Source organism: Ursus arctos, unplaced genomic scaffold (genome assembly GCF_023065955.2).
Source record: "Ursus arctos isolate Adak ecotype North America unplaced genomic scaffold, UrsArc2.0 scaffold_19, whole genome shotgun sequence".
Classification (NCBI taxonomy): Eukaryota; Metazoa; Chordata; class Mammalia; order Carnivora; family Ursidae; genus Ursus; species Ursus arctos.
In genome coordinates this window covers 46469687-46605078 of record NW_026622863.1, presented here as the reverse complement: position 1 = coordinate 46605078, position 135392 = coordinate 46469687, and the positions used below count along the sequence as shown (strand labels likewise).

Here is a 135392-nt window from a genome sequence, read left to right as displayed (position 1 = left end):
GGAGTGAGCAGCGGCCAGGAAAATGGCAAGGTCTGGAGCGTGGCGAGCACAGTGCGGTTTCGTGTGGACCGCAAGGACGACGGCGGTATCGTCATCTGCGAGGCGCAGAACCAGGCGCTACCCTCCGGACACAGCAAGCAGACGCAGTACGTGCTGGACGTGCAGTGTAAGTGCCCGGCCGGCCGGGACGCGGGAGTGGGGGGGACCGAAGGGTCCCAACGCGAGCCGCTTGCCCCCGGGAGGGTTTCCAGCCCCGCGTGATGACCCGGACCACCAATCTCCCATCTCACTTCCGCCTACAGACTCTCCCACGGCCCGGATCCATGCCTCCCAAGCTGTGGTGAGGGAGGGAGACACGCTGGTGCTAACGTGTGCTGTAACGGGGAACCCCAGGTGAGCTCCTGGACCTGAGACTCCTGGGTCCTGACAAGAAGACCGGGGACCTGGACACCTCTGTCTCGGGAAGGGGGACTGGGAGAACAGAGGGGCCTGGGGCCCGGACTTCTGCGTCCTGAGGGAGGAGGAGTCTGGGGTTTGGACTTGTGGATCTTGAGGAAGGAAGCTGTGGGGCCCTGGACTCCTGGATTCTGACGATGGAACGGGCGGGGGATGGGGCGGGAGGCTGGGATTCTTGAGACTGGTGTTGGGTGGAAGCTGGGCCCGGGTCTGCAGGTTTTATTGGAAGGATAGGGCTAGTAAGGACCCTCTTATTTGGAGATGCTATGTATCTAGATTACTGGGAAGTCAGAATTGGATGTTGGCACCTGTGTCCCTAACTCTCACTATACTTTACTCATGCCCAGGCCAAACCAGATCCGCTGGAACCGCGGGAATGAGTCTTTGCCAGAGCGGGCCGAGGCGGTCGGGGAGACGCTGACGCTGCCAGGCTTGGTATCAGCAGATAATGGCACCTACACTTGCGAGGCGTCGAACAAGCACGGCCACGCGAGGGCGCTCTATGTACTCGTGGTCTACGGTGAGGGCAGGCAGGGGCCGGCCTGGGGGCGGGGCTCAAGGCAGGGGCGGGGCCTCGGAGGAGGTCTCCGGGTGTCGTGGGGGCGGGGCCTTGGGAATGGGCGAGCTGGATTGGATGGTTCAGGACCTGCCGGGGGTGTTTGAGGGGCCTGTGCAAAGGGTGATTCCTTGGGGTCAACAGCCAACAGAATTCCTGGAGTTCTGCGGCCAGATTGACCGTCTGGGTTCACATTGGGCTCTGCAGCGTCCTGTTGCGGGTAACTTTGCTCCTTAGTTTCCTCATCGGTTAAGTGGAAATAAACAATAGCACCTACCTCATAGGGTTGTGAAGATTATATGAGCTAAATATATAAAGCGGTTAGAATGGCCCCTAGCACAGAATAAGTGTTATGTGGTTAGCCCTTATGACAGTGGGGCAGGAATTTTGGAAGTTGTTGGGTCCTAGCTCAGCATTTTAAATACCTGGAGCGTTGTAGACAAGATGGGAAGGGACTTGGACCTGAGGTTCCGTGGGTCACACAAGTCGAAAATAAAGGGATGTGCTGTTTCTGTTCTATGGGGAGTGGGGTGGGAGAAGGAAGTGGGATAGTATTGGCAAAGGGACTCAGGGGCTGGGTCGGGCAGTGTACAAAGCAACACGCACGCATTCTTTGTGGAAGTGGAGCATCAGGAAAGAGTGGAGCCAGGACAAGGGGCCAGGGGTGGCAGTAATTTGAGGGGCGTGGCACGTAAAAGCGCGGTTAAGTGGACTGGCTTAAGAGCTCAGCCGCGATGGGGTCGGGCTGGGACCGTCCTCTGATGACCTGGTCCTGCACCCTGTCTCTCTCGCAGACCCGGGTGCGGTGGTAGAGGCTCAGACGTCGGTGCCCTATGCCATTGTGGGCGGCATCCTGGCGCTACTGGTGTTTCTGATCATATGTGTGCTGGTGGGCATGGTCTGGTGCTCAGTACGGCAGAAGGGTGAGTGGGGGCGGGGCCTGAATTCAGCGAGGGGTGTGGTTGGTTGTGGGATCCGAAGGGGGCGGGGCCCAGAGCCAGGGTTGGAAAGAGGGCGGGCCTGTAGCCGAGGTGATAAGAGGGCGAAACCTAGATCCGAGATTCGAAATCTGGAGGGACCTGAGGCCAAGATTCCGAAAGGGCGGAACTTTCGGTCTCGACTCTAAAAAGAATGAAACGTTGAAGGCGAATTAAGGCCGTGGGTTTAAATAAAACAATTTATCTTCCTAATTGTTGGATTCGTTGGGAGCAGAGCAAGGGGACACAGCCAAGAGAACGGTTAAGGGTGGTCTTCCTGTGAACTTTTGGAGTCTTCCTAATTCTGCTTTTACTTCTTTCTCTGCCCCTGTTTTGCTATCCCCTGGACTTGATTCCCTCTCCCTGTATGTTCCGTTTCTCCCTCTTTCCTCGCCCGGTATGTCTTGTCTGTCTCCATTTTCCTGTATATTTCTGTCCAACTCCTGGGTCCACATATATGTCGTCTCTGCCTGGGGGTCTGTCACCCCTCAGGCTCCTATCTGACCCACGAGGCCAGTGGCCTGGATGAGCAGGGAGAAGCAAGAGAAGCCTTTCTCAATGGCAGCGACGGACACAAGAGGAAAGAAGAATTCTTCATCTGACCCCACCTCCACCCAGGCTTGGTCCTGGTCCTGGGCTGGGGTCCACCCCACTGCCAGCTGCAAAGACATTTACCAGAGTCTGGGATGGTGGGCTTCTCCCCCCACCACTAACACCTCAGACGCTTGGGCAGGGATGGGGGTGTCGGATCCCGGGTCTCTACAAGGGCCAGAAGCAAGGGCCCAGAGGTCTGGGCCCCCCAGGGGGCAGGGGCCAAAGGTCCAGACCCCCCAAGTCCAGGGAGGGCGGTAGGGATTGGGTTGGGGGAAGATAACTGGGGGAAGGCCAGGGCCCCTAGGCTGCAGAACCAGGTCTTGTGGGGAGGGGGTCAGATTCTGGGAAGGGTGGGGTGGGCAGGGAAGGGGAACACAGATTTCTTTGGGGGTCCCAGACCCCATGCCAGCCATTGTAGGAGTTCCACAGAGCTCTGGGCACCTCTTTGCAAAGCCATGTTTGCACGGTGGGGGTAAGGGTGGGGGGAGGGCATGGAAACAGGGATTCTGTGTCTTTGTGTCATAACTTTGATGGGGGCGGTGAGGGAGACAGCCCCAACCCTTTTCTCCAATCCCCAGGTTCCTGGGCTCCCCTTCCCTCCACCTCCTCCCCCCATATCTGTCCTATCCATATTTGTCTCTCTGTCCACCCACTCCTGGGGGGGCCTTCCCCATCTCTCCTCCAGGCCCTCCAGGGAGAGGGAAAGGAGTTTGGGGGGGTGCGTTGGTCTCTATGGTTTTATATATAATATATTAAAAAAAATTAAAAATCTGTATGAAAATATCAGATTGCACCCCCCTCCCCTCATTCCTGGCTTTTGCCCCCTTTTTCTTGTAAAAAACAAAAAAACAAAAAAACAAAACAAAACACATTTTGTACGGGGAGGGGAACGGGGAGGGGGTTTGGCAATCCCACTAACCACCATTAAACTGAGGAGAGAACAAGTGTCTGGGGTGGCTGTGTGTCTGTCCCTCTGCCCAGAGCTGCACTATGTTGGGAGGGGAACTGAACTAAGGGAAGGAGGAGGGAGAGGAGTAAGATGGTTGCTGGTGGACAGTACAAGCCAGGAGAGCGTCCTTACCTCTTCAAGGGCACCTCTCCTCTTCCAAGAAATGTTTGGGTTTTTTTTTTCCTGGCCACTCCATCACCAAAAGTCACTGAGTCTTGTCTCTTCAGTAGCCACTGAGGTACACCATCCCCAGCCAATGGCCCGGATCCTTCCCTTGGCTTTCCCCCACCCTTGACATCAATTTCCAAAGGACCTTTCAATGACTCACATCCTGCCCTGGCGACACCTGTCTCTGCTCTGCTCAAAACCTTTCCCTAGCTCCTCCTCACCTCGAGGTCCAGTCAACCCCTTTAGCCTGGCATTCCTGACCCCTCATTCATTCAACTAAATTTTAGATGAGTGCTTCTAATTTAAGACTAAAAAATATATTGACCTCTTACACTGTGCCAGGTGCTGCTCAAAGATGTGGAGATGCCATGGTGAATAAAACAGGCAAATGTTAGGTGTTCTAGACGCCTTAGTACTAATCTGAAACTTAATCCTATTCTAGGCACTGAGGACTCAAAAAAAAAGGGTGACTCCATTCTTACCCTCACGAAGCTTCCATGAGGAAAACAAGACTGCAGCAAGGAAGCAAAAAAACTTAAATTTCAGGCTGCCATAAGTACCTTAAGATAGAATGTAGAGAAGGGGGTGTGGGATATGATTAACTTATTATGGAAAACTTCAAACACAGAAGTAGAACAGGACAGTGAAGTCCCATGCACCCTTCACCCCACCTTCCACAATCGCCTTGTGGCCAATCCTGTTTTATCCACAGCCCCACTCACGTCTCTAAAGCAAATCTGGAGGTGTCATCTTTGAAAGATCAAGGAGAGTCTGTCTGACACCTGTGCCAAGAAATGAATGATGAGCATGAGACCAGCTATTCAAAGATCAGAGGGAAAAGCATTTTCAGGCAAAGGGAATAGCAAGGGCAAAGGCCCGAGGTGGTAAAGAGACTGCAGTGTTTGAGGGGAAGTGGAGCTAGACTGTAGAGTGGCTAAAGAGAGGCGAATGAAATCAGAGACAAGTAGGGGCAGACTATGTGTCTAGCCCCTGGGCCATGATAGAGTTTGGATTTTTTCTACGCGTAATGGGAGCGCATTGGAGGGTTCTGAGCTGGAATCTGAGACAATTCCGGGAAGCCCAGGATGCCGCAATAGCTTCCTATATCGTCAGCATAGTCTGAGCTCTTCACCTGTGGGAGCCTTTCCCCTCTCAGTTCTGTGTTTCAGGCATAATTTAGCTGCTATCACTTTCTCAATCAAACCATGCACTACTTTTTGCCTATAGACTTCTATCCTTGCTGTTCCCTCTGCCAGAAAAAAAAACTATTGTAGTTGGCTTCTATTCATCCTTGGCTTAAAGATCACCACCTTTTGGAAGACTTTCCAGGCTGGGGCGGGCACCTCCTCTGGCTCCCACAGTTTCCTATAGTCCACTTATTCCAAGTCTGACCGCTCGGTTGTGGTTCTGACTTTTGTGGCTCTCCTTCCTTTGATTGCGGTGCCATGAGGACAGGGGCCAGGTGTGTCTTGCCTACTGCGGAAACCACAGTGCCCACCAGCACAGGGCTTGGCACAGAAGAGAGCAGTAAATAGTTATGCTGGGGGGGTAGGGCTTGTGAAGGTTGGTAAGCGTCTTGGCCCTTGTGCTCCCTCTCCGGATGCAAACTGATGCCTTCTAAAACAAGGCCACCCGCTCCGCGCTAGTCCGCAATCCGTCAGCGCATGCGCTTTGTTCAGGAGCGCCCCCCCAGCCACCGCCCCTCTCATATGCTAATCACGGCGTTCTGAAGTCCGGCCTCTCCGGGGAATATGCAAATGACTCTTTCAGCGCCGTAGGGCTCCTATTGTCCCTCACTAAGATTATGCAAATAAGCAAGCCTCAGGTCCAGGATCCAGGACTAGTTGGCGCTCCCATCCCCTAGCTCATCCCATTTTCTATAACGCGCGTTCCTGCTCGCTCACGCACGCGCAAGCCTTGCAGTTTCATGTTCCGTTTAGCTGCGGACTGTACCAAGTAAACCCGGACAGCGAGGGGCAAAGCCCGGAACCCCCTGCGCGGGCCTCGTCGACGGCCCGACTCGGAGAGCCCCTCTTCCCACCGTGCGACGGAAATGGTCCATCTCGCCGCGCAAGCGCCCTAGGCTCTTCACGCCGCTTTGCACTCCCTCCTGCCCGTCTTGCAGCGCAGGCGCAGACCCCAGGCGTGCAGCCGCCGCCGCCGAGCCAGAGCGGGGGCAGCTAGCGCCGGTGAGTGTCCGGGATAGGGGTGCGCGGGGCATGCTGGGAAGCGGGCGCTACGGCACCGCTGCATGATGGGAGTGACGGCTCCCGTCACCGGGGCGAGCAGGCAGGCGTCTTGGCCCGTGATGGCCGGAGGGCGAGACCCAGGCTCCCTTTTCTCCCCCAACGCGGCTCCGTGCCGCCCTGGGGCATCCTGGGGAAACGGGACGCTCAGCCCTGAGGCATTGTGGGAGTGGGTCCTCTAGTCGTTACGGGCCTAGTGCATTCTGGGAAGCATTATCCTAGCTCCTTGTGGGGAACCGGTCCCTTTTGTCACACACCTAGCGCTGAGCATCCTGGAAGCTTGGAGTGCTTCGACGCAGAACACCTTGGAAGGTGGTCGTTATAGGCCCGAGGCATCCTGGGAAGAATTGCCCTTAGGGCATCGTGGGGACTGGTCCTTATTGTCCGGTGTAAGGTTTTGCTCTGGCCTCCCTGCCGGAGCATTGTGGGAACGGGTGTCTCTTATGTTCACGCGAGGCATCTTGGGAGTTGATTGCTGTAGGTTCAGGATTTGGTGGGGTCTTGGCACAGTGTTCGTCTTGTGGTAGTGAGGGACCCTCATTTGTGTCCCTTTAAAATTGTGGAAGCCAGTATGGCCACCATAGTCGTTGTAGGAAAGGGACTTGTCTCCACTTGACATCTGGAATACTCTGGAAGGTCCTTGTGTGATGTGGGTTTGGGGGAAGATAGGCTGGACTGGTGAACAATGTCTCCGGGTAATCTCATGGGAAGTACTGATTGTTTCTAGTCTGTAGTTGCCAAGTAACATAGAGAACGTCCAGTTAGATTTGAGTTTCAGATAAATAACCTTTTAGAAATGTTTATCCAAAATAGTGCATGGAACCTATGTATGTTAAATGATTTTCTATTTATCTGAAATTAAAATTTAACCAGGCATGGTCTGTTTTTATTTACTAAATTTGGCAAACTTATCCTAGCATAAAGTAGAATTCCCAAATTAAATGGGACCCTACAAGCAATAGGGTATTATGACAACTCTCCTCTGCCAGTAATGAATCTCCTGTCCTTAAAACCCAGATTCAGGTGTCTTTATTTTTTTTTTAAGATTTAATTTATTTATTTGAGAGAGAGAGCACAGGCGGGGGAGAGGGGCAAAGGGAGAGGGAGAAGCAGATCCCCCCACTGAGCAGGGAGCCCAACGCAGGGCTCGATCCCAGGACCTTGGGGCCACAACCCGAGCCGAAGGTAGACGCCCAACCTACTAAGCCACCCAGGCATCCCTGGGTGTCTTTAGAAAGCTCCCCTGCCATTCCTACCAGCACCCCCACGGCCCAGTCTCCTCCAGGCTTCACTTCTAATTTTTTTTTTCTTTAGTTCCCAGCATTAAACTTGACTTCCAGGCTTTGAAGGGATTGTATATTTCCCAACCATTGTATACCCAGGACCCAGCACAAGTCTTGGCATAAAGAAGTGTAACTGAGGCTGCCAACCCTTTCACTAACTTGCTCTTCCTGGCTCTTTACTGCTAGGGAGTGCAATGGAAGACAAAAGAATTGCCATGTGCGTGTGCACACACATGCACGGGAAGGTATTGGTGAAGAGGGATAGGAAAGAAAGGAGTCAGAGAAGGCTTCTTGGAAGAAGTAGAGATGGTATTTGGGCTCGAAGAAGTACAGAGGTTCTTGTGTTTGAGGTGAGCTTTGGAGAGTGAGTAGGAGTTCTCCAGACAGACAAGGGGAAAGGAGGACATTTTAGACAGCAATAGTAGGATTTGCTAAGACCCACAGATGTGAAAAGTCCTGGTGTGCACGGGGAGAGGTGAGAAGTCTGGAATGGCTGGGGTTTATAGTAAGGGTTGTGGGTGGGAGTATTAACAGCCACTATTAATGGCATACCCGCCACATACCAGCAGTTTATATTGAATGAGCCCATTGAATCTTCAAAGAGTTTTTTCAGCCAAGGGATCATTTTATGAGAGGTAGGGTAACATCAGATCCTGGTTCACCCACCACCTAGTTGGTGTGACCTTGAACTATCTGTTAATCCTCTCTGCCTCCGTTTCCTCGTTTCCTCGTTTCCTCGTGTACAAAGGAGGTGATAATCTCTCAACATAGTTATCAGGACTACATGGGTTAAGCCCTGGGAGCCCTTTTGTACTGAGAAGGAAAGAGGCTAGAGAAGTTAAGTCCTTTGCTTGAAGCTACACAGCTAGAATATGGCAGATTTAAGGTTCAGACCGAGACACCGCCTTGCCAAGGTTATAGAACTGGGGCTGACACAAACTAGTGCTGTCATACCACTCATTTAAATATTGAAGTCTTTCTAGACTCGTTGATATATCACCATTACATCAAGGAATTCCCTACCCCCAGTTGCCACTTTGGACCCTCCCCCAGCCCCAGACTTTCTCACAAACCAGCAACTAAAGGGTTAATTCCTGGCATAGGACCATGTTCCACTCAGTTCTGGTTGGTGCCCGTGCTGATACCTGCTGCTAAATATTTGCGATATTCCCCTTCCCCATGCCACTGACAGCTTTGTTGCCCAGATGGGGAAATTAAGATCTAGAGAAGAGCTGGGGCTATCTTTTCCTTTCTCCTAGCACTGAGCACACAGTTGGGCCTGGGGAGGCAGATGCTATGTAAAAATTTATTGAGTCACCACAGGCCTTTCCTTCCCCTGCCCAGCATCCCGCTCTACCTGCCGACATCCTGCATTGGAGAACTTGTGACCCAGGTGTGGCTGTGAAGAGCTGGCCGGGGAGGGACACCGCCTAGCTGCTGCTCTGCTCCTGTCTCCTGTCCCCTCCCCTGGCCATGACAGAGACCCGTGAGCCAGCTGAGACTGGGGGCTATGCCAGCTTGGAAGAAGACGATGAGGACCTCTCTCCAGGTGAGGCAGCCTTAGCGATGGTGACATTGCCTTGAATATCATCCTGGCTTGGAACTGGGGCTCTACTGAGAAATCTAGAGGGGGAGTGGCCCCTTGTCTCACTAGGTGTTCCATTCTGACTGTGACTGTGCGCCCTGCTGGTGGAATCCTTCCGGCTGAGACTTCTGGGGGCTGTAGATTGGCGAGGATTGCTCTCCTTCTTGGGGGTTCTAGATCGGCTGTGGTCTTTCTCCTTGCTGGATGTTCTAGATCGGCTGTGGTCTCTCTCCTTGTTGGGGGTTTGAGATCGGCTGTGCTCTCTGTCCTCACTGGGAGTTCGGGATCGGCTGTGACCTCTCTTGGAGGTTCTAGATAGGTTGTGATCTCTCTCCTCTTGGGGGGTACTGGATCGGCTCCAATCTCTTTCTTTTCTGAAGGTTCTGGATTGGTTGTGATCTCTCTCTTTTCTGAAGGTTCTGCATTGATTATGATCTCTCTCTTTTCTAGGGGTTCTGGATCGGCTGCGATCTTTCTCTTTTCTGGGGGTTCTGGTTTGGCTGTGATCTCTTTCCTTGCTAGAGGTTCTAGATTGGCTGTGATCTCTTTCTTTGCTGGAGGTTCCAGATCGGCTGTGCTCTCTCTCCTCACTGGGGGTTCTAGATCGTCTGCCACCTCTCTGTTGGCTAGGGCTTCTAGATTGTCTATGATCTCTCTCCTTGCTGGGTGTTCTAGATCGTCTGTGACCTCTCTCCTTGCTGGGTGTTCTAGATGGTCTGTGATCTCTCTCCTTGCTGGGGCTTCTGGATGGTCTGTGATCTCTGTCCTTGCTGGGTGTTCTAGATGGTCTGTGACCTCTCTCCTTGCTGGGTGTTCTAGATCGTCTGTGATCTCGCTCCTTGCTGGGGCTTCTAGACTGGCTGTGACTTCTTTCCCTTCTGGGGGTTCTAGATTGGTGATAATTTTTTCCCTTGCTGTGGGTTCTGGATTGGCTATGTCTTCTTGTCTGACTGGGAGTTCCTTTCCGGGTGCGACTTCTTGCCCTACTGTGATTTCTCTTCGAACTGTGACTTCTCATCCTACTGTAGGCTCTCTTCTGACTGCGACTTCTTGCTCTTCTGGACATTCTAGACTGGCTGTGACTTTGGGTCCTGCTGGGGGTGCTAGACCAGCTGTGACTTTGGGTCCTGCTAGGGGAGCTAGACTGGCTATGACTCCGGGTCCTGCTGGGTGCACTGTCCTGGTTGTAACTCTTGACCCTGCTAGCTGCTTCAGTTGGGCTGTAACTCCATTCCCTGCTAGGGGTGATCATCTGACTATAACTCCTCACCCTCCTCGCTGCTAATGGAGACTGGCTGTAACCTTTCTCCCTGAAGGGCGTTCTAGTGGGGCTGTAACTCTTTGCCCTACTTGGGGTTATAGCCAGCCCAGAGCTCTTCCCCATGCCTGAGGCTCCTGGTGGGCTGTAACTCTTCTCCCTGCTCATATTTCTAGGCTGGCTCTTACTTCTTTCCCGGGTGTTGTTTCTAGGCCGGCTGGAACTCTTGCCCCTACTCTGTTTTTTCTGGGAAGTAGGAGTTCTCACCCTGTTGGGTACACCTGGTGTGGCACCATGAGTTCTCATCCTGGTCATAGTGCTGGCCCTGCTGGGTGACCTCTTGGAGCTGCGGCTTCCCCTTCTGTCAGGAGTTCGGCCCCGGCTGTGTGTGCCCCTCCGCTGGTGGCGTCTTACCCCACTGGCCTTGCTGACTTTGCTGGCCCTAGTGTCAGTACTGGCCTTGCTGGGCGTTCTTGCCCTGCTTTGGACTCTGGACTTGCTGCTGGGCTGTTTAGAAGGGGCTGTCTTTGTACTTGCCCCCTTGGTAGACTTGGAACTACTTGGGCTTGTGACCGAGTTGGGGGCCGTTGATGGCTTGGTGGGCACTGAGGAGCTGTTGGGCATTGCCGATTTGGTGGGCTTCAAGGAGGCAGGAGGCTTGGGAGGCACTGTGGACTTCGAGGGCTTCAAGGAGGCAGGAGGCTTGGGAGGCACTGTGGACATCGATGCTGGAGACGTGCCAGGCTTTGAGGATCTCGTAGGCGGAGAAGGCATGGTAGGTGCAAAAGGGCTTGTGGTCCTTAAAATCCCAGTGGATATAAAAGACCTGGTTGCCGTGGACAATGACCTGATGGCCTTTCCCAAGCCAACCGCATGAAGTCATAGTGGGCCTTGAAGGCCCTGGAGGCAGCTGGTGTGAAGTCAGGTGGGAGGAGAAAGAGGGGTGGGGCCCCGGCCCAAGGCCAGAGGGGTTTCCTCTGTGTTTTGCAGCCATTCAGCAAATATCTGCTGAGGCTGACTGGGGACTCAGCATTGCTGGGGACATGGAGATGGGTCAGACCCAGGTCCTGCCCTCCAGGAGTCCCCTGCCTCCAGGTCACTACCCAGGTGGTCAGGATGTATTGGGGTTTGGGGGGGTGGGTAGGGGCAGAGGGTTCCCAGACCAGAGAGAGACACTAACCATCTGAGGAGTCAGGGAGGACCTCACAGAGAAGGTGACGTGTGAGCTGGGACCTTAAAGAGGAGCAGGAGTTTGCTAGTGGAGAAGAAAAGGTCGCCAGGTGGGGGAAGGGCAGAGGCGAAGGCCTGGAGGAAGGAGGGAGATCAGGGTCTCGGGGCACCCTTGTGCACTCGACTCACACATCCTGGGCTGGGCAGTGTTGGGGACCCCAAGATGAGTCAGACCTGCCCTCAAGGGGTTCCTAGTGTGACGGGGGAGACATACTGGGGCCCAGATGGCTGCAGCCTCTAGGTCAGTCACCAGGGGAGAGGCCGGGCCAGCGGGAGCCGGGGTGGAGGAAGCCACCGTCATAGAGGACAGAGCCTGTGCTGGGGCCTGAAGGATGAGTAGGAGGTCACCAGGCGGAGAGGGGGCAGCCTACAGCAAGGCCTCAGGAAACATGTTAAATGGCAGAAAGACAGTAGGACAGGGGCAGGAACAAGGAGAGAGAGAGAACCACAGGCGGAAACGTTCACCCAACATTTAGCACCTACTGTTCTGAGCTGGGTGATGCCAGGGAGCCAGCAGTGAGTCAGAGCAGGTCTGCCCCCTGGTCTGGTAGGAAAGGGCTTTGTACAGGCACAGCCCTCAGGGCTCAGGGTGAGGACAACCGGAGGGCAAAAGACAGTGAGTGGCTGCCTAGGACGAGGAGATCTGGGACAGCCTCACCAAGGAGGGAGGCTTCCTACTGGGTCCTAAAGAATGATGGGGAAAACCAGGGTGAGACATTCCCAGCAGAGGGAACAGCACATGTGAAAGCCTCAGAAAAGGTTTGCTTTGAATGCCAGGCACAAAGAAGGTGTTTAGATGTTAGAGACGCTGCAGTGAACCAGACAAAGTCCCTGCTCTGGGGGACAGGCAATAAATACACAAGTCGATGTTGGATACGGGAAGTTGAGAAAAAACAGAGCAGAGTCAGGGGCATAGGGAGTGTTGGGGAAGGGTTGCCGATCAGAGTAGTGAGGATGTCCCTGAGAAGGTGACCCTTGAGTAGAGACTTGGTGAGGGGAGGGAGCAAGCCTTAGTCCATCTGTAAAAAGGGTAGCAAAGGCCCTGTGGCAGATGCATGCCTGAGGGGTTGAGGAGCCACGAGGAGCCCAGTGTGGTTGGCTCAGTTGTCACAGGACCCCTCTGGGCTGCTGGAGGAAATTGAGGAAGAGGGGCCGGGACGGATGCTGGGCAAGGCTGTGGCAATCCTAGGGGATGCTTCTGACAGGCGCCTGCAGTAGGCACCTCCCTCCTCCCCGACCAGTGCTCTGTGTGCACCCCCCATAATGACTGCTGATGACACCCTCTTCCGTCGTCTACTGCAAATTGTTTTCCTTTTTTAACCTACACTTGCCCTAAACATGTCCTGCATGCCCATGAAATCACAGTACTATATCTGTACTTACAAATATTTTAGTGGGGGCGCCTGGGTGGCTCATTCAGTTAAACGTCTGCCTTTGGCTCAGGTCATGATCCCGGGGTCCTGGGATCTAGCCCCACGTGGGGCTCCCTGCTCAGCGGGGAGTCTGCTTCTCCCTCTGCCCCTTTCCCCTGCTCCTGCACTCTCTCTCTCAAATAAAATTAAATTAAAAAAAATTTTTAGGGGTGCCTGGGTGGTGCAGTCAGTTGAGCGCCCAACTCATGGTTTCAGCTCGGGTCGTGATCTCAGGGTCACGAGATCCCTCTCTCTCTAAAAGTAAATAAATCTTTACAAATAAATACTTTAATTCACTTAACTGTATAGGTATATATACACCACGTACACGAAGCACATATATGTGTTTTCATTTGCTTGAAGACCTGTTTGTCTCCCTAAATGACCCAGTGTAGGTCATCACCCATATTTAGCTTTCCCTGGTAGAGCTGTGTGACTGGAGGCGAGTGAGTCATCTAACTGCTCTGTACCTCAGTTTCCCATTTGTCACTTAGGGTTAATAATAGTGCTTCCCTCCAAGGGTTGTTATAAGCCTTCGGTAGGTTAATATATAAGAGCAGGGTTCTTTTTTCTTTTCCTTTTTTTTAGATGTGTTTATGTGAGAGAGAGCACACATGTGTGCATAGTGGGGGGGGAGGGGCAGAAGGAGAGAGAATATCAAGCGGACTCCCCACGGAGTGCAGACCCCGGTGCGGGGCTCAATTCATGACCCTGAGATCAAGACCTGAGCCAAGATCAAAAGCCCGACACTTAACCGGCTGAGCCACCCAGGTGCCCCAAGAACAGGGTTCTTAACATAGCAGAGAACACTGTTATTGTTACTGTTTTTATTACGGCTGCTTTGTCCCTATTAAACCCCTAACATGCGGTTCTTGCAAGACGTCCATTTGCTTAGCGCTGAGCACCAACTGCGTGCCAGGCCGTGTTCGATGCGACCGGAACCCGTCTGTGGGGAGCAGCAGGGTTGTGTCCAGGCTGCCCCCTCCATGCTGTGGCGAGTCTGAACGAGGCTCAGGGAGGGGGCAGAGCCGTCTGTCCTCAGATGCCTCTGTCTCTCCCGGTCCATCCCCCTACAGGCCCTGAGCATTCCTCTGACTCTGAATACACTCTCTCCGAGCCAGACTCCGAAGAGGAAGAAGATGAGGAGGAGGAGGAGGAGGAGGCCACCGATGATCCCGAATATGACCCCGGCTACAAGGTGAAGCAGCGCCTGGGGGGGGGCCGGGGGGGCCCATCCCGCCGGGCCCCCCGTGCAGCCCAGCCCCCAGGCCCCCCAGCCCAGCCCTGCCAGCTCTGTGGCCGCTCACCCCTTGGGGAGGCCCCACCAGGCACCCCGCCTTGCCGGCTCTGCTGCCCTGCTACAGCCCCCCAGGAAGCTCCAGCCCCTGAAGGCAGGGCCCTGGGGGAGGAAGAGGAGGAGCCGCCTCGGGCTGGGGAGGGCCGGCCGGCTGGGAGGGAGGAGGACGAGGACGAGGAGGAGGAGGGCACCTACCACTGTACAGAGTGTGAGGATTCCTTCGACAACCTCGGGGAGCTGCATGGGCACTTCATGCTGCATGCCCGGGGTGAGGTGTAGGCAGAGACCCCACCCAGGGAGCTTGGCAAAAGGGGTGGGGTGGGAGGAGGGGGCTGAGGAAACCGGAGTGGTCACCGTGGTCATGGGGGATGGGGGTACCGCCGATCTGTGTCGTCTTAGCAGTAGATGTGTGAAAGCCAGAATAAAAGCCAAATTCTGTGCATGTCACTCCAGCGTGTTTGGTGTGTGTGTGCATGCGTGCGTGTGTGTAGACACTTGAGCGTGTGAGGCATGGGCCTTTATCCCCCCATCCCCTGGGGCTCCTCCCTGGGGGAACCTCAACATCCTCGTCACCGAGACTTTCCACATTTCCTGAGTGCTTATGTTCAGTGTGGTTTCCATGTATTAACTCACAGACCCCATGATGTACAGGCTTGACTCAACAGTACGAAGTTTCGTGCTCACGTCATAGTCCAGAGTGGGTGTTTCAGGTTGGGGGGCAGCCCTTCTCCATGCAGTGATTCGAGGACCCAGGCCATCCCTTAGCCGACTGTCATCCACACGGTCATGGCTGAATGGCCGTGGCCTGGGTTCTGCTGGTGGAAGAGGAAGGTGAGCCTGGCGAGATACGGTGATGTCTTACCAGCCCCAACCCCAAGGGGGCACATACTGCTCCCATTAACGTCCCTTTGCTGAGAAATGAGTCACATGGCCACAGCTCTCTGTAAGGGTATCTGGGAAAGGGTCTAGCCAATGCCCGGGAAGCAGAGAACGGTCCGTGGAGGATGGTGGAGGACAGCTAATGTTCTCTGCCCCTGCCTAAAAACCTTCACAAAGAGGACGTTAATTATAATCAGAGCTGTGCTTTCTGGGTGCCAAGTGCTGGTCCAAGAGCTTTATATATATTGACTCATAGAACTTGTGTATCTAGGAACTTACAAAAATAGAACCTTAATTATAATTACAGCTGCCATTTCCCCAGCACTTACAGAATGCTGCATTTTATTTGCATGAGATCATCAGGTCCTTAGAATAACTCTGTGAGGTAGGGACTGTGATCCGTTAATTCATTTAGGACTGATCTTCTGCGTCCCTGCTGTATGCTGCGCATTGGGAATATACCAGTGCACAAAATAAAACCCTTGGCCTCATGGGGCTTGCAGGGGGGTGGGTAGGACAGACAGTAAACAAGGAAGATGTAGCATATGCGGGATGGGGGTAGATGCTGTGGAGAAGATACAGCAGGGGGAGAACAGTGCTGGAAGGGGGTTGCCATTTTAAATAGCCCTCCCTGAGGAGGTGACCGAGACCTAAGCAGCGACAGAGGGAGGGAGGGAGCTGGAGCCGTGCTGTTGGTCTGAAAGAGTGGTCCAGGCATGGTCCAGGCGGGAGGAGGCAGGAGCCTGCCCGGTGTCAGAGAGGGCAGAGCTGGAGGGATGAGGGCAGAGAGGAGCAGAGGGCCAGCTTGTTAGAGCTTTGTTAGAACTTGGCTCTTGCTCGGAGATGGGAAGTACTAATTCATAGAAGTTTGGCACCAAAGCTCCTTTGAAAATAGAAGCCTAATTATAATGATAGCTACCATTTACTGAGCATTTACTGTGTGCCAAGCCCTGTTCTAAGGCGCTTTACGTGTGTTAACTCATAGAAGCTTGGCAACTAAGAAACTTCAAGAATAGAACCTGAATTACCATAATGGCCATCATTAAATCAGCACTCACAGTGGACCAGGCCCTAGGCTAAAGCAGTTTGTATGGACAGTTGCATCGGATCCTTATGAGGTAGGGGCTGTTATTTATTCATTCATTCATTCATTCATTCATTCATTCATTCAATAGTGATGTATTGAGCACCTGTGAGATACTGGCACTATTCTGGGAGCTGAGCGTAGAGCTTTGAGCATGACGAACAAGAATCCCTGCCTTTGTGGAAACCCCTATTATAATGGAGAAGACAGATACTTAGATAGTTCGGTAAAATACATACGACGGAGAGAACGTTAGAAGGTAGTAAGTGCTGTGGAGGAAAACGGGGTGGGGAAGCTTGTGTGTGTGTGTGTGTGTGTGTGTGTGTCTTGTCTGCAGGGGCAGTGAGTGCAAAGGCCCTGAGGTGGGGCCCTACTTGGGATATTTATGGAAGAACACTTAGGGCGTGAGGCTGTTGCTGACGAAGGCAAGGGAAGACTGGTGGGAAGGCAAAGTCAGGGAGGGGCAGAGGGCCAGGCCTTGTAGGCCATTCTACCAATTTGGGCAATGTCTCCATGTCTGAGTCATTGTTATAACCCTTAGAGGCATAGGGGCTATTATCACAACCATTTTATAGCGGTTCCAACTCGGGAAGTTGGAACTTACCTGCTACAGGTCGGTCACACAGCTAATAAGCAGCAGAGCCCGGGTTTGACTCCAGAAGAGGGATGCAGAGAGTATGTTCTTCACCGTTAAGCCACATACCAGAAATGGCAGCCTGGCTGTCCACAGCCACCATCTGACTGGCAGGAGTGTGTTTGGAATCCACAGAGTTACAGAGGTTTTTCAATCATGTTGTTTACCAACATTTACAAATGGGCAGATTTCACATCAAAATGGAGGTTTGGGGTTTCTTTTGAAAATTGTGAGATCTATACTGCCAAACCCACAGTCCCATGGGGCAGTAGATTGCTGGAGCTGAGTAAGGGTTACGTCCTGCTAATGGGCATTTCTACCACCCACGTGCCCATCCCCCACCATCTGGCATCTGGACCCCTCTCTGCTTGCTTCCCTGATGATGGCACCTGCTTGGCCACAAAGACCACTTGCATTTTGATGCCTGTTACAGGATCTTATACCAAAGCATCTGTCAAAACCCACACTTCTCATCCTAGAAGCTCGAATCTGAGAACCTGACATTTAGCCACTCTTCAAGTTGAGACTTTCCTAACCACTAATAGCTTAACATCAGTGACTCTTAGAATCGTCAAAGCAGAAATTCACAGCTCATTAAAACACCACAGATGGATTTATTTCCTGGAGCAGCACGCTTAAGCGCTCTTCTGCCCTAAGACGGGGCATTCTTAGCATGGATGTAGGGAACCATCCGTTCATCCCCCCAAATTCCTAAGGATATGAGAGACTGGGGATGCAGAGACCTAGTCTGTTGCCAGTGGGGTCATTCAGTTCCTTGGGGGCCAGGCAGGATGAGACACAAAGCAGGAATTCCAAAGAGAGGACTTAACACAGGGGATGTTTATGCAGCTGTGAGAGGTCTGGGAGCACAAATGTGGAACAGTGAGGCAGCTGAGCAGTTCGTGTGTGCACAGAGCTCCCACCTCTAGGACTGGGGTCCAGGGCCCAGCAGGAGCTTAGAGGACAGGCCACGTGCAGAGGGTTAAACCTCGAGCTTTGGCACATTACCTGGTGCCCAGTATAGAAGGACAGTGGAGCCGTAGCTGTGCTGGAGGGAGTCCAAAGCAAGGGGAGTCCATTCCCCCTCTTCCTACCTACCTTATGCCTCTCATGGACAGAACTTGAGGAAGCCAGCTCTGCAGGGAGTCCGGGAAACCTAATTGCAGAAAGCCCAGCATCACAGGGAAGGCAGCAGGCTGAGAGACACTAGGTAAACAGTGGGCACAGCTGAGCATTTTTTGAGCGCCTGAGATCAACACCGTCCTAGGTGCCGGGGAAGCGAGGACAACACAACATTGGTCCTTGAGAGTGTGGATTCCAGAGTAAGGACATGGATAATGACAAACAAAAGCATGATAATCCCAGGTATTGAAGAGTGCTAGGAAGAAATTAAGTCAGGGTAAGGGTTGCTGTTGTTCCTTTAGCCAGGAAGGTCAAGGAGGACCTCTCTGAAGAGGTAGCCTGTATTGAGTGCTGAATAACGTAAGGACAGTGTTGCAAAGTTCTGGGTAAGAGCACTCGAGGCAGAGGGAACAGCAAGTGCAAAGGCCCTGAGGCAGAAGCCAGCCTGGCATGTGTGACTGGAGTATAGTAAAGATAGAGCAGGGAGGGAGTTGAGATTGCTTAGTGGGCGGGGGCTCCATCACTTTTGGGTTTTCTGGGCCTGAGTAAGGTCTTTGTAGTGGACCAGAGAGGGTAGCAATGGTGGCAGGTCTGGGGGTGAGGTCGGGGGAGCAGTTAGGAGAGCAGCTGTGAGGAGGGCCGGTCAGACTTGGGAATTCAGAAGTAGAGTTGACCAATCTGATGGTAGTGGTGTGTAGATGGGGGCTGCAGGAGTCACGTTGACCCTTTTTTTTTTTTTTTAAGATTTTATTTATTTGACAGAGAGACACAGCCAGCGAGAGAGGGAACTTCCACAAGCAGGGGGACTGGGAGAGGAAGAAGCAGGCTCCCAGCGGAGGAGCCTGATGTGGGGCTCGATCCCATAACGCCGGGATCACACCCTGAGCCGAAGGCAGACGCTTAACCGCTGCGCCTCCCAGGCGCCCCCAAGTTTTTGAGACTCCTATTCATCATCCAAGTGACTTTCTCATGGGGAGAAGTCTGGGGTTTGAGCTGAAGATAAGGATTTGGAAGTCACCAGTGATGCTATTTAAAGTCTTGGGAATCTGTATGACATCTGGAGAGTGGAGAGAACAGGAAGAACACAGGCAGGCTGCTGTCTATCTCAGGGGAGCATGTGTGATTCGAGCCTTAGCTTTGGGTTGGAGGGAACCGCTGTGGGGGAGGTGTAAAACATCTGGGTTGGAAACTTCTGAGCTATCGCCAGGTGCAGAGGAAATATTTGGCTTTGGTGAAGTCGGTATTTTAGGAAAAAGTGATGGCCAACCGACTCCAAACCAATTTCCCCGTAAGTCACCCCCACAAAGAGATCCGGGCTAGCCAGCCCTGCCCAAATGCCACACAAACAAACACGTGGACGCACGGGCCCCCACTGGAGGTAGCATTTCCCAGGGTGGGAATCCCGGCTGCCAGGCTCAGAGTAGGTTGTCTGTCTACCAATCAGACGAGGTCGGCAAACTTTTACTGTAAAGGGCCAGATGGCCCTTGCCTATTTTAGGCTTGGTGGGCCGTACGGTCTCTGTTGCGACTACTCAGATCTGCAGTTCTGCGCTGCAGACAGGCTTTAAATGATGCTGCATGTGACAGAGACCCAAAGTAAGGGTGATTTAAGCAAGATAAAGGCTTATTTCTCTCTTACATGATAGTACGGAAGTAGATATTCTAGGGCTGGTATGATGACTCCGCTCCATGAAGTCATCGTGGTCCCAGGGACCCATGGTCAAGGGACCCAGGCTTCTGCGCTCTTGCTGCTCTGCCAGTCCATACATTGTTCTCATGGTCCGAGATGGCTGCGTAACCACGTCCACGCTCCAGGCAGGCAGGGAGAGGAAAAGGCATGTCTCTCTCTGAAGCTTGAGACCTCTACCCAGAATTTAGCCAGAACTCGGTCACAGGGCCACACCTAGCTGCAAGGGACCCTGGGAAATGGGAATGTTTGTAGACACCATGTACCTAGCTAAAAAGTGGGAGACTGCTATCAGTCTCTACCATATCTATCTCAGCTATGGGCTTTAAAAACACCCCTTGGTTCAGATGGAGTCTATGATTATTGTATGCAGGGCATCAACCATTGTCTCTAAGGGGGCAGGGCAGGTAATCCAAAGCCCTGACCACACTCAGCACTGGCCCGGTGGGACTCGGCCCAGGGTTAGGCTTTTCAAGAGCTGAAAATAGGATCTTAATGGGAGCTCTCGGAATGTTGGCCAAATACAACAGGAAACAGAAGGTATCTCTGTTTGATTTCAAACCAGATTCCCTGCAGGGCCAGGCCAGCTCTGACCTGAGCTTCCCCCTCCCTGTGCCCTTCTTTTTATTTTATTTATTTTGAAAGAGAGAGAGCACGCGCATGCACGGAGGCGGGTGGGGCAGGGGGAGAGGGAGATTGAGAATCTTAAACAGGCGCCAGTCTCAGCACAGAGCCTGAAATTGGGCTGGATCTCACGACCCTGAGATCATGACCTGAGCCAGAATCAAGAGTCAGACCCTTAACCAACTGAGCCACCCAGGCGTCCCCTCCCTGTGCCCTTCTTATATTTTCTGGGAATTCCTGCCCAAAAGCCAGAGTTCCTTGTTTAGACATTTTAATGTAGATCTTTTCTGTTTTTAGATACTATTTGTTATTTTATTCATGTCATCTCACCTACACACATAGAAAATATTCCATGACCGGAATGGTACATAAAATTATTTAAGTGGACAATAGATTACTGGGGGGGGGGGACCCAAACCCATCCAATACCATAGCCCCTCCGTGAGTGGGAAAGACTGACAGGGTGGGAGAAGACAACGACTTTAACTGCAACCCCCACATGACTCAGAATATGGCCCCCAACTTTGCTATCCCATCCCCAAAGGCCCAAGTTGCTCCAGGTCTGGGACCCTTCCAGTGACATTATAGCCCTGCAACACCTCACCTTCCCTGCCCCCATTCAGGCACACATCCAGGGGGATTTGCTCCTACAGCTCATGGCATCCACCTGGGAAGAATTAAAGGTGATTACACAATCTGCAGCTAGTTGTGATTTCAAACTATTTAATTGGGAATGAGGGAGATACAAATAACAGTTTTCCCTTTTGCTTGCTCTCTCTTTTTTTTTTTTCCCAACAAAAGATCTCACTAGTTTCACTATATCCCTGAAGGCCTTTGCGTCCTCCAAAGACTGAAACTGTAGATGAGCGTCTGCTGGGTCCTATTTATCCGGAGTCCTTTGCCTGTCCAGGGAGGGAAGCAAATCCTTCCAAGGCCCCCATCCCGTATCAGAGGTGGGTTCTAGCAGCCAAAGAACCCACCCCCACCCACTGTCCTAGGGAGGGCTTAACCCTTACTCAGAGCTCCCCCCGAGCATGCCGGATGTAGTGTTGATGCAGCCCGGCTTCCTGGGCAAAGTCCTGACCACACTCCGTGCAGGCAAAGGGGCCCGGAGAGGTGCGGGTCTCATGCGCCTGGCGGTGGCGCCTCAGAGAAGCAGCCTGCCCAAAGGTCTTGCCACAGTCAGGGCAGGGGAATGTAGGCTGGGCAGCAGGGGGTGCCACTGGCGTGGAGGGCCTGGCGCCTGGACCATGGGTGCGCTGATGAGCGATCAAGGCCTTGGAGGAGGGGAAGGAGCGGGCGCAGGTGAAGCAGATGAAGAGGGCCCCCTGCAGCTTCTGGGCCACGAAATCCGCTGGGTGCTCCCGCTTCATGTGACGCTCCTGGAACTTGGAATCGGCGAAGGTGATGAGGCAGCGGGTGCACTGCGGGGCCCCCAGGTGGCCTGAGGGACGTGGGGAGAGGTCGGGGGGAAGCCAGCAAGAGTCACCAGGACCTCTCCCAAGCCCCAGAGTCATGCCAACAATTCACATTCAGTGCTTACTATGTGCCAGGCTTACTATGTTACTGGACCTGTTTTATGGATGAGCAGGCTGAGGCTCAGAAAGGCTAGGCAACTTGCCTACAGTCATGAGGCCGGGAAATGAAATGGTGGAGTCAGGCCTGGAACCCAGGGAATCTGACTTTCCAACAGAGCCACGTGATTGGAGCACAGCCTCTGAAGCCAGACTGCCCGGCACTGAATCCCAGATCTACCACTTCCTAGGCACGTACAACAGTTTCCTCATCTGAAAAATGGGGTCATAACCATATCAGTACGGTTATAACTGATCAGTACGGTTACAACTACCTCACTGGGTTGGTGGAAGGAGTAAATGAATTAATTCATAGAAAGTGCTTAGAACAGTGCTACACAGTGGTTTGCAATTATTAGTATTGAGAAAGACAGAAGCAGCTTGACAGCCGGAGGCTGGCCTGGCACTCCCAGCTAGGCCTTGGTGTTCTCCTGTTGAACATAAGCAGTCACAGAACCTTGTCAGACAAGGCCCTGCTGTGACTGAGATAAATCAAGTCAAGACCATGCCAGAATAGCATCTGAACACACACAAAACACGAACGTTGTCCAAGCCGCAAAAAGACCAAACACCCTGCTATCCTGGCTGCTCGGAGTGGCTGCTGCTGCTTTATCGGTCACAGCTTGAGCCTTTGTACCTCCCTCCTAGATAAGATTTGACCAACCAATCTTTTGCCCTGCTTACCTGCGGCATCTAATTCAGAGCAAAACCCCTCCTTGAACTCCTCCCCAAACCACCTAAGATAAATCCTTTCTAACACTGAGATGCCCCCCAGCACCCCAGGGCGTGCATGCTTCCTCAATGCGGAAGAGCAATAAACCCAGCTTGTTCAGCTGTAGGTGTGTTCCTGGTGGTCTTTGGCTGGAGGGCCTTGACACTAGAGCTCTCACGGTCACAGATAACCCCTCTTTGCCTCAGTTCCCTTATCCGAGGGATTTCATAGGGTCTGTCAGGAGGACTGAGATAACGAAGGTTAAACTCGTACTAGAAAGCACCCCTAACTCTCTAAGCATTCAGCAGAAGCTGTTGCTATCAGGATATGTCCAACTGGCTACCTTTGTTAACATCAGACCTTCCCCTTCTCTGCCACTAATCCCCATTACAGCCAGGTCACCCGAGTAGTGGCAACCTCTTTTGACAGACAGGGAAACCCAAGCCCTGGTCACACCGGAAGTCTGGGGCAGAGGTGGGACTGGAACCTTGGGGCTCCTCTCACAGTGTCCAACCTTTCCCAGCCACATCTCCCACCCCAGGCCTCTCTTCATGCCACTCTATCCCTCTGAACTGCACCCCACTCGAACTTACACGGACAGAGTGGGGTGGGTACATCCGAGCAGAATAAGGGTAAGGGTAGAGAGTGTTAGTTCCTGGGAGGGCAGCTTAGAAGCCATTTATCACAGCCCCTTCCCAGCATAGGACCTGGGACACTGAAATGCTATAGAAATCCTTCTTGCTAGCGTCAGCTCCAGCAGCCCACCCTCCTCTGGCCAGCAGCACTCACAGATGTCGCCTCCTGGACTGCGGGGACTCCTCTCCTTGGACGAATCCTGCTGCTCCATGGTCTCTTCAGGATGCGGGTCCTCCATAGTGACCGGGATCCCTCTGGTCAAGAGAGGAGCACGCATGACAGAATAGTAAATCAAGTGAAATCGCTCATCTATCGACAGCATTAAAGGGTCCGCTAATCCCGTGACCTCTGACAGGCTCTCCTTGCCCCGTAAGATGCCATCCTCTTGACCCCTAACCTGATGGAGTTCTTTCCTAGGGAAGCTTCGCCACTCCCAAAAGATTCGACTCCCTAGGTTTGTGACACCCCTGAGGGCCTTCTCACCTGCATGAGACCTATGGCCTCCTACATCAAACTACCTCCCTGAACTCGGGGCATGGAACCCTGGAGCCTTGACACCAGCCTCACCCCCGTCTCCCACGTGTCTTGAGGCCCTGGTGGTATCCAGGCTTTAGCCCGCCTCTTCCCGGGAGGCATCTTTCTCTGACATCCTGGAACCCTCGTTCCACCCAGGGCCCCCGCCTCCCACGCGCGCCTTCAGCCTCGCTGGCCCGCTGCCCCCAGCACTGCCCTCGGTTCCCTCCTCCCGAGGCGGGTAGCCCAGGCCTCCGCTTTTCTCCAGACAGCAGAGGGCTGCCTTTCGTTGCGCCTGTCAGCCGCTCGTCACAGCGCCGCCACCCGGAGGGAAGCAGGGTAGGGCCCGCCGAGTCTCAAGGCCCCAGCGGCTTCCACGCCCTTTCGCCTGATGAGCTTCTCGAAGCCCAGGCCCGGGATGCCATCCGGCAGCGATGCGGTCGCGCCAACCGGGTCCTCAGAGTAACGGGAGGGGTCCTTCTCTGCACTGGGGTGCGTTATGATGACGTTGCGTGCCACCCGTGCCTTACAGACCTCAGCTGCTTGCGCAACTGTGGCTAGGCGCTCCAGGCGCGCAGGCGCTTCGACTCCCTCATTGTTCCGTGCCCTGCGGCAGCGGGAGCTGGGGAGCGGGCGCGCCTTGATTGCTCTGCGCAGGCGCTCTGAAGGGCTGTAGCCCCGAGGTCAAGCTTCCTAGACACACCCCCTCCTTAAAAGACTGACGTCAGGTTAGAGCCCCCGGAACGTGTTCCGACGTCCCCAAATCCCAGCCCTCTAACCTCTTCGGCCTCCGTCCGCCCGACCCGAGGGGCGGGGCTTCTCAGCGGCTGATCAGTCGCCGCCAACTGCGCTCTCCGGTTGTGCCGGCGGTTTGCTCGGTTAGTGATTTGGCAAGGAGGTGTGGGGGATAAAAACATCGATGTCCCTGAGGGAGGAGGGGGCTGGAGGCCGGATTTCTGAGATTTTGAAACAGAGAAAAATGTATCCAGAAAGAGGGCGGACAAGATGCCCGCATCCCTGGGGAATAGGGCGTGAGTGCCAGATTTTTCCCTGGGAGTGACGTCAAAGAAGGGAAGGGGACAGGGTGAAGGACTGAAGTCTGAGACCAGAGGGGATGACTAGGAAAGAAAAAGCCTGAGCACTCCCTGACCCGGGTTTGTCCCATCCCCTTGCTTTCCAGGTATGCCACCGCCACGGGGTGACGTGACCGCCTTGTTCCTGGGGCCTCCGGGCTGTGGCAAGTCCGCGCTGATCGCAGCGCTGTGCGACGGGAATGTGGAGACGATAGAGATTCCCGAGGGACGGCCGGACTCCGGGATCCCCAGCCTGCGAGCTGCGGGCCCTGGCCTCTTCCTGGGCGAGCTGAGCTGTCCACCCGCAGAGCCCGGGCCCTGGGCCGCGGAGGCCAATGTGCTGGTATTGGTGCTGCCCGGCCCCGAGGGGAACGGGGAACCCTTGGCCCCAGCGCTGGGAGAGGCAGCGCGGGCCGCCCTGGCCCGAGGGACCCCGCTGCTGGCTGTGCGGAACCTCCGTCCTGGAAATTTGGAAAATGAAGCCCAGGCCCGGGATCAGACAGAGGCCCTACTGAACAGCGCAGGGCTGGGGGCCGCCGCTCTCTTCGTGCTGCCGGCCGACTGCGGCAGCAGAGATGGCTGCAAGGAATTGGAGCGCCTGCGGGCGACGCTGCGGAGCCAAGCGGAGGTGCTGCAAAGGTGAGAGAGGAGTTGGGGTGGGTTGAAGGCCTGGTCCTTTAGACTTCGCAGAAAAAGTTCTTTGAGATCCGTGAGACCCCACCCCCAGCAAGCTTGGGGCAGGCCTTAACAGGGTAGCTGCTGGGGTCCCTGTTCTCTTGTCCAGGTCCCACCCCTCAGCACAGGTTTTGAGTCAGCGAGGCTCCACCCCAAGCCCAAGCTCAATGCTGGACCCTTTCCCCACTTCTAGGTCCCTCCCCAGCCAAGGGTCAGCTATAGGTTCAGACCTGTCCTCCAGGTTCAGCCTCCTACCAGCGTTCTGAGGTCACAAGCCCCGCCCCAGTGAGAATTTTAGGAGAGGCCAGGATCTAAAGGCCAAAATTACCCCCCGGCAAAAGTTTGAAGGAGGGCTCACTCAGCACACAAACTTGTGATGCTGCCGAAGATTTTACCCTAGGATTCACACTTGTGAGCCCTCCTCACCCTCCCCATCATCAGCTTTGTTCTCCAGCTACGCCAGTCCTTGTAAAGCCACACCCTCAGTGAGCCTTATTTCTGGGTCCACTCCCCCACTTCCTTTCTCTAATCCCGTCTCGTTTCTATGCTCATTTTTCTCCCAACCCCTGGCCACCTGTTTCATAGAAGTCGAATGGGGCTCAGCGTGCATCTTTTTCCCTTAGCCACATTTCCTTCCTTGGTAAGCACTCGTAGGTGAGGCTTGTCGCCTCATTGGTCCTTATTCCCCTCTTTACGCCTAGTCTCAGCAAAGATCGCCCCGGGTGACCTTGCTCCAGTCGGTAGGTGCTCGGCTTTCCTTTAGTCCACAATCCAGTTGCAAGCCTGTCTTTGCTGAGCGCGACCTTCGGTGAATTTTGCATGGCCTTTCTTAACCCTGCAGGTCCCTTAGAAAGCCCCATCCCCCAAAGACTGAATCCCAGAGATTTAGCAGGTTCCCCCTTTTAGGCTTTGCTGGAAACCTGACCTCAACGAACCTGCCCTGTCCCTGTTTTAAAGCCCTAGTGTCTATAGGCTGTACCATTCGTCTGGCCCCTCCCTTTCCTGCTCCCTCTTCTTTGAGGGATCGTTCAGAAAATTCCACCCTTATCACCCTAGCCTAATCTTGTCCGCATAGCACAGTCCTCTAGCGTTGAAACCCTCTTCTGCCCTTTACCCTCCCTCTTCTGTCCCCTCAGGCTCCTTCCACCCGTTCAGGATGGCTTCGAGGTGCTGGGTGCGGCGGAGCTGGAGGCTGTGCGTGAGGCCTTTGAGACCGGTGGCCTGGAGGCGGCGCTGTCGTGGGTTCGCGCTGGCCTGGAGCGGCTGGGCAGCGCGCGGCTGGACCTGGCCGTGGCCGGCAAGGCTGATGTGAGCCTTGTGCTGAACTTGCTGCTCGGGTTGGATCCCAGTGACCCAGATGACGAGCCTGTTTTCACGTCCGCGGGGCCCACGCCCTACCCGGCCCCAGAGCGTCCCAACGTGGTGCTCTGGAACGTGCCTCTGGGCTCCGCGGGCACTGCTGCCACCCCCCATCCGACCCACTACGACGCCCTCATCCTCGTCACCCCGGGGGCCCCCACTGAGAAGGACTGGGCTCAGGTTCGGCCCTTCGTGCTGCCAGATGCGCCGCTGGTCTGCGTGCGAACAGACGGCGAGGGCGAGGATCCAGAGTGCCTGGAGGAAGAGGAAAAGTCAGAGAAGCCCAGCTCCGAGAGCTTAGAGAACGCAGGCACAGAGGGGTTGAAGAATGCATGCAGTGAGGGAAGGGAGAAACGTGGCACTGGATTGCAGAAAGGTAGAGGGGAAGAGTCCGAGAAAGCAGGCAGCGGGGAAGGTTCAGAGAAAGCAGGCAGTGAGAGTTTGCCGCGTGTTGGCGGCGGCGGGAAGAAATCGGGCAGTGGGGACTCAGAGCGTGCGGCCGCACTGAGCCCAGAGGATGAGACGTGGGAGGTGCTGGAGGAGGCACCGCCGCCCGTGTTCCCCCTGCGGCCTGGCGGCCTCCCCGGGCTCTGCGAGTGGCTGCGGCGCGCGCTCCCCCCCGCCCAGGCGGGGGCGCTGCTGCTGGCGCTGCCACCCGCGTCTCCCCATGGGGCCCGAATGAAGGCTGCGGCCCTGCGGGCCGGGGCGTGGCGGCCGGCTCTGCTGGCTAGCCTGGCGGCGGCGGCGGCACCCGTGCCGGGGCTAGGCTGGGCGTGCGACGTGGCGCTTCTGCGGGGCCAGCTGGCGGAGTGGCGGCGGGCTCTGGGGCTCGAACCTGCGGCGCTGGCTCGACGCGAGCGCGCGTTAGGCTTGGCTCCAGGGGAGCTGGCAGAGCGGACGCGCTTCCCGGGCCCGGTGACGCGCGCCGAGGTGGAGGCGAGGCTGGGCGCGTGGGCGGGCGAGGGCACCGCAGGGGGCGCGGCGCTGGGCGCCCTTTCCTTCCTGTGGCCGGCGGGCGGGGCGGCGGCCACCGGCGGCCTGGGTTACCGCGCGGCGCATGGTGTCCTGCTGCAGGCCCTCGACGAGATGCAGGCCGATGCGGAGGCGGTGCTGGCACCCCGTGGGCCCGCGCAGTGAGGGGTGGGATGAGGGTCGGGGCTTCCGGGGTGCTCAGCGTCCCTGCTGCTTGGCTCCTCCAGGGGCTGAGGACTCCAAGTCCCGGTTAGAGGGAGGGGGGTTGGGAGGCCAGAATCTGGCATGGGATGTCTGGGCCTCTGAGGTAACGGAGCTGGGGGCCACCACTCAGAATCCTGGGTGCTTGAAGGGGAGGAGGGGTCTAGAACCACTGATTGGGATGTGTGACTTGTAGTCCCCCGGATTCCTGGGTCCTGAGGGGGAACGGAGTTGGGGAGAGAACTGATTTCCCTGGGGACCACAGAGCAGGACACCAGACAGTGCTGAAGGAAGCTGAGGAGTTGGACTCCTAGAAGGGGTTATAGCCTAGTCTCCAGCGGAGTAGAAACTGGATCCATTGGTCCTCTAGCCCTGGGAGGGGGGAGAAGAAGTGAAAGCACTGATTCCTGATGAGGGGCATCCCCATCGTCCTAGAGAGTCCAGTAGGGAGGAAGGAGCCTGGGTACCCCAGGGAGCTGGAATCCTTGGAACTGCTGAGCCACGCAGGGATGTAGGATCTAGGCTTCCCAGAGGGAGTGGGCCTGCATCCAGCCTTCCAGTTCCTCAAGAGGCAGTAACTGAATCTTCATTGGGGTGGACCTTGGTTTCTAATTCCTGGGTGGTGGGAGGTCTCCATCTACAGGAGGGAACGGGGCGGGGGGGGGGGGGGCTGTGCAGAATAGCTGGAGAACCTTTGGTCCCCCTTGGGGAGTAGAGAGATGTCTAATATTCGCTGCCCCGGGGGCCTGGTGACCTAGATTCCTTCCCCAGCTATTGTAGGGAGGATGGTCCCACAAAAATGAGGGGAGGAGGCAAGAGGTCTGGGCATGGTGGGCCCTGGGGGTAACCAGAGACCGGGAATGAGGCCTTCTGGGTGTGGGAGGGCAGAAACCCATACCTCAGAGGTATCTCCCACAAATTCCTTATGGATTTGGACCCTGGCACTTGCCTCTCTCTCTCTGAGTTTGGGAAGGGATGTAACTGCCCCCATTTTACAGGTGCTGAGTGATTCAGGGGATCTTGGTGAGTCTGTTCCTTTGTCCCTCGCTCCCTTAGTGGTTTCTATCTCTTTTTGGTCTTGATTTCTTCTGTCATTAAGCCTAACCCTTTCTGGCCTTGGTATTTTATACTCCTGCCTTTTCTGGAAAAGCAGCTGTCATGCTGCACTAATCCAGACGTTTCTGTGTTGGCTACCTCAGGTGTCGCCAAGAGGCTCTGCGTTCTGGTGTATACACCGTGCTGCAGAGGGCAAGAGACCCAAAGAACAGCTTAGGAGTGCTCCAGACCGTGGGAGCATTCCGTGAGTGAAGCAAAGGCAGAAACCACAGTGCCTGGAATGTTCTAGGCTGCCAACTATAGGGAGAAAAGACGCCACAGATGACAGAATTCTTCAGTGTCAAGAAACAGAAAGGGGGGCCCCAAAAGGCCATTAAGTAGAATCTCTTTTATGAGAGATGGGGAGAGCAAAGCCCAGGGAGGGCAGGCTCTAGGCCAAACAGCACCCAGCAAGGTCCTGCATGGTCTGGCCCCTGACTATTCTCATTCCCTGCTGCCACTCCACCCGCCCCCCCCCCCAACCAGCCTGATCTTCCTTCTGATGCCTGGGGAGGCGAGGGCCACCTTGGATCCTACCCCAGGACCTTTGCATTTGCTGTTCTTTCTGCCTGGAATGCTCTGCCCCCAGATCTTCCCATGACTGGTTCCTCCTTGTCAACTAGGTCTCAGCTCTCATGTCCTCTCAGAGAGGACTTACACTGTCCCCTGACCAGTGTAACTGAAGTAGCTCGCACGTCCCCATTATTCATCTCGGCCCGTCAGTGTTTTCCTTGTAGCAATTATTATTGTAAACAGTTACCTTATTTATTTATTTACCTATTTAATAGCGATGATCCTCTTACCTGTCTTGTTCTCTGCTGTACCCCCAGCACCTAGAAGAGTACGTGACACACAGTAGGTGCTTAGTAAATATTGAATTCGTGAGTCAGTGGCAGACTGGAACTTAGATAATCGGCCTCTTGCCACAAGACGGGAAATGAGCAAGGTGGGGAGAAACAAGCATCTGATGGGAGAGAAGCTCCTGTTGGAGGTCAGGGGGTCTGGGAAGCAAGCAAGGCTTTGCCACTGGCGTTCTCGGTGACTTGGACCAGTGCCTTATTTTCCCATCTGCTAAATGAAAGGGCTGGACGAGAACCGTAAACACTCCCAAGATCCTATTTTCTTGGACAGCGGGAGTCAAGGGTGACCCATCTGAGAGGCAGATAGCCGCCAGATGGTACCCCTGTGTCCAGCTTGAACCCCGACCACTGGCACAATTTGTCCCATCAGAGTTTGAGATAGCTGAGGTGGGAAAAAGCATTTAGTTCGATACTGAATGTCTTCAGGCGTTGTCCTCAAAGGCCTCTTGGGCTTCAGGAAAGGTATTTGCCCAGATCTGTAATATCCCATACAACACTGTCTGCCTCTCAGTCCGGCATGCCAGCCGTGGGGAAACAGGCGAGGCACCTAGCAGTGCAGGCCGACAGAAACGGAATATGAGCCGCACCTGTACCTTGAAATGTCCCAGCAGCCACATTTAAAAGGGAAAAGGAAACGGTGAAACTAGTTACGTTTTACTTAAGCCATTATATCCAAAATATTATTTCAACATGTAATCAGTCCAGAAAAGAATGAGATATTTTACACTTAGCTTACATCTCATTCAGATGATACGTTTTCATCAGAAGGACCTCTGTTTAACTTTCCGGAAAATTCATCGGCAGAGAAATTGATTCCTCTACCCAAGTTGTCCCGATTAAATTGACCAGTTTCCCAATAACTGAGGTGTGTATCCGTTTTTAATTAAAAGTGAATAAAGTTTAAAACTCCCATTTCCCAGTTAACATTAACCACGTTTCAAGGGCTCAGTAGCCACCTGTGATGTATGGCTTGAGCGTTGGACAAAACAGACCTAGAACATTTCCGTTATCACAGGAAATCCTATTGGCGGAGCTCTAGGGTCAGACAGTCCTCCTGACATTGGGGCATTAGGCAAGTCACTCAGCAAATGGCATCTACCTCATGGGGCAACTGAAGAATAGTGTATGTATGTACATATGTACATGCATATTCTCTCTCACACACACGCACGCACACCTGTCAGATCACAGTGCAGCCCTCCAGAGGAGCCTGGCCCCTAGGGAGCTCAACCATAAGTCTTGTTGCCTATGCCCTGGGCCCCCGGCGGCACCCAGACAACTCTAGTCTGGGCACCTCTATCTCCCGCCCATGCCTTTGCTCACAGAGTGCCCTCCTCTCTTTCGGCCACTTTCACACCATCTCTGATTTGGTCGTGCCTGACAACTCTGCCCCGTGCCCCCCTGCTCCAAATTCCCTCTGCCCTCATGCCAATGGGGATTGTGCCAGAGGTCATATCTGAGAAAGCAAGACCCAGTTCTGTTTGTGTCTCTGTTGGGGGGTGCTGATTGTGTTTCTGTCGGTGTGTATCAACACTTTTGGGTGTCGTGACTAATTTGAGGGGGTTGTCTTTTAAATGATGACTTTTGATGGGAGGCATCACATTGCTAGTGAGGCATCCGTCGCTGGGAGCATCCAAGCAAAAGGACTAAGACTCCCTTGAGAACTGATTGCTGGCTGCCCTCAGGGTATGTTGTCATCATACTTCCAGGCTGGAAGACCCTCGAAGGCAAGAATTCAAGGACATGGATGCTGTCTTGGCCCTGCTGTTGGCAGAAGCGGAAGAGACAATCTCATCACCGTAGCTGAGTTTCATACATTTCTGGAAAATGATGAAGAGACTTGTATCCATTGGGGTGGGGAACCTGGGAGGGCTAATCAAGGGTGTGGTTGGCCTGCGGTGCTTTTTGAAGGCGCGAATAAAAACGAGTAGAAATCCCTCTATGTGTCTCTTCTTTGGGGGTTTAAAGGGGAAGGGAGATGCTTGGGATTTTGCTTAAGTCTGGGGAAGGAAGGGGCTGGGGATAGTGCTGGGTCTGAAGGAGGAAGAGACCAAGGGTGGGGACTCCTGGGTCTCGGGAGAGGCGGGCTAGATGGTGAAGAACCCCTTGAGCTGGAATCCAGAAACTCCGGGAGTGGGTGGCAGGGAGGGGGGAGGCGCGGAAATGCAAGTGGAAAAGTGACATTTAGACCTCAGGGGCTTGTGACAGTAAAGCATCCCCGCTCTGGTAGCAGCTTGGCCCCTTAATGCCTCTCTGTAGCTGTGCTCTTGGAGAATCCCTTCTCCTGACGCTAGACGTGGCCATGTGATTTGCCTGGCCACAGAAACAACAGCAAACACCATACAAGTAGACACTTGAAAAATGCTCACGTATTAGGGCTTCCTCTCTCGGTGCCCTTGGAACCCCCCCCCCCCCCCCGCCACGCCAAGAAGTCCAGGCTAACCTGCTGGGTGAGTAGAGGCATGTGGCCCAGTCAGTCTTGACACCCCAAGCTACAGCCAGCCAACCTTCTAAAAAGCTGCCTCACTGACTAGCTGAACCCAGCAGAAGAGCCACCCAGCTGATCCCAGACCAGACTGCGGGACTGGCAGAATCCTGAGCTGAATAAAAGGTGACTGATCGTTCTAAGTGACTAAGTTTTGGTGTGGTTACAGAAAGATACAGCCAAAGATAATGGATAATACGCTTATTTCCTCTCTCTGAGCTGTGGTCCTTTTCCCCCTCCACGTGATGCAATGATTAAAATCCTAAGCTCTGCCACTTTGTAGTAGTGTGAACTCCAATGTCACATCCCGCCTCTGAGCCTCAGGTTCTTCTGAAAACAGGGCTGAGAATAACAGTGCCTATCACAGGGAGTTGTTGTGAAGATAAAATGAGAACTCTCTGCTCGGAGGACCTGGCAGCCATTCGTGTGCTGTTTACGAAACACGTCCATGGTCAATGTCATGGAGCAGGTCTGCACTTCCTAGCCACCCCCCCAACCCCGTGGGGTTTGGTGGTCCATGCGACTGGCTCCATCCCATGAGTTACGTCAAGTCACCTCTGGGTCACAGCATTTAATCACCCACGTGAGACTTCCCTGCACTTTGCTGTACACAGCAATGTTCGAGTGGCCTGCTCTGCAATTCTGATGAGCAGAGCACCCATGAACAGTGCTAGACACATAGGGTGAAGGAAGAATCAAATACTGGGGGACTAAGGGAGACTTGTTCAGCAAACACCCCTCTTCTCCCTCCCACTGGAAGGCGACTACACTTCCTTGCTCAGATGATGTTGGCTTTGACCATATGATTTACTTGACTCAGTGGAATGTTCGCACACCTGACCTCAGCAGGAGCATTTAATGCACTTGGGCTCTGGGCTCCCGCGATCTGCCGTAAGAACATTAGCCGGGGAGCTCCTGATCCCAGAACTTGAATCCTCCTTCCAGACTGGAGCCAAAGCAGCGAATGAAGAGCCAGCCACCCACAAACCCTCAGAAAGAAGAATGCTTGCGGTAATGGCTCGGTGTGGGGATCCTTTGTTACACAGCATTACTGTACCATTAGTCGACTAATACAACGCTGTTGCTTTAAACCACTGAGAGTAGAGACTTGCTTGTTACTGTAGCATGATCTGATTGAGGGCAGGGTTTAGCACCTTCCAGGTAATGGCCACTCATTAAGTAGCAGCTATCATGATGATTACCATTTACAGACATATTGTCTCTAGAAGCAACATTGTCTTACAGGTGCTGGGCACCACGCTAAGTGCTTTTTGAGTTTTCTTCCATTTCACACAACAACCCAATGAGGTTATAACTATCACCATCCACAATTGCTGATATGAAAAGCAGGCAAAAAGTGGGAGAGGTGAGTCAAGAGAGGTGATCATGGGACTCTGGGGTCTGCCTCTCCCTAGTGGTTTGAACCCAAGGGAAGTGACCACAATCTGTGCCTGTTTGTTCTTCTGTAAAATGGGGATGATAATATCAACTTCACAGAGTTGTTGGGATTCTGAAATGAGGTACAGCATGGAGAACACAGCCCAGCAGCCCAGCAGGGAGTAATCCTTTAATAAATGATAGAGTCTTCTCTCCCTCCCTTGCAAAGAGGGGGTTCTCAAGGGTTAATACCCCTGCTTTCTGTACCCTACCTTCCTGAGATGCATCATATCACAAGGACTCAGGCTTGCTTTGTTAACCTGTTTAATATCTAGGCACATGGGGAGGTGTAGGCTGAGGACAAAGGGAAACCTCAAGAAACATATTCCTCAGTTCTTCACTCCACTCTGCCAGGGGTCTGGGGCGCTGGAAGGCAGTCTGCTCGGCGGAGGAAGTAGAGATAAGAGGCTGATGGCACCTGGGCCCCGGCCTTGGCGTAGCAGGCACTCTCGGTAGCACAGCCCCGAGTGGCAAATTTGGGGTTGATGAGACCTGGGAAGGGGATTCCAGAATGCAGTCGGCCCCTAACCCCTCCTTCCTCACCACCCAGGGGTCTTCCCCCCGCCCCCACTGCCCCACTCTGCATGTCCTCACCCAGTTCCCCAGAGCCACCATCTCCCCTGGAACCTGGAGGCCCTCTCCCCCCCTCTAGAGATCCAGGTTCCCCTCACCCGCCTGCACGTTGCCAGCGAAGTAGACGCAGTGGGTTTCCTGGCCAACACAGCGGGCTGCCTGGGTCCCAGGGCATGTCTCCTGAAAGGGTGCAATGCAGGCTGGGCACTGGAGGCCGTTCTCAGTACGATTGTTCTGGGGAGCTGGGGAGGAGGGCGGAGTATAAGGTGCACAGGGTTGATGAAAGCCTTCCCTCACCTCACAACAACCCTGGGGGGAATATGGGCTGCAAATGGACACTGCATTTACAGGTAAGGAAACTGAGGGGCACGGCAAGCCAGTTGCCCCGTGTTGCAGCGCGGGTCAGAGGCAGGAGCGGGGTACACACAGCGGGCGCTGCGGACCGGCTGGAAACGAGGCCTGATGCGGGGCTGAGCTGACACTCACGGGGCACGGAGCCATGGTTGCAGCCGTCGCTCTGGCAGCAGCGCGTGTTGGACACCATGTAGTCCTTGGGGCCCATCGTGGTGGACACGAAGCCCGTGTAGCAGTCGCTGTACTTCATACAGGCCTTGTAGGTGTTCAGTGACTGGTGGCCCTCTGAAAGAGGCGGGACAGGAAGGGAGGCCTCCAGCAGCGCCTGTTGATCCCACTCCAGCGTGGACCCCGGCCTCGGTTTCAGAGGGGTGGGAGGGGTGCTGTCCCAACCCTGCACTTCCCACACCCCGCGACTGCCTAGGGTGGTCTTTTCCAGCGCCCCAAAACCATGCCTCTTTATCTGCCTGGGGTATGGTCTGGAGTAGTTTATAAGGTCGCGCCCCCCCCCCACCTGCCCCATTACCGTAGCCCCCAGTCTGCTTCGATGGTCTCTTGAAGCTCCCCTTGGCCGAGCCCAGGTGCCTGCCTGACACGGTCTCTTCTGCCCGCCCCACCCCACTGCCATCTTCCAAAGGTCCTGCCTATGGCTACCCCCATGCTTGTGTGAAATGGTCTCTCCCAGCCTTCTCCACTTTCGCCCTCCCCTGCACCTCCCAAATCCCTTCCAACAAACCCTGGGAGGCCATCCCAACCCCACTCTGCAACACCCATATCCTCTAAAGTGGTCTCTTGCTCCCCCCACGTCTTGGCTGCAGTGGTCTCTTCCAGTCCCCGTGGCCATCCCCCTCCCCCCCAAGTGGTGGTCTCTTCCAACCCAATCTAAGGATTTTTCTCATCACCCCCCAAAAGGTGCTTTTTCCCACCTTCCTCTCCCTCACTCCCAGGGTTCGAATCTCCCGCCTATAAGCCTGCGGTGGTCTCTTCAAGCCCTTCGGGTCCTTTCGCCCACCTGCCAACGCATGCTCGGTGGGTAGGGCAGCGCGCAACCCTCTATCCCACCCTCCTACACACCCCCTCAGGTAGGCGTGGTTCCTACAATCCAGGCGGCCCTCATCTCCTGCCACCACCTTCACAGCCGCCGCGGCCCCATCATCTCTCCTGTGCTTAATGAACGGTCTTTTTCAATTTTGAATGAAAAACCCTGGGTCCGCCCCGCCCGCAGTCTCCCTATCGCTCCCCTTCTCCCCCATCCTTTCTCAGCTCTGGGGCCGTCCTTTCCATTGAAGTCACGCCCACCTCTCCCATTTCACCCACCTGCCTCCCCATCTCCATCTACTTCTCTTCACGACGGTTTGCTTCATACTCAGGGTTATCTTTCCTCTCCTGCCTGGCATGGTCCCTTTTTTTGTCTCTCCCTCGACCTCGGTGTCGTATCTCCTCCTCCTGTCAGGAATGGTCCCTTCCAGCCCGCACCATCCCCCACCATGGGGGGGGGGGATGTGGTTTTCTCTTCCTCCTATTTTGGACGATTCCTCCCTCTCACCCCAAATGGTCAACCTGATCACTGTCTTCCCAACCCACCCCAGCCTCTTCCTTCTCTTCCTTCTCTTCCTTCTCAACCCCCCGCCCCCATGCCACCTCCTTCCTATTAGATTCTATCCCTCTCACCTGTCCTGTTCCCCATGTCCTTTCCTTTCCTCACCTCCTCCTGCCTAAGACAGTCTCTATATCTGCTCCCCCCCGGTCTAATATTTTGGAGAGTTTCATTTTCAGAAATCCCTGAGAACAATGGTTTCTATTGTCCCATTGAATTCACTTCCTTCCGCCTACCACCCCAAGATAGTCTTTCCCTCTTCCCTGACCTCCCACATGAGCACCGTGATGACCCCTCCCCTGGCGTGGAGCTGTCTTCTACCCTTGAAGGCACAACCACCTCCCCAGGTGTGACGCCAGGCCCTGCTCGTACTTGTGCTCGACTCCCCGACGATGACCACGCATGCGTCTTTGCCGGCCTCACAAGCCTTCATTTTCCCGCTGCAAGTGGGCCCGGAGCCCCTGCACACTTCACAGCTCAGCGGGCACCCTGCAGTGTAGAGAGCCAGGCTGTCGTCATGAGGGGTGTAGTCAGCGGACCACCAGTGAGACTTCAGAGTCCAGAGGGAGATGGGGCAAAGGGGGCCGGATTTGGAGTCCTGAGGAAGGAGGGACAGATGTCTCCCTAAGTGTTCATGGGTGGAGCTCTGACCGCTGTCCAGGAAACTGTCCAGTGCTCTGACTGGGACGCGGTGGTGAAGCCAGCAAAGCTGCTTCCAGGGGCGGGAAGCGACTCCACCAGGGAGCCTGTTTACCTAATTACAAGGCTGGGGACTTGGGGACGCTAGGGTCCTCTGAGAAAGCTCGGGGACAGGGAGGGGTCCTGGCGAAGGTTTCCATGGGCTTTTGTGAAGCTTCAGGTCCAGCTGTTTCTTGGACTCAAGACCAGGTGTAGGTCTTGGGGATGGTAGGAACTGAGGCAGGGGAACCTGAGGTTGGGGTCTTCATCCCAGATCAAGAAGGGAGAGTTCAGCCCAGGAGGGCTGAGTTCATGGACTCCTTGGTCCTGAGAGAGGAGGCAACTGGGGGCCCAGACACCTGGGTCCTGGGGAAGGTGGAGCTTGTCTGAATTCCCGCATCTAAAGGAAGGGGGGCTGGGGTCTGAACTCTGTAGAATCCAGAGAGAAAGGAAATCTCTTCTCCCCCATGCCGCACCCCCCCAGCTCCCCCCCTTCTAGTCATGCTCTTATCCAATTTCCGATGTCTCATTTTAAGACCTTGCCTGGGGTGACAGAGGATTCCGAGCCCACCAAGCTCCCTCCTTTCTCAGGGATCCAGTCACATGAGCTTTCGAGCTTTTCTTCCCTTGGGGCCCCAGGCTGCCTCTGCCTTCACCATGAATCTGAATTCCTGGGACACCACCTCTTTCCCCCTCAAGGACCTTGCTGAGTGCTCTCTCATGGTCTTCATGGTCCAGACCCCTTCTCACTCACCCAGACCCAGGAGGGTGCAGAGCAGCGTGAAGGCCAGCAGGAAGGGCCCCGGTTTCATGGGAGTCCTCATGGTGAGTGAACCTGTAGTCCCAGGTCCCCAGCCCTTATAGGAAGCTGAGGAGGGGCGGGTCTGGATCCACCTTTACCCTGGGGTGAGAAATAGCTGAGGTAAGATCTCAGGGCAGGCCTTTGTGGCTCTGGGTTGGGGATATGGAGCCAGAATCCAAAAGGGACATGGGCATCTCATGCTCAGCCATCTGCTCCACAGGGACCCTAGGACTCTCGATTTCTAGCCCCCTCATCCATCAAGACCCAGAAGGTCAGTTTCCTGTTTTCTCACATTCCCACCGGCCTCCTCTCCCCCTTTATTCTGGCCTGAAGCCCAAGGTCAGAGTCGGGTCACTTGATTCCCTGTAGGTGTAGGGTGGCTGCTGGAACTAAGATCCCCTCTCTCTTCTCTCTCTTTCCAAGGAGGCGCCCAGCGTGGGTGGGGCCCTACTTGGGAGCGCGCAGCATGTCCAGGCTCGTTCTGCGGGGGACTAGGCGCCCTGTCTCTCTTCCTTCTTCATGCACTTGGCTCATATTCCCTGTTCTGTGTTTGGGCTGTCCCCAGCTCCGACCCCGCCTGGGGCTGCACCTCTGGGTCTCACGGGGACCGAACAGAGGTATGCCTGTCAACAGGCAGAGGCGGGCGTGGTAGGAGACAGATGCCCATAGGTCACATATTGGGAAACTGAGGCATCAGTGGAAGCATTTTAGGTTGTGTGTGTGTATCTGATTTGGATGCATGCTTTAGAACTTATTTAGGTCCCTGATCCACTCTCTCTTTGGCTTCAGGCATAACCCTAGAGAGATCGGAGATTCTGTTCGTGTGTGCATGGTGGGGGGGGTAGCGGGGAAGGTGGGGTAACCGCAGGAACCCGTGGAGAGGATCCCGTAGCGGTACGCTCCGGGTTCCCTGGGAAAAACCGCTCAGGTCCGCGTCCTCCTATTTTCTAAGGCTTCAGTTTGGGCGGTGACTGCGTCGTCCAATGAGAATGGCGAATTTTTTCTAGGGGCCAATCCCGGAGGCTGCTCCTGTTGCCAGGCGCCCAGAAAGAAGGGTGTCAACGTCACCGGGAGGCGGGGCTTAGAGGAAAGCCCGTTGCTAGGGAACTAAGCGCCTCGCTCCGGAGTGGCGCGACTGGGCTTGCGCGGCGTCGACGCGAGAGCCGGCGCGCCGCGGTTTGAAAGGCCCGAGGCCTGTGCGCTTGCGCACTTCAGCCCGCGCAGGGCGCACCACCCCCCCCTCAACGACCCCCCCCCCGCCCCCCCACTCGGACCTTCTTTCATCCTTCGCGCCAGGCGAAGCCCGGGACGTTGACATGCCGGAGATCCGGCTCCGCCATGTGGTGTCCTGCAGTAGCCAGGACTCGGTGAGGAGCTGGCGTGGGGGGAGGTTGGAAGACGTCAGGGAATCCATGCGGGGGCACTACAGGAACTTTGGGAGCGTGAAAGGGAACTTCACGGAAGTCTGTGGCGGGTCAGGGGGTAATTCCAGGAGGCTATGAGGGAATTCTGGGAGAGATGTGGAATAGGGGAACTTCCGGTCAGGAAAGGAGGACCTGGGGAGCATCCAGGGAAAATGTTATAGGGGACTCGAGGCAGGGTGTGGTGGGATTAACGGGGAATTTTAAATCTGGGGGAGCGCAGAGGGCTCGGGAGGACTCCAACGAATAATGTGAGAGCCGGGGACCGAGCTCTCTTCCCTGTACCCTTATTTTCCCTTTTCCACGCTTATCTCCAGACCCACTGTGCAGAAAACCTTCTCAAGGCGGACACTTACCGAAAATGGCGAGCAGCCAAGGCAGGCGAGAAGACCATCTCTGTGGTGCTCCAGGTGATCCTGCCCTCCCCCTGTCTCCTTCCTAATAGGAGTCTGGAGACTCAGGGTCCAGACACTGCTCTTGAGCCAACTGGCAGTGGGTTAAGACACTTTCCCTTCTGGACTTCAGCTTCCTTACCTGGAAAATGGGCAGTGTGATTGCTGTGCCCCTTAGCAGAGGACAAAGGTGGTCCAAGGACTAGGCCAGGATGACCATAGGAATCAATGTGTGGCCCGGGTAGGTTGCTTTTACTTTCTGGGCCTCAGTTTCCTCAGCTGGACCAGAGTGAATCATTTTCACTCTCCTGCCTTCTGAAGTCAGTGGGCTCAGGGCTGGAAGGTGTCTTGGAAGATCACGGAAACCAATCAACCCCATTTTAAAGATGGGGAAACTGAAGCAGGAGGGGGGGAGGTGTGACGTGGCCAGGCTAAGTGCCATTCTGGAATGCTTGCCAGGTTCTTCTGCGTGCTCTCACCCACTCCTCACCCCAGGGCTGTGAAGTTGGGGAGAGGCACGCAGGAAAGCGTGGTTTGACCCCAGATGGTTACAGAATTCCAAATGTTCCTGTCACGGATAAGAAACTGGTGGGAGGAGAGAGCTAAGCGTGTTTGAAGCATCTGCTCTGTGCTGGGTACTGGCCTGGATGATCTTGCTTTTCACAAACGTGGTGTGACGCAGGGGCCGTTACCACCATCAGTCAAGGCATGCTAAGACGCAAACCCACATTGGTGCTCTGAACACTTTGTCACACTGCTTTGTGTTCACACACTGGCTTTCTTGAGCTTGGCCCTACTCCTTCTGAGCGGAAGGGTGTTTGGGGAGGGATGTGCGGAGCAAGGCTTACATGATTGTGTCAAACGTTTTCTCAGTCTCTCACCCAGTGGTTCCGAAATAGTTTGGGCTCACGGAGCCTTTTTAGAATTAGAGAGAAGCTGAGGATTCTCTCCCCAGGAAAAATATGCAGACCTATAAGACTTTCTGATTTTAGAAGTTTAAATATCTCCTCAGTCCCTAACAGAGTAATAATAATGAGAGCTGACATTGATTCAACGTTGCAGCTGCCAGTTATGGTTTTGAACACCTCACATTGATCAACTCATTGAATCTGTAAAAACCCCATGACCTAGAGTCTAGTATTATCTCCATTTGAGAGATGAGGAAACTGAGTACCAGGGAGGTTATGCCGCTTGTCTAAGAGCCAGTGTTTTAAACGGAGGGAGGTACAAACAAATAAATAAATATGTAAACTGAGGGAGGTACAGGTTGTTCACGATTTAGTCTTGGGACCTGGGTTCAAGTCCCCATCTCTCCCTCTTACTCGTTCTGTGACCTCAGGCACATTTTTTCATTTCTCTGAACCTGTTTTCTCACCTGTCCATTGGGAATAATGAAATCTAAGCCTAGCGTCATTGTGAAAATGTGGTGACATAATGTCTGCAAAAGTGCTGTCAACAGGCAGGTGTTTATATAAAGGGAGGGATTCATGTTTTTATTACTGGGTGATGATTCTGTTGGGCTCTCTTAGGATCAGGTGACCCCGGGAAAATCACATCCATTCTGTACCCCAGTTGCAGTGGGAGCAGAGAGACTAGAGGCAGGAGAGACACGACATGGAGATGTGGGAACCTGAGGGGCCAGAGCAAAGCACAGGGTTCTCTGGCCTGGGCGACTGAGGGAGATATTGCAGCTGTCACTGAAATGGGAAACCCAGAGAAGGGACAGCTTGAGAAGGTGATACCTTCAGTTGGGATGTCCAGGTGGGCCGTGACTTTGGGACATCTGAAGTCCAGGCGGCAGTTAACAATCGGAACCGAACCTGGATGGAGTCAGAGGTATGGAAGTTGTCAGCACGGGGGCAGGACCTATAGACTCAGGAGTGAATGGATTCTTATGTTCATTCGTTCACTGAGTAATTATTTATGAAGCACCTTCTATAGGTCAAGCACTGTTTTAGGTCCTGGGGCTATACAGCAGCAGAGAGCACGAGACCAAAATATGTCAGTCCTGTGGAGCTTTCATGTTAGGAGGGAAGGACTGACAAAGTAATATGTAAAGCATGTCGAGGGATGATGAGTGCTGTGGAGGAAAATTAAACCCTTAAGAGGAAAGGGGAATGCTGCAGCTAGGGGAGGAGGCACTGGCAAGAGGTTTTTCTTTATTTTTTTAAAAGATTTTATTTATTTATTTTAAGATTTTATTTTTATTTATTCGACAGAGATAGAGACAGCCAGCGAGAGAGGGAACACAAGCAGGGGGAGTGGGAGAGGAAGAAGCAGGCTCATAGTGGAGGAGCCTGATGTGGGGCTCGATCCCACAACGCCAGGATCACGCCCTGAGCCGAAGGCAGACGCTTAACTGCTGTGCCACACAGGCGCCCCTAAAAGATTTTATTTATTTATTTGAGAGAGAGCGAGTGTGCACAAGTGGGGAGAGAGGCAGGGGGAGAAGGACAAGCAGACTCTCCGCTGAGCAGGGAGCCCAACTTGGGGCTCAATCCCAGGACCCTGGGATCACAACCTGAGTCAAAGGCAGACGCTTCAACTGAGCCATCCAGGCATCCCAAGAGGTTTATCTTTTAATAGGGATCCTGGGAGGCCTCCCTGAGCAGGTGACATTAAGCACAGTGACCTCTGTAAAGATCTGGGGAGGAAACGCAGACTCTGAGGCGGCCTGGCTCCTGGCGTGCTGGAGGAACAGTAAGGAGGCCAGTGTGGGTGCAGTGGACTTAGCCAGGGGAGGGGGAGGCGGGAGATGAGCTAATGGGACAGGGGTGGAGGGCCCCCAACACGCTGAAGGCCTGAAAGTCACTGTAAGCACTTGAGCTTTTATTCTGGATGAGTCGGGAGCCACAGAAGGGCTCTGAGCGAAGGAGGACCAGAAGCAGCCTTAGCTTCTCACAGAATCCTGCTTTCTGTGTTAAGAATAAAGCACAGGGGGCAAGCGGCATCAAGGCAGCTGTTAGTTTATCCCCTGTGAGAGACACTTCGGGCAATCTGATTGCATTTGGCCATTGCCAATATGCAGGGTAACTCCAAATTCACCTAATGCTAATTCTGGTTCTTGTCAAGCGAGTGGAAGGGCAGACATTTCCGGACACCGATGCATGCGGACTAACCTGTGGCGTGTTCTGCCCTGTATTGTTTTCCTCCCAACTATGTTACGCAACATCTGGATTGCCACACAGGGTTCAACCCTCTGCTCGTGACGGCCACACACACCTTTTTTTGTTTGCGGTAGCTGACGGAGGCTCCACGGATAACCCATCAGCTGCTCCCAGGAGGGGAGTTCCAGCCTCTTGGGTAACCGCTTCTGGGCCAGAGGGCATGGCTGGGAGGAGGTCCAGGTAGCTCTGGTGCCCCGCTGACGTGCGCTCTTTAGAAGAAATGCTTAACAGCAAGGTGCCGCACGTTTTGTGGTTGTCTTTCACTGGCTTTCTAACCACTCAGTTTGCCCTCGTGGCGTTTTAAATTGTTTTTCACTTATTGAGTATGTAACAGGTGTACATCGAAGCGCACGGTTCAGTGAATCCTCACAGTCTATGTACTCCCCACCCACATCCGCGTCACAGAACGGGCCCAGGCCCCCAGGCCCCCTGCGCTCCTTCCTGTCACTGCCCCCCGCAGGGTAGCCACCATCCTGATTTTTAGTAGCATCAATTCGTTTTGCCTCGTTTTGAATTTTATATCAATGGAAGCATGCAGTATAGACGTCTGTGGCTGCTGTCACTCAGCGTGTTGTTTGTTATTTTCATCCACATTGGTGGGTGTAGCTGTGGATGGCTTGTTCTCATTTCTGTATATACTCCATAGCTGGAGAATACCATTGCAGTTTTATACACTTTAAAAAAAAGATTTTTTTATTTATTAGAGAGAGAGAGAAGGAGCAGGGGGAGGGGCAGAAGGAGAGGGGGAAACAGACTCTTCGCTGAGCGGGGAGCCTGACTCGGGGCTCGATCCCAGGACCCTGGGATCATGACCTGAGCCAAAGGCAGACACTTAACCGACTGAGCCACCCAGATGCCCCAGTTCTGTTAACTTTTTGAATGAGTATTGTATGTATATGGTGCAAATTTAAAAGGCACAAAAGGGTTTACACCCCCCTCTCCCCACTGGCTTCCACCCCCTCCTGCTCCCTCCATAGGCAGCCACTGTTGGCAGTTTCTCACATGGGTCACTGAACTCCTGGGTCGCTGAACACCCATAAACACGTTTCTCCCCCCTCTTCCACCAAGTACACCGTTCTCCCCCCCGCCTTGCTTTCTTTCAAATAACAATAGATCTTGGAGATCCACTGGCACTGGGTAAAGTTCTACCTTATTCCTTTAAATGGTGCATAACCCTGCCTTTCCTGGACGTGGAACAGTTTTTTAACACAATGTCTCTCAGGAATTTTGCGAGCCTTCCCAGCCCCATTTGTTTTCCTGTTGTGAGTTATGTCTTCCTGGGAAAGGTGCACGTGAGCCTGGCCCCGATGACTGGCATCTTATGCCTGAACCCGCTCCTAACTGCGGATGCTGAACGCTTACTTTTTTTTCTAATTAGGCATGGAGCCCAATGTGGGGCTTGAAGTCACAACCCTAAGATCAAGACCTGAGCTGAGATCAAGAGTCAGATGCTTAACCAACTGAGGCCAGTCGCCCCACCTTTTTTTTTTTTTTGAGATAAAATTCACATAACATGAAATTCACCATCTCAACCATTTAAAACATACAATTCAGTGGGTTTTGGCATCTTGACAGTGTTCTGCGGTCGCTGCCACTAATCGGAACATTTTCATAGCCCAAAGAGACCCCATCACCATTCAACAGTCACTCCGTATTCCCTTGCTCCCTAAGCTGCCCCCGCAACCACTGATCCACTTTTCGTCTCTGTAGATATGTCTATTCTGGACCTTTCACGTAAACAAGATCATACGCTATGACCTTGGTGTCTGGTTTCTCTCACCGAGCACACACTCGAGGTTCCTATGTGTTGTCACGTGTGTCAGCCTTTTCTGTCCATCACTGGATACACCGTATGATGTATATATGTCCACTCATAAATTAATGGACATTTGGGTTGTCTCCATGTGTGAACACTGTGGTCGGAAATACATTATCACAAAGAAGAAATACAAGGGAGTACATGTTTAAACTAGAAGTAGTTAATATATGCAAAAAAGGTCATTCACTCAAAATACAGATTGAGCCTTGTGCTTTGTCATGTGGGAGAGGTAAAGATGTTGACCTTTTACCTCGAGGGTTGAAATAGGGGTGTTGAGAAGGAGTGTGGAGCTGTAGGCAGGCAGGTGGGTCAAATTTCTCTCCGTCACTAGCCGCGTGTGACATGTGAGCTATTTCTTGAACCTGCCTGAGCCTGTTTGCCCATCTGTAACACTGGGAGAGTAACAGACCCTTCCTTCTAAGGTAGTTGTGAGGTGAGGATTCAGTGATGCCCGACCCACAAAGAGCTTGGCCAATCATGGTAGACAGAGTCATAGCCTCTAAAAGATGTCCATGTCCTGATCCCTAGAACCTGGGAATATGTCACTTTACACGGCAGAGGGGACCCTATGGATGTGATGAAGTAAAGGATCTTGAGGTAGTGAGATTAGTTTGGGTTATCTGGGGATAGCGTCCTCACAGGGGTCCTTATAAGGGAAAGAGGGGGAGGCAGAAGAACCAGAGAAGGAGACGTGAAGAGGGAAACAGAGGCCAGAGTGATGCTGTCGCTGGCTTTGGAGGTGGAGGAACGGGCCACCAGCTGAGGAATGCATGTGGCTTCTAGAAGCTGGAAATAAGGCAAGGAAACAGATTCTCCACTAGAACCTCCAGAAGGAATGCAGCCCTGCTGACACCTCGATTGAAGCCCGGTGAGACTAAATGTCAGGCTTCCGACCCCCAGATCTGTAAGAGGTTTGTCGTTAGCCAGGGAATTTGCGGTCACCTGTTACAGCAGCAGCAGGATACGAATACCCCAGGCCCCTGGCACACGGTGAGAATCTGAAAGTGTTGGCCACGATGATTCCTTTATGACAGAAGGGGACACTGAGGCCAGTGCCTCACCAAAGCCACTTGGTCAGGAAGGGCAGAGCCCGAGTTACAGCTCAGGGGGCATTTGTTCCTTCAGCAAATGGCTACTAGGCGCTTCCCATCCATCTGTCCATCTGTCCGTCAGGAACGTACTGAAGGCCTTCTATGGACATAGTATCAGCTGACATTTATGGAGCGTTTACTCTGTGGCAGGCACTATTCAAGGGGCTTCATACGTATCCCTCATTTGAATCTTCACAACGACTCTCTGAGTTAGAAGTTGTCAGTGTCCATTTTACAGGTTAGGAAACTGAGGCGCAGGGGTGCAATGAGACTCTGCTCCAGGGTCACACAGACTAAGTATGCAGAGCTGGGAAGGACTAGACACTGTGCTCAGCATTCAGGATACAGTGGGGAAATGACTTAGATATTATCTCTGCCCTCTTGGAGCTTAAAAGTCTGGTGGGGGAAACAGATGCTAGACAAATGCAAATAAAAAGGGTAGTTACATAATATTAAGTAGTGATAACTGAAGAAAAATAAGAGTGGTTTAGGCAGGGGGAATGGCAGGTGCAAAGGCCCTGTGGTGGCAAGGAGCCATTCTGTTCTTGGGGCAAAAGGCTGGCATGACTGGAGGAGAGACATCAAGTGTGGCAGGAAGCTGAGAAGTCAGACTAGGACTTGTGTACCCGGGCAGCACCACACACCGTCCCAGGGTTTGGAGCTGTGGAGGCAAGGGGGAGCCCCTTCCTCAGCACCGCCTCTTTCTCCAGCGTGCCTGTGATGTGGAGGAGGAGCACGTGTGGACTCGAGCCAGCCTGCCTGGGCTCCAGGCCCAGCTCTGCCGCTCACCAGCTGTGCGACCTTGGGGAAGTTACATAACCACTTCCTGCCTCCGTTCGCTTGTTCATGTGTTAAGTGGAGGTAATAATAGCCCCCGCCTGGCAGAGCCGTTGTGAGGAGAGGAGATGCACATATTAGGTGTCTAGGGCAACGTGAGCGCTTTGACGTTTGCTGCAAGTGCTCTGGTGGCTATTATTTTTGTGAGTCATCTGAGCTCCTTCCAGGCGGAGGGTTATTAGCACAGCCTGGCCATTCCACACAAAAGGAAACCATTGCTCAGAGGTTGCACGGCACCCAGGCTTGCACAGCTTGCAAATGGCAGGGTTGGATTTGAACCCAGGCTCACCTCACCCCAAGTCCAGGCTCCTTCCTCCCATGTAGGGCTGTCCCTGTTTGTGGCAGCGTGTAGGCGAAGTCTGGGCAACCTCTTGACGGCTGGTGATAGGGCTATCGGGGGCGCTGGGTGCTCCTGGGGCCGGTGGACCTTTGAGTGCTGTAATAACTTGTCATTCTGGGAGCCAAAGAGAAGAGCCCCGAACTGGAGAGCAGACTTGCATTAGCCGTTCCTACTGCTTCCACCCCCACATGGCTTTCTGTGCCTTTAACTGTCAAGACCAGAATGGCAGAAGCTTCGCAGGGAGCCTCCCTCCACATCGATAGCTCTTTTGTTTCTTCAAAAAGTAATTATGGGGGCGCCTGGGTGGAAAAGCCTGGGTGGCACAGCCTTCGGCTCAGGGCGTGATCCCGGCATTATGGGATCGAGCCCCACATCAGGCTCCTCTTCTGGGAGCCTGCTTCTTCCTCTCCCACTCCCCCTGCTTGTGTTCCCTCTCTCGCTGGCTGTCTCTATCTCTGTCGAATAAATAAATAAAATGTTTTAAAAAAAAAAAGTAATTATGGAGCGTTGACTAACAGTGCCTCCTGACTGACTGAGGCAGAGTGCCTACTAAAGGCTGTCAGTGTGGCCATAGTATTCATGTGCATACTCCTGGATTTGGTGATTATCCCCATTTTACAGATGAGGTTACCAAGGCTCCAAGAGATCGGCTCACAAGGCCATTTTGCTAGGCTGGGATTCAAACCCAGGAATCCGTGGTGAGCAAAACCACACCAGGCCCCCTACCCTGAGGGAGCTTCTTTGGAGTCCTGTGTGACGGGGGGGGGGGGGGGGAGAGGGGACAGATGTGCCATTTGTGTTGCATGATGATTTGAAGTTAGAACCCTGGCAGGTACTACCAAGGAGAGCTCCGTGGTGGCAGGTTCCACCCTGATCTGGCAGCGTCTGGAGGCATTCGGAAGACAAGGGTGGGGGCTTATGCATTCACCCAGTGAAGATTTTCTGAGCTCCGACCTCTGGGCCATGCCTTGTGCTACATGCGGGGGACACGGTGACACCCCTCGCTCTGGCGCCTACTGTCACAGAGCTGACACTGCGAGGAGATGCGGCAGCCCAGATGGGGGTCATCCCTCTCCCGAGGTGGCACAGTGAGCCCAGGGGTAGAGCAGGCACTGACAGTGGGCTTTTCCCCTCCCATAGTTGGAGAAGGAGGAACAGATACACAGCGTGGACATCGGCAATGACGGCTCGGCCTTTGTGGAGGTGCTGGTGGGCAACTCGGCCGGAGGGGCTGGGGAGCAAGACTACGAGGTAAGCAGGGCGTTAAGATGGGCCCCATGCTGATCCCTGCCCCAGGTGCCCCCATCACCCCTTCCCCCCGGGGTCTCCTGGGTGCCAGGCTGGGGTGGAGTTGAGTGACACTGATCTCTGCCCTCTGGAGGAGGAGGCACAGGGGATAAACCGCACGCCAGGGCAGAGACCCACGTTTGCATCGGGGTGGGGGGCACGAGTAACCAGACGCACTCGTTTGGTCTAAGAGGCAGCCACTGCTTGAGAGCAAAACTGCTTTTCTCTGGTCCCAGAGGTTCTCACAGATGTCCTGGCAAATTGAGATTCCGCATTGTTTGGGATGCCTCTGTTAGTCACTTTATATGCCACAAACGTTTACAAGAAGGAATGCCTTTTGCTCTATTACAGATATTTGTTTTTTTAAAAGGTTTTATTTATTTGAGAGAGAGAGAGATAGCGAGGTAGGGGGAAGGGCAGAGGGAGAGGGAGAAGCTGACTTCCCACTGAGCAGGGAGCCTGACACAGGCTCGATCTTAGGACCCTGGGATCATGACCTGAGCTGAAGGCAGATGCTTAACTGACTGAGCCACCCAGACGCCCCTATTTTATTTTATTTTTGAAGATTTATTTATTTGAGAGAGGGAGAGAGAGAGAGAATGTGAGCTTGGGGTGGGGAGGGGTAGAGGGAGAGGGAGAGAATCACTAGCAGACTCCCTGCTAAGCACAGAGCCTGCTGTGGGGCTCCATCCCAGGACCCTGAAACTATGACCCAAACCGAAACTTAACTGACTGTGCCATCCAGGCGCCCCACTCTATTACGAATATTTTAAAAGTTGACACAATCCTTTTCCTACTGGTCGAATTCATTAGAGCCGGGTTGGTGAGATCATAATTAGCCAGCTAGCTAACCTACAAACGTTTTGGGGTAGAAATAAACCTGCTTGGAAAAGCCAAGTTTACAATTTTAAGTAAACGGTAAACCAGTTTTCTACAAGATGAGTTTTTTTTTCCTTGCAGTGAGAAATTGTTTTTAATTGAAGTATATTTTGTTTACAATAAAATGCACAGATCTTAGCATACAGGTCGAGGAGTTCTGACAGTTGTGCACACCTGTGTAACCGGCCCCCAAGTCAAGACACGGAGCATTGCCAGCATCCCGGGGAGGTCCTTCGCACCCCTTTGCAGTCACTCCCCACCCCCCCACCCTCACCAGCTCAGGCAGCCTCTGGTCTCTTCCGTCACTACAGACTAGCTTTGCCTGTCATCGAACTTCATATAAATGGAATTTGACAGTATGTGCTTTTTTTGTGGCTGGCTCTTTTCACTCAATGTCCTGTTTGTTTTTGAGATTCTTCCATATTGCTTGTCAGCTGAGCAGCACTCATCTCAGGCAGAGACTGCAGTTTGTTTCTTCATTCTCTTGTGGATGGGCACCTGGGCTCTTGCCACTCTTTGACAATTATGAAGACAGCTGCTGTGAACATTTTTGTACGAGCCTCTGCACGGAGATCTCTTTGGGGTAAATACCTAAGAGTGCAGTTGCGTTGTTTTAGGGTAGATGTATGTCTTAACCTTATCAGACATTGAGTTTTCCAAAGTGATTGTACCACTGTACGTTCCCTTCAGCAGAAGCTGAGCGTTCTAGTTGCTCCGTGTCCTCACCTGGCCGTGGTGTTGCCAGTCATTAGTTAAATTTCAGCCATTCGGATGGCACGTGGTGGTATTTTATTATGGCTTTAAGTTACATTTTCCTGACAAGTAGTGACATCGGGTAACCTTTCACGTACTTACTAGCCATTCATTTATCTTATTTTATGAAGTGTCTATTCAGGTCTTTTGCTCGTTTTTTATTGGGTTGTTTGTTTTTTGGTCCTAGATGTTAATCATGGGTTTGTTTGTTTGTTTCTTTCTTTTTCAGATACGTGTGTTTCAGATTTTCCCCCCAGTCTGTGACTTGCCTTTTCATTACCTTAAAAAAATTTTTTTAAATTAAAGCATAATTACCATACAGTGTTATACTAATTACAGGTGTGCAATGTAATGATTCAACACTTCTTACCTCCCTCAGTGCTCATCATGGTCCGTGTACTTAACCTTTCCATTATCTTAACAGTGCCTTTTGATGGAGCTGATGAAGTCTGATCAATCAAGGGTTTTTTTTTTTTTTTTTAAGTCCCTCCCTCCCTCTCTCTTTCTCTTCCTTTCTTCTTTTCTTTTCTTCTCTTTTCTTTTTTCTTTTCTTTTCTTTTCTTTTCTTTTCTCTTCTTTCTTTTCTTTTCTTTCTTACTGCTGAGTGCCTTTTGTGTTCTATAAGGAATATTTTCCTGTCTTGAAGTCATAATGACACTCCCTGTATTAATTTCTTATTTCTGCTAACAAATGACCACAAACTCAGTGGCCTAAAACTGTAACACAAACTTATTGTCTTACAGTTCTAGAGGTCAGAAGTCCAGAATCAGTCAAGGGGGCTAAAATCTTAGCGTTGGCAGGGCTCGGTTTCTTCTGGAGGCCCTAGGGGAGGATCCATATCCTTACCTACCACAACTTCTAGAGGCCACTGCATTTCTTGGCCTGTGGTCCCTTCCATCTTCAGAGGCAGCGATGACAATATTCTAACATTTGCTTCCATCCTCACTTCTCTGACTCTCTAGCCTCGCTCTTATAAAGACCCTTGTGATGATACTGGGCCCACCTGGATTATCCAGGCTTATCTCCCCTTCTCAAGATACTTAATCACATCTGCCAAGTCCCTTTTGCTATATTCACAGGTGTCATGGAGTAGCACATGGAGCTCTTTGGGGTGCCGTGATTCTGCCTACTGCCATCTTCTGTGTTTTCTTTTAGAAGGTTTATAATTTTAGATTTTACATTTAGATCTCTGATCCATCTCAAATGAATTTTTGTATATTGTGTGAAGTAGAGGACAAGGTCCTTTTTTTCCTGTTTTTTTTTTTTTTTTTTTTTTTTTTAATGTTTGTTGAAAATACTCTAAAAAAAGATTTTCCTGGGGTTCTGGCTGGTTCAGTCGGTGGAGCATGCAGCTCTTGATCTCAGGGTTGTAGGTTCAACCCCATGTTGGGTAGAGATTACTTAAAAATAAAATCTAAAAAAAAAAGATTTTCCTTTTTCCACTGAATTGTTTTGGCTCTTTTATTGCAAATTAATTGATCATATACGTGTAGGTTTATTTCTGTACTCTCTATTCTGTTTCATTGATATGTATGTTTATTTTTGTGCCAATACCACACTGTCTTAATAGTAAACATTGAAATCAGATTGTGTTGGACTTCCAGCTTTGGTCTTCAAGAGTCTCTTGACTCTTTTATTTCCATGTGAATTATACAACAAGCTTGTCAATAACTTCATTTATTCCAGACTTACAGAACAGTTGCAAAAGTAGTACAAAGGATTCCCTTATGATCTTCACTCAGATTCCCCAAATGTTAACACATGGGGATGTATTTTTTACTGAACTAAAAGTAAGTTGCATATGTGATTTTGCCTTATCCCTGTTCGCTACAGCGGCTGTTTCCTAAAAAGAGAGACATTCTCCTACTTAACCTCAGGACAGTCAATCAAAAATAGGAAACTGACCTTGATGTGGTCCTATGTCATCTGATGTCAGACCTTATTCAGCTTTTCTGCATTATCCCAATAATGTTCTTAATAGCAAAAGAAAATTCAGAATCATGCATTGCATTGATTTGTCATGTCTGCTTGGTTTCCTTTCCCTGGGAACAGTTCTTGTGACTTTCTCGGTATTCTATGCCATTGACGTTTTGGAAGAGTAGAGGTCAGTGACTTTGTAAAATATCACTCGTTGTACAAAATGTCTGATGTTTCCCGGTGATTTCATTTAGGCTCTACGTACGTTTGGCCGGAACACCACAGAAGTGGCGCTGTGTTCCTCTCGGTGCGTCAGATCACGGAGCACATGCTCCTGGCTTGCTGTATTACTGATGGTGCTAACTGGGGTCGTTTTGTGAAGGTGGTGAGGGCCGGGCTCGTTCACTGTAAAATTACTGTTTTGTCCTTTGTAATGAGTAAGTATGGCGGGGAAATACTTTGAGGCTCTATAAATCTCGTTACTCCACAAACCTGTATGCACTAGTTTTAGTATCCGTTACTGATTCTTGCCTAAGTTGTTGGTGCTATTTGAGTGACATATTTTTAAAAATATTTATTTATTTATTTGGGGTGGTGAGGAAGAGGGAGAGAGAATCTCAAGTAGACTCCACACTGGGCAGGGAGCTAGACGCGGGGCTCAATCTCCCGACCCTGAGATCACGACCTAAGCTGAAAACCAAGCGTCAGACGGCTGAACCAGCTGCCCCACCCAGGCGCTCCTGAATGATATTTTTTTAAAAAATTTCATTACCCAGTTGTTGATAGCATAATAAAAATAAAATTGATATTTATATATCGACCTTGTATCTCGTGATCTTGCTAAATTTAGTTATTAATTTTTGTAGGAGAATTGCATGGGATTCCCTTGGGATTTTTTTTTTTTTACATAGACAATCACACTGTATGTGAATAAAGACAGTTTTCTTTCTTTCTAATCTTTATGCTTCTTTTTTTCTTTTCCTCATTTTATCACACTGATTAGTATCTCTAATACAGTGTCGAATAGAGGTGGTGAGGGCAGACATCCTTGTCTTGTTCCTGATCTTACTGGCAAAGTAGTGAGTCTTCACCATGAAATCCAATGTCAGCTGGAGACTTGTTTATAGATGTGTGTTGTCAGGTTGAGGACGTTCTTCTCTAGACTACTTCATTGAGAGCTTTTTTCATGAACGTGTGTGGAATTTTATCAAGTGCTTTTTCTGATCTGTGAGGTGCATTTTCACAAATAGGTTTTCCTTTGGCAAACATTCTCATTCTCAAGGTTATATAAGTTGTGAAAAGGTAAACTGAAGTACATGAAATCTTGAAGGGTTTATTTGGGCAAACAATTCAAATCAGGAGCCCGAACTGAAAATGATTAGGGGTGCTCTGTGGGCAGGCTAGGGCAGAGGTTTTTATAGAGGAGACGCCGAAGCAAACCAAAGACATGATTTGATTGGCTAGAGTTTAAACAGTTGCCTCATTTGGGAAAGTATAGTTATTTGGCTGTTAGAATAGTGGTTCTTGAATTTCATTTTCTCAGACTTGAGAAATTTAGTTGGCTGTTTCTGATTCGTTGTGTTTGCATTTCATTTTCTGACTCTGGCTTAGACTTAGGTCTGTTTACAGAGGCTCCCCAAGCACTTGAGTCACCCAGTCTTTAGAGTCACCCAGTCCCCGAAACCCTACTTGTTAACTGTTTTAACAAAGTCAGCAGTTTTGGGGACTATTAAAAAAAGTTCTTTGGTTTTGGCAAACAGATTTGGATCAAAATTCTATTTATAACGATGAAAACTGAGTAAGTACATTTTTAGTTAAAGTTTTATCATATCTTTATAGGTGAATGTTTATTATTTGCCCTTTTATCTGTCTAGCAAGGTGGAATGGGTAGTTGGGCTTTATCTTTTCAAATTTTGAAAACGCCGATGTCCAGAAGTCTCCTACTCTTCCAAGAATTTTAATTAAACTTCTGCTAGAGTCCTGCATTTTTATTATAACTTCTAACCAAGACTGAATTAAAGACTCTGGGGGGGGGCACCTCAGTGGCTCAGTCAGTTAAGCATCTGCCTTCGGCTCAGGTCATGATCCCAGGGTCCTGGCATTGAGCCCTGCACAGGCAGGGAGTCTGCTTCTCCCTCTCCTGCTCATGCTCTCTCTCTCTCTTTCTCTCAAATAAATACATAAAACCTTAAAAAAAAAAAAAAGCCTCTAGGACTTGTGATATTTGGCTTCCACCCAGAGAGCAGATAGGGCTATGAGAGTCCAGAAAGAAAAAGAAATTGAAGGGCAGAGCAGGGCTGGTCCACATTGCTGTTGCCTGTACAAATCAATCGTAAGGCACCTCGTGTAATAACTAATACCATTTCCTACAAAATCAACCTGTTCTTTTCTTCCCCCTCCAAATTCTACAAGGGAGATACATACGCTTTCGAGGTTAACATGGTCTAGAGAATAAAGGTTTAGCCCTAGAACCTTAAATACAGCGTCAGATAATAGAAGTCTGATAACTAGAGTTGTTTTCTCTTTACAACGAGTGGGAGGAGCAAGGACATCTACCTGGCGGTATGGGTAGCAGCTGCCAGCCACAGTTCCCACAGTTCGTGTTGCCCCTTCATTGTCATCGTTGGATGATCAATTTAGCTCCCCTGTCAGCTCAAAATCAGGCCTTTTATAAACAAGGCTAGGGAAACAGCTTTCCTTCTGTAGAATTGTCTTTGTCTTTGTTGTTTCCTCTTCTTAATCAGAGCTGAGTACAAAGAGGCCGATAGTTAGATTCAATGTTTTTCTCAGCAAAAGGCTTTGTTTTCTGATTTCACCAAAGTTCTCAGCATGTCTATGAGAAGACACTAAGTAAAACAGACTATAACCAACTCAAATTGGCTCACTGCCTAGGAATGTTTATTGTTTCCTTGGGAGGGAAGTCTAGCATTAGGCAGACCCAGAGTTGATCTGACAGTTGGGGTGCTTGGTTGGCACCTCTTGATTCTTTGGACTTGTCCGCACAGTTACAAGATCATTGCTGCTGCTCCATCCATCACTGAGTAGCGCCCAAAACAGGGCTTGGAGGAAGTGGAATGGCAGGAGTTCAGTGGCTCTCTTCCATCCTATTTCTTGGTAATGAGGAAGGAAGATCTTTCCCAGAAGCCCCCAGCAGCCTTCCTCTTACCATCACATTGGCCAACTGGGTCATGTGCCCGACCTGGACCAGCCACTGGCAGAGGGAATTGGACTGCTTGAACCAATCATGGTTAATCCCTTCGTGTTGGGCACACAGCCCTTCTACTCTTTTTCAAAACTGCCAGGTCCATTTGATTCTCATTTATCTCCTTATCATACTGTCAGGATCTCCATTTATTTCTTTAAACTATTAAATATACTTACTTTTATATTGTGTGTTTGGGAATTTCAATGCCTGCAGCCTTTGTGAGTGTGAGTCTGCCATTTGTGGTTTCTGTTGCTTGTTTCCATATGCCTCATGGTTTTGTGTGTGTGTGTGTGTGTGTGTGTGTGTGTATGTTAACTTCTGTTCTTTGGGAATGTGTCTGTGGGAGATCTCTGAGGACTTGGTTTGAAGTACATTCCTCCAAAGAGGATCTGCCAGTGTCAGGTGATCTTGTGTACCTGGGTCTGCTGTAGGAAAGACGTTAGGGTTTAAAGCCGACAGCCAAGAAAGGATTCTTGAGACGTCTTTGGTGCAAAATGGTGGTTTTATTAAAGCATGGGGAACAGGACCCGTGGGCAGAAAGAGCTGCACTCAGGTCCTGAGGAGTGGCCCATTATATACTTTCAAGTTGGGAAGGGGTTAGGGATAGCGTAGGCTTCCCAGGTATTTTGGAAACAAGGTTTCCAGGACCCTGAGGGGGCTAGCTATGGTTAGGGAAAGGGCATTTATTACTGTTTAGAAAAACGCAGTCATGAGACTCTTTGGATGTAGGTCGGTCATATGCTTGGAGGATGACTGCCAACATGTATCTTGGGGTGGGTAGAGACAAAGGAAGTTTCCAAGGGATTTTTTATGTAAAGTAGACTTATTGGATCCTGGGGGTCAGGCTAAGATTGCCTTTTGCCCTTAGCAAAGTATTAACATCGAGGCAGCTCCTACAGGAAGGTCCCTCTGCCTGTCTCAAGGACTTGTCAGTGGGCTGCAGGTAGTAAGGAAATTTAATAATTTTTCTTCGCCTTTGTGACATCAGGACCACTTAACGTCTTCAGCTTGGGTTTTTCTATGCAAACAACTCATACGAATTTTTTGCTCCAAATCCTTGAGGGTACACACTTGTGCTTAGGATTCCTCCAGAGAGCAGTTTTCATTTTTTCTCTGTTGTGCTCCAGAGCGAAGGCCTCCTACTGACTCCACAAGGCACGGTTTCCCCTAATTTACTCACGGAGGGTTTTGCCCTGTGAGGAGGCTCAGCTCCATGTGAGTTGGTGATGGTCTCTGAGGAGCTACTCTTTTTACTTGCCTGGAGCCCAGGCTTTGTCTTCTGTCCCCTCCACCCCGCCCCTGCCCCCCATTAAAATTACGTTCTCAGCCCCTTAGGCAAACACCAAGCTCCGTGCCACCCGCCCTATCAGTCAGGGTCTCGCCCAGAGACTGAAACCACACCAGTTATTGTAACAGAGTTTAACATAAAGAATTAGCAACTACGTATTGAACCCAGGAGGCAAGAAGACTAAGGTGTGGTAAAGAAGTAATGAGGGGAGCAGCCGCCACCCCCAGGGTTGGGGGAACAAAAGGACGTGGTCGGAATTACTGAAATGTTGATGTTTAGAAGCTTGGAAGTGGGGTTCCACAGAGGTGAAACTCAGACCCCGAGGGAAGCAGGCGCCGGAATCCCTGAGAGGGGCCGGATGACGCCAGCTCTGCAGGTGTTAAAACGCTGCAGCCGCATTCCCCTGCTGCCCTCGGGTGCAGGTGTGCTCACAGGAGCTGCAAGAAGTGGGGAGCACGGTGGTCCTCCCTGCTCTTGCCTCTCAGCCTCTCTGTAGCGCCCCCTACTGGCAGGGCCCGAGAATGAGCAGTTGGAGAGGCAGCCATGCCCCCCGCCCCCCGCCCCCCCCCCCCCCCCCCCCCCGCCCCAGTGTCCCAGCCCTGAGCCCCAAGAGAATCACTTATGACTGGTGCAGCTCTCCCAGCCCTCTGGATTCCCTCTGGATTCCGCTCTCATGTCTGGCCTCCGCGATACTTCCTCCGCTTTCCATGAACTCAGCCGCATATTTCCAAAAGTTTTTTGAACATTATGCCAGTCATTGTGATTATTCTCCGCTGGGAGGGTTCTTTAAGGCCGTATGGCGGGCTCTGGGGCTAGACAGAGAAGACCCTGTGAAAGAATTTGGGGGAGGTTCTTTAGACCTGGAAGTGAAGGGATGCCTTTGGGGCCTGTGTCAGGGAGGAACTCACCGGAAGCCCAGAAGCAAGGGAAGAGAGAGGAGTTGAGGCATCTGGAGGTGCAGGCTGGATCTGGCCACTCCCTATGTCCTACTCAGGCCCCTGCTTTCTTCCCAGCCTGTGGGAGGTGTCATTTAAGTCAGCCAGCCCTGGTTCTCCTTTGATGTTCCTTCTCCCAGGTCCTGCTGGTCACTTCATCTTTTATGTCCCCTTCCGAGAGCCGCAGTGGCTCAAACCCCAATCGTGTTCGCATTTTTGGGCCTGACAAGTTGGTCCGGGCAGCAGCAGAGAAGCGCTGGGACCGCGTCAAAATTGTTTGCAGCCAGCCCTACAGCAAGGTACCTGGGGTGGGAGCTGGGTCCTCAGTCCTGGGCAAGGAGAGAGGTGAGGGGCCAGCGTTCAGTCCCAGAGGGCTGGGAAGATGGGGCAGCTGGTCTCCCCAGGGGATTAGGAGGAGGCTGGTTGCCAGAGGTCTCTGAAGTGGGTTTGTCATCCTTCCCGTAGGTGATTCCCTAGAGGATGTCTGGGAAGGGCAAACTACAGGATCTCAGAGGGGAATGGGAGAAAGGGGCAGCTGACTTGGCAAAGGAGTAGTCCAGCAGTTACCATCGTGGGATCTGGAGTCAGACGCTAGGTCCACCACTTAGCTGTGTGACCTTGGGCAAGTGACTTAACCTTTCCGGCCTCAGTTTCCCGATCCTCATAGGGTTGCTGTGAGGTAGGGATGCTAAACTGTAGTGACAGTGAGACTCAAGTGTGTCATGACACCACCCAGTGGAAGTAGACTTCTTACCCGGGGACCTGTCTTGGGGGGGTGTTTGGCTGGTCATCCAGGGACCCACGCTCCTTGAGCTTATGGCTCTGTGTCCAGCTGGCAGAGTGGGAAAGAGCCTGGAGCATTTCTGTGTTCCAGAAGTGGCACACAGTGCTCCCTCCCATTCTGTGGTCAGGAATTCGGGCATGCGGGAGAGGATTTGCTCGGACCCGCAGCAGCCTCTGCCACTTGCCGTAAAGCTAACGGAACTGATGCACATGAAGAGAGGGCTTCAGTTGAGCCCAGCCCAGAGTTAGGGCTCGCTAGCAGGTTGATGTTATTATCGTCATCATTGTCCTCTGGGCACCTCCCTAGACATGTGTGTCCATAAGAGGGAAAGAGCCAGAAGGTGGTCTCCCCAAGTGAAAGGGGCTTGGGGCCAGGCCTCTGTCCTTGGCCAGACTTCCTGACCCCACCCTCCGTTCCCAGGACTCCCCCTATGGCCTGAGTTTTATACGGTTTCACAGCCCCCCAGACAAAGAGGAGGCAGAGGCTTCACCCCAGGTAAGCACTGCCCGCCAACCCCCACCCCCGAGCCTTCTCCCTCCCACTTCGCCCCCACCTGCCAACAGCCACTCACTGTGCTGACCTTGTGAGACCTTAGAAGGTGACGAAGCTTGGCCAGTTCCGCGTGAAGGAGGAGGATGAGGGTGCCAGCTCCCTGAGACCTGGGGCCCTCTTCTTCAGCCGGATTAATAAGACCCCCCCAGGTGAGCATGGAAGCTTGAGTCCTCAGTGAGTCCAGGGTTGGAACCTGAAAGTGGGTGTGAGGGAGGAGGAGCCTAGGGACTCCTGGGTTGGAGGGAGGAGGCGGCTGGGGGCCTGAACTCCTGGATCATTACTGGGCTTTGGGACCAACACTCTGTCCCCTGGGTAGGAGCAGAAGGGTCTCAGGGCCCAGCCCTCTCACCCCGGCTCTACTTTCTCCCTTGGTAGCCGCAGCCAGTGATCCGGCAGGACCCAGCTATGCAGCTGCTACCCTGCAGGCCTCTAGTGCCGCCTCTTCAGCCTCTCCGGTCTCCAGGGCAGTAGGCGGCAGCTCCAAGGTGAGATTGTCAGGCCCTGGTGGGGTGGAGAGGGCAGAGAGAGGCTAGAGGCCTCAACTCGTCCCAATCCCTCAGCCTCAAGAGTCCCCCAAAGGGAAGAGAAAGTTGGATTTGAACCAAGAAGAAAGGAAGACGCCCAGCAAACCATCAGCCCAGTCCTCACCACCTGCCATCAAGAGACCCAAATGTGAGTGCTGACTTCCTTGTTCTCGTAGGGGCCTGTGCTTTTCTGTCCTGGGAGAGGAGGGGCTGGGGGCCTGGACCCTGGGTCTGAGGGAGGAGGGGCTGGAGGCCTGGACTCCTTCCTGGGTCTGAGGGAGGAGGGACTGGGGGGCTGGACTCCTTCCTGGGTCTGAGGGAGGAGGGGCTGGGGGGCTGGACTCCTTCCTGGGTCTGAGGGAGGAGGGGCTGGGGGCCTGGACTCCTGGGTCTGAGGGAGGAGGGGCTGGGGGCCTGGACTCCTTCCTGGGTCTGAGGGAGGAGGGACTGGGGGGCTGGACTCCTTCCTGGGTCTGAGGGAGGAGGGGCTGGGGGGCTGGACTCCTTCCTGGGTATGAGGGAGAAGGGGCTGGGGGCCTGGACTCCTGGGTCTGAGGAAGGAGGAGCTGGGTTTAGTCCCCGTAGTACTGAGTGAATCCACCTTTGGCTTCCCAGTGCCAGCTCCCACCCGCATCCCAGCCACCACCCCAGTCTCTGCCCCAGCACGAGGCACAGTGCCAGGAAAGACCCGAGAAGGCACTGAACCCAGGGGACCCCGAGCTGGCCCGCAGGAGCTGGGGAAGATCCTTCAAGGTGTGGTGGTGGTGCTGAGTGGCTTCCAGAACCCCTTCCGCTCAGAGCTCCGAGACAAGGCCCTGGAGCTGGGGGCCAAATATCGGCCAGACTGGACTCCAGACAGCACCCACCTCATGTAGGCCTGTACCCTCCTCCCTACCTTGCTCCCCGCTGCTTCTCTGTCTCCCTTTGCCTCCTCTATCTTGCTTCCTCTCTCTCCCTGTCTACTCATCTGTCTCTGTCTCTTCAGTTCTCTGTATCCTTTGCCTCTTTTTCTGATTCCTACATCTTTCCCTTGGTCTCCTAATGTCTTTTCTGTTTCTCTCATATCCATCTCTTTCTCTCTGACTCATCTCTCTTTCTTCCCCCGTCCCCATCTCTCTTTCCCTTTCCCCGCTCAGACCACACCTGACTGACCACACCCTTCCTTCTGTTCCCCCACCAGCTGTGCCTTTGCCAACACCCCCAAGTACAGTCAGGTCCTAGGTCTCGGAGGCCGCATTGTGCGGAAAGAGTGGGTGCTGGACTGTCACCGAATGCGGCGTCGGCTGCCCTCACGGAGGTGAGGCCACCTGCATTCATGGGCTGCACACACGCATGCGTGCGACCCTGCCCCGTGTCCCCATGCTGGGCAGTGCCAGGGACTGGGAGAGAAATCAGACTGGGGCCTGCCGAGGGCTCCCCAGCGTCAGCAGGCTCCTGGGAGGAGGAGCAGGGGCTGCAGGGCTGCTGAGGAGGAGGGAGGACTTGGCCCGGGTGTCGGGGCTCCGTGAAGTCTGCTTGGGGAGAACGAGAAGCATGGCAGGCTGGAGAAACTGCACGCACGAGGCACATGTGCCCGGCATATGCGAAATCCCATGTACGTGTGCGACGTTCTTGTTATGATAGAGCTAGGGGACCCCTTCTCCTGGCGTGTCAGCCACTTATGGAATCACGAATGTACTGGCAAGGTCTTTAACAATGTATTTGCTTCTGAGAATTTTCCCTTAACTGGTAGGTATTCTCCTAGTGAGAAACTGCCTTTGATTCTCGAAGGGCAACATTATTTCTGATTTTTTTTTTTTTCCTTTCTGAAATGGGGCATTTCTTTCCCAAGAGGGCGGGGAAACCAGGGAGTGCCCAGGTCTCTGTTGTGCGTGGCTGCCATGCCTGACGGCTTCGGTGGGGCCCTTCCAGAGCTGGAAGCCAGGGCATCCTGAGGGATTAGTAAATGCCAGTTGCTGTGGCTTCCTGAGCACCCAAACCCTGCCCCATCTCCCCTGGAGGACACGCTGTGCTGTTCGTCTGAGGCTGGATTCCTCCCCTAGGTACCTCATGGCAGGGCCAGGCTCCAGCAGTGAGGATGAAGGCAGCTCTCATAGCGGCGGCAGCGGGGATGAAGCCCCCAAGCTTCCCCAAAAGGTCCTGTGCCCCCTGCCCTGGTGTGGGGGAGGGTGCAGCGGGAGGAGGACATGGGTCCGTCGTGGCCCCCAGACTCTCCATTCCTGCCTTCTGTAAGAACACACGCTCACACCCATGCTGCTCCCTGGCTCCTCAGCGCCCCCAGACCAAAACCAAGCCCCCTCAGGCAGCAGGACCCAGCTCACCTCAGAGACCCAAAATGCCAGAAGAGACCAAACCAGCCTCACCAGGGCCCCAGGAAGATACCGACACTGACGGGGAGCATTCAGGTCAGAGCCTGAGGGTCTGGGCCTGGACTCCTGGGTCTGAGGGAGAAGAAGGCTGGAAACCCAGACTGCTGCATCTAAGGGAGGTGGGGCTGGATCCCAGACAGTGGATCTGGGGGAGGGAAGGCGGAGGGTCCCAGATAGCTGGATCTGGAGGGCAGCTGAGGTTGGGGGTTGGCATGCCTGCATCTGTGCTTGGGTGAAAGACTGGGAGGGAGGGTTACCAAGCATGTGCCTTGCATTGACCAAGCTTCCACTTGCAGAAGAACAGGGCAATGGGGCAGAAGACTCTGGGGATACCGAGGATGAGCTGAGAAGGTAAGGTGGGGCTCGGGGGTCGAGGTGGCCCCAGGCTTGGGTGGAGGGGGATCTGGTCTGCATGTTCTTCCCCCACCCCTGTTGGCTCTCCCAGGGTGGCCGAGCAGAGGGAGCAAAAGCAGCCCCCTGACCAGGGGGAGAATGGCGAGGACCCGTATGCAGGATCCACAGATGAGAACACAGACAACGAGGGTCCCCCAGAGTCTCCTGACCTGCCAGTTCCCGAGCTCCCAGGTAGGAAATCCTTCCCTGCCTCCTGAAGTGGGATTTGTCACTTCTCAGCCATGACTCCCCCCCCCAGGCAGCCCTCGGATCGAGGCTGCTCTCCATGACTTGTGACTTGTCTCCCCACCACCTTCCCCCGTACTCCCTGCCTCTGCTGCCTTCTTGTTGCCTTAGAAAACAGGCATCCTCTCATGCCTTCTCTCTGTTCCCCCTCCTGACTTCGTACTGTGACCACCTCCATCACAGCGCAGTGCTGAGCGTGAACCCCTTTGGCCTTCCCCTCAAGTGCGAAAGGCACCTCCCTCACCTGCCCCCCAGGTTCGGTTTTGTCGGGGTGGGAGGTCACCCAGGCACCCAGATGACGTGGGCACTGATCTCTGTTGGGACCTAGTTGGTGATGGCATTGCTATTTGTCACTCCAACATGAATGCAGGGGGCATGGGATGGGGGCACGGGTCAGAGTCTTGGCCAGAAGAGCATGGAGAGAGAAGCTGGGCAGCCAGGTCTGAACAGAGTTGAGGGTCAGTGGCGATTAGAAGAGGCCGTTTCTATCTGGTTCCTTGTGGGTAATGGGTAGGAAAGTACTTTGATCCTCCAAAGCCCCAAAAGTGGCATCAGCAGTGGCATCAGCAACTTGATGGTTTGGAGAACCATGTTAAAATGGACCAAAGAAAAGAGCTGTCCTGAAGGTCAGAGCCCAAGACACCTAGCTCCCAGAAAGGTTCTGATGGACCTGGCTGAGAAGCACCGTTTGTCCTGGACGTCTCTGTCAGGGTTGCATGAACACCCCTCCCCAGCCGCTGCACTGGCCTCTTTCCTGTCTTGCCTCCAAGTGTTCTGTGGCTCCTGGCTGGGGCTTCGAAACTCTGGGGGCCTCACACTTGGCTCCTCCACCATCTCCCCTGCAGACTTCTTCCAGGGCAAACACTTCTTCCTGTACGGAGAGTTCCCCGGAGACGAGCGGCGGAAGCTCAGCCGCTATGTCACAGCCTTCAATGGGTCAGTGTGCAGGGGTGGGGGCGAGGGTAGGAGGGGGTGGTGCTAGCTTGTGGGAAGGAAAGCGATCTGAAGACGGAGGTGGGGCACGCCCTGCAGGATGGGCACAGGCCCTGCTCGCTCTGTTCGGCCTCCCTGGACGTGTAGCTTTTCCTCTCTTCGTCTTCTCTAAAAGAGGCTCTGAAAGGAGTAGCAGCAGTGGGAGCCCTCGGTATTGTGGCTATGGCCAGGCTGGCATAGGGGAGAATAACGGGGGCCCACAGGTAGCTTTGGAGAATGGTTGGGGACCAGGATGTCCAGAGAGGGGACACCGATTCTCTGCTTCTCTCCTCTCCTGCCAGGGAGCTTGAGGACTACATGAGCGACCGGGTCCAGTTTGTGATCACAGCACAGGAGTGGGACCCCAGTTTTGAGGAGGTGAGTTCCAGAAGGGCAGGGAAAGGGACACCCAACCCACCCTTGCGTCACCTCCATCCTCTCCTCACTCACATGTTCCCATATGCACCCTGCTCTGCCTTGCAGGCCCTGATGGACAACCCCTCCTTGGTGTTCGTCCGCCCCCGATGGATCTACAGTTGCAACGAGAAGCAGAAGTTACTTCCCCACCAGCTTTATGGGGTGGTGCCCCAGGCCTAAAGTATGTGCTTGCACGCGTATGCATGCGTGCGCACACACACGCACACGCATACACACGCACAGGCACACACACACACACAAGATGAGCTTAATAAAGGTGACCTGGTTTGGAGCAGCTGCCCCTCTTACTCGGAAATCTCCTGATCCTCCTCGAGGCTCCCAGCTTTCTGTCATATGTTTGGTTTTTGCTTCCCTTCTGAGGGTCAGGTGTCTTGGCTGCCTCAAGACCCCTGTCCTGGGGTCCTGGGAAGGATGAGGGGCTCTCCATCAAGGGTTTGGTAGGGAAAGAGCTCTTTGTTACTTTTTCCTGGCCACTTACCCCTGTGGTGGCAGGTGGCAGGGAATTGGGGTTCTAGCCCTCTGAGCCCATTGCTGGGTGGTGTTTATCCCTCTGTGGGTCCTGGGCTGGAGGCCTGGATGCTCATGAAGTCCATGTCCGTTCCCCTGGGCCACGTGTACCCCCCTTTCTCCAGGGCTTTCAGAAGTGGCTATAGAACTGTCAGCAGCAGTGGCAGAACAGGGTGAAGGGGTATTTTAATTACCCCCCTTCGAGCTTCCACCACATTTAAGTTGAGAACTGAGCGGGGTGTTAGAGAATTGGGCGGAAGCTAGGATGGGGTTCTAGGCAGGGGCCGTGGCGAGGGCAGAGGCCAGGAAGTGGGAACTAGCCTGGCTTGTCAGGGTCAGTTGTTTAAGAGGCTTTAGGGGCAGATCTGTCTGGAAGGATGGACATAGTCCTTGCAGCTGTGCTGACAGTAGCCCCTGGACCCGGCTGCTATTTAAATGAACCACAGTGACATGAAGGGAAAAGTTCACTGTGTCGGTCACACTGGCCACATTCCAAGCGCTCAGTGGGTGCTGTAATAGTGCGCAGATAAGGAACATTCACGTCACTGCAGAAGCAAAGAACAGGGCTGTCCTGAAGGGCTGCGAATGCCGGGTTGAGAAGCTCGGACATTATCCTGGAGCCGGGGAGGGCAGGAAGGGGTTGGAGCAGAGTGAAGGGCAGTCAGAGCTCAGTAACAAATTACCACCAACTTTATGTCTTAAACCTACAGAAATTCATAACCTTCCAGGTCAGGAGGACTGAAGTCCAAAATGGGTCTCACTGGGTTAAAAATCAGGGTGTAGGCAGGGCTGTGCTCCTGGAGGCTCTGGGAGGAAATCTGCTTCCTTGTCTTTTCCCCAGTTCCCCTTCTGTATTCAAGGCTAGCAGTGGCCAGTGGAGTCTTCCTCATGCCACATCACTCTGACACTGACTCTTCGGTCTCCTTCCACCTTCAAAGATCCTTGTGTTTACAACCAAGCCCACCTGGATAATCTGGGATAATCTCCCTGTTTTAAAGCCAGCCGATTAGCAACTTTTGATTCCTTCCACCCTAATTCTCCTTTGCCACAAAGCAGATTCGTGGGTTCTGGGGATCAGCACGTGGACATCTTTGGGAGGCCGTTATTCTGTCTACCATGCCCACCGTGTGTGAGATGGTGGGACGGACCGCGGCGTGAGAAGCAGACACAAGGCCCCACTCTCATGGGGCTGACATTCTGCCGGGGGAGAGACCGTGAGTGTGTTGTGCAGCGTTGAGCGCGAATGCAGGGCAGTGTTATAGAGCGATGGGACAGGGTGGCGTGCTTCAGAGAGTTGTCAGCGGGGAAGGTGTGTCAGAGGACTGACCCCTCTGCAGTGACTTGGGAGACGTAGGGGAGAGTCTGGGAGAACCATTCCAGGCCAAGGAAGCAGGTGCAAAGGCCCCCAGGCAGTAACTGGCTTGACCTGTATAAGGAGTAGCGGGCGGTCAGGGCGTCAGAGACTCCGGATCCACCCTGGCTCAGCACTGGCCCACTGTGTGGGTGCAGGCAAATGCTGTCTCTCCTGGCCTGTTTCCCCGTCTGTATGACAACAGTTGGACCAGACCCACACCTCTCAGATGCATTTGTGTCCCTGAAACTTTGATGGTGGTATGGTTGCTGTGGAGGAAATCTCCCAGGACAGCTCTGTATATAAACCTTGATGGGAACCGCACTATTCCAGGCAAAATCCAGGTGTCGGGGGCACTTAATCCTCCCCCTCGTTCACCCCTTCCCCAAGGCCTTGCCCAGGGGACTGGGTCTAGTCAGTGGCTGACCCAGCGGCCTGCTAATTTGCATTTGCCACCCCTGGTGCTGGATACTTCCACAAACCATCTCTCATTGCATCCACACATTTCAGATCGCAAGTAAAACTCGGCCTCCTCAAAAAGCTCTTCTCTAACCCTCTATGTAATAGTATGTGCCTGGTGTACACTCTTACAGTGTTGGATCTCTTGTCATAGTTGTAACTTGATTTGTTCACGGTCAGATCTACCAGTCTCTTCCTCTGTGATGTACATTTCTTGTATATTAAGGATTTTTTTCTGTACCTCTGAGGTTGCCAAGATAGACTCCTTTATCATTTCCATCTATTTTGTTTTTCAAATTTAGATCTTAAGTCACTGGGAACTTATTTTTGTGTGTGGTATGAGATCAGGATCTGTGCGTTTCCTGTTGCTGCTGTAACACTATCCCAAGCTTCGTAGCCTTAAACAACACAGATTTATTTGCTTATAGTTCTGTAGGTCAGTAGTCCCAGCTTCTGTCTCAGTGCACTAAAATCATGGTGTCTGCAAAGCTGTGCCCCTTCCGGGGACGATCCATTTCCTTACCTCTTCCAGTCTCTAGAGGCTGCCTGAATCTCTTGAATCATGGCCCTGCATCCCTCTGGTGTCCGTTTTCATTGTCACATCCCCTCTGACTCTCCTGCTTCCCTCTTTCCCATATCAGGACCCTTGTGATTACATCAGGCCCCCTGGAATAATCAGGATAATCTCCCCATCTCAAGGTCCTTAATCATGAATCTGCAAAGTACCTTCTGCCATATGTGAACTAACACACTCAGGTTCCGGGGATTAGGATGTGGACTTCTTGGGGGACCATTATTCTGCCTCCACAGGATCCCACTTAATTTTCTTCCAGATCTCTCAGCTCATTCACAGATGAGCCTGTCCTTGCCCCATTCACCTACAGCAGAGATCTGCAAACTACATCCCATAGGCAAAATCCAGCTCACTATCATTTTGGTAAAGTTTTACTGGACCAGAGCCACACTCATTCATTTGTGTATCATCATGCGTGCGGCTGCTTTTGTACTCCAGGGGCAGAGCTGGGTAGTTGTGGCAGACAGTGTGGCCGGCAAAACCTAAAAATATATACTATTGGGCCCTTTCTAGAAGAAGTGTGCCAACCCCTGATCTACTCATGGGGATTGTCACTTGTCAGGACCTCCTGTGAGCACAGGGCCGTTTCTGAGCCCTCGGTTCCCTTCCACTCGCTTGTTCCCAGGCCAACACCACAGATGTCATTCTTAGGACTCTGAAATCATTCCTGGTACCTGGGCTGGGGGTGGGGGTGGAGGGCAAGGCTCCCTCCTCTACTTTGTTCTTCAAGATGGGCTTGAAGATGGCTGCTTTACTTTTTTCTTTTTTTTTTTTTTTGGCCACTACTTGATTAGTGCCCACTTCCCTCACTAGACCAGGCCCACCTTGTTCACTGGTCTGTGCCTACCACCCTGGGCAGGGTCCAGCACGTGATAGGCCTTAATACACATCTGAAGAATGAAGCACAGTCTACTGTGAGCTCATTCTTATTTTACAGCAGGAGAAACAGGCTCCAAGAAGGGAACTCACTGCCAGAGATGGTGCTTGTGCCCTTACAAGGCCTCCTAGCACTCCCACGTTATGGATAAGTCATCCGAGTCCAGAGAAGTGACACAGCTTGTCCAGGGTCCCCTGGCTCATAAGTAGTGGATCAGGGCTGGCTCCAAAGCTTGAGCTTTGGAAAATGTTTATACTATTAGCAGTGTGCCCTTTGTTCTTGCTTTTATCATTTCGTATATTTAGGGACTCATTCCACATCTGTACAAATAGAGCTTTTCTTCTTGTAGCAACATAGTCCATTCTATGGCTGTACGGTAATTCATTAGCTGGCCCCCTCTTGATGGGCACTTGGGTGGTTTCCCAACATCCTTATGCCTTTTTGAACATATGAACATCCTTATGCCTTTTTCAGCGCTTGAGTTTATCTATAAGATAAGTTCCTAGAAGTGGAATAGTTGACACGAGCATGTGAGCATTTTAAATTTTTTATGGACAGTCAAATGGCCAAAATGGAGGCACCAATTTAACTTACAATAAGGAGAGACCCTGTTTCCCCACATTCCTCATCAACCAACGATGCTAGCTGACTTTATTTTTGCCTTATGGATAGGAGGGAAAAACGAGAACCAGGGCTTGCTTTCAAACCACAGCTCCAAGCCCATGGTTTGGGGCCTAGCGCTAACTCTGTGTGGGCGACACCTTCTCCTCCCCCAACAGGTGAGCAAAGAATTCCTCGGCCTTATAAGTTGGAGCCCAGTCTGGAGCCAGTCTCCCTGCCAGCTGTCTGGTCGAGACAAGTCCATACAGCCCAGCTTAAAAATGCCACCTCTTTACTGAGCCAGGCTGGTAGCAGAGGGGGCTGTGAGCCAAGCGGAGGATTCACTCGCGCTCCCCCTGGCTCTCAGCCTGGTGGTGGCTGCGCTGGTGAAGGAGCAGGAGGCGTCTTTGGCCAAAGGCCTGGTCACAGCTGGAGCAGCGATGCCGGACTGTGGCCTGGCTGCCTGGTGCCGTTGGGGGATCATGACAGAGGCGATGGGCGGCCAGTTTGGAGGGGAATGAAAAAGCCTTGGGGCAGTGCGGGCAAGGATAGGGGCGGGCATCCGTGGCATGGTGCGTGTGGCGGTGGGCTGCAAGCTTGGAGGGGTAGCAGAAGGACTTGGGGCAATCGGGGCACGGGTAGGGGCGGGCGGGCGCGTGGGTCCAGAGGTGGGCTGCCAGTTTGGAGCGGTGGCCAAAGGCCTTTGGGCAGTGCGGGCACGGGTGTGGGCGGGCACCACTGTGTGTGAGGCGGTGGGCTGCCAGCTTGGAGGGGTAGGAGAAGGCCTTGGGGCAATCGGGGCATGGGTGGGGGCGGGCGCCGCCGTGTGCCAGCCGGTGCGTGGCCAGCTTGGACGGGTACGAGAAGGCCTTGTCACAGTCAGGGCAGCGGTGCGGGCGCTGCGGCGGGGGCCGCCGGCGGGGTCGGGAAGGCGCCCCCGCGGACGTGGCAGGCCCTGGAACCGACTGGCTGGGCTTCTGCGGCGAGCCCTGGTGGGGAGCTACAGGACAGGAGGGCTGGTGGGCTCCAGGCATCAGCCAACACCCTCAATCTAGGCCAGGCTTCCCTTCCCCCTCCCCAAATTTGACACCTCAAGAGTCATCTGGGATTCCTCAAATGACATGTCTCTATTCCCTACCTGCTGCCATGCATCGTCTTAAGGGGCCCCAAAGGGTTACCTGGCTGGAAACCCAAAGCTAAGATGTCCGTTTCTAGTATATTCCCAAGTGATGACCCTGAAATTCCGCATATCAAGCTCCCTGACCCTTAATTTTCTGAGCCCTAAAAATCACTTAAGTTCCCCAAAGCCAATAGTAGGATTCCCCAGAACGTATTTGTGGAGTATCCCAAATGGTCATCACTCTAGGCCTTCAAACTTGCACCCTGAGATTCCCTCAAAATATGATTTTCTTAGCCCCAATTCCTGTAGAATGCCCCCCTACCCACAGGCGGGACCACTCTCACCTCCTCCCTTGGTTACTGGTTCCTTGCCAGTAGGACTAGGATCGGTGTCCCCGGCCGCGGACTCTGCATCTCGTTCCAGCATCTTGCTGGCCCAGGAACCCAGAGGGAGGTAGGCGATGCCGGTGATTACCAGGCTGACGGGGATAGGGCTGTAGGGCCTAAAATCAGGGACCAGACTGTTTAGGAGCAGGGTCTTTTTAAGCCTTGAATCCAAAGGCGGGCGTTACGCGAAGGCGGAGCCTAAGAGCACAACGGGCGGGGTTTATGCAAACCTGACCCTTCGCGACTTGGACCCAGGGTTGGAGCCCGCGAGCAGAGTTGGCGGGGCCTCTACTACTTAAACGCAGGGGCCGCCCTGCGCGCAGAGCTGGCTAGGCCTCTACACAGAGTGGGCGGGACCTCCCCCCCTCCCCAGAACCTCCCAGCCGTGGAAGCAAAGACGGGAATGGGCGGGGCTATATAGACAGGACCCAGACCTACTCAGACCCAGGGGAGGGGCCTTCGAGAGGAGAGGGCGGGTCTTTTACAACTCTGTCCCAGGGGAGGAGCCTGAGCTCAGTGGGCGGGATTTCACCTCCAATAGGTAGTTTTACCCGAGTCTTGGTTTAGTCTCAGTCCATTGACGCAGCGTGAACTGCTTCCTTCTTGTTGCTAAATTTCATCCCCAGCGTGGAGGGTAGGGGAGACCTAGAGGAAGATGCAGAAAGAAGTGGCATGTCTTGCGATCCAGAGACCCCTAACGGATTTTCCCCTCAGTGCCCCAAGCGTCCGGGCTTCAATGCACGCCTCGGAATCTTGGCATTCGGGCACCAATGCACCTTACCAAGGCTCAGGCACCAATGCAGTCCCTCCAGAACCTATGCATCAGGACGCCAATCGATTCTTTTCCGGGAGATCTTGGCGTCTAGCCCCCAGTCCACTTCCCGAAGACCCAGGCGTCCAGGCCCGGACCCGTGCCCGCCTCACCTGCGGAAGGCCCCTCCCCGGGGGCGGGGCTCCGGGCCCCTCCCGCAGCGGCCGCCGCAGCCGCTGCGCTGCCTTCGGACGCGGCAAAGCTGCACGGTCCGGCGCGTGCCCAGCGACGGGAGGGGAGGGAGCGCGCGTGAGCTGCCCGGCCCAGCCTCATTTCCATCCCCTCCTCCCACGCGGGGCCGGTGGGGGCGTCAGTACGCACGCGCAGTCGCGGCCAGCAGAGGCTGCTGCGGGGGAGAAGAAATGGAAGGAGGGGTGGATGCGCAAGGCAGGCAAGTTGGTGAGCAAGCGCGGAGCTACCGGTAGAAGGGCCATAAGAAAGTACACTGCGGGTTGCGGGGCCTACGGTGGCTGACTGGAGTCAAGCACGTGCAGGACCGAACTCGGGGAAACTGAGCTTAGAGATCACTGAGACAGGGCCCAACATATGCGCCTTCCTTTTCTATGTCCCCCTCCCTTTCGAGAATTCTGTTGGGAGCTTGAGTTCCCTCTCCGGAAGGAGTTTCAAGAGCCGGGTGCCCATTTCTGCCCTCAAAGCGTTTGCAAAGAAATCAGGCCAATTCGTGAGAGGGCGGGGCGGAACGCCAGGCTTTGAGCAAGCTGACGCCCAATAAAAAACATGTTATTTGCATAGCGCCCCGGCTCCCTTCGCCATTGGGTGATTCAAGAATCTCAGCCCCTCCCACCTCGGCGCCGCTGTTCTGATGTCGCGAGGGGATGGGGCGGCAGTTCCGTAGCATCACTGCGGGAGTTCTTGGGAGGGCGGGAGCTTCTAGTGCTAGGCCCAGGGTGGCACGCTTGGCACCTTTCCCCGGGGCTGTGATGGTGCACTTTTCCGCCCAGCACGGGAGTGACCGTGAAGTGCCCATAAAAAGGCCCTGCATGGGTATGTCTTCAGTCTGATAACCCACAAGGTCTGGCGAGTACTGGGAGCCATGGGAGTTAGACGGTGGGGTTATTCGAGCTCTGGAGCCAGATTGCCTGGGTAACTGATTGGCTAGGCCACTTTCTAGCTGTGTAATCTTGGCCAAGTCTCTCCACCTTTCTGGGTTGTTTGGATGAAATTCAGTAATCAATGGAAAGTTTAGAACAGTGCCTACAGTGGTCAGTAGTACACGTTATCAATGTTACTTCTTGTTTTTATTGTGCACTGAACTAGGCCATGATGGGATCAAGATGGGATCCCAGAACAGCAAGCGCAGAGAGCTCAAGGTGGGAAGGAGTATGCTGTGTTCGGGGGATCTTTCTTACCTCAATGCTCCAAACTTACCTTCCTTCCAGTGCTGGTATATTCCATGGTCCATCCTACTTCAGGGCTTTTGCACTAGTGATTCCCTCTGTCCCCCAAGGTCATTCCTCCATCAAATTGCTGTCTGACTCCCCTGTCTGATCTCATTTTAAATGCTAGCACTGCAGAGGGCCTCCCTTGTCCACCCTAGCTCATGGAGCCCCTTTCCCTCCCTCTGTTGTCACATCTCCCTTGTATGCATGTAACACAGTATACCTGTCCTCTAGACTATATGCTCTGTTAAGATGAACAACCTGTCTTATCACTCTGTCCAGAACAGAGCTTAGCACATAGTAGGTGTCCAATAACTCTGTATCAGATAAATGCTGGAAAGAGTTAACAGCCAGAAACTCCCTGTGATGGGAAGATAGAATTATGTGGACAATGGAGAACTTGAGGTCAATGAGTTAGAAAGAGCCCTAGCTGAGTGGGAAACCAAGGGAGGGTTTTAAATATGGGAAGTGACATGAACTACTTTAGGTTTTCATATACTCTTTTTTTTTTCTTTTTTTACTTTTTTTTAGGTTATGGAAAATTTCAAACACAACCAAAAGGAGAGGAAGAGTATAATCAGCCCCTCACCAGCCCATCACCCAGGTTCATCATGACCAATCTTCTTCCACCACCCCCTGCCCCTTAAGGTCCTTGAAGCAAACTGCACACATTTCATCCAGAAACACTTCAGTGTATGTCTCTAAAAAATAAGGACTCTCTTTCAGTCTTTTAAACACAACCCAAAGTATCAGTACCAAACTTTTAAACTTTAGAGTCATTTCTTTACATTATCACATTTCTCCCATGGTCCCATGTATATCTTGTTTTTCCTTTCCAGAACAATGTTTTCTTTCAAACATACAGAAAGTGTGAGAGAACAGAATTGTTCTCTGCGTTAATAATACAAGTGGCGCCAGCATCAACAATTTTCTACTCATGGCTGATGTTGTTTCATTTCTCCCACCCACGCCTCCCAGATGATTTTGAAGCTCTATGCCAGACATCACATCCCATAAATATCTTTTTATTACACTTGGTGTATCTGCTTCGGGATCTAAACAAGATCTACACGCTGTGTTTGTTTTCTGTGATTCTTCAGTCTCTTTGTCATTGACATTTTAAAAGGCTCGCTCTGGTTGCTGCATAAAATAGATTATAGGGAGGCAGAGCGGAAGCCAGAAGCCCAGTGAAGTGGCTGCTGTATCATAATTACACTATTAATTACCAGCATTTTTTAGCACTTTTTATATACCTGAAACTGTCCTGGGTGCTTTGTGTACATTCTTTCTTTTTTTTTTTTTTTTAAAGATTTTATTTATTTATTCGACAGAGATAGAGACAGCCAGCGAGAGAGGGAACACAAGCAGGGGGAGTGGGAGAGGAAGAAGCAGGCTCATAGTGGAGGAGCCTGACGTGGGGCTCGATCCCATAACGCCGGGATCACGCCCTGAGCCGAAGGCAGACGCTCAACCGCTGTGCCACCCAGGCGCCCCTGTGTACATTCTTTCATTTCATCCTGACAGCAACTTTTTAAGAGGAGGCGCTACCATTATCCACTATACAGAAGAGAAAAATGAGGCACAGAGGGGGAGTCACACAGCCTGGAGGTAGCAGGGTCAGGATTTGAACTCCTGGAGCCAGGCCCTGGAGTCCATGCAATTTGCATGTATGCTTTGCAGCCTCTTGACTGGGGCTGAGGGCGTGATGGCGGAGAAGTGGCCTAATGGGAGAGGTTAACTTAACAAGGCCTAGTGATGAATGGGGAGGAGATGGCAGAGGAGGGAGTCAAGGCTGGTGAGGACAGAATGATAGCCAGCCCCTACTGAGACCTTGTTCTGTGCCACCTGCTCTCCCGGACTCTTTACATGTCTGCACTTATTAGATCTTCCCAATGAGGGAGGAGCTATTTTCAACCTCATTTTACAGAGGAGTAAACTGAAGCCCAGAAGAGGATAAGTTTTGAGCCCAAGGTCACGCAGCTGGGAAGGGTGATGCTCAGGTTTCTACCTCTTAGGAGATCTCACAGCTGACCCAGAAGGTGTGCATGCCTTCAGGGGTCTAGCAATCCTGCCAAAACCATAGGAATGGGCCCCAGGCGTGAGGAGGTCTTATCTGGGGGACCCTCACAGTAAAGAGTGCCTGAGAATCCCTGTTTTCCTGTTTCCTTCTTCCCCGGAGCTCCTGGCAATCCCTGAATCTTCCTTATTTCAGCCCCAGTGCCTGTACCATTCTCCCCCACCAAACTGGACAGGACTCACCTTTGGGTCCCCAGCTTCGCCCAGCTTGGGCCAGGCACACGGGAGCCCTCAAGTGAGGAATAAATGAGCAATATTCTCTGTTTGACTTTGAACTTCCCTTTCTGCCTGTTTCTCCCCTGAGAGATTCTCTCCTTCTTTCTGCTCATTTCTCCTTGCATCTCTTCCCATCTTTCATAATCATCTAGAATTTCCAAGTGTATCTTTCTGACCACATTTCTTTGATGGACATCTCATTTCAACTCTGTATCTCTCCATGAATCTCTGAAAGTCTTTCCAGGTCTCTCTTCTTGGTATCTCCCTTGTCTCTGAGCGGCTCTCTGGGTCTTTCTCCTGATATAAACCATTAGAAATCACTAGGAGTCCGGCTATCAGTGTACTGGGGCCTCTTGTTGGTTTTTTATTTCTCTCCCTGTCTGTGCTTCTCCCAGCGTCTCTCCCTTGCCTTTTGAGCCTTTTCAGTGTCTCCCTGTTCGCCGTTTCTCTGGGTCTCACTGTCTACTCGGTCGGTCTCTGTTCTCTCCTCCAGACCGCCTTGAGCCCCCAGCGCCTGCGGCCCCTTTAAGGCGGGCCCCGCCCTCGCCCCGCCCCCGCCCCGCCCAGGTCAGCCCGGGGGCACCCGGCTTCCGCCGGCGCTCGTAGTCAGCCCAGTCCCCACCCGGCCGCCGGCGCGATGGCGGGGGCCGCACTGAGGGTCGCCGGGCGGCAGCTCAGCCAGCGCAGCGGCTCTGGAGTCCCCATCCTCCTACGGCAGGTGCGAGGAGGCCGGGACCGCAGCGGGACTCCTGGGCGCTGGGCGGCGGCAGGGGCGGGACTCCGGGGTCCTTGAAAGCAGAGAGATCTAGGATCCCCTGGGCTTGGGGCAGGACTCCTGAGTCCTTTACGGAAGAGGCTACTGGAGACCCTGATTTGGGGGGGGGGGTATTTGGAAGTTGGGACTCATTGTTTCGGATGGAACCGAGGGGAAAGAAGGGGCTGGGTTTTCTGTTTCTGGATCTTAGGAAGAGAATCGAGTTGAGTCTTGGACTCTTGGGTCCCCACTGAATGGGAGCCTGGTTCTGCGCTCTCACCTGTCCCACGCCCCCCTCGCAGATGTTTGAGCCCAAGAGCTGCACCTACACGTACCTCCTGGGTGACAGAGAGTCCCGTGAGGCCATTCTGATCGACCCGGTTCTGGAGACAGCGCCTCGGGATGCCCAGCTGGTCAAGGAACTGGGGCTGCGGCTGCTGTATGCTGGTCAGTGTGGAGGCCGAACCCCTAGATCTGAGGGAGGAGGGGGCTGGGAATCCTGCGTCCTCTCTGTGCCTTCCTGGACCTGGCCCTCCTTTTTCTCCCAGTGAATACCCACTGCCACGCGGACCACATTACCGGCTCAGGGGTGCTCCGGTCCCTACTCCCCGGCTGCCAGTCTGTCATCTCCCGCCTTAGTGGGGCCCAGGCTGACTTGCACATTGAGGATGGAGACTCCATCCACTTCGGGCGCTTCGTGAGTTGGATGCTGGGTCCGGAGAGGGTGGTGGCCTGGACTTCTTGGACTCAAGGGAAGAGGGGGCAGAGGGCTTGGGCTTCTGAGCCCCCGGGGTTGGATGGAACTCTGGTCTGAGCTCCTGATCCCTGAGTTTGTCTCTGGGAGGAGGGCACCATAAACCCAGGTGGGGCACTGGGGCAAGAGGCTCCGGGCAGGTGTGTCTCTGGCCAAGCGCCTTAAGTCAACAGCATTTGTGGAGTTTTCTATAGCCTTGGGGCAGCTCCTTTGGGCTGGCATGTCCATAAAAGTTGATTGAAGACTGCAATTCTGAGGCCAGGGCTGAGGGAGAGACCCAGCTCAGTCTTCTAGAGCCTCTGTTAGAGGAAGAAGCATCCCGTAGCCTAGGGCCAGGGCTTGGGTGAGGCGAGCAAGGCACCTAGGGCGTAACATTTAAGGAGGCGCTCACTCCCAGGGTCTTGCAAGGGCAGGTTAGGCATCTTGGAGCCAGCGCTTCCTTAAGTGTTCACACTTGTGTGCCTGCTTGCCTCACCCTTGGCGGGGCAGGTTGCCTCACACAGGAAGGGTCTGAAGGTTCCTACGTCCTCTCCTGTCTTTGTCACAGGCCAAGGTCAGCGGATTTCCAGCTGGGACTTCCGCTGGGTTGAAATCCCAGCGCAATAGATTGGGGTGGAGAGGGCGCTGGGGGGAGTTGCCCTCAGAGGGAGGAGAAACAGCTGGCCAGGCTTTTCTCTGATCAGACTTGCTAAAGCTACAGATAGTCTGGCTGACTTTGGGGACAGAATGGGCAAGTGATAGAGGGGGGACTTGACCTCCAGGTTAGAGGATTTTGCTGAATGGGGACAGTTTATATGAGTCAGAGCATTTAGAGGAAACGAGAGCTGCATGTGGGATCAGAGGGCTGAGCTACAATGGTGGTTTTCTGGAAGCAGGTAAAGTGCATTGTACCCTTGTATACACTGTTGGTAAGCGTGTGGTGCTAACAAGCATTTCTTGAGTTGAGCAGGCTTAGAAGAGTGAAAAATGGTTGGGGTTTCGTGTCAAGATGAGCCCTATGTGAGATTGGATGCGCGATGTTTTGAATGAATGAATGTTGGAGGGTTTAGCTGGGGCAGATACGGCTTCAGTGTCTGGGTTTTTTCAAGCGACTTAATTGATGTCATTCACAAACCATCCAGTTCATCCATTTGAAGGGTACAATTCAGTGGCTTAGTATATTTGGAGTTGAGTCCCTCCATCACCACAGGTAATCGGAGAATATCTTCGTCACTTCCAAAAGAAACCCCACGCTCCCTAGCTGTCACCCCAGCCCCCTCCCTTCTCCCTCCGACAGTCTTAGGCAACCACAAATCTACTTCCTGTCTCTACCGGTTTTGCCTATTCCGGGTGTTTCATAGAAATGGAATCCTGTATTAAGTGATCTTTTGTGACTGGCTTCTGTCACTGACCATAAGTGTTCAAGGTTCATCCTTGTTGAAGCGTGTATCAGTGCCTCATGCCTTCCTATGACTGAGTAATATACCACTGTGTGAATACACCTCATTCATTCATTCATCCATCAGCCCATAGACATTTACGTTGCTTCCATTTTTTGGCTATTATGAATAATGCTGGTATAAATATTCACGTACAAGTTTTTGTGTGGCTGTTTTCACTTCTCTTGGATATATATATAGGATGGGGTTGCTGGATCAATAATAACTCTATGTTTAAAACAACAGTTAGAGGAACTGGGGCGCCTGGGTGACTCAGTCGGTTAAGTGTCCAACTCTTGATTTCAGCTCTGGTCTTGATCTCAGAGTCGTAATTTCAAGCGCCGTGTTGGGCTCCATGGTGGGTGTGGGGCCTACTTAAAAAACAGTTGGAAAGGGGTGCCTGGGTGACTCAGTCGGTCATGATCCCGGGGTCCTGGGATCGAGCCCTTCGTGGGGCTCCCTGCTCAGCGGGGAGTCTGCTTCTCCCTCTGCCCCTCCTCCTGCTCATGCTCTCTCTCTCTCTCAAATAAATAAATAAAATCTTTAAAAAAAAAAAACAGTTGGAGGAACTGACCAACTATTATCCAAAGCGGCTGCACCATTTTATGTTCCCACGGGCAGCGTATGAAAGTCCTAGTTTCCGGGCACCTGAGTGACTCAGTCAGTTAAGCAGCGGACTCTTGATTTAGGCTCAGATTGTGATCTCAGGGTCCTGGGATCAAGCCCTGCATCAGGCTCTGTGTTCAGCGGGGAGTCTGCTTCAGGATTCTCTCTCTCTCCCTCTGCCCCTCCCCACCCCTCTCTCTCAAATAAATAAATCTTAAAAAGAAAAGAAAGCCCCAGTTTCTCCACATCTTTGCCAACACTTGTTAGCATCTGTCTTTATGATTATTCGGTGTTTCATGTGGTTTTCATCTGAGTTCTTTAGAGACCTTTAGAGGTGGTCACGTTTCTTCTCCCTCATTTTCTTCCTTCCACTTTAAGAAAATTGACTTGTAACATGCGTGTTATATAGTAGAAAGCGTGCATATCAAATGTGTGCAGGTTGGTACATTTTTACATGTGTTTACACTTGAGTATCCACCTCCGAGATCCAGATACGGAGTACACTCATCACCTTGTCCCTCTTTCTGGCCATTGACACCCCCAACAAGAAACCAGCTTCCGACTTACTTTTTTTTTTTTCCTAATTTTTCTTTTTCCTTATGATAAGGACTTTTAAGATTGGCATTCTTAGCAACTTCCTTCCTCTCCTCTCCTCTCCTCTCCTCTCCTCTCCTCTCCTCTCCTCTCCTCTCCTCTTCCATGCCCAACATGGGGCTTGAACCCACGACCCTGAGATCAAGAGTCACACACACGCTCTACTGCCTGAGCCAACCAGGTGCCCCTCTTCCAACTCATTTAATCATTGATTAGTTCTACGTGTTCTGGACCTCATAAATGGGACTCATACCATGTGGGCTCTTTTGTGTTCTGGCTTCTTCCGTTCCACATCATGTTGGGTATAGTTGCATTTCTTTCCTTCTGTTGCTCTATCGCAGGGATTGGCAAACTTGTTCTGGAAAGGACCAGACAGTAAATATTTTCGCTTTTGCAGGCCATATGGTCCTTGTTGGTGTGAAAGCAGTCAGAGACAATGCATAAACGAATAAGCACGGCTGTACGCCAACAGAACTTGAATTCCGGCCTCTGGAATGTTAATTTCAATAATTCTCATGTGTTATGAAATACCATTCTCATTTTGATTTTCTTTTTTTTTTTTTCCAACCGGGAAGAAGCATAAAAACCACTCGTGGCCCTCGGGCCCTACAAAAGCAGGCGACAGGCCGCATTTGGTGTACCAGCCATGGTTTCGGCAACCCCTGATGTAGAGCATTTTATTGCGTGAATTTATGATAATTTGTCTATTTTCCTCTTGATAGTTGATGCCAGTTTGGGGCTATTTATGAATCATGCAGCTGTGGAGCATTTGTTTGTGTGAATTTGTACAAAGTTATCCATTTTTCCTTTTGATGGGTGGTTCCAGTTTGGGATGTTATGAACAAGGCTGCTGTGAAGGCTCTTAGGCAAGTCTCTTGGTGGACATTACTCTCAATTCCAAGGAACGGACTTTCTGGGTCAGAAGAGGGACCTATGCTTAACTTTAGTAGGACTTGCCAGTTTTTTTGAGCTGGTTGTATTTTACACTCACAGTGGGCCGGATTTGGACGGTTTCATTGTAGAATGAATTTTGTTTTAATGAGCAATGAGATTTGAACATTTCAGCTCCAAGGAGGGGTGGCAGATTCAGAAAGTTAGTCTTGCTTGTTAAATATGTTAATTTAGAGCACTGCCAGATACTCAGTCCCCAGATCCCACTTTAGAGATTCTGATTTCATTGTTTGAGGCAGACACAGGGAATTGGTCTATTTTAAAAGCTCACAGGTGGGGCACCTGGCTGGCTCAGTCAGTGGAGCATGGGACTCTTCAATCTTGAGGTTGTAAGTTCAAGCCCCACCTTGGGTGTAGCTTAAAAATAAAATCTTAAAAAAATAAAATAAAATAAAAGTTCATAGGTGATTCTCATGTGGTCCAGGTGAGAATTTCAGGGTTTCCTTCCATTTGGAACTAATTATTATTAGTTAATTAATTTAATTTGTCAGAGAGAGAGAGCACAAGCGGGGGGAGCGGCAGGCAGAGGGAGAAGCGGACTCCCCACTGAGCAAGGAGCCCCATGTGGGGTTCGATCCCAGGACCCTGGGACCATGACCTGAGCCGAAGGCAGATGCTTAACGGACTGAGTCACCCAGGCACCCCTGGAACTAATTATTTGAATTATGGAACAGATCTTCCCCCCTCGCAACATTTTATAAAAAATTACAAGCATGAAGAAAAGTTGAAAAGATTTGACAGCATACACATACCCACCCATCACCTGTCTTATTTTTTGTATCTTCAAGTTATAGACATTAGTACACTGTCCCCTAAACCTTAGAACAACTATGTCGTTTTCTTTCACAAAAGAAAGGAAAGTTTAGCTGATGGGGGTTCAGAGTATTTAGCCACAATGGAAAAAGACACTTCGGGTTTTGAATTTAGAGTGCATAGAAACAGTGGCTGGTTATACCAAGATTAGGTGCTTTTGAATAATGGAGTGAAGGAACGAACTTGGGACCAAATGGAATAGAAGGCCAGAGTCTGCTTGCCACCAGGGGGCAGCGTGGGCCCAGGGACCCAAAAGGCGCGTGAGCTGGCGGGGATCCCTTTCAAGTTGCCTGTAGCTGGTGGGAAGTAGTGGGAGAAGGTGCTGGGGCCCCTGGAAACAGGTGAAGGGACAGCTGCTGAGCTGTGTCACGTATTTGAAGCACCTTGGAAGGGAGGAAGGAATTTGTTGGAAGAATGTGAGGTTAGCCAGGCTCCGCAGAATCCCTGCCGACTATTCTGCCGCTGAGATGATTCAGCCAGTTTCAGGACCAGTGGCTGCGTGAGGTCCGGATATTAGGCGCTCCCCCATAACCTTTTATTGATATTCTAATATCTATAGTAAATTGAAATAATAGTACAGTGAACACCCTCATACCCTTCACCTAAAGTTCACCAGTTGCTGACCTTTTTAAATTAATTAATCAGTTGATTAATTAAAGATTTTATTTATTTGTCAGAGAGAGAGAGCACAAGCAGGGGGAGTGGCAGGCAGAGGGAGAGGCAGGCTCCCCACTGAGCAAGGAGATGGATGCCGGGTGCCCGACTCGATCCCAGGACTCTGGGATCATGACCTGAGCCAAAGGCAGATGTTTAACCGACTAAGGCACCCAGGCGCCCCGCTGATATTTTTAAAAAAGATTTTATTTATTTATTTATTTGAGAGAGAGAGAAAGAGAGAGTGAGAGTGTGTGCATGCGGGCAATAGGGGGGAGGGGCAGAGGGAGGCGCAGGCTCCCCGCTGAGCAGGGAGCTGCGTGAAATGTGGCGGCTCTAACCCAGGACCCTGGGATCATGACCGGAGCTGAAGGCAGATGCTTCACTGACTAAGCGCCCCCAGTTGCTGACATTTCTGCTACATTTGCTTTATTTCTCTGTGTGTATATATCATTATCCTCTCTTACCATTCAAAAGCTAAATTGCAGAACTGTCAACCCTAATGACTTCTCCTGAGAGTAAGGATGTTCTCCTGTATCAGGGGTTCTCAAACTCAAACCTTTTGGTCTCAGAACTCCTTGCCCTCTTAAAAGTTACAGGAGAGGGGCGCCTGGGTGGCACAGTGGTTAAGCGTCTGCCTTCGGCTCAGGGAGTGATCCCGGCGTTATGGGATCGAGCCCCACATCAGGCTCCTCCGCTATGAGCCTGCTTCTTCCTCTCCCACTCCCCCTGCTTGTGTTCCCTCTCTCGCTGGCTGTCTCTCTCTGTCAAATAAATAAATTAAAAAAATCTTAAAAAAAAAAAGTTACAGGAGGGCCCTCAAAGCTTTTATTTATGTGGGTTCCAGCTATCAATATTTACTTATTAGTTGTATGTCTATTACAGCTCAATGAAAATAAAGAAATAAAACCTATCTGTTCGGAGATGCCAAAAAATTTTACTGCATTAGAAGTTAAAACCCAGACTTTCTTGGGGCACCTGGGTGGCTCAGTCATTAAGTGTCTGCCTTCCACTCAGGGCGTGATCCTGGTGCTCTGGGATCGAGCCCCACGTCAGGCTCCTCCGCGGGAAGCCTGCTTCTTCCTCTCCCACTCCCCCTGCTTGTGTTCCCTCTCTCGCTGGCTGTCTCTCTCTCTGTCAAATAAATAAATAAAATCTTTAAAAAACAAACAAAAACCCAGACTTTCTTTTTAAAACACAAGAATATCCAACCAAGTACTCCATCTGCTGGCAGAGCAATGACATCATCACCAGTCATGGATCTTTCTGGAAAACGCCACTGATAAGAAGGGCAGAGGAGCTCTTCCTACCATCATGAAAATAGTTTTCGTCTCGCAGACCCTCAGGGTTTTCCCTCAACTGTACTTGGAGGAATAAGTCTTCTACAAAATCTTCATCACAGAAAATATGTACGATAATTCTGAAATAATTCTTAAATCCAGACCAAGTTCCAATTGTCCCAGGTGCCCAGGAATCATTTTTTCATGGCGGTTTTTAGGAACCAGGACCCAATCAAGTTTCATGTGTGCCATTTGACTCTTAGGTCTATTTAGTCTCTGAACCTAGAACAGTTTCATCCTCTTTCTGTACCATGACATTGACTTTTGAAGTTTCTAGTCTATTGTCTTAGAGAACCTCCCACTTCTGGGAGTGTCTGGTTGTTTCCTCGTGGTGTCATTCAACTTACTCTTCCCTTTGTTATCAACTGAAGTAGACTGTCTGTATTTTGAATTGGTTAATAATAATGATAATCTAACAATAGTTAATGCTTTGAGGGTTTGCTTCTTGCCAGGCATTGTGCTGAGCTCTGTGTTGTTGTTGTTTTTATCAGTGTTTGTCTAGAAGGATTTTCATAATCAAAAATTGCTGCAGGCAGGGACGCCTGGGTGGCACAGTGGTTAAGCGTCTGCCTTCGGCTCAGGGCGTGATCCCGGCGTTATGGGATCGAGCCCCACATCAGGCTCCTCCGCTATGAGCCTGCTTCTTCCTCTCCCACTCCCCCTGCTTGTGTTCCCTCTCTCGCTGGCTGCCTCTATCTCTGTCGAATAAATAAATAAAATCTTTTTAAAAAAAAATTGCTGCAGGCAGCAGGGAGTGGTGGGGCCTGTGGCGAATGTTAGGGTGCATGTTTGTGTACGGAGGACACCCACTGCACAATTCAAATTGATTATTCATGTTTAGGAATGTAGTCTGTTGGGGTGCCTGGGTGGCTCAATTGGAGCAGCATGGGACTCTTGACCTTGGGGTCCTGGTTTGAGCCCCATGGTGGGTGTAGAGATTACTTAAATAAATAAGCTTTATATATAAAAAAAAAAAGGAATGTAATCTGTCTACTGCCGAGCCTTTTTTTTTTTTTTTAAATAGAAGGTTCCAATATATCTTTTTGAGAAATCTTCCACTTTTTAAGGGCAGACTACAAACGCAGACTTCTCATAACTCCTGAGTGGGCCAAACAAAACATTTCTCTGGCTGAGTCTGGCCCTTGGGCCTCCACTGTGTCTTTTCTGACACACAGATCTCTTTAAACCTTCATAACCACACAGATCAGAAATATTTTTCTCATTTTACAAAGAAAGATGTACAGAGAGGAAAAGTGACTTGCCCAAAAGTTACACTGAGAAAGTGGCCAAGTTGGGAGTTTTTTTAAAAAAAATTAATTATTTATTTGAGAGAGAGAGAGAGACTGGGGGTGGGGAAGGGCAGAGGGAGAGGGAGAGGGAGAGAAAGTCCTGAGCGGACTCTGCATGGTGCCCAACATAGGGCTTGATCCCACGACCCATGAGATCATGACCTGAGCCAAAACCAAGAGTCAGACACTTAACCGACTGAGCCACTCAGGTGCCCCACCAAGTCAGGATTTGAACCCAGGAGGTCTTGTGGTTCCACTAGATCAGTGGTTTTACAAATTTTAGAACATTAATGGGGCGCCTGGGTGACTCAGTCGGTTAAGCGTCTGCCTTCGCCTGGGGTCATGATCTCGGGGTCATGATCTCAGGTCCTGGGATTGAGCCCTGTGTCCGGGCTCCCTGCTCAGCGGGGAGCCTGCTTCTCCTTCTACAGCTCCCCCTGCTTGTGCTCTCTCTCTCTGTCAAATAAATAAATAAAATCTTTTAAAAAACCCCAAATTTTAAGACATTATTATTATTATGTTACTTTGATTATATAGTAATTATTGTGTGCTGGGCATTTTTCTAAGTGCTTTACATACTCAGTGTAACTTCATATGTTTTTGTTAAAGATTTTATTTATGAGAGAGAGAGAGCACAAGCAGGGGAGAGGGGCAGAGGGAGAGGGAGAAGGGAGCCCGTTGAGGGGCTCGATCCCGGGACCCTGGGATCATGACCTGAGCCTAAGGCAGACGCTTCACTGACTGAGCCACCCAGGTGTCCCAGGAGCTTAATATTTATAATAGCCCTATGAGTTGGGGACAATTATTATCTCCATTTTACACATGAGCAGAGAAACTCAGAGACAGAGAGGTGAAGTGACTTGTCCAAGGCTGCACAGCCAGTGATAAATAGCAGAGCCAAATTTAGAACCCATGTCTCCTGGCTCCAGAGGCTGTTCTTAACTCCCAGTCCACGCGCCCTCTCCAGGAGATAGATATTTCACATCTGGATTCATAACCGAAACCTCCACACATGAAATACTGCTTCCCCTTATTGTGTACCAGGCACCCTGAGCTTTCCCACTTCCTCCATTCCTCTCCACACCACTCCATTCTATTCCATTCCACACCTCTCTGCTCTTCAGTGTCTAGCGTCCTTTTTTTTTTTTTGCTTCTGTTTTATCTGTGACATCCATCCATATTTCCACACATAGTTATAGTTTGCTTATTCGTATTCTGTGCCTCAGTTTTCTCATCTGTAGAATGGGAACAGGAGTGGTACCTGCCTCATAAGGATGAATGTGGACTGGATGAGTTCAGTCATTTTGAGCACTTAGAAGAGAGCATGGCACAGGAGAAGGGGTCAGTCAATGTCAGGGCTCTTGGGAATGAGTAGACCTGACTGATGGGAGAGGGAAGGGTGTACCTAGCCGAGAGAATTGCATGGGCAAAGAGGTGTGGAAAAACCTGGTGCTTTCTGGAAGTGACCCTGCGTTTCAGAGTAGCTCGGTGTGTTATTGGACATTGAGCTGGAAAGATGGGTAGGCACCGAAACAGGGGCATTTCAAAAGTCAGGCTGAGAAGCCAGAACTCTGCCCTGGGGATTCTGGGAGCCAAGGAAGGGTCTTGACCAGAGAGGAGCAGGTTTGAATCTGGGCAGTAGAAACCCTCCTCAGGGTCATGTGGGAGATGGGTGGAGGCTGGTAGACCAAGGAGGAGGCTGGTGGTTGGTCCAAGCAGGAGAGGCTGAGGCCCAAGATGGGCAGGACTGGGGGAGGTACATAGCGGGGGTGGATTCTAGGTATTCCAGAGAGGGGAAAGGTCGGATAAACAGGGTTGCTGATCTTCAGCAAAGCCACTTGCCACACAGACTCAGTCATCAAGAGCCTAGGGAATCTTGGCCCATGTGGCAAGCAGGATTTTGTTCAATTGATATTAAAATTTTGTCCAATTTATACACATACACAATTACATGTATCATATATATACTTTAACCGTACCGTGTATTCCATATATATATACTGTCTAACTGTACTGGCTGTTTGTAGCCGATGTCCTTCTGACAGGTCAATACCCATTGCTACAACTATGATGAACCCTTTTGAACATTACTCCTGAGTATGCATCTACAATATTTAGTTCAAAAGACACCCATGCTTTTTGTTTAAAAAAAAAAAATTCGGAGAGTATGGAAACAGACAAAATAAAGAGTGAAAGATCATCCCTCAACCACCAAAAGGTTATGTTAATTTTAGGGGGGAGGGTTGTGATTTGCTTTGCATTTGGTTTGCATTGCACGTATGTCCTGATATATATGAGTTCGGAAGGCTGGAAGTAACTAAAAAACCATACAGTGGCTTAAAAATTTGGGCGTTCAGTTTTCTGCCGTAGCAGGGAGTCTGGAAGAAGGCATTCTCTTTGATTTAGTAGCACTGTCACTTGGGGGATTCTTTTTTAAAAAATATTTTATTGATTTATTTGAGAGAGAGAGGGAGAGAAGCAGCAGAGAGAGGGGCAGAGGGAGAGGGAGAAGCAGACACCCCGCAGAGCAGGGAGCCGGGATGTGGGGCTTGATGGCAGGACACTGAGATCGTGACCTGAGCAGAAGGCAGATGCTTAACCGACTGAGCCACCCAGGCGCCCCATGTGGGGGATTCTTTTTCATGGTTGCAAGGTGGTTGCTGCAGCTGCGGCCATCACACCTTTGTCCAGAAGCAGATAAAGTGGGAAGGGGAGGTGCCAAACTCTTTTATCGGGAAGGGAAACATCTTTCCCAGACATTTTCAGGAGACCTACTGAGATCTCAGTGGCCAGAGAATCGTCAGTAGCTACTCAAGCTACCATGGAGGGTAAGGAAGTGCTTGGCTGGGCACACTGATGCCCTGAACCAAACCAGAGACCCGTGAGTGGGGAAGGGCAGAATGGATGCTAGGTGTGGACACAGGATCTGCACATGTTGGCCTTCTGTTATCAGCGGATGACTGACCTGGACCAGGACGCTAATTGGTGGGAGGAGCACTGTGTGAGTGGGGACTAATCCTACAAGTGCTTGTTAGATCACGAAGGTAACAATTTTTTTTTTTTCTTGCTGACAATTGCTTCCCTGAACTGGGTGTGGGGATTTCATAATGAGGATTTCCTGGATGGGCATTTTTGCCCATGTGTCAGAAGTTGTTTTTTTTTTTTTTATAAAAATTTTTTATTATGTTATGTTAGTCACCATACAGTACATCCCAAGTTTTTGATGTAAAGTTCCATGATTCATTAGTTGTGTATAACACCCAGTGCTCCATGCAATACGTGCCCTCCTTACTACCCATCACCGGTCTATCCTGATCCCCCACGCTCTCCCCTCTGAAGCCCTCAGTTTGTTTCTCAGAGTCCACAGTCTCTCATGGTTCATTCCCCCTTCTGTTTACCCCCCCCCTTCGGCAGAGTCGTAGCAGTAGCTTTGAAGGGTCAGAAAGAGTCCACATTTGAGATGTTGGTAGATACTGCAAACTTGCCCTCTAAAAAGGCTACACTGAGTTGTACCCACATCCCAGAAAAGGTAAGGGCTTGCCTCAAACACCCTGAGCAACTCTGACAGTTGGCAGTCTGGTAGGTGAAAAATAGGGTTTTTAAATTTAAATCTCTCTCCCTAAAAGGGAGATCAAACATCGTTTCAGATGTTTTTTTGAGTATTTGTTTCCTCTTCCATGAATTGCCTGTTTTTTTGGGGGGGGGTTCTTATTGATGCTTAGGAGATGTTTATATGTGATGGCTATTCATACTTTATAGTACTTTCTTATACACGCTGCTAATACTGTCTCTCCGTTTTTTGTCTTTTGACTCTTATTTTGTTCTTTTCTGTAATGAAGTTAAACTAGGTGGTCATCCCTGTCACTGTTTTTCCTTACGTCCTCTGAATTTAATATCATGTTTGGAAAAACCTTTCCTACCTCAAGATTTTATATGTATGTGTATACACACACACACACACACACACACACACACACACACACACACCTCCTTATATAAGATTGTATATATCCTTATAGATTTCCTTTTAGAATTCTTCTGGTTTTTGAATGTTTAGATCTTCAGTTTATCCTGAATCTTGTGTTTAATTTTTAATTATAAGATGACATGCTTTCTGTTTAAAAAAAAGGGTAATGTGGGAAGAAGCCTGAAGAAAAAAATATATTTTAGTGAATGAAGAAACTTTTTTAAAAGGTGACACTACACAAGTTGCTTTGTAATCTGCTTTTAGCACTTACCAGATATTAAACATCTTTTCATGTCATTAAATATTTGTCTACAGCTTCATAAAGTTTCATTTCAGTAGCATACTTTTATTTTTTTATTTTTTATTTTTTTAAAGATTTTATTTATTCATTTGACAGAGATAGAGACAGCCAGCGAGAGAGGGAACACAGGCAGGGGGAGTGGGAGAGGAAGAAGCAGGCTCATAGCGGAAGAGCCTGATGCGGGGCTCGATCCTGGATCGCTGGGATCACGCCCTGAGCCGAAGGCAGACGCTTAACTGCTGTGCCACCCAGGCGGCCCAGTAGCATACTTTTAAATGACTATTTGGTATCCCATATTTATATTAACGTGCTTATGTTTTTCTTATTGATTCGCAGATCTGTTTGTATATGGAGTATACTGACCACCGTGTGGTGCACATATGTCATAAATATATTTTGCCAGCTTGTTGGTTCCCTTTCAGTTTCGTTTATGGTGTTGTTCTGTTCAGAAACTTCAGACTTATTTAGAATCAAACCATCGATCTTTTTTGTAATGATTTATGACTTTTGGGATCACATTTGAATGTTCTTCCCTAACCAGAGATCACATATATTCATTTGTATTTTTGTTGTTGTCACAGTTTTATGGTTTTATTTTCTTGCTTTAAGTGTTCAGTTCATTGGGAGTTTACCCTGGTATGAGGTTTGAATCTAGGAATCTAACTCAATTTTTTAATTTAAATTTTATTTATTTATTTGACAGAGAGAGAGCAGAAGCAGGGGGAGATGGTAGAGGGAGAAGCAGGCTCCCTGGGATCCTGGGACCCTGGGATCACGACCTAAGCCGAAGGCAGATGCTTAACCAACTGAGCCACCCTGGCACCCCAAACTTAATTTTTTAACAACAAAAAAAAAACCCTTGCTAGCTAGATGTGATCCTGGGGTGGGATGGGGGCTTCCAGGGCCAGTTTCATCATGAGGCCAGAGCCCTTGGCTTATTGGTAACTGTCTGTATTCTCCTTCCCCACCAGGCCTTGGAGACCCGGGCGAGCCCTGGCCACACCCCAGGCTGTGTCACCTTTGTTCTGAATGACCACAGCATGGCCTTCACTGGAGATGCCCTGCTCATCCGAGGGTGTGGGCGGACGGACTTCCAGCAAGGTCACAGGCCCCTTTCCCTAACCTGAGATCTTAGTACGGTTATGTGTGCACCAGGGTTTTAAGTACCTGTTGCCAGAATGAATGAACAGGTGTAGACCTTTAGGGGGTCAGGATTGGATTGAAGAAGTTTAGCTGCTAGAGTGAGGGAGGGTTAGATTCATGAGTTAGCTATTGGGGGGCAGTTTCAGCAGTTTACCTTGTTAGGGGGCAGTTTCATGCAAGGGTGTATTCATTATCCATTGCTGTGAAACAAATTACCCCAGAACTTAATGACTTAAAGCAATGATTGACATTATCTCACATAGTTTCTGAGAGTCAGGACTGTGGGAGCAGCTTCGGCAGGTGGTTCTGGCTCAGCGTCTGTCATGGGGGTGCAGTCAAGCTAGATCCTGGGCTGCAGTCATCTGAAGGCTTGACCGGGGCTGGAGGGTCTGCTGCCAAGGTGCCTCACTCACATGGCTGGCAAGCTGGCTCTGATTGTTGGCAGGAGGCCTCAGTTCCTCACCACGTGGACCTCTGTATGGGCCTACTTTGTCTTCATAACACAGCAGCTGGGTTCTCCCAAAGGGAATGATGAGAAAGGCACAGACAAGCAGACAGAAGACCTAATTTTTTTTTTATTAAAGATTTTTATTTATTTGAGAGAGAGAAAGGACGAGCAGGGGGAGTGGCAGGCAGAGGGAAAGACAGAAACAGGCTCCCTGATCAGCAGGAACTTGATCCCAGGACCCTGGGGTTCATGATCTGAGCTGAAGCCAGATGCTTAACCGACTAAGCCACCCAAGTGCCCCTAATTTTTTTTTTTTTGAATGACCTCGTCTTAGAAGTTAAACTGTCATTTCTGCAATATCCCATTTATTAGTTGCAAGTCACTTAGTCCAGACCACTAAGTCAAGGTGAGGAGATTTGTCACATTTTGAACAGAAAAGTGTCAGTGAGTTTGCAGACATATATATTTTTTAAAAGTTTAAAAAATTTTTGATTTATTTATTTTTAATGTGGAATGCTTCACGAATTTGCTGGTCATCCTTGTGCAGGGGCCATGCTAATGTTCTCTGTATGGTTCTAATTTTAGTATATGTGCTGCTGAAGCGGGCACTTTTTATTATTTTTTAAAAAGATTATATATATATATATATATATATATATATACACATATATATATATATATATATATATATATATATTTTTTTTTTTTTTTTTAAGTAATCTCTGCACCCATTGTGGGGCTCGAACTTACAACCCTGAGATCAAGAGGCGCATGGTCTACTAACTGAGCCAGCCAGGCGCCCTGTGGACACTTTTTTTAAAAAATATTTTATTTAATTATTTGAGAGAAGGAGAGAAAGTGTGCGTGCGTGCAAGTGGGGACAGGAGCAAAGGGAGAGGGACAAGCAGACTGCCCTGAGCAGGGAGCCTGAGTTAGGGGGCGGGGGCTCAATCGATGACCTGACATTGTGACCTGCGACAAAATCAAGAGTCGGATGCTTAACTGACTGAGCCCCCCCAGGCGTCCCCACTGTGGACATATAAGGAGTTTAGGTGCTGGAGATGTGGCGGGGGGAGGGGTGTGGAGTTTGATTCAGGAGTTCAGCTGCGACGGGGCAGTTAGATTCAGGAGTTTCACTGTGGGAAGGGAGTTCAGTTTTAGGATCTTGGGGTTTAGCTCTCCTTTGAGCGTGTGTGTGAATGTGGGGTTGATACTAGATTGGGAGGATTTATCTGTCTTGCAGGCAGAGGGCAAGGCTGAATGAGAGGAAAGACAGAACAGCCCTGAGCTGGCAGTGTGTGACCAGATTCCCAGGCCGCCTCTTGTTTCCTCTTCCTCTCTCCTTATCTCTCCATCTTAGTCTCTATCTTTTTCTCTCCAATGCTCCTAATCCTCCCATTTATCCACTCCTGACACAGTTATGCAATTGAAGGATTTGGGCTGAAATGAAAGGTAGAAGGAGGGTCCAGAGAGGTTTTCCCCTGCCCCAATTTAGGACTCAGAGCTTGTTGTTGGAACCATGATCCTGGTTTCATCTTTGGCCTCATGTCTTCAGTTTCTTACCTTCTAGTCCAGCCTCCCTGCCCAGAACCCTTTCTTGGCATCCCCAGGCTGAGGGCACAACTCCCTGGTGCTTCAGGATCTCATCCCAACCTTATTTACCACCATGATGAATTTCTCACCAGTCCTCAATTCTTTGCATATGTTGTTCCATCTGCCTACAATGCCCTTCCCTCTCTTTCTGTGCCTAGGCAAAAGGGTACTGGCAGGAAATGAGGGAGAGGGTTTAGCTACTGTGGTTTTATCCTCCCACCCTTTCTTGAGGGAAGGGGCTAGAAGGCTTCTCTCCTGTTGATTTAATCACCTCTGAGCTTTCCTTCCCCAGGCTGTGCTAAAACCTTGTACCACTCAGTCCACGAAAAGATCTTCACGCTTCCAGGAGACTGTCTGATCTACCCTGCTCATGATTACCACGGTGAGGTCTTCCTGGAGGTGTGGGACTTAATATTACTGTCCATTTGAGAGGGAGTGCCAAGCTGCTGTAGTCCTTGTGGGGCATGGAGACTACAATTCCCAGAAATTTCTCTGGCCAAAAAGATCAAGTGCTTAGGTGTGCTGAGTGTGGATGTAGAAACAAGACTCCTAGGATTCCGGAGGGCATGCGTTTTCCTGGGACTTCCTTCTAGAGCTTAGGGAATGTGGGAAACTACATTTCCCATAGTGCCAGTCGAAGAGAGCGCGCTGTCTCGGTAACATTCTGGGAAGAGCCTGTTAGTCCCAGGCCGGAGATGCACCCTAAGCCTCCTGGGAAATGTAGTCCTAGGAGGCCGCAGGCACTTACCGGGTTGATGTTCCTCTCCTCCCTTGGCCACTAGGGCTCACAGTGTCCACCGTGGAGGAGGAGCGGACTTTGAACCCACGGCTTACCCTCAGCTGTGAGGAGTTTGTCAAGGTCATGGACAACCTGAACTTGCCCAAGCCTCAGCAGATAGGTGAGCAGTTGGGGGCGGGGACTCCTGGGTCTGAGGGAGGAGGGGTCTCAGGGCCAGAATTAAAGTTTCCCAAAGAAGAAGGGCTCCTCGGATTTCTGGGTCCCCAGTGGAGCATGAGGGGGTCCGCTGGGGCCCCTTAATTTCAACCCTGGTTTTTGCCTTTCAGACTTTGCTGTTCCAGCTAACATGCGCTGTGGGATCCAGACTCCCCCTTCCTGAACCGGCTTTGTCAGGCACTCATTTCCGTTAAGAATGCACTAGGTGGGGTACAGAGAGAGGTGCCATCGCCAGGCCTCTCTTCTTCCCCTCCCTCACCAGCCCCTGAGCTTCTTAAATAAATTTAAAAAAAAATTTTTTTTTTTTTGCTCTGCATCTTATTTCTGTCCATTTTGGGCGGGGGTGGGGGCTGCGCAAAGCTGCTGGTTTTCTGGTCTGAGATGTCTGAAGAGGCCAGGGAGAAGAGAGCAGGGTGAAGTTGGCAGGGTGCCGGGAAGGAGGAAATTTTCTAACTCACAAGACCAGAAACAAACCCACCTGGGGCAGGGCTTCTCACCTCCTTGGATTAGAACACCATCTTGAGTTTGAGCCAGTTGTACCCATAAGACCCAGGATAAGGTGCTTTACTTCTCCACGCCTCAGTTTCCTCATCTGTGCAAAGGAAATAATACTAATAATAGGGTGTTGTGATGATCCAATGAGTCCACATGTATGAGGTGCCTGGCACACTCTGGTGACTATTATTGTTACTATCATTTGGAATGATCTTCCAGGCACTTCCCAGCCGCACCAGAGTGACCGTATGCCCAATGGTTAAGAATGTGGACTTTCCAGAGAACAAGTCTAGCCTTGAGGTTAACAACAAGTCTAGACTTCAAGGCACATTTATAGGGCTCAGCCTCAGTTTCCCCAACTATAAAAAGGAGATGGCAATCCCTTTCTCGTTAGGCTACTGTAAGGATGAAATTAACGTGTATCAAGTGTTTAGCACAGCTCCTAACATCCAATAATCCTTTCTCACATGCCAGTTTTTTCCTGTTTTTGTCCAGAGAGGAAAGGGTCTGGCTGAGACCTTTAACCTCTGCCCTCCACCCCATAGCAGAGTGGGGGGGGGCATACTTCCCCTGTCTCTGGGCGGGTCTCTGACTCAGCTCAGGGCACCCCCTCCCCTTGCCCAGCTTCCCAAACCGGTCGGAGCCCTTCTAAAGGGCTCATTAGAGGGGAGAGGCCCCTATCTCCATTCCCCCCTTCCTTTCAGGATTCCCGGGGTCTGGGCATTAGGGAGGCGGTTATACATAGGTGACAAAGACGACTAGACCTCCAGGGGGCAGGAGCAGGCGGGGGGCGCTGGAAGCAGAGTGGGGGGGTCGCGATGCTGGCTTTTGCGAGGGTGGGGCCGGTGGGGCCGGGATGGCCGGATGCCGCGGCAGCGGGCGGGGCAAACTGGTCTCTCCCTCCTCCCTCGGGAGCTGTTGGACCTGTTGTCCCCCCCCCTCCACTTCCGGGCTGCTGGGGAGGGGGACAGAGCAGCTTCTCTCTCCTCCCTCTTCCCCAGCCACCTGTCCCGCAGACAGAAAAGGCAGCGCCCAGAGCGCACAGGGCAGCACGCCAAAGCCTGAGACGGTGAGGGGGCCGAGGCCGCGGGGGAGGAGGGAGCTGGAGACGGTCTTCTGGGCTCCCGGGGGTGGAGGGAGGCTGGAGTTTGGGAATCTAGCCCCTGGGAGGAGCAAGGACGCAGACTCTTGGCTTGTTCAGGGAGGGAAAGTAGGAGCCCCGACTCCTGGATCTCTGAGTGAGATGACGTGGGCGCTGCTCCCCCGTACAGTAGCCAAGTCTACCAGGCTCGGAAAAAGAGGGTGCGGGATCTCGGACGCCGGAGTCCGGGAGGGAGAAGGAGATGAGGTCGCTCTAAGGTGCTCCAAGGGATTGCGGGGGTTGCTGGGAGGTTACAAGGCTCGACACCTGGGTAGGAGAGGCCAGTAGGGGGCGTGCTAAGACCCCCAACTCAAATTCGGGTCGAGCCTTGGGGGTGTGGCACCCTGGGAGCCATCGAGCCCCGCCCCTAGAAACTCCAGGCCGCGCCCCCGGAGCGCTCAGTTCCAGTCTTTGATCTCTTAGGCCCCGCCTCCTGGAGCTCTTTCCCAGCGCCGGAGCGGTCGGGAGCCTCCTGGGCCGCAGCCCCACGCTGCCAGGCCACGCCCCCGGAACTCGGGCCCGCCCACTCCGCTGGAGCACCAAGCGGCCATGGGGACGCCGAGCGGCCCGGACGAGGGGTGCCAGCCGCCCCCGGGCCCGGAGGGCGACGCGGAGGTCCTGCCCCAAGGGGCTGCGCAGCCCCAGGTGCACCCCGAGGACCCCCACGAGCCGGAGGCGCCCGAGGTCCCGGAGGAGCCCCAGAGAGTGAAGGAGCTTCCGAGCGGCCGAGGAGCTGAGCAGCAGGCTGAGGAAGAGGAAGAAGTGGAAGAAGGCAGCAGCACGGAGAGCAGCCGCGACGCGGTGAGGGACCTGGAGGGCGAAGGAGGGGTCACGGGGGGGGGGGGTCCAGAGAGACGGACAGGCGCTAGCCGGTGACAGAGACACAGAGGGACAGGTACAGAGAGACCGGATACAGACCTGGACACAGGGAGACCGAGAGACAAGGTCCCAAAAGAGGCAGAGACTCAGGGAGATGGGGATAGAGACACAGACAGAAACCCAGAAACAAAGGACGGGGACGCTTAGAAGGGAAATACTCTGAAAGGGAGAGACACGTAGCGATTCAGAGATAGAGACGGTTACTGAGCCGGAGAGACAAAACCCAGAGAAACGGGGGAAAGACTCAGAGCGACCCGGGGAGAGAGGGAGAGAGATCCAGGTCTACCAGGACGCGATGCCAAGAGAATGGGACTTGGGTAGTGAAAAAGGGACCTTCCTTGAGTCCGCTGCGTACCTCCGTCCCCGACTGCGAGCCCCTGGGCCTCTTCCCGGGCCGGGGGGCTCCCGCACCTGCACCCTCCCCCACTTGAATAAACGTGCATGGCGACTGACTGGGGCTGATCAGAGCCGCAGACCCGGGATTGCGGTGGGGGGTGACCTGCCCGGTGACTGCAGTGGCGAGACCTCTCCTCTTGACCACGCCGCCTCCAACCTCAGGGGGAGCCTTCGCCCCCGGCACAGACCCCGGCCACGCCTCCCGCATCCACCCAGCCTGGGGAGGGGGTGCGAGGGGCGGCGCGGCGGCTTCGAGAGCAGCAGCTGGAGGCACTGACCCGCGTGGCCCTGATGGAGCAGCGAGTGAAGGAGCTACAGCGCCAGAGGAAGGAGCTCAGGATCGAGGTGAGGCTGCGGGCCTCGTGGGCAGTCTGGCCCCAGCTCAAGGAGAGCCCTCCAGGCCAGGCTCCCGGGCCTTTCCTCCAGCGGGATCCCACTCTTAGGCCTCCAGCCCTCTCCTCCCTCCGAATCCAGGAGCTCAGACTCCCACGCACCCCACTCGGACCCAGGCGTCCGAGTCCCCAGCCTCCTCCTTCCTCGGATCCCGACCTCTGGGCCCCAGCCCGTACATTCTCCCTACAGATGGAGGTGGAAGTGGCCCTTCTGCGGGGCGAGCTGGCTGGGGAGCGGGTGGCTGCCCGGCGCGAGGAGGAGCAGCTCCGGGAGCTGCTTGGGCAGCAGGGGGACACGGAGCAGGGCTCCCGGGAGCAGCGGGAACAGGTCAGTTTCTCCTGCGCGAGCTTCACCGATATTCCTGATGGTGCTTCTGGGACCTGAGCCCCAGAGTTATCCCCGTTCCCCAAATGGGGATACTTGGGCTGGGGGCGTGGGGGTGGGCAGATGCTTCTTGTTTTCCTCCTCCCTCCCTGACCAACGATTTTGGGGCCTCTTCCCTTGGCCTTCGCTCTTTAAATGTCATCTAGACCGGTGATGGGTAGTAAGGAGGGCATGTATTGAATGGTGCACTGGGTGTTATACACAACTAATGAATCATCGAACTTTACATCAGAAACCAGGGATGTACTGTATGGTGACTAACATAATATAATAAAAAAAACTTAAAAAAAAATAAATGTCATCTTGTGAAAAAAGTCAAACCGACCGTCAGACGGGTGGCGCTGTGGTGTGCTCCCCAGTTTCAGCACTAATTAATCTTCCATTCTTGTTTCATATCCCCTAGTTTGCTTTCCTGTCCCCCGTTTTAAAAGCCAATCCCAGACATGATATTGTCTGCAAATTCTTTAAGAACCTATTCATTCTTCAGGTGTGATAATGATACAGGGATGGTGTTTTTTAAAAAGAGGCCGAGCTCTGCACACCTCCCTCTCTCTCACCCCCAAGCCTGTGGTCAGTCAACATGCCCCTTTCTTTCTGCTTCCTGAACCTCTCGCTGTAGTCCTTCCAGTGCCCCAGGATAAGGGCTCCTCAACCTGGTTGGCCAAACCAGACAGGAGCCGCACCAAGCCTGACTTTCCACTGTCACCTCCCTCTGTGCTCCTCATCTCTACCCTCTGACCAGAGTTTACCCCTGAAACTTCCTGTGTTTTTCAACTACTGTGCATTTGTGCTGTGTTGTTCCCTCAGCCCGAAGTGCCCTTCCGGCTCCGTGTAGCCCCCCGGGTCTAAAAGTTCCCTGATTTTTGAGGCTTATCTTAAAATCCTCACATTCAGGAAGGTGCTCCCCATTCTTGGTTCCCGTAGTCTCTGTGTTTTCCTGTCCTGATCGTCCCAGCCTTCACAAGAGTGACCTAGACAGGGGGCGCCTGGGTGGCTCCGTCGGTTAAGCGTCTGCCTTTGGCTCAGGTCATGATCTCAGGGTCCTGGGATGGAGCCCCACGTTGGGCACCCTGCTCAGTGGGGAGCCTGCTGCTCCCTCTCCCTCTGCCACCCCACCCCCCCACATGCACTCATGCACGCTCATGCTCTTTCTCTAATAAATAAAATCTTAAAAAAAAAAAAAAAAGTGAACTGAACAGACAGGGTCCCTGCACTCTTGGAGCCAGCACCCAGGCAGAGTTCTGAGATCCGGCTAGCCTGGCCCATGCTGGCCTCTGTTTCTCTTCCTGTGTCCAGACTGAGGCTGAGAGCCTGGATGTTCTTACAGGAGCAGAGGCAGCTGAGCCAGGAGCGGGATCGAGTGGAGGGTCTTCGCCAGAGACTGCAGGAGGCCCAGGGACAGCTCGACTCCCAGCCAGAGGACCAGCGCGAGCGGCTCCTGCAGGGAGTACAGGAGGTGAGGGTCCTCCAGATGCTCTCGGGGACCTGCTATCCAGGCTGCTCTTTCCTCAGGGCCCAGAGGTCTAGGCCCTCAGTTCCCTGCTCCCTCATCTAGGAGTTCAGGCCCCAGCATTATAACCCCCAGGACTTGGGAATCTAGGTCCTCAAGCCCCTCTTCCCTCCTTGCCCAGGACTCCTGGCCCCAGCCCACTTACCCACCCTGGGCCTGATCGGGTCCAGGCCTCCAGTTTTTGCGCTCCCACACGCAGATGAGGGAACAGCTGGATGTGGCCCAGCGTGCGTACGAGGACCTAGAGTTCCAGCAGCTGGAGCAGGAGAGCCGGCGGGAGGAGGAGGACCGGGACAGCCCTGGGGCCCGGGCAGTGGACCCCAAGGTCCGGGAACTCCAGGCCAGTGTGGCGCAGCACAGGGTGAGTCGGGCAGGGCTAGCCCTCCCTCCCTCGCCGCTGCCCTCTGACTCCTCCTTTCCATGTCTGGCCCTTCCTCCGTTGTCATTTCCCACCTGCCTCACCGTCTTCAGAAGAGTAACAACCATGATTGATGTTTATTGAGCATTTACTGTGTGCCAGTCACAGTCCTAAACGTTTCATGAGTCCTTACTCATCAGGTCTTTACAAGAATCTGCGGAGGCCAATCTGACTTTTGTTTCCATCTTTACAAATGAAGAAACTGAAGGTCAGGGTGCTCAGTTTGTAGAGGGTGGAGCTGGGATCTGAACCTCCTAGTTCGGCTGCGGGGCTCCTTTCCCCACCTCCGTTTCTGGATCTTCTCCCTGTCACTCTCTCTTTTCCCTGCTGTCTCTGTTCTGCCTGCACCTTGCCTCCTTTCTCGCATCTTCCTCTTGGGGACTGTCTTGGTCCTTCTTTTTTTGTATCTATTCTGGTTGGTCTCTCTGGCCCTTTCTCTCTCTGTTCTCCACAACTCTGTCTGGGTCTCTGTCTCTCTCCGTCTCTGTCTGTACATCAGATCCTCCATCCCCCCCAGCCCACTCCAGGTCTCTTCTGGACCCCCAAAAGGGAAGAGGGCACCAGGGAACTTAACTCTGAGCCCCCAACCCCCACCCCTTTCCTGGGTACCCAGGTCCCAGGGTCTCTGTTACGGGGTGCAGCAGCAAACCCCAGGCTCTCGAGGAGGACTTGGCTCTGTGGGAGCCAGCTGGGAAGCCTGGGGCAGCTGAGTAACCGGGGCCCTGGGCCGTGCCCTGCAGCGCCGGATCCAGGTCTTAGAGGAGCAGCTCAAGTCACTGGGGGAGCAAATGGCAGCTGAGAGCAGGGGACTGAGCCGGAAGAAGGAGGAGGCCCTTCAGGCCCTGACGCAGGTGAGTTCTCCTGGGAGACCTGTCCGACGGTCCTCACTTCCCTCTGGGGCATCCCATTGCCGCTCTGCACCCCAAGATGTCTCCCCGCCCCAGGCAAGGCTGCCTGGGCGGCCCATTCCGAGTCTGTGATGTGCTAGCCGGTGATAACTTGCTCTCCCTTAGGAACGGAGCCGACTGCTCAAGCTTAATTGCCTCCAGGGAACCCCGGGTGGGGACTTCTCTGAGTCCAACCAGGCCCTCACTAAGGTATGGAGATTTCATGCACCTGTCAGCCCTTCTGGCCTCGGACCCAGGAGTCCATCCCCCGACCTCTTCCTCCTCCCTTGGGAGTCCAGACAACCCCCCCCCGCCCCGGCCCCAGACCCCTTCTCCCTTGGGATCCACTGTTCTCAGCCCCTAAAGCCTTTTACCTTTGGGACCCAGGAATTCAGGCCCCCAGCCCCTCCTCCTCAGGGAACCTGTGGTCTCGCCTACAGTCCTTGCTCCCCTAAGACCACAGTCCAGCTTTCTTGTGACCTGCAGCCTTTGTTTTTCTATCTGAGAAATGGGCTGACCCTGGAGACAAGGGCCAGAGCTTCCGGGACCTGGTGGGCCCTCTGTGATCCTTCCAGCTGCCGTTAACCTTCAACCCCTCTCCTGAAGCTCCTGTTCACCCAGAAGACAGACCGCCAGCTGCTGGTGCTCCAGGACCCCACCGCCCGCACTGCCTCCACCACTTCCTCCTGCCTCTTCTCCGTTCACAGCTCCCTGCAGGTACGTCCCCCACTGCCTCGGCTCCCCACGCCACTGTCTCGCCGTCACTTCCATCTCCAGAACTTTCCCTGTGACTTTCTCCACCATGGGGGCCCGGGGGAGAGGGAAGGATGAACGGGGGGTATTTTGATTTTTATTAGGCTCACACTTTACTTAATGATTTTCTTTCTCCTGCCTAACATCTCACTGCTCCCGCGGCAGAACGGGACCGGGTGCACCCAGCAGTAAACTTTTTTTTTTTTTAAGATTTTGTTTATTTATTCGACAGAGATAGAGACAGCCAGCGAGAGAGGGAACACAAGCAGGGGGAGTGGGAGAGGAAGAAGCAGGCTCATAGCGGAGGAGCCTGATGTGGGGCTCGATCCCATAACGCCGGGATCACGCCCTGAGCCGAAGGCAGACGCTTAACCGTTGTGCCACCCAGGCGCCCCCCAGCAGTAAATTTTAAAAGCAGCCAAACAGGGCTTATTGATAAGAGGGCCCCCTCTCTCCACCCCACTGGTCCACAGCCCCCATCCCCAGTATGCCTCTTGTTTCTTGGGTACCCTCCTTCCAGATCTCCTTGAAACCAGGGGTCCCCACTCATTAATGGGTTACAACATTCCTTGTTACTCACTCTTCAAACTGAAACAGAGTAGAGAGTGTCAGAACACGGTGCAGGAGGCAGGGGGTGAATAGGAGGTGAAAAGTTTTGTTTCAGTTGTGTGGATGTGTGGTAAGCTCTTAGAAATTGGTTGCTGTTTGTTTTTTTTTTAAAGATTTTATTTATTTATTTGAGAGAGAGAAACAGATAGTAAGAGAGAACAGGAGCAGGGAAGAGAGGGAGAAGCAGGTTCCCCACTGAGCAGGGAGCCCGACTTGGGGCTCGATCCCAGGACCCTAGGATCATGACCTGAGCCGAAGGCAGACGCTTAACCACCCCGAAATCGGTAGCTCTGATGTAAACTTTTTTCCAAAAATGTGTATATATGCTACTCATTGGCTTTGATTTTCTAATTAACTCTCTATCGTGGAGACTGTTTCCTATTGATCCATTTAGAGCCGCCTCGTCATTTTCAATGACTCTCATGATAACACTGTCAACAGGAGGAATAATGACAGCTGACATTTGTGGAGTCCTTAGAGTGTGCCGGGCACTGTGTTAAGTGCCTCACCCGATTCGCTCATTTGGTCTTTAAACGATACTACCAGCTCGGTTCTTGCGAACATTTTCTAGGTAAAGAAACAAGAGGCAGAGAGGTGAAGGTCTTTCAGTAGCTGGAATGCAGCGGGGCTGGGGTTTGAACCAGGCACTGGTGTCGGTATATAACCTCTCCGGGCTCTGGGTTGGGGGAAGGGCACAGAAGTCTCCACGGGGGCACTGACCCAGCCCTCCCTCTGCCGAAGGGGATTCGAGGCTTTTGTAGTTCAAGCAATGCTGTTATGAACACCCGTGTGTGTGCGTGTGTCCTTTTTCATATACCCAATAATAACATTAGTTAATATGAATTATTATTGATGTTATTCTGTTGTCTGATGTCATTACCTACCATGTATATTACTATAATATGTACTATATATTATTTCTTATTTATTAATTAACGTTAGTATTAATAACGATCTTGATTTTCGAGAGCTTAAGGTAGGCCAGGGTCGGCTCTAAGCCATTTTATCTTTTTTTTTTTTTTTAAGATACTATTTATTTATTTGTCAGAGAGAGAGAGAGAGACAGAGGGCACAAGCAGGGGGAGCAGCAGGCAGAAGGAGAAGGAGGCTTCCTGCTGAGCAAGGAGCCCAATGTGGGACTCAATCCCAGGGCCCTGGGAACATGACTGGAGCTGAAGGCAGATGTTTAACTGACTGAGCCACCCGGGAGCCCCCCATTTGATCATTTGAAGCACGGAGTTGCTACTACTTGGACGTGAGAAGCAGCCATATGTTGGCAGTGTGACATGGTTCAGCCTCTTATCCGTATCATGAAATCTATCCATCTATAAAATGAAAATATTTCACTTTGCTCAGAAGAACCCCCAAAAGTAGGTCCCATTATTATCTGGGTAAAGGGTTTGCAGACTTCCCGCCTGGGAAATTCACTTTCCAGCCGGTTGCCCTGGCAGCCTGATAAAGGTGGCGGGTCAGCCGCGTTGCCAGGCAACATGACTTACCGTAAATATGACCCTTAGAAGTGACTTGCCTACCTATACACCCTTGCTAGCAAGCCGCGTCCATTCCTATGGGGTTGTTACCTGAGTTATTGGCTCCTGTCCCACGGACCTGTGCCCACGGCCGGGGAGCCCATACCCACCTGGCACCGGGGTGCCACCTGGGGGGCCGCTCCAGACACTCTCCTGTGTGCTTTGCACCAGGTCGCTCATTTAATTTTTGCACCAGCCACGCAGGGTGGCGGGACTACTTACTCACTCTACAGAGGGGAACTCGAGCCTCAGAAGACAGGAATTGCTGAAGTCACAGCCCCAGGAAGTGGCAGAGCTAGGTTTGGGCCAAGTCTACCTGTTTTCCACTACCGGTGCCTTTCAGGAGGCAAGGCGGGTCACGGGAATCCTTCAGACTCCCCGTGGGCACCGTCGCTGGCCCCAGCTCAGAGGGCGCGGCTGGGGACCGCGGGGCCGCCAAGAGCCCAGGGGGTATTTACTTACTCAGCCAGGAGAACACACGCAAGTGGATGACGAGTGTGTGAGTTAACAAATGACTCCTCCTTGCTCCTTCCTCTCTGTCCCTCCTAGTCCCGTTACGTCTCGGACTCCACCCCTTCTTTCCAGGATCACATGTTGCCCAGGCATTAGGGACCCTGCTTGGGTTCAAATACCTGTTCTGCTGCTTCCTAGCTGGCTGAACTCAGACACGTCTCTTTGCCTCAGTTTACTTAACAGCACCCACTGGTTGATGGCTGTGGTGCTTAGCATGTGCCTGGCACGTAGGAGGCGTTTAGTGAACGTGCCGTTCTTACTCTGATTATCATTACGATTATTAGTATTATTATCGTTATTAGTGCCTTTCTGCTACCCACTTCCATCCTCATCTCTGATCTTGTGACCCTAGACCAGCCTCTTCACCGAATGTCTCCATCTCACTTCTTATCTCCCAGCAATCTCTTCCCCACACAATAGCCAGAGTGATCTCGACCACTCCCATTTGAGTCTTCCCCTACCTAAAGCTGTCAGTGGTCCCCTGAGCCTCCTCACCTCGGCCGACCGGTCCCTGCATGATCAGGCCCCTGGCCACCTCTCACCACTACCCCCCACATACACTGTGCTTTAGCTGCAGGAGCCCTGACCTGCCAACATTCCCTGCTGGCTCCTGCCTCATGGCCTTTGCATTTGCTGATCCTTCTACCTGCAACACTGTTCCCCTCAGTCTTCCCTGGCCCACGCTCATTCTTTGGGCCTTAGGGTCAGTGTCCTGAAGGCTGTCCCCGGTCTTCCAGTCGGAAGCTGATCCTCTGTTATGACACCTGCATCTCTTTGCTCACAGCTGTTTCTGATGATACGGTTATTTGTAGGATGGATTATTCAGTTCCTACAACATGAGCACCATACAGATGAGGCTTGGGTCCCCCTCACCCTCTCGTTTCCTCTACCAGGCATCTCAGGTCTCAGCTAGGACATGGTGGGGATAGCGGTTGAAGCAAGGGAAGAGTGAAGAGGCCCAGGGGCTCGGGACTCAATGTCCTCCTTGTGGAGGGAAGTGAAACTTTCCTGACTCCCCTGGGCTTCTAGAAGCTTCTGTGGCTCTGCAGGGCACCAGGTACGCTGTTAGGCAGGCACGAGCACTTGACAAATCCTGGCTGTTACTATTTTGTCCAACTTTTTTTTTTTTTTATTAAAGATAACACGAGTATAGAAAATCACGTGGAACACACGCCCAGCTTAATTATTACATGGGAACATTCTGGAGCTGCCAGCTGTGTCAGGAGGCAGCACTGGCAGCCACTCCGGAAACACAGCACATGCCCCTGAATGATGACCCCATCCGCCTCCCAGAGGAGGACCACTGGCCTGGCGTTTCTAGCAATCTCTTCCTCACATTTCTTTGAAGTTCGGTCAATTAAGTGTCTGTCCCGAAACATAATAGTTTACTCTTACTTTTTTTTTCGTGGCTATATATTTTAAGTCTTTATAGACTTCCCCTCTCTTTACTTTTTTTGTCCCCCTTGCAATTTATTTGCTGAAGAAACCAGATGGCCGTTCCTGTAGTTTCCCAGGCAGGGTTTGCTGATTGTGTCGTGGAGGTCATTGTCACCTCTCCGCCTCTTCGTATTTCCCAGGAAGTGGGCTGCGGGGGGCCTGAGCAGAGGCAGGGTCAGCATTTTGCAAGTCTCTCGGGGGTGGTGTGTGCCTGTTTCTCTTTGTCTGGCGTGGGTGCCTTCATCTCTTGGTCTAGGAGAGGTCTCAAGTGGTAAAATTCCAATCTGTTATTTCTCTTGGGACACCTGGGGGGCTCAGTTGGTTGGGCATGTGCCTTCGGCTCAGGGCATGATCCCAGGGTTCCGGGATCGAGTCCCACATCGGTCTCACTGCTCTGCAGGGAGTCTGCTTGTCCCTCTAACCCTCTACCCCATTCATGCTCTCTCCCTCTCAAATAAATAAGTAAAATTCCATTATTCTTCCTCATCTATTCGTTGGAATACTTCCGTAGAGAGAGACTTGCCTTCCTGTACATTTGGTTACCCAGGGGTATGGTTTTTGTAGAAAATGCGGGACACATGCTTGCTGGCTTCGCTTTATTCATGTGTCTTCAAAATAAAGAGTTGCTTTAGTTACATCCTTCCCAAGGTGGCCAATTCAGCTTTTCCTCTCCTGTTATTAACTCATGGATTAAATATATTGATGAGTTCTGATCTATAGCAGTGAGTATCCTTACTGGTGCTCAAATTATGCGACGTATTATTTTTATTATTCTTTTTTAAAATTTTATTTTTAAGTCATCTCTGCACCCAGCGTGGGACTCGAACTCACAACCCCAAGATCAAGAGTTGCACACTTGGGGCGCCTGGGTGGCTCAGTCGTTAAGCGGCTGCCTTCGGCTCAGGGCGTGATCCCGGCTTTCTGGGATCGAGCCCCGCATCAGGCTCCTCCGCTATGAGCCTGCTTCTTCCTCTCCTACTCCCCCTGCTTGTGTTCCCTCTCTCGCTGGCTGTCTCTATCTCTGTCGAATAAATAAATAAAATGTTTAAAAAAAAAAAAAAGAGTTGCACGCTCTTCCTAGTGAGCCGGCCAAGCGCCCCTCTTCTATTATTATTCTTCGTTATCCATGCGGAGATGGGGTTTTTTTTTCTTTTTAAAATTCAGTTTTATTTCTTTCTTTATTCCTCTCAAATAAGAGAGTATTACTATAAATTATAAATTACTCTCAAATTTTCATCTTTTGGTAACTTTTTATTTTAAAGTGGTGTAAGACTTACAGAAAAACTGCAAAGACAGTAGAAAGAATATATGTGTACTTGGCTTTCAGATTCTGTAATTAACATTTTACCACATTGGACATGTGCTTTATTATTCTCTCTCTCTGTACACACACCCCACACACACACAGACGCGCACACACAGACGCGCACACACACGCATGTACACAAACACTTCATTATTCTTTTTCTGAACCGTGATTTCCCCTTACTCCTAAATACTTCTACATTTATTACCCAAGGTCAAGGCCACTCTCTTACATAACCACAGTGCAGGGATCAAATTCAGGAAACTAACGTTGGGATAATATTATTGAAATAACCAGATCTTATTCATATTTTGTCAGCTGTCCCACTGTTGTTTTTTCTAGCAAAACCAAAACAAAGCCCCCAGTTTTTTTCTGGCCCCGGAAGCACAGGCTACATTTGGTTGTCACGTTTATTATTTTTTTAAAGCCAACATTCCGCTCGTTCAACATTGGAGGGTATGGCGGGCTATTCGGAGAGATGACTCCCCCCGTGGTCTCCATCCACTGGAGGCAGCCCCGGGTTACCGGTTTCTCGAGTCTTCCCGGAGATATTCAACGTTTATACAATCTGTCGTGAATATACTTTTGTCATCTTTTTATGCAGAGCTGGTATATTCCTCGTGCTGCTCTGCTCTTGTGTCTTGGAGATTATACGCTGGAGAGTTCTCTGGGGGTGTGGCTGGTGGCTGGTTTATACGCTCCGCCTCGTTCTGATGGGCGTTGGGTCGTTCCCCGGCCTTTGCAGGGAATCATCTCAAACTCAGGTCATTTTGCACATGGATGAGTGTGTCCACAGGGTATGGCCCTAGAAGTGGAGTTGGGGCTCAAACATGTAGGCATTTGCCATTTTAAAAATAAAAGCAGCCGAAGTGGCCTCTATAAAGGTTATTCCAGTAGAAACCCCCCCACCCCGCAGGACTGTGCGAGAGCGTGGGCGTTTCCCACATCCACACCCACGTGATAGGCATTTTTTTTACAGTTTTATTGAGATACAATTCGCCTGCGCCGCAGTTCACCCGTCAGAGGTATACGGTTCGGGGGTTTGTCGTACATTCGCAGAGTGGCGCAGCCGTCCCCGCACTCCATGTTGGAGCGTGTTTATCATGCCCAGAAGAAACCCTGCATCCTCCAGCTGTCGCCCCTCACCCCCCGCCCCCAAGCCCTGACAACCACTCCTGTACTTCCTGTCTCTAGATCTCCCAGGCTGCGCATTGCCCTGTGCGCCCCGTGGGCCTAGCTGCTTCCCCCCAGCATCGCGTTCACAGTCGCTTTCTGACCGGAGCCAAGGAGCTACTGGATTCCTTGGTGGCCCTCTGGCTGGGAGTTGACATTGAGCCCCTTCTCCAGTGATGCATGGGCCTTGTGTGCTTTCAGGGCTCCATCGGCCTCCAGAGGACTGGAAGCCTGCCGCGGAAGAGGGGAGAGAGAACGAGCCAGAGGGGATCCCCACGGCCTCTGTCCCTCCACTATTCTGGTGAGGGCCCCTCCTCCCCCATCACCGCCCTTCCTGCAGCAAGGATGGAGGACTCTAGATGCCTGTGGGTGGAAGTGGAGGGGCTTGGACAAGGGAGAACCCTGGCCCTTAGCCCCAGCCCTTCTTTCCCAGGACCCCTCGAGGCCTCGGCCCTCCCCCCAGCATCAGGAGACTCTGGAAGACACCCGCTCTATCAGCTGCTGAACTGTGGCCCTGGGAACAGGTGAGACGTCAGGGAGGCAGAAGGTGGGGAGATGGGAAGAGGCTGGGCCACTGTAACCTGCCCCGCTCTCTGTTCCCTCCTCCCAGCTGTGGGGCCCTCCACCCAGACATCGCCCGCATGGAGCTGCTCCTGCAGCAGGCTGTGGCAGAGAGGGAGCGGCTGCTCAAGGCCAGGGTGAGACCCCAGGCCCTCCTCTGTAGCGTCAGGAGACCCTATTCTAGCCCCCTCTGCCTTCAGACCCAGGGGTCCGGGCCCCCAGCCCCTCCTCCCTCAGACCCAGGAGTCCAGACTCCCAGTCCCTCTTCCCTCAGACCCAGGAAGGAGTCTGGATCCCCAGCCCCATCTTCCCTCAGACCCAGGAGTCCAGGTCCCCAGCCCCTCCTCCCTCAGACCCAGGGGTCCAGGCCCCCAGCCCCTCCTCCCTCAGACCCAGGAATCCTGCCCTCAGCCCCTCCTTCCTCAGACCCAGGGGTCCACGCCCCCTCCTCCCTCAGACCCAGGAACCCAGTATGTTTTTCCCCCCACTTCTAATTGGTTGGCAACCTCATTGACTCCTCCATCCTCACCCCACAGGAAGGGATGAAAAGAAGCAAAGAAGGTTCCTCAGGCCCTGCTGTACCTGCCATCATGGTCAGTCCACCCCTGCCCTCAGCCCTACCTCCTTGCTCTGTTTCTGCCCGGCCTCTCCTTTTTCCTCTCTCAGCTTCTCCTCTTCTCCAAAACAAAAGTGTCCGGGGGTTGGCAAGGGGAGGGGAACTGAAAAGGCCTGGTTTCTGTTTCCGTTATGGTTCTCTGTATCCATCATGTCCTTGGGTAACGTGCTCTACTTCTCTGTGCCTCAGTTTCCTCTTCTATAAATGGGTGACAATGTCAGCACTTACTGTAGAATGAGGGCAACGATATATGCTGGGGCTTTTCAAAACCACTTAAAACGTTTAAAATTTTGTTTGATTCTTTTAAAAATCTTTATTATACAAACATTCAAGCATACGTAGGGGTAGAATAGATCGGTAAGTCCCCGTGTGCCCACCGTGTAGCTTCAGTGATTGTCAGTCTTTTTTTATTTTTCTAAGATTTTTATTTATTTTTAGTAATCTCTACACTGCGGGGCTCGAACTCACGACCCCATTATCAAGAGCCGCAGAGTCCCACACTCTACCAGCCGAAGCAGCTGGGCTCCCCAGTGATTATCAGTCTTGCGTCTTGTCCTACCTGCTAACTTCGTTTCACTGATCCCTCACCTACTTCCCACGCTGCCCTGGAATATTTTAAAGCAAATTCCAGATACCGCATCATTTCGTCTACGCCTCACTGTGTAATGCCCTTGCCATACTCTAGGAGATGGTTAACAATTCTGTAACATCCTAATATCTGATCCACATTCACCTCTCCCTAACGGTCTCCGAAATGTCTTTTTATGGTCGGTCATTTGAATCTGGACCCAAACAAAGTATACCTAATGCACTTAAAATGTCTCTGAAATCTCCGAGATAAAGAGTCCTCCCTCCCTACTTTTTAAAAAAATGCCATTTATCTGTGGGAAAAAATTGAGTCATTTATCCTGCAGTGTTTTGCACATTCTGGATTTAGCTGACTGCTCCTTATTAAAATTTTATTTTTACCCATGCTAATAGCATGAATACATTTTTCTTACAAACGAATGCTATTGAATTTGAGGAAGTGAGGGTCTCCCCATTGTACCTCCGGAGGCACAAGTGTTTTCCTCTTGTCGAGAAGCCTTCGAGTCTTTTTTTTTTTTTTTTTAAGATTTTATCTACTTATTTGAGACAGAGCATGAGAGAGAGAGCATGAGAGGGGGGAGCGGCAGAGGGAGAGGGAGAAGCAGACTGCCTGCTGAGCAGGGAGCCCAAGGCGGGGGGTGGGGGGGACGACTCGATCCCAAGACCCTGAGATCAGGACCTGAGCCGAAGACAGATGGTTAACGGACTCAGCCACCCAGGCGCCCCCTTCGAATCTTTTTGAATACTTTTCCACATACACTGATGAAACCCTATTTTGTGAATTTATTTTTCCCATAAGCCAGCACACTGTTCCCAATCTGCCTTTTGTTTTCTCAACCATCTGTCCTTTCCTTATTATTATTACTATTATTGTTATTTTAAATATTTCCTTTCTATTTATTGAGTGCCTGCTGTGGGGCAGGCCCAGGGTCACAGCAGTGACCCAGATGGCCATCCCTGCCCTGGTGGAAGCTGGCGTTTAGAGGCAGATGGACAGAAAAAGCAGCTTCAGTGAGTGAAATTTTAAGTAGCTGTCAGGTGCTGATAAGAGGCAGGGAGTGAAATAAAGCAGGCAGGGCAGTGGAGCCTTCCGGGCTGCCAGGCGGAAGCTCTGCCTCATTAAAAATGAAGCACTCCTGCTTGGAGCGTCATCATTTATTAAACAGCCCCCTGCTCCGTGCATTGTCGCGCCCCGCCCCCGCCCCCGCCCCCGTTCGCCCCACCTTCTTGTACGAGCGCGCAAGTGTTTCTCGGGGATTCGCACCTAGAAGCACAGTCGCGGGACTGGAGAGCCTGACCTCGAGCTCGTCCTTGCAACAGTCCTGTGAGGAGGGCACTGTGATAGCCCTCGAATTACAGCACGGGGAAACTGAGGCTCCGAGAGGGGCAAGTGGGAGCGAGAGGGGCAGGTGGGAGCGGTGGAGTTGAGAGTCCGGAGCCCATCGGCTCTCTGGATTGGGGCCCCCTTTCTGCCACTTCCTACGTGGGTGACCCTGGTTTGTCACTTCCTCTCCAGAAGTCTCCGTTGCTTCATCTGGCAAATGGGGACAATAGATTTTAGGTTTTGGTGGTTTTGTTTTTTGGGTTTTGTTTGTTTGTTTGTTTTATTTATTATTTGACAGAGAGAGACAGCCAGCGAGAGAGGGAACACAAGCAGGGGGAGTGGGAGAGGGAGAAGCAGGCTTCCAGCAGAGGAGCCTGATGTGGGGCTCGATCCCAGAACATGGGATCATGCCCTGAGCCAAAGGCAGATGCTTAACGACTGCGCCACCCAGGCACCCCAGTTTTTGGTGGTGTTTTGTTTTTTTGTTTTGTTTTTTTTTGGAGAGAAAACGAGGTGATCACTGTGGTTACTTGGCACAGTGCCCGACAGGGAGTGGGACCTTTCACAGACATTGGTGATCCTTAGTGTAACTTTCTGGATTTGGCCACAGGACCCAGAGAAGATTCCAGGCCCCAGTGGGTGCCCTTTTAACTGTTAACTGCTCCTTCCCTTTCTCTGCATCTACCCTCCACCTGCCTCTCCCCATCTCCATCCAGTGAGTCTCATCTGTTTCTCATCCTCCTTGCTCTGGCCTCGCCTCTGTCTTCTCACCTCATTTTCTCAGCCCTTAATACCTGAGGTGTGGTCTGTGGACCAGCAGCATCGGTGCCCAGGGAACTTGTTGGATACACAGAACCTCACCCCCACCCCTGGCTGAACCCAAAACTGCATTTTATCAAAATCCCTAGGGGGTCTGCCTGCCCGCTCAAGTCTGACTCACACTGCTCCGAGCCTCAGTGTGACCGTGGGGGTCATTACCATTCTTTGCAGGGATCCTTTGGGAAGAACAGGTGCGATCAGGCTGGGCCTCGTACACACTAGACACTTTCATTGCCTTGCTTCTCCCCTTTCTGGCCACCTGAGATGACCACTATACCTGGTGAGGCCCAGCTCCGTCAGCTCTAGCTGTGTGACTTGGGCCTAATGACTTAACCTCTCTGAGTCTTGGTTTCCACATCTGTAAAATGGGCGTAATGATGTACTTACCTCCCTTCTGCCCAATTTTTTTTTTCCACTTACCTCCCAAGAGAGTTTGAGAGGGCAGAGGGATTATACCTATAAAGTGCTCAGCACAGGAAATAACCACTGATTTCATCACAATAACAATAACGGTAGTGGAAACTGCTCTCCTGTATCCATCACTTACTTGATCCCTGTTTTGCAGGATATGAGGGCCCCCCTGGGCTCCCTCACTTCTCTGCCATACCTCTTGTGTTTCCGGGTGAGCTCTGGGGGCAGGAAGACCTGGGTTTGTGTTTCAGCTCTACCCTCTAGAAGCTCTGTGTGACCTCGGGTGGATCATTTTATCTTCTTGTACCTCAGTTTGCCCATCTGTAAAATGGGGCTCCCAGTACCCCAGTCCCAAGGGCAATCATGGGGAGTCCAGTTGTTGCACCTAGTAAGCCCCGGTCAGGGTGTCCTAGTCACTGGGTGCAGCTGCCAGAATCATTCTCATGATAGGCATTGTTGATATGGCTAGTTAAAGGCTGCGGCCACCCTTACAGGTGAGCAGGGGAGCAGGACCCCCGGCTGCCAGACCACCCTCTCCCTGACCCTTTGATGTCAGCTGCCCCCCTCTCTTCCCTTCCCAGGCCCCGCCCACACCCCCACCCCGCCCCCCGGGCCCTCGGGTCTTGGATCTCCGGCAGCACCTGGAACGCTGGGGCCACAATCCCGAAAGCTGCCCACACCTAAGGGTGTCCGGAGGCTGCTGCCGTGGATCCCTGGTGAAGATGGGCGGCCGCATTAAGACCTGGAAGAAGCGGTGGTTCTGCTTTGACCGCCAGGCCCGCCGTCTGGCCTACTACGCCGGTAAGCCCGGCTTGGCCGTCTGGGACCTTGGGCCCCTGGACTCTGGAAGTGGCCACTCCGGAGGCCTTCCCCACCAGATACCTAAGAGACCCGGCCCCCTGCCCCCTTCCGCTTAGGCCCACGAGTCTGGATCCCCAGCCCTGTTAGCGACCCAGAATCCAAATCCTGAGCCCTCCTCTGGAGCATGGGTAACAGTTTCGTACAATTCTGGCTCCCCAAACCCCTGAGATATTTTTCCTGAGATACCCAGGAGGAGTCAGAGCCAGCATTGTCCTCGCCCTCCCCCCACCCTCAACACCCAGGGCTCCAGGCCCCTCACGCCTCTTCTCTGGGGCAGTCAGGGATTCTGAACCTCTCCTGAGTCTCTTTTCTTCTCCAGGACCAAGGCACTCGGGGACCTAGGATTCCAGCTCCCCAAACCCTATTCTCCAGCCTTGTCCAGTCTCCCTTCCAACCTCAGTATTCACTCACCTCTCAACCAGGGTACTTAGGGACCTCCAGACTCTGCCACCATTCCCTCACCCCGACACCAGTCTCAGGACTTGGTCTAGCGACCCCTGCCCAGATACACAGACACACAGCTCTCACTGGCTGTCTCTCCCTCGCTTCCCTCCGTCAGACAAGGAAGAGACCAAGCTCAAAGGCGTCATCTACTTCCAGGCCATCGAGGAAGTCTATTATGACCACTTACGCTGTGCCTTCAAGGTGAAGTCCCCGCTTGGTTGCCCCCCTTCCCTCCCGGTCAGAGCCCCTGCAGTCAGACCTTAGCTTGGCCCCCGGGTAGACCACACCGTCAGGGTCCTCCATCCAGCCCAGGAGGAGCCCACCAGGTCACTTTACTGCAGCGACCACAAATTAAGAGCTCAGTCTCTGGCTCTCAGCCACTGTTACTTTTCTCGGAGCAAAAGATCTAGAGCAAAAATTTGGCAAGCTCTGATGCCAAGCTGGGAATAAATGGACGAAGACGTCAGCGCGAGGACGGAGGCAGCCTGGGAGCATCTAGAAGAGGCGATGATTTCTCAGCCTCTGCCCATAGTTGCCAAATGGGAATGGGCCACATGGTGTCACTTCATATTCCTTTGCCCTCGGGAACTCAGAAATTCGAAATTTGTACAAACGCAGTGCCAGAAATCTAAATGTTGGCAACTGGGACGGTATTTAGAAAGCCCTGGGGAGCAACCGACTATGGCCTCTTAGAGCTTAGGTTGGAATCCCAGCTGTGGGACATCAGGAAAGTGACTTCCCTTGGTCAGCCGTCATTTTCTCACCTGCAAAATGGGCACAGTGGAACCCATTTCCTCAGACTTGAGAAAGTTAACAGCGGGTAATGAATGGGTGTAAAGGATTTACTCAATTCAGGGTTGGCACGTAGCTACTTAATAAATGGGGTGTAGATAATAGCTTCAGTTACAAACCAGGGGGACCTAGATTTTTGTGGGGGGCGAATGTGAATGCTTATATTTCTAATATAGAAGGTAGTCCAGAAAGGGGACACGAGTCTTCCTTCTAAATTCTTCCTGCTTCCCAAATCCTAAGCCCCAAAATGTTAATTCATTTAATCTTCATAACCCAGTGAGGTAGGTAGCATTATTTCGGAAGGCAGATGGGGAAATCGATTCAGAGAGTCTAACTAACTGTCCAATGCCACACAGCGTGGAAGTAACAAGGCAGGGATTCGAACCTATAGGTTCTCTTAACCACCTTCACTCTGCTGCTTAACCCAGAGCCCCAACCCTCGCCTGACGTTCTGCGTGAAAACCTACGAACGTCTATTCTACATGGTGGCGCCCAGCCCGGAGGCCATGCGGATTTGGATGGACGTCATTGTGACCGCTGCTGATGAGAATCACGCCCCCTGAGGGGCCCGCCCCCTGAGGGGACGTCCCGACGAGGCTCCGCCCCCACCTCTCCGCCCCGCCCAATGTCGGAGGGCCAGGGCCCGCCCCTTTGGAACTTCTGGGAAGCCTGCAGGTGCCTAGGCTCGGCGGGCCTGAGCTGTAGTGTTTTGGGCTGCAGGTGCCTTCCCCCGACGGGAAGCCAGCCCTTGGGGCCCTGCGCCGGGCAGGAGGAAGATTGCAGGGGCGGGAAGGAACTATTTATTGGTGCTCCTGTGATACCGAATTAAACACGGAGGAAGACAGTTGTTGCTGCAGTGTGTTTCTAGCACAGGCGTCCGGGGCCCCTTAGCCCCTAGGCAGGACATCCGAGTTCTAGGTATCTCCGAGAGCCAAGCGTCCCACAGCCCGTTCTCCTCACTTTAGGAATGGAGGCCTTCAACATTAAGGTCAAGGCTTGGAGAGGGAGTGGGGGGAGGCATGCGTCCTTCATCTCTGGCAATTTTGTTTTTTTAGTTTCTGGGCCCCCCTGCTTCCACCCTTTTTGACTTGACTGGAGTATTGGCAGTTTCTAAGACCTTCTAGGCTTCTGTCCTCGGGGCCTTAGCACATAATTTTTCCCTCTGCCCTGGCTTTCAGCAGCTAGCTCCTCATTCCTCAGGTCTTGGGATGTCCCCTCCTTCGGGAAGCCCTTCCTGCCCCCAGAGCTGTTTCAAGTACCCCACTTTGAGCTCCCCTGTCTCCTCCCTGAACACCCTAGGTCATCACTGGTAATGGATCTGTGTCCCATATGGACTGGGAGTCCCATGAGTTCAGACCCAGTGGTGTCCTGGTTACTGCCATGTCCTCAGCACCATAGGGCACATTTCATGAAAATGGAAAAAATGCTTCCCTTTCACCTCTTGGTCCTCGTACATAATGTTCCTTTTGCTTAGACACCTTTCCTCGCTCCACCCTACTACTCATCATTTAGGTCAAAGCTCAGATGTTTCCTTCTCCAGGAAGCCTTCCCTGATTCTCCTGGCTGCATCAGGTGCTTCCTCTAGGCTTTCTGTGTCAGCCAGCCCCGATCCTCCCTGAACCAGCCTGTGCCTCCCCCGTCACAGCCTTGACAACTCTGGGTCATCACTGTGGATGAGTGTGTCTCCTGTGCTGGATGGGAGCCCCGGGAGGCAGGGATTGGGGCTGTTCGGGTCACTACTGAGTCCTTGGCACACAGCAAAAGGCCTAAGTGCAAATTAGGTGTTGAAGGAACGTCTGCTGGCTGAAAAAACTGATGAGAAAGAGCTGTTAAGGATCGAGGACAGCAGAGAACAAGGCAGACAAAGGGCTCTTCATTCTTTTAGTCTTACTCAAGGTGTCCCCTCCTTCAGGAAGCTCTCCTCAATCCCTAGGCTGGATCAGGTGCCTATTCTGGGCTTCCTCAGGCCCCTGGGATTGCTCACTACTGCCCTGACCACTCTAGGCCCTCACTGTGTAGAGACGGGTCTTCGCCCACTGGAAAGACCTCTCTGGAATGAGGCACTCAGTCCCTCTGGTTCCGATTGGCTCAGAGCCGGGATGTCCCATTGCAGGATTTCTTAAGGGTCCAGATGCCGTGCTCCTGAGTCCTGGGAATACAAACACCTCCATCCCTGGGCCCCCGGGGGACCCCTGTGTCCCTTGGCCTCCACCTCCTGGTGCCAGACATCTGGATTCTTGGATCAATTCATCCCACAGCCCCTCAGCAAACTAAGAGCTCATGGGGGAGGGCCAGCCTCTCAGACACGTGATCAGTGTAGTTGACAGGTCCCTCCCTGTGCCAATAGCCCTTCCAGGTATGATGCTCTGTGGTTGCCATCTGGAAATTCTTCATTTTCTTTTTGAATTTGGATTTCATAAGGTCTGAAGGGATGTCAAGCATGCGCTGGAGGGGATTGGAGCCTTGGTTCACGCAAGGCACCGCCTCCCGCCGCCTCCTGCATCCCCGGGACAGGCTCTGTCTGCCTTTCTCTCCCTGCCCCTGCCCCATGACCACTGCCACCTTCCAGCTTTGGCAGGGCCTGGGCGCAGCTGGGAAGAGCAGGGTCATGCACTCGTGCCTCATGGCATCTCGAGTAGGGCATGGCAGGGGGCAGCTGCCCACCGGAAGGGGAGCCCAGCAACCCAGTTGCTCTGGTTGTGGGGCAAGGTCTGTAGATACCTGCTAAGGTCTGTGCTCTCAAGCGTCCAGGGTGTTTGCCTTTGGGAATATGACATTAAACACCAGGAGTGCTGGAGAAAGATGGCAGAATTAAGGAAAAATGTATTTCTATCTTAATATCTTTAATGGCACTCTTTCCTGCCTTTTGAACCAGGTCCCCATATTTACCTTTTACATGGAGCCCCGCAAATTACGTAGCCGGGACTGCCCCTAACCCCACCCTTTCCCTGACACATCCCAGATTACATGTCCCAGAGGGAGTGGGTCTGAGATAAGCCGGGAATGTCACTGGGCTCAAGGCCTGTCTTGGCCCAAGGGACAGGAAACCATAGTGGATATGGCCCCAAGATTGTCTGGGGCCCTGGCATGACCTCCAGAGCTGAGGACTGCCTCCACACTGACCTCTCTGTTCACCTATCTGGGGAACCAGGTTTGAAATCACTTCGCAGTGACCTCTGGGAATAGGAGAAGGGAAGAATCACAGAGCAGGTGTGAGGAGAGGCCCCACATTCCACCCTCCCTCTGCTCTCTGGGCCTGGGCCAGGTGGGGGTCAGCACCCAGAATCCAGGCAGGCCTGAGCAAGAGGAGACTCCCCACCCTGGGTACCACTCCCTCCCAAGATGCTAGTTCTTCTGGTCTGGCTAGTTGGGGTTCCTCCCTGAAACTCTCCCACGCAGCTGGGGCCTGCAGGGCCTCTGCTCCTGAACAGGGCCTCTGCTCCTGTAACAATAGTTACAGTATTATCGCCCTGCCTCACTCCATTCCTCAGGAGATAGGGGTTTTCAGGTCCTTTTGGCAAAGGAGGCAGCTGAAGTTCAGAGAGGGAATCCCAGTTGCTTGAGGTCACACAGCAAGTGGATGGCACAGGCAAGATTGAAATTTCAGTCTGTCCAATTCCAGAGTTCAGTCTGTCCAATCCCACTGGCTCACTCCACCATGACAGCCACTCCTTCCTTTATTGTAAAACAGATCTCTCGGAGGCTCAGAGAGGTGAAGACCCTTCCTCGGGGTCACACAGCAACCCCTAAGCAGGGCTGGGATTTCAAGGCTGGAAGGCTGGAAGGCAGGGAGGCAGGGGCCGGTGCTGGATGATTTCACAAGTAGTCATTCACTTTCTCTCTGTGAGCTTCAGCGTGATGCCAAGTGATGTCACCTATCTAACTGAGGTGCTAGTCATTATTGGGAATAGGGGTGCCCAACGGGGTCTGGAGAATAGATAATATCTTTATGAACACAGTCGCTCTTTTCCCCCGGCATAGATAAATCTTATCTATGAGCCGGGAGAAACAAAGGAAGGTTAGAGATGTAGCTTATATAATGATATAATATAGTATAATAATATAAGTGTTATTATATAATAAACAATCTATATAAATACTATAATATAACATAACATAACACAACATAAGCGGTCACTTATATGAGCCTGGATATGGGGATGCTTAGTCATTTTGTGGTTTGCACGCTGTTCTTGTTTCTGAATTCAAACTCAGTCAAGCAGTGGTCGAGTGTGGCCCCCTCCAGCACGCCACGGGGTGGCCCTGTCTGGGGTTGGTGTTCTGCGTCGGTGTTGGTGTGTAACAGAACACCACGGCCTCAGGGTGGGTGCCTGGCCAACTCCCTGATGTCAGAGGCTGCCTTTCTTCCCTACCTGGGAGACTGCCCAGCTCCGTCACTGGTCTCCTGGCTTTCTCTCTCCTTCCAGAAATCTTTTCCTTTTTTACACAGAGGCCACAGTGACATCCTTCCTGTTTCTCTCTCTCTCTCTTTCCTTCTTTAAAATAAAATATACATTTAGCAAGTATACAGCTGGGTTATTATTTTTTTTTTAAGATTTTATTCATTTGACACAAAGAGAGAGAGAGAAAGCACAAGCAGGGGGAGGGGCAGGCAGAGGGAGAAGCGGGATCCCCACTGAGCCAGGAGCTCGATGGATGCTGGGCTCGATCCCAGGACCCTGGGATCATGACCTGAGCCGAAGGCAGATGCCTAACTGACTGAGCCACCCAGACGTCCCCAGCTGGGGATGTGTACAGATTCGTACACATGTGTAACTACTGCCTGGAGGAAGATAGTGGGGGCTTATCACCATCGCTCCTTTGGGACGATGGAATCCCTGTTGTGTTGTACAACTTCATGTAAATGGAGTTACACGGTATGTTTTATTTGTGAAAGGCTTCTGAGCTCTATGTAAAGTTTTCAAGATTCATCCATGGGGCTGCAGACACCAGTAGTTGGCTTGTTTTCACTGCTGTGTAATATCCCATGGGGTTTGGGACCCACTCATTCTTTTTCTGTTCCCTTCTTGATGGATATTTGCATTCGTTCCCAGATTTTGATCATATTAAAAAGCAAGTCTGATTGTATCCGCCCCCCTTCTCCCCCGCCCCCGCTGATTTAGACCCTCTTAACATTTATCCACCTTTCCCAGAATTCACTGCAATCTCTTCACAGGGCCTGTAATGCCCTGGTCAGTCTAGCCCCGGCTTGGCTCTTCAGCCTCAATATCTACCTTCCTCCTCTTTGTCCTCTGAGCTCTCTCTGCTTTGTAATGCGCTCTGTCCCCCGGTCATTGAACCACAGCTTGCAAGACACCTTCCAGCAATCTTCACGGACCAACCAGCTCCCACCCCTAGACTCCATACCTCCTTGAACTCCCTACACTTCTCCCTTCTTTGTTTCGGTTGTATATAACAGTTTGTGTGATTACTTAATTAATATCTGTCTCCCCCATCAGACAGTGAGCTCCGTGAGGATGGGCACTGGTTCTGTCTTAACCTCCAACAGTTGCCCAAACCAAAGCTTGCACGTGGTTAAGTACTCATTAAATACTTCAGGAGTGCCAGGTGTCAAGCAGACCCTTTTCCCAACCTGAGCCTCAGTACTTTTCCCTCTACCCCCCAAACACACAGACTTTCTCCTGGGAATAGTCAGGGAAACTTGACTCCCGCCCTTTCCCTCCTCTGCAGCTGTGGGTGACGCACCCATGGGTGGGTGCCCCGCCCCTCGGCGGACGCTGATTTGGCCTGGTTGGGCAAGGCCAGGGTTGCCTGGGGGGAGGTTACTCATCCTGGGCTCAGGTAAGAGGGCCCAGGTTGGGAGGCGGCACACCCAGGGGGGACGCGGAGGGAGCAGGACGGAGCCATGGACCCTGCCAGGAAAGCAGGTGCCCAGGCAGTGATCTGGACTACAGGCTGGCGGCTGCTGCTGCTGCTCCTTCTTGGAGGAGGTGGGTCTGCTGCCAGGAGGGGATGGAGGGGGTACAGAAGGGGTCCAAGGAAGGAGCTGTCTCCTACAGGGAGAGCTGTGGGGACAATCTCCCGTCCTGAGCAGAGGGGGCTGTGGGAAAGATCATCTGCTCTTGTCAAGGGGGCTGTGGGAGAGATCCCCCACTTTGGGCAGATGAAATGTGGGGAGGATTCCTGCCCTGGGAGACTGTGGGACAAGTTCTTCCATCCTGAGAAGGTGGGGGCTGTGGGAAGGAGCCCCTGCCCTGGTCAGAAGGGGCAGTGGGAAGGGATTTCTCACTGAGCTGCCTGGACTGTGGGAAGGGTTCTGCCATCACAGACGGAGAACTGTGGGAAGGTGTCCCTCCCATCCATAGCAGGGATCCCCCATCTTGAACATAAGGGGCTGTGGGAAGAATGCTCCCACTGCAGGCATAGGGGGCTTGAAGGAGAGGGGCACCAGATTTCTGGGGAGGTTTTCCTTACTCCTGTCCTGGAAAACGGTGGGCAACAGCATTGTCCCGTCCCGGGGACAGAGGGCATGGGAAGGAGTATTTCTCCTTTCCGGGAGGAGGCTTCAGTAGGGATCCCTTAGTTCTACTCGGCCCTGCCTCCCCAGGAGCGCAGGCCCTGGAGTGCTACAGCTGCGTGCAGAAAGCAGATGACGGATGCTCTCCGCAGAAGACCAAGACGGTGAAGTGCGCGCCGGGCGTGGACGTCTGCACAGAGGCCGTGGGAGCGGTGGAGACCAGTGAGTGGGACCTTCTGATCCATTCGTCCCCCTACAAATCTTCCCCAGCCGGGCCCCGCCTCCTTTTGTCCCACCCCTTCTTCTGAATTTGTCCACATCCAATCAACGCCCTCCCTGCGTCCCTTTCAGCCTGGCTGGAGCCCTTCAACACAACCGCGCCGTTAGGGCGTGGGGCTGAGAGGTGCTACCTGACTGGGGTGACCTGGGAGAGCCCGGATTTGGGACCTGCTCCCCTTCAAGGGCACACCCTATCCATTTCCGCCCCACCCCTGAGACCTCCCTACTCACCCTGTCCCTGCCAGAATCCTCTATCCAGGTAGGCTCCTGGTGCTGCATACCCCTCTCGAGGTCTCCTCCTCGGTTCCCTAGACTGAGGTTCCGCCCCGCTGGCCCACCCCGGGGGGAATCCCGCCCCTATCTAAGGCTACAGCTCCTGGGAGGCCCCACCTGTCTCTGCTCCTGTGCCCTTTCTGTCAGGCTCCCAGTTCCTTGTTAGGATGCTTTCGGCGGTTCCGTCCCTCTATCGCCCGGCCCCATCCTACTCCACTCTTGACGCTACCCCTTCGGTTGTGGCCAGTCTGTCAGCCTGCCTGTTCCCTCGCACTCAGCTCTTTGAGGTTCTGCGCCTCCGTCTGTCGTTCCTTCCCCTCCGATCGGCTTTCTGAGGCCCCTGCCTTCGACCCTGGCCCGGCTGTGTTGGGGACCGGGGCGGGGGGGACGGAGGGGGGGTCCACTCGAGGCTCCGCCCCTGACCCCGCCCCTCTTCTTCGCAGTCCACGGGCAGTTCTCAGTGGCAGTGCGGGGCTGCGGTTCGGGACTTCCGGGCAAGAATGACCGCGGCCTGGACCTTTACGGGCTTCTGGCCTTCATTCAGCTGCAGCAGTGCTCCCAGGACCGCTGCAACACCAAACTCAACCTCACGTCGCGAGCGCTCAACCCCGCAGGTCGGTGGGGGCGGGGCCCTAGGCTCGGGGGCGGAGCCACACCGAGGCTGAGCCACTAGGGTGATCCCAACCCGGAGGCGGGAGAACGCGGCACGGGCTGGGGGCGGGGCCACGCGACGGCAGGCGGGGCTTCGTCGCTGGAGGCCTCGTGCGGCGAGACGCTTGGGGCGGGGCTATAGGGAGGGATTGGGGCACTGGGTGGGGGCGGGCCACACCCTGGGCGGGGCTGGGGGCCGAGCCAGGAGTGCGTCGAGGGGCGGAGACCTAGGTTGGAGGGACCGTCTGGCGGAGCTGTGCTTTCGGAACCTTCTGGACCCCTTCCCTCCAACCCGCTCCGCTCGCAGGCAATGAGAGTGCGTACCAGCCCAATGGTGCCGAGTGCTACAGCTGCGTGGGGCTGAGCCGCGAGGCGTGCCAGGGCACGGCGCCGCCCGTCGTGAGCTGCTACAACGCAAGCGACCGCGTCTACAAGGGCTGCTTCGACGGTAACGTCACCCTGACGGCAGGTGAGCGAGTCGGGAGCACGGGGGTCGACAGGAGTTGTGGTAGCCTCTCTGAGCCTCATGGGCGTTGGGTAGCCCTTTACCCAAAGAGTTCCCCTATCTCCAACACGTTCTGGAAGCTGTAGGCCTATATTCTTGTCTTGCCTGAGAACGTCATGGGAAATGCAGCTCTATCCCAAACGTAGCATGGGACTACGGGTGCTTTCGTCCTAATTTTTTTTTTTAATACATTCCGTAGAGGCCTGCCAGGTGCAGAATGGGACGATATGCTATGGGAAATGGAAGCCTCCAAGCTTCTAAATTGCAGGGGCTCTAGTTCCGACCCCTTAAAACTCAAGGGGTTAGGGCCCCCCACCTAACCACTTAGGAGAGAGGTAGTTCATCCTCCTGGCCTCTGCCTCAGGGAACCCTGGGGGAAGTGCTTCAAAAGCCTCTTTTTCCAGGTGTATTACGGGAGTTGTAGTTCTGAACTCTTAAGACTAAATTTTGGCAGGGGTGGGGGTGGAAGGGATAGAGTTGGAAAAAACGAAGAGAGGGATGTAGGGATAGTTTGTGGGGCTCTTTGGTCTTGTGAGAGGTGTATCCCTGTCCAGACTTTCCCAACTTTTCTCCCAAGGCATTGTGGGACTTGTAGTTCATCCTACACACTTTTCCTCTCAAAAGTGGGAAATGTGGTTCACCATGTGTCAGAGACAGTGGGACAGAGTTTCTCAAAGGGGGGCCTGAATTGAGACTTTGGATTCATGGATGCAGAGCCCTTCTGTCCCCCGTTTTGGGGGTTCTTGCCCTTGTCTTGCCCCAAAGTTTCATTCTGGCTCTGCAACCTTCCCACCACTGGCCTACCTGTGTCTCCCTCCTGCAGCGAATGTGACTGTATCCTTGCCTGTTCGGGGCTGTGTTCAGGACGAGTTCTGCACCCGGGATGTGGTGACAGGCCCAGGGTTCACACTCAGTGGCTCCTGCTGCCAGGGGTCCCGCTGTAACTCGGACCTTCACAACAAGACCTTTTTCTCCCCTCGGATCCCACCCCTTGTCCTGCTGCCCGCTCCTAAGCCCACCACTGTGGCCCCAACCACCTCCGTTACTACTTCTACCCCCACCCCAACCACTCTTGTCTCTACCACCAAACCCACTTCAGCCCCAGCCAGCCAGACTTCTCCACAGGAAGTACATCCTGAGACCTCCGGGAAAGGGGAGTCTAGCTTGGCTGGAGGTGCTGCTGGCCACCAGGACCGTAGTAATATGGGGCAGTACTCTACAAAAGATGTGGCCTATAGTAAAGGCGCTGCAACTTTCTCCATTGGGTTGGCGGCCCCTCTGTTGGCTGTGGCTGCTGGCAACTTACTATGAGTTTTTCCATCTAGAAACCTCCATCTTGCCCTATTCACTGGCCCTGGGCACCCTCTCTTCCCATTCCTTCCCTTTCCCGGACTGGACTGGGCTGGCCCAGCCCCTGTTCTTCCAATCTCCCCGACTCTCCCCGGCTTCTGCTGCACTGGTTTGCGGCTTTGGGAAAGAAAGTTATTATTGTCTATATCCTGCCAGGGTGTTGCAGCTTTTCGAAGGCAGCAAATATCTCCCTCATCTTTGTCTCTCCCTCCTCGCCTCATGGGGCCGAGGACCGAGAAAAGTAAGGGCTGTCACAGGGAAGATGGGAGAAACAATGATAAGCTTCCTATTTGCCTTCTTATAGCCAATCTGGAATATGGGGGGTGGAGCGGGATAATCGTGCCTTCCTCTGCTGGCTGCTGCCCCTGCCCCCCATCTCTGTGGCAATCGTTTGGGCATCTGACTTCCTTAGTAGACTGTGAGCTCCTCAAGGGCAGGGACCGTGCCTTATGCCCCTGTGTTGTCAGCTTCTGGCACAGAAAGGTCTCAATAAAAGTTTAATTCCTTTGTATAGTGTTTTGAAGGACTCATTTCTTACACTAACCTCTTATTGTAACCTCTTAGCTGAGCTAGGGTGGGAATGCCCAGACCTTTAACAGAGAAGCTGAGGTCTAGAACCACAACCCAGGGGGGAGTTGGGGTTTAAACTTTCATTTCCTGGGGTTTAGCCAGCTTGCGGGTGATCCCACTGGTGAGGGGGATGCCCCGTGGAACCATTAAGCGGTGACGAGGGTGAATGGGGCTTTTAGCAACGTTTGGGAGCAGAGGGGAGCTTTGTTTAATGGGTGGTACACCATCCCCAGCTCCCGCCCACCTTGTCATCTGCTTGACTTTTTTTTTTTTTTTTAATGGTATGACTACCATTACAGGCCTAGGTTAATCTGTGAAAGCTACTTATTATTTTTAAGGGTTTTATTTATTTGACAGAGAGAGCACGAGAGTGCACAAGCAGGGGGAGGAGGAGAGGGAGAAGCAGGTTCCCCATTGATCAGGGAGCCTGATGCGGGGCTTGATCCCAGGACCCTGGGATCATGACCTGAGCCGAAGGCAGACGCTTAACCAACCGAGCCACCCAGGCGTCCCCATCTGTTTGGCTTCTTAAGAATTATTCTGTGGGGGGGCACCTGGGTGGCACAGCGGTTGGGCATCTGCCTTCGGCTCAGGGCGTGATCCCGGCGTTCTGGGATCGAGCCCCACATCAGGCTTCTCCGCTATGAGCCTGCTTCTTCCTCTCCCACTCCCCCTGCTTGTGTTCCCTCTCTCGCTGGCTGTCTCTCTCTGTCAAATTAATAAATAAAATCTTAAAAAAAAATTATTCTGTGGGCTTAGCCACTGCATCCCACTTGTCCAGAGGTCTCCAGGATGCTGCTGTCAATCTCTGCTTCATGTTGGGGACTTGGGGCCTGAGCTCCACCTCCATCTCTTTTAATCAGATGAAGGCGTAGAGGCCCCTGGGAGGGAATGCCTGGCTTGGGACGGAGGCCCTGGCAGACTTTGGGACTGCTTGATGGAAGGGTGACCAGATGTGGGCAACAGCAGAATAATAATCATATTTCCAGTATCACTATTAATGAGGAGGAGTATGACCACACAATACTAAATGACGATTATAGGAACAAAAAAGGAAATTAACAAGAGCATGACCAACAGTAATAGTAACTCTAGTTGTGGAATGTTAATCACCTTTAATAGTCTTACCACACTGCCAGGCCTGAACTAAGGGTGTTTGCATCCAGAGTCTCGTTTAATTGTCCATATACGTTCTCAGATGGGTTGATTGGGGAAACTGAGGCTCGGAACGGTAAAGGAATTTACCCACAGCAAGTAATCCGTGTACCAGGTACTGTTTTGTGTGCTGTACCTGGATTAACATAATTTACACAGCCACCCTGTGAGGTAAGTATTAATCATCTGCATTTTACAAGAGGAAGAAACCAGACCCAGAGAGGTTGAGAAGCTCGCCCCAGGTCACCCAGCTAATAAGTACCAGAACCCAGATTTGCACCCAAGCAGACCGGCTTTACAGAGCGTGACCACGGTGGCCATGGCCGTAACTTTTCCCTCAGCTTGACTAAACTTGAAATAGGCTTCTCTCCGCTTTTAAGCCCCTGACCTCCCTCTCACCCCGGGCCCTTCCAGAATCCAGATGGCCTCACCACAGAAGCCCCAGACCTCGCTTTTCTTAGAGCATTCACTTTAGAAAACTTGTCATTATAAATTCCTTCTCTGGCCCTCTGAGATGTATGTAAACGTCTTTAAAAGCCTCCTGCCAGCTTTACAGCCCAGAAAATGTCTTTCTCTAGGACCTGGGAGCCAGCTCTTTGAAATATAAGTATCAAAGGAGATAGCACCCCTGCCTCCCAGTTTCCCCTGTGGGGTGAGAGCCTCGCTTCTGTGGGCACCTTCCTCCAAGTTGTAAAACTGCCTCCTGTCACGGAGATACTAGCAAATTTCCTTTTCCTTTGGAAAGCCAATTAGCAAACACAGATGACCTAAGATCTCCGATCACCCCACCTTTTAAAAACTCAACTGCTCTTTGTTTCGGCTGAGTTGAGTTCAGACGGAGTGCTGGCCTCTCTAGAGCCTCTCCTGCCATACCCCTGACAGGTGCGGTGTTGGGGTTCCGTTGTCTACTGGGCAGAAATCATTCACAGCTGGAATCATTTGCATCTTACCGGGCAAAATTGCTTGCAGTTTATCAATCTTTTTATCGTTTGCATAGTTAAATCTAAACCTTAAAGAGGCAGGGCCCTAATCAGTAGTAGGACATACAAAGCTACATCCCCCCCGCCCCGAGAACCAGGTAATCCTTGAGTGGTTCTAGAAGTTAGTGCTCCAGTAAAATGTTAGAAATATACGTGGTTCTGCTTTAGCCTTATTTATAAAGTAAAAAAAAAAAAAATTTTTTTTTTTGATGAAGTAGGCTCCATGTCCAATATGGGGCTTGAACCCCAGATCAAGAGTTCCATGCTCTGCGAACTGAGCCAGCCAGGCGTCCCATGGGTGTGGTTAATTTCAATAATGGACGTTAACCTCCTATATACAGATATTATCATTTAAATAAGTAATCCATATAAAACCATTATTAATGAGATATTTTATGGGGTTTTTGTACCCAGTCTCTGGAATGCCTTGTGTGTTTTATGCTTATATCACATTTCAACTCGCGCTAAGACGTTTCAAGTACTCAACCTCTAAAGCCTTAGAACTTTGCATGAATAGACACATAACAGCATGTCCTCGTTTGTTCTCTCCACAGAATGTGGAATATCATGGTTTGTTTGTTTATTCTTTTCTTGGTGGACACCTGTGCTGTTTCCAGTTTGGGGCTCTTATGGATAAAGCCCGCTATGAACGTTCTTGTACATTTACTTTTATGGACATAAGCTTTCATTGCTCATGTGAAAATTCTCAGCAGGAGAACTGCTGTGTCAGGATTGGCGGGGGTTCATCTCAGGAAGAAACTACCAGACTCTCTTCAAAACCGGTTGGACTGTTCCCCAGTCCTGCTAATGAACAAGAATTCTTGTAACTCCACATTCTCGTCAACATACGGTGTCGTCTGGAGGTCTTTTATTTATTTATTTTATTTATTTATTTTTTAAAGATTTTATTTATTTATTTGACAGAGATAAAGACAGCCAGCGAGAGAGGGAACACAAGCAGGGGGAGTGGGAGAGGAAGAAGCAGGCTCCTAGCGGAGGAGCCTGATGTGGGGCTCGATCCCACAATGCCGGGATCACGCCCTGAGTCGAAGGCAGACACCTAACCGCTGTGCCACCCAGGCGCCCCGTCTGGAGGTCTTTTAAATGTTAGCCCATCTGTAGATATGTTGTAGTATCTCCTGGTGGTTTTGGGGTGCATCTCCCTGAAGACGGATCATGTTGAGTTGTTCCTCGCTTGTTTGATGTCCAAGGGGGTAACAGGAGTCGCTTTGTGGGGGAGCTGAGAAGGTATGAAATCAGAGTGCAGACAAGGGAAATGGACTCGACTGTGTAGGCTGACTTCTAGGCAGAATTAAGGGCCCACTGGAGGTTATGAGTCATGAATTTAAAGGAAGACTTTCCAGCAGGGTTGTGTGACTTTTCTCCAGCTTTGTCACTTACGTGGGTACAGGCATTGAGCAGGTGGAAAGGGGGACATGGGCAAGTTGCCTTGTCAATAGGACAAAGCTGGGGGCTTGAGCGTGCACGCCAACAGAGAGACTATCGTGATTCAGAATGGATTTAAAGTTGGGAAGGAGGGAAGTTAGGACCTGAGGGATATGACAGATGGGTCATTCATTCATTTATTCATTTCGTACTCATTTATTCATTTCATGCCTTTTTTTTAATTAAGTAGGCTCTATGCCCAACATGGGGCTTGAACTCATGACCTTGAGATTAAGAGTTGCACGCTCTTCCCAGCTAAGCCAGCCAGGTGCCCCAGATTTCATACACTTTTAAAAAAGATTTATTTATTTATTTGAGAGAGAGAGAATGCGCGCACGCAGGAGTCCATGCGGGCGGGGGAGGGGCCTAGGGAGAGGGAGACAAGCAGACACGACCCTTCATACATTTTTAACATGTACCATGGTCAAGCATCGTGACGAGTGGTGGGGATATGGCTGTGAACAAGAAATCATGGTTTTGGCCCCGGTAAAGACACACTGTGGTTGAGTTGCTAAGAGCTTAGATTCTGGACCCACAATGCTTGCCTTCAAATCTTGGTCCTGTGGCTACCATCAGTATAACGTGGCAAGTTATTCAAGTCCTCTGTGCCTCAGTTTCTTCATCTTTAAAACAGAGGTGACCTACAAAGTAAGAAACTAGTCAAAGAATGTGTCCAAAGGACACATCGAAATTCTCTATCACCGAATCTGGGGCAAGTTGAGCACCAAGTTAAATGATAATAAAGGGTTCTAACCCATTGAATAAAGAGGGATCCATAACTACATAGTGATATTAAGGGTGTGAGTTGAAGTCGGGGCATCTGGGTGGCTCAGTTGGTTAAGTGTCGGATTCTTGATTTTGGCTTAAGTCATGATCTGAGGGTCGTGAGATTGAGCCCCCAGTCAGGATCCGTGCTCAGTGCAGGGTCTGCTTTTCCCTCTGCTACCCACCCCTACCACCCTGCGCGTGCGCGTGCGCGCGCGCGCTCTCTCTCTCAAAATAAATAAATGAAATCTTTTTTAAAAATGGTGTAAGTCAATAAATAAATAAGTGAAAGCTCTTTCTTATAAGCACAAGTCAGCAAGTCAATGTAGAGGGAGTGATAAAATCAGAACATTTGGGAACCTTCAAAAAAGTGACTGATTCAGGCAGGAGCCAATAATAGATGCTGTGATATTTTGATTTATAATAAGAAATGTATATTTGGTCTTTGGCCCGGGTTCTGGCACAGAGTTCCTAAAACCTATGGAATTTCCTGAATAAGAGCAATAAAAGTGTCTTCATATTCCTAACAAACCCCTTTCCCTCACCCTTGAGTTCATGTTAATAAGGTGACTTCTGGAAAGTGCCGAAGGGTGGGGGCTGGTTGCCTGGGGAATCAACCAGGTGATTAGAGGGTTGGAACTTTCATTCCCACTGGGTCTGAGCTCCTGGGAGGGGAGAGGGGCTGGGGATCAAAATCAGTCCCCAGGAGCCAGTGATTTAATCAGTCTTGCCTATGCAGTGAAGTCCTGCATAAAAACCCAAAAGGATGGGGTTTGGAGAGCTTCTGGGTCAGTGATCTCCTGGAGATGTGGGGGGAGTGGTGCCTTCGGAGAGCATGGAGCGTCCCCCATACCTCGCCCTATGCGTCTCTTCCTTCTGCCTGTTCCGAGTTCTACTTTTTATAATAAACTGGTGATGTAGTAAGTAAAATGTTTCTCCGAGTCCTGTGAGCTGCCCTGGCAAATTAATTGAACCCAAGGAGGGACCTGTGGGAGCCTCCATCTACAGTTGGTGAGAAGCCCCCCAAGTGGGGATGTGGGGGGTCGTGGCACTGAGCCCTTCACCTGTGGGATCTGCCACCCTCCAGGTAGACCGTGTCAGAAATGAGGTAGTTGCTGGGTGGTGTTGAAAAAAACATACTGTAGATGCTGAAACTAGGGGGCTTAAGTTTGAGGAATAACATATTTACATGGTCACAAATGATCTCCCCAAGAGGTACTTAATTTCATAGGAAGGAATATTGACATAAACAGAAAAAACCTCCGGAGCGCCTGGCTAGCTCAGTCCTAGGAGCATATGACTCTTGATCTCAGGATAGTGAGTTCAAGCCCCATGCGGGGCATAGAGATTACTTAAAAATAAAATCCTTAAAAAAAAAAAAAAGAAAAGAAAGAAAAAACCTGGAAGCACCACTTTAACCGAGTGATCAAATTTAACATCACTAGCAATGGGACCCACACATCTTGGGCCTCCTGATACGACGCCCCGAGAAAGGACAGTGTGGCTTCTGTGGTACTGGGCAAAATGTTCTGAGTCTAACCGGGGGGGGGACATCTGACAAGCCCAAACTGGGGACCTTCTACAAAGCGGCTGACCTGCTCCTCAGAAATATCCATGTCACGAAACAAAGGATGACAGAGACCGTGTTCCAAATGAAAGGGGAATAAAGAGGCCTGACCACAGAATACAGTGCATGAGCCAGAATTTTCTTTAAGCAACTGGGAAAAAAAAAAAAAAAACCCTCAAGAAAGCCCACAAATTAGATAATTTATGTCCAGTGTTAATTGCCTGATTTAGATAAATATATTCTGCTTATAGAAGAGAAAGTCAGTGTCAAACAAAGAAATGCCAAACATTTAAAAAATAAAAAATCAAGAGGCAACAATATTACTATCCTAAAGTAAATAATAATAATGTGCCTGCCTCAGAGGGTTGAGGGATTAAAATGGGTTTATACACGTAGATGGTTAGGACGGAACCTGGCATCTGGAAGGTGCTCCCTCTGTGTTATTATTTCTTCTGTCTTTATGTCTCTGGCACTGACAGAGAGGGGATGTTTGCCAGGTAAATGCTTGCTCACCTTCTTAAGGCCTCCATTGTTTCTAGGTGCCAGGCACTGAGGTAAGCACTTTACAGGTACCACTGAATGCCCAGAGCGGTCTCGTAGAACAGAAGGAGCATTTGCTTTCCCGACTTTTATTTCTCACCCAGACAAGTTGGAAAGATCACTCAATACACATTCATTGGCTGTGCACTTAGATTCAATAACTTCTGACCCTTTTTCAGGCCCAGATCGAGTCTCGCATCCCCTGCTCAGTGGGGAGTCTGCTTCTCCCTCTCCCTCTGCCGCTCCCTCTAAAATGCTCCATTTTACAGACGCAAACACTGAGGTACAAACAAGATTACGTCACTTCCTCAAGGTTAAGAGCCAGGACTTGGACCCAGGGAGTCTGACCCCAGAGGTCGCACCCAGAGCAACCAGTTCCCCTGTTGGACGTTGGGGGACACACCCGGGGAGGCCCTGCCCTCACCTCTGCAGCTCACCGTGTAGTGCGGTCTATTCAATGTGGTAGCCACTAGCCATGCGTTTGAGTCTAAGTTCATTAAAATGAAATCAAACTTCAAATTCAGTTCCTCAGTCCCCTTTCAAGCCCTCAAATAGCCACACGGGGCCGCTGGATAGATGGTGTGGATATCAAAATTTCTCTTATCGCACTGGACACCAGGGGCTGAGATAGAAAAGACCTATGATTGCAATCCACGTGGGGGGGGGGGGTGATGGCAGCGAGCGCTGGGGCCTGGTTAGAGAATACAGCCGCAGACGGGGGAGAAGTGTAGCCAGCTGGACATTTCCTCCCCTCACTCTGTGATCTTTTTAAACCTCTCCTCTGTGCCTCTGTCCTGTCTCCACCCTGCCTAGGACCTGTCTGTCGTTAGCATGGATTCAGCTGTTAGTGTCCTCTAATCCTATTTGCTTTGACAATTGTGTGGACGAGCTTTCCCGTGGGGCTGAGTCAGAATTGCTCGGAGGCTGGGCTTGCTTTAGGTAAATCCGTTCACGGGAAGAAGCTGGATGTGGAGCTCCTGGTGGGACAGATGCACGTTCACACTCCTGTGTTGGTGACCTGTGTGGATCTGGTCGGTGACTTCACTTCTGTGAGCCGATGTGGCTTATTTGTAAAAATGGGTGATCACGTGTGCTTCCCCCGGGGTGGGGCGGGGGGAGCATGATGAAGACGAGGTCTGGAAGCAGCCCTGGCCGGGAAGAGTGTTTAGTTGGTAGCTCCTGTTACTGACACACATTCTGTTTGCTTTCTGTCTTCCCCCACTTGTCTTTCTTCGAGGCCGTACGTACCTTGCGTGATACAGAATGCAGGACCTGGGGTCTCGACCTAGTGGATTAGAAATCTACAAGGTGAGAGTGTACAGGTACCCTCAGGTGTCATGACCATGGATTGAAACCCAGTTGGGGTTTGTGGGCCGATGGGCTTAGTTTCCTGACTTACTAGTATATGTGAAAAATCGGGCCATGCCACTTCAGTGAAAACAATGAAATGTGCTTGTGAACCAACAGTCTGATAGGAGGTGCTCATGCATTTGTTGTTTAATTAAAGACTATCTGGAATATTCCAGTCCCCCCTTTAGAAAGAATATTTGGGCCACCTGGGTGGCTCAGTTGATTAAAGTGTCTGCCTTCGGCTCAGGTGGTGATCGCAGAGTCCTGGGATCGAGTCCCTCATTGGGCTCCCTGCTCAGCGGGGAGTCGCTTCTCCCTCTCCCTCTGCTGCTCCCCCTGCATTGCTCTCTCTGAAAGAAAGAAAGAAAGAAAGAAAGAAAGAAAGAAAGAAAGAAAGAGGAAGGGAGGAAGGGAAGAAAGAAGGAAAGAAAGAAAGAAAAGAAAAGAAAGAAAGAGAAGGAAGGAATGCAGGCAAGCAAGCAAGAAAGGTCATTGAGCCCTTGCAAAGCAATCTCTAGTTTCCACCCTAATAGAACTTCTGATGATGATGATGGAGATGTCCTGTAATCTGTGCTGTGCAGTGTGGTAGCCAGGAGCACATGCTGAAAAGTGGTGAGGGGCACCCAGCTGGCTTGGTCGGGTACATAGAGGGTGTGACTCTTGATCTCGGGGCTGTGAGTTTGAGCCACATGTTGGGGTAGAGATTACTTAAAAAAAAAAATCCTAAAAAAAATAAAAGTGGTAAGGGTGAGACATCAAAGTTTTAATTTTAATTAATTTGAATTAAACAGCCACATATGGCTAGGGGCTACCATATTGGAGAGCAGAGCTCTACGTCGACAGCCCGACGTTCCTAATTCAGGATTCTGCATTGACATGACGTCTCCCTGACTGTGCTGCACTGTTCTTGGGGACTAGTCTGGGCTTTTCAAAATCAGCCTGGCCATGGGCTGGCCCTTCAGTTTCTCTAAAACTTGGTTACCCAGTCTGTCAAGTGGGGGATCACGATGTCCCTTCTGCAGGATGTCTTGAAGTCAGGCTAAAGTTCTAAGCCAGCTCTGCCTTTTCCTAGCTGGGTGACCTTGGGCAAGTTACTGCAGCTTTCTCCAGCCTCAGATGCATCAACTTTAAATTGGGAATTAAGATTACCTTCCTCATTAGACTGTTGCCAGGATTAAGCAGTATCTGCAGTCCTTAGAACAGCACCCAGGGCGTGCTACAATCGTGTGTTTGTCCTTACCATAACGGACTTGCCAAAGGACTGGACAAAAATTGTAGGTCATGGAGTCCACTGAGTCTCCAGCAGTGTTTCTGGGGCTTGTTTCTTTACTGTTGCTCTTGGAAGTTATTTCCCTGTGTTATATTCACAATGTATAAAACCATATTTGCTTATCTCTTTTGAAGCACGGTTATATTTCGTCTGGTGACATTTTCATTTCAGTTTTGCAACTGTGTTTCGTGCTGGTCTTGATGTCAGATATATTTCTCACCCACCCTCCCATGTGCTCAAACTGTTAAAAGCACTGCTTGGGTATTTTTTTAACTGGCAGGATCTCAGGATTATAGGGAAGTTGCAGGTATGGTATAAAGAAATTATTTTTCCTTGGGGCGCCTGGGTGGCACAGCGGTTAAGCGTCTGCCTTCGGCTCAGGGCGTGATCCCGGCGTTATGGGATCGAGCCCCACGTCAGGCTCCTCCGCTATGAGCCTGCTTCTCCCTCTCCCACTCCCCCTGCTTGTGTTCCCTCTTTCGCTGGCTGTCTCTCTCTGTCGAATAAATAAATAAAATCTTAAAAAAAAAATTATTTTTCCGAAACGGTCCAAGAGCGAGTTGCCAATAGTATGCCCCATCACCTGTGGGATGTTTGGTGCGTGTTTCCGATGAACAAGGACCTTCTCCCGTAGAACCAAACTGCAGCCTTACAGATGAATAGCATTAGCAACAATAAATTACTGCCACCCGGTTCTTATACTCCACTCGGTTTTCGCTGGCTGTCCGAGTAATGGCTTCTGTCCTGTCCTAGTAAAGGTTCCAGTCTGGACTCTTGCATTGCATGACCTTGCATGTCTCTATGTCCTCCTTTAGCCTGGAAACATTCTTCATTCTTTCTTGAGCTTCGTGACTCCTGCAAACATGACAGGCCGGTTTGGGGGTGGATGTGTTGGTCCAGTATCTTCTTACAACCAGAGTCTGACTAAGCGTCTTTGGCAGGAGCCCCACAGAGGTGATTTTGGGGGTCTTCTTACATCCCATCGAGACGTTCGCTTTGATACTTCAGTAGGGTGGTGCCTTCCAGGCTTTTCTACTGTAAAGTTACTTTTTTTTTTTCCCTTTGTATTCACATGTTTTCTGGGGGAGGCATTTTGGGGCAGAAGCAAGCTCCCCGCTGAGCAGGGGCTCCATGGGGACTCGTCCCCGGACCCTGAGATTGTGACCCGAGCCGAAGGCACACTCAACCAACTGAGCCACCCAGGCGCCCAACCCAGAGGTTCCTTAAGGGGAGACTGGTTAAGCTCATTATGCTACATTCAGAGAGTTTGATGTCTCTGGTATTAAAAAAAGAAAAAACACCAAACAAGGCACATCCATATATATTAATCTGGAGAGGTCATGAAGATAATATTGTTAAGGGAAAAACAAAAATAAGATGCAGGACAGTGTGCTGCTTCTGTGTAAAAAAAAAAAAAAGATCGGGGGGCGCCTGGGTGGCTCTGTCAGTAGAATGTCCCCCACTCTTGGTTTCAGCTCAGGTTGGGATCTCAGGGTCGTGGGATCGAGCCCTGCATTGGGCTCTAAGTTCCGCTCGGAGTCTGCTTCAGATTCTCTCTCTCTCAAATAAATAAATAAAATCTAAAAAAAAAAAAAAAAAGATCCGGGTGCGAATGGTTGTATAGCCTAAAATATTTCAGGAAATACTGCAAGGCAGTCAGTACCCTTGCCTCTGGAAAGGGAATTGGGTGGCCACGGGATGCGGGTGAGGGGAGACTTTTTTGTCCCGCCTGATGCATCCTTTCCATCCTTCCCATGCGATCTTGGACAAATCACAGGACTTCTCTGAGCCTCGGTTTCCCGAGAATGGGGTTCTCAGTGCAGAGCTGGACACCAGCTGGGCCATTGAAGAGAGGCCTGGCCACCCCAACCCTCCTGGGTCTGGGCCTTCCCAGGGACTCACCCCCAACTTTCTGCTCCATCCCACCCGAGTCAGTAGCATCGCAGCCCGCGGCCTGCAGCCAGCTGTGCAGGGGATTTTCCTAAGGCCTTGGCTGTCTGTGGCAAGTGAGAGGCAGTGATCCCATCCTTTCCCACGCCTTTTCATGTCCACCCACACCCTCATGCCTGGAACCAGTGTGGTTTCTTCGGGATTCTCCAGAATCATCCCCATCCTCTGCAGAGACCTCCAGTGAGTGTGGGAGGCCCCCCCCGCCACTCGCTCACCCAGCCTCATATGGGGCCTGTATAAGAGCCCATCACGGCTCTGCATGCAAGGAGCTCCATTGCCTGGGTCCACAGCCCAGCTCCTCCCCCAGTTTGTGACTTGGGGCAAGTCCCTTCATTTTCCTGTGCCTCAGTTTCTTCATCTGTAAAACAGAAGCAGTACCAGCTTTATAGGGCTGTTGTGAACACATAGTAATTAGCTAGTTTGTCTAGATTTGGGCTGTGCAGTACTGCACAGATGGGGCTACTGAGCCCTAAAATGTGGCTGGTCTGAAGGGAGACGTGCTGCGTTTGAAGACTTAACAGGAAAAGTAAAAGAATGTGAAATACTTCGTTAGTAATGTCTATATGGGTCCCATCCTACAACGATAATATTTTGGATATGTTGCCTTAAGATGGGATTAATCTTACCTGTTTCTTTGCTTTTTCTAACGTGGCTACTAGAAAGTTTAGAAGGACACACGTGGCTTGCATGCTCTTTCTCTTGGATGGTGCTGGTGTAGACGTGTGCTGGGTGCACGAATTTTCACTCCTGTTACATGCAGTCCTAAAGAGCCATTTTTTCTTTTTTAAAGATTTTATTTATTTATTCGACAGAGATAGAGACAACCAGCGAGAGAGGGAACACAAGCAGGGGGAGTGGGAGAGGAAGAAGCAGGCTCATAGCGGAAGAGCCTGATGTGGGGCTCGATCCCAGATCACCGGGATCACGCCCTGAGCCGAAGGCAGACGCTTAACCGCTGTGCCACCCAGGCGCCCCCTAAAGAGCCATTTCTGTTCCAACAGCTCTCTGGTTGGTTTTGCCAGATTTATATAGGTAAAATTGAGGACTAAAACTTGTATGTATTTAAGGTGCACAAAATGATGATTTGACACACGTGCATGTTGTGAAATGTAGCACATTCAAGCTAATTAACACATCTGTCACCTCACATAGTTAACCATTTTTTGTATGTGTGGTGAGAACATTTAGGATTTACTCTGTCCCTGGGTTGCCTGGCTGGCTCAGTTGGTTAAGCATCTGAGTTTTGATTTCAACTCAGGTCATGATTTCAGGGTCACTGGATTAAGCCCCCTGTGGGGCTCTGCACTCAGCAGAGAGTCTTCCTCTCCCTCTCACTCTGGCCCCTCCCCCTCCCCCTCCCTCATGTTCATGCCCCCCCCCCCCCGTAAAATAAATAAATAAATCTAAAAAAAAGAAAAGATTTATTCTCTTTGACAAACAAAAAACAGGCTCTTAAATACAGAGAACAAACTGGTGGTTTCCAGAGGGGATGTGGGTGGGGGATGGGTGAAATAGGAGCCAGGGATGAAGGAGGGCACTTGTGGCCATGAGCACCAAGTGTGTGGAAGTGTCGAATCACTATATTGTACACCTGAAACCCATATAACACTCTATGTTAATTATACTTCAATTAAAAAAAGAAAAAAGGGGGGGCGCCTGGGTGGCACAGCGGTTAAGCGTCTGCCTTCGGCTCAGGGCGTGATCCCGGAGTTGTGGGATCGAGCCCCACATCAGGCTCCTCTGCTGGGAGCCTGCTTCTTCCTCTCCCACTCCCCCTGCTTGTGTTCCCTCTCTCGCTAGCTGTCTCTATCTCTATCGAATAAATAAATAAAATCTTTAAAAAAAAAAAAAAAAGAAAAAAAAAAAGAAAAAAGGGATGCCTGGTTGGCTCAGTCAGAAGAGCGTGTGACTCTTGGTGTCAGGGTTGTGAATTCGAGTCCCACGTTGGGTGGCGAGATTAAATAAATAAAACTTTTTTTTTTTAAAAGATTTTATTTATTTATTTGACAGAGATAGAGACAGCCAGCGAGAGAGGGAACACAAGCAGGGGGAGTGGGAGAGGAAGAAGCAGGCTCATAGCGGAGGAGCCTGACGTGGGGCTCGATCCCGTAACGACGGATCACGCCCTGAGCCGAAGGTAGACGCTTAACCACTGTGCCACCCAGGCGCCCCTAAATAAATAAAACTTTTAAAAAAGGAAAGAAAAAAGGGATTTGCTGTCTTTGCAACTTTCACATATACAGTATGACGTGTTTCACTATAGTCACCATATTGCACATTAGATCCCAGAACTTACTCACCTTATAACTAGAAGTTTGTACCCTTTGACCAAACGTCTCCCCATTTCACCCGATTGTTAGTCTGATTGTTTTTGTGTGTTGGCTGGTTTTATAGAATAAGAAATTGGGACATGGGTACCTGGGTGGCTCAGTTGGTTAAGTGTCTGCCTTTGGCTCAGGTCATGATCCCAGGGTCCGGGGATCAAGCCCCACATCAGGCTCCTTGCTCTGTGGGGAGCCTGCTTCTCCCTCTCCCTCTGCTGCTCCCCCTGCTTGTGCTCACTTGGTCCCTCTCTCTCTGTCAAAGAAATGAAATCTTCAAAAAAAAAAAAAAAAAAGACTGACTTAAAAAAAAAAAAGAAATTGGGACAGATTGCCAGCAGATACAGAATCCTGTGTGATTCCCGAATGTCCCTCAGATCTTCACATGCCTGGTTGGCTCAGGCATACAAGTTTTAGTCCTCAATTTTACCTATATAAATCTGGCAAAACCAACCATTTGTACCCCCTGAGTCCCGCCTTCTTCATTTCTTGCCTGCTCC

At 51.9% G+C, this 135392-nt stretch overlaps 10 protein-coding genes, 2 long non-coding RNA genes and 1 other non-coding gene across 30 annotated transcripts in view; 8 read left to right on the top strand and 5 right to left on the bottom strand.

Annotated features, from left to right (window-relative positions):
* CADM4 (cell adhesion molecule 4) overlaps nt 1-3710 on the top strand; it is a 13920-nt gene extending 10210 nt beyond the window's left edge. Inside the window, exons 5-9 of one of the 2 annotated variants that reach the window (XM_026482149.4) lie at nt 2-166; nt 303-393; nt 804-976; nt 1807-1935; nt 2482-3710. In XM_026482149.4, the coding sequence (XP_026337934.1) occupies nt 2-166; nt 303-393; nt 804-976; nt 1807-1935; nt 2482-2591 (668 nt within the window). In that variant the 3' untranslated portion in view covers nt 2592-3710. Of the gene's footprint in view, nt 1; nt 167-302; nt 394-803; nt 977-1156; nt 1546-1806; nt 1936-2481 lie in introns of those variants that run through there. The other variant, XM_057314432.1, reaches the window with a different exon arrangement.
* Nucleotides 1-5504, bottom strand: part of LOC130544135 (uncharacterized) — a 10865-nt gene extending 5361 nt beyond the window's left edge. The window contains exon 1 of the long non-coding RNA XR_008960151.1: nt 3665-5504. This is a non-coding gene — a long non-coding RNA (uncharacterized LOC130544135). The remainder of the gene's footprint in view (nt 1-3664) is intronic.
* A 294-nt stretch (nt 5505-5798) lies between these two features.
* Nucleotides 5799-14473, top strand: ZNF428 (zinc finger protein 428). 4 transcript variants are annotated; one of them, XM_057314435.1, is made up of 3 exons: nt 5799-5889; nt 8574-8778; nt 13836-14473. In XM_057314435.1, the coding sequence occupies exons 2-3, from the start codon at nt 8703-8705 to the stop codon at nt 14288-14290; spliced, it is 531 nt and encodes a 176-aa protein (XP_057170418.1). In that variant the 5' UTR covers nt 5799-5889; nt 8574-8702; the 3' UTR covers nt 14291-14473. The 4 variants fall into 4 exon arrangements, with proteins under 4 accessions (XP_057170418.1, XP_026337935.1, XP_057170416.1 ...); XM_026482150.4 differs by having other exon boundaries at nt 13791-14454; XM_057314433.1 differs by lacking the exon at nt 5799-5889 and adding an exon at nt 5966-6258 and having other exon boundaries at nt 13791-14454.
* Nucleotides 14474-20302: 5829 nt separating this feature from the next.
* ZNF576 (zinc finger protein 576) lies at nt 20303-24124 on the bottom strand. Of its 6 annotated transcripts, XM_048223818.2 has the most exons (4): nt 23531-24001; nt 23117-23217; nt 21058-21485; nt 20303-20708 (listed from the first exon to the last, which is right to left on the bottom strand). In XM_048223818.2, the coding sequence occupies exons 2-3, from the start codon at nt 23199-23201 to the stop codon at nt 21058-21060; spliced, it is 513 nt and encodes a 170-aa protein (XP_048079775.1). In that variant the 5' UTR covers nt 23202-23217; nt 23531-24001; the 3' UTR covers nt 20303-20708. The 6 variants fall into 6 exon arrangements, with proteins under 6 accessions (XP_048079775.1, XP_026337938.1, XP_026337941.1 ...); XM_026482153.4 differs by having other exon boundaries at nt 23117-24019; XM_026482156.4 differs by having other exon boundaries at nt 20325-21485; nt 23693-24124.
* On the top strand, nt 24070-31649 carry IRGQ (immunity related GTPase Q). 2 transcript variants are annotated; one of them, XM_026482152.4, is made up of 3 exons: nt 24070-24204; nt 24657-25188; nt 26361-31649. In XM_026482152.4, exons 2-3 carry the CDS (start codon nt 24659-24661, stop codon nt 27718-27720), a joined length of 1890 nt encoding a protein of 629 aa, XP_026337937.2. In that variant the 5' UTR covers nt 24070-24204; nt 24657-24658; the 3' UTR covers nt 27721-31649. The 2 variants fall into 2 exon arrangements, with proteins under 2 accessions (XP_026337937.2, XP_026337936.2); XM_026482151.4 differs by lacking the exon at nt 24070-24204 and adding an exon at nt 24223-24354.
* Nucleotides 31650-33888: 2239 nt separating this feature from the next.
* PINLYP (phospholipase A2 inhibitor and LY6/PLAUR domain containing) lies at nt 33889-37719 on the bottom strand. 2 transcript variants are annotated; one of them, XM_026481722.4, is made up of 5 exons: nt 37590-37719; nt 36530-36646; nt 34693-34845; nt 34305-34448; nt 33889-34125 (listed from the first exon to the last, which is right to left on the bottom strand). In XM_026481722.4, exons 1-5 carry the CDS (start codon nt 37657-37659, stop codon nt 33971-33973), a joined length of 639 nt encoding a protein of 212 aa, XP_026337507.1. In that variant the 5' UTR covers nt 37660-37719; the 3' UTR covers nt 33889-33970. The 2 variants fall into 2 exon arrangements, with proteins under 2 accessions (XP_026337507.1, XP_057170342.1); XM_057314359.1 differs by having other exon boundaries at nt 36530-36755; nt 37590-37662.
* A 995-nt stretch (nt 37720-38714) lies between these two features.
* On the top strand, nt 38715-63517 carry XRCC1 (X-ray repair cross complementing 1). The gene is made up of 17 exons (XM_026482159.4): nt 38715-39004; nt 39376-39468; nt 47845-47955; nt 57109-57267; nt 58173-58247; nt 58348-58453; nt 58680-58789; nt 58865-58976; nt 59444-59699; nt 60009-60125; nt 60871-60964; nt 61101-61233; nt 61494-61548; nt 61643-61782; nt 62682-62772; nt 63111-63186; nt 63292-63517. The coding sequence occupies exons 1-17, from the start codon at nt 38954-38956 to the stop codon at nt 63403-63405; spliced, it is 1893 nt and encodes a 630-aa protein (XP_026337944.1). The 5' UTR covers nt 38715-38953; the 3' UTR covers nt 63406-63517.
* On the bottom strand, nt 56625-70573 carry ZNF575 (zinc finger protein 575). 5 transcript variants are annotated; one of them, XR_007191036.2, is made up of 4 exons: nt 69079-69168; nt 58333-58805; nt 56942-57047; nt 56625-56861 (listed from the first exon to the last, which is right to left on the bottom strand). XR_007191036.2 is itself a non-coding variant. In XM_026482163.4 (4 exons), exons 3-4 carry the CDS (start codon nt 69158-69160, stop codon nt 67956-67958), a joined length of 741 nt encoding a protein of 246 aa, XP_026337948.1. In that variant the 5' UTR covers nt 69161-69236; nt 69672-69765; nt 70253-70573; the 3' UTR covers nt 67524-67955. The 5 variants fall into 5 exon arrangements, 4 of the variants coding, with proteins under 4 accessions (XP_026337948.1, XP_026337947.1, XP_048079780.1 ...); XM_026482163.4 differs by lacking the exons at nt 56625-56861; nt 56942-57047; nt 58333-58805 and adding exons at nt 67524-68614; nt 69672-69765; nt 70253-70573 and having other exon boundaries at nt 69079-69236; XM_026482162.4 differs by lacking the exons at nt 56625-56861; nt 56942-57047; nt 58333-58805 and adding exons at nt 67524-68614; nt 69672-69765; nt 70045-70126 and having other exon boundaries at nt 69079-69236.
* LOC125283294 (uncharacterized) lies at nt 70094-72406 on the top strand. Its single transcript, XR_007191038.2, has 3 exons — nt 70094-70330; nt 71210-71262; nt 71863-72406. It is a non-coding gene; the product is annotated as an uncharacterized LOC125283294 (long non-coding RNA).
* A 1792-nt stretch (nt 72407-74198) lies between these two features.
* ETHE1 (ETHE1 persulfide dioxygenase) lies at nt 74199-91500 on the top strand. Of its 2 annotated transcripts, XM_026482165.4 has the most exons (7): nt 74199-74341; nt 74680-74824; nt 74926-75074; nt 88036-88165; nt 90541-90630; nt 91031-91147; nt 91314-91500. In XM_026482165.4, the coding sequence occupies exons 1-7, from the start codon at nt 74261-74263 to the stop codon at nt 91364-91366; spliced, it is 765 nt and encodes a 254-aa protein (XP_026337950.1). In that variant the 5' UTR covers nt 74199-74260; the 3' UTR covers nt 91367-91500. The 2 variants fall into 2 exon arrangements, with proteins under 2 accessions (XP_026337950.1, XP_026337951.1); XM_026482166.4 differs by lacking the exons at nt 74199-74341; nt 74926-75074 and having other exon boundaries at nt 74682-74824; nt 91314-91498.
* Nucleotides 89158-89264, bottom strand: LOC113243656 (U6 spliceosomal RNA). The gene has a single exon (XR_003312194.1). It is a non-coding gene; the product is annotated as a U6 spliceosomal RNA (small nuclear RNA).
* Nucleotides 91501-92612: 1112 nt separating the features above from the next.
* PHLDB3 (pleckstrin homology like domain family B member 3) lies at nt 92613-112286 on the top strand. 2 transcript variants are annotated; one of them, XM_026482167.4, is made up of 16 exons: nt 92672-92767; nt 93263-93640; nt 94277-94459; nt 94697-94834; nt 96219-96347; nt 96601-96762; nt 97560-97670; nt 97833-97916; nt 98313-98423; nt 105228-105327; nt 105460-105550; nt 105637-105724; nt 106124-106180; nt 109927-110146; nt 110766-110851; nt 111871-112286. In XM_026482167.4, exons 2-16 carry the CDS (start codon nt 93389-93391, stop codon nt 112003-112005), a joined length of 1947 nt encoding a protein of 648 aa, XP_026337952.3. In that variant the 5' UTR covers nt 92672-92767; nt 93263-93388; the 3' UTR covers nt 112006-112286. The 2 variants fall into 2 exon arrangements, with proteins under 2 accessions (XP_048080029.2, XP_026337952.3); XM_048224072.2 differs by lacking the exon at nt 109927-110146 and having other exon boundaries at nt 92613-92767; nt 111871-111994.
* Nucleotides 112287-117254: 4968 nt separating this feature from the next.
* On the top strand, nt 117255-121694 carry LYPD3 (LY6/PLAUR domain containing 3). The gene is made up of 5 exons (XM_026481723.4): nt 117255-117393; nt 118011-118142; nt 118916-119086; nt 119431-119592; nt 120452-121694. Exons 1-5 carry the CDS (start codon nt 117309-117311, stop codon nt 120937-120939), a joined length of 1038 nt encoding a protein of 345 aa, XP_026337508.1. The 5' UTR covers nt 117255-117308; the 3' UTR covers nt 120940-121694.
* Nucleotides 121695-135392: the final 13698 nt, after the last annotated feature.

Bases quoted from the DNA above. Each gene is read 5' to 3' on its own strand.
- ZNF428 (XM_026482150.4), top strand. From the start codon at position 8,703: ATGACAGAGACCCGTGAGCCAGCTGAGACTGGGGGCTATGCCAGCTTG. The intron at 8,779-13,790 runs GTGAGGCAGCCT...ATCCCCCTACAG, and splicing joins CGATGAGGACCTCTCTCCAG to GCCCTGAGCATTCCTCTGAC.
- ZNF576 (XM_026482153.4), bottom strand. From the start codon at position 23,285: ATGCTGTCGATAGATGAGCGATTTCACTTGATTTACTATTCTGTCATG. The intron at 21,486-23,116 runs GTGAGTGCTGCT...CACGTCCCTCAG, and splicing joins CAGTCCAGGAGGCGACATCT to GCCACCTGGGGGCCCCGCAG.
- IRGQ (XM_026482152.4), top strand. From the start codon at position 24,659: ATGCCACCGCCACGGGGTGACGTGACCGCCTTGTTCCTGGGGCCTCCG. The intron at 25,189-26,360 runs GTGAGAGAGGAG...CTGTCCCCTCAG, and splicing joins CAAGCGGAGGTGCTGCAAAG to GCTCCTTCCACCCGTTCAGG.
- PINLYP (XM_026481722.4), bottom strand. From the start codon at position 37,659: ATGAGGACTCCCATGAAACCGGGGCCCTTCCTGCTGGCCTTCACGCTG. The intron at 34,846-36,529 runs GTACGAGCAGGG...CGCCTCTTTCAG, and splicing joins CGTCGGGGAGTCGAGCACAA to AGGGCCACCAGTCACTGAAC. The intron at 34,449-34,692 runs GTGAGTGTCAGC...CCTCCTCCCCAG, and splicing joins CAACCATGGCTCCGTGCCCC to CTCCCCAGAACAATCGTACT.
- XRCC1 (XM_026482159.4), top strand. From the start codon at position 38,954: ATGCCGGAGATCCGGCTCCGCCATGTGGTGTCCTGCAGTAGCCAGGAC. The intron at 39,469-47,844 runs GTGATCCTGCCC...CCCCTCCCATAG, and splicing joins CCATCTCTGTGGTGCTCCAG to TTGGAGAAGGAGGAACAGAT. The intron at 58,248-58,347 runs GTAAGCACTGCC...GTGAGACCTTAG, and splicing joins AGGCAGAGGCTTCACCCCAG to AAGGTGACGAAGCTTGGCCA.
- ZNF575 (XM_026482163.4), bottom strand. From the start codon at position 69,160: ATGCTGGAACGAGATGCAGAGTCCGCGGCCGGGGACACCGATCCTAGT. The intron at 68,615-69,078 runs GTGAGAGTGGTC...CCTGTCCTGTAG, and splicing joins ACCAGTAACCAAGGGAGGAG to CTCCCCACCAGGGCTCGCCG.
- ETHE1 (XM_026482165.4), top strand. From the start codon at position 74,261: ATGGCGGGGGCCGCACTGAGGGTCGCCGGGCGGCAGCTCAGCCAGCGC. The intron at 74,342-74,679 runs GTGCGAGGAGGC...CCCCCCTCGCAG, and splicing joins TCCCCATCCTCCTACGGCAG to ATGTTTGAGCCCAAGAGCTG. The intron at 90,631-91,030 runs GTGAGGTCTTCC...CTTGGCCACTAG, and splicing joins CCCTGCTCATGATTACCACG to GGCTCACAGTGTCCACCGTG.
- PHLDB3 (XM_026482167.4), top strand. From the start codon at position 93,389: ATGGGGACGCCGAGCGGCCCGGACGAGGGGTGCCAGCCGCCCCCGGGC. The intron at 96,348-96,600 runs GTGAGGGTCCTC...TCCCACACGCAG, and splicing joins TCCTGCAGGGAGTACAGGAG to ATGAGGGAACAGCTGGATGT. The intron at 97,671-97,832 runs GTGAGTTCTCCT...GCTCTCCCTTAG, and splicing joins CCCTTCAGGCCCTGACGCAG to GAACGGAGCCGACTGCTCAA.
- LYPD3 (XM_026481723.4), top strand. From the start codon at position 117,309: ATGGACCCTGCCAGGAAAGCAGGTGCCCAGGCAGTGATCTGGACTACA. The intron at 117,394-118,010 runs GTGGGTCTGCTG...CTGCCTCCCCAG, and splicing joins GCTGCTCCTTCTTGGAGGAG to GAGCGCAGGCCCTGGAGTGC. The intron at 119,087-119,430 runs GTCGGTGGGGGC...CTCCGCTCGCAG, and splicing joins GCGAGCGCTCAACCCCGCAG to GCAATGAGAGTGCGTACCAG.